We start from the raw sequence: 133,450 nt of genomic DNA, 5'->3' as shown, positions 1-133,450 counted from the left end.
GACCTCCAGTACTGTATATTTAGCACCTTTAAGGTGTGATTCGAAGCGCATTGAAATTAGTGGAAAGATTCGTATTGGCTTTGGATCAGGATTGTAGTGAACATTTAATAACAACAACAACAAATAGCTGCTAGTCCACATAATATAATAAATAATGGTCTGGAAAATTACGTCTGATAAAATGTGCACTATTATTATCAAAAAGAAAAGGAGTACTTGTGGCACCTTAGAGACTAACCAATTTATTTGAACATAAGCTTTCGTGAGCTACAGCTCACTTCATCGGATGCATACTGTGGAAAGTACAGAAGATCTTTTTATACACACAAATCTTATTAAAATATGTAGAATTTGTCTGGCCCACACAAGATTGTGCTTAGGTTTATGTGGCTCTCCTGTGTAATAAGGTTGGGCACTGCTAGGTGCCTAACTGAAGGTATCCAAGTTGAACAAAGCCAGACTAAAAGCCATATCCATCTTCCATAGCTTTCAATAAGAGCAAGATCTGGCCCTTTGTCGCTTCTAACACTAATAAGTAATACAGAAGCTGCAGGTAGAAAGATATCTAGTCCACATACATGTTTTTCGTTTAACATACCCTTCCCAGCTCCCCTTGTAATTAACATTGATACTTTTTCTAGGTGGCAAATGTTCTTAAATAGATACTGGGATCTTAGTGGCACACATTCTTAAATAGATGTTAGGATCCACTGAATGTGTCCGATGAAGTGAGCTGTAGCTCAGGAAAGCTTATGCTCAAATAAATTGGTTAGTCTCTAAGGTGCCACAAGTACTCCTTTTCTTTTTGCGAATACAGACTAACACGGCTGCTACTCTGATACCTGTCATTAGGATCTTAGTAATTAATAAATAGTTTGGTGCTGCTCTAAAAGAGCAAATTATTTCAGAAAGCTATAATAATATAGCTTCCAGTTTATTTTGCTGTTGTTCTTTAGATATTTGTTTATTGTGGTGCCCCTTTTAACAGTGAGATTATGAGTGCCACAATCGAGCCGCTGAAAGTGGCATGCATGGAACCAGCAAGCTTGTTTTCTTCTTTCATCTTTCTTGGGTGGATTAGGTACTTATTTATCTATACCAATTTGAAATACGATTCTTATAGATTTGATTGTTTAGGACATCGGACTACATGCAGCTAAGTACTTTAGCATGAGCATAGATAGTCTCACTGAGTTAGCTGGAATTGCTCAGATACTTAAGTATCTTGCTGACTTAGAGATGTGATCATTTTCGTTGATGCTAACAAAACCGAGGCAAGTGATTGCCATATATACTTTTTGTTTGTTTGTTTTTAAATTGTTCTTGGGCGCATCGGTTTTCTCAAATTTATTCATTATTCAAAATTGTTTGTATGATTTCTCAATTCTTGCTTTAACTTTTTTTTAGAACAGTTTTGCAAATATTTAAAATTTGAGATGTTTTGGTAGGATTCTTAGGTTTTATCATATGTTTCTGTGATACGAAGGAAGTAGCACAACTTTTAGAATCTGATGCAGATATTCATGTTTATGAATTAAAATCTTGCTTTCTGCCAGCCAATATTTAGTTAAAATTTACTGTATCTGTGAATATTCGTGTCAATGAGCTCATTTATTGGAATATAAGCAGAAAGTAAACCCAAACAGAACTACAACATATTCAGAAATTTGAGCAAATACATACAGCTTCCCCTCCCCAAAAATATTCACTTGCACAAATGAAAAAAATGTTCAGTTGCTTCAGCTACAAGTGCAAGTACATAAAGTAACTCTGGGTTGTTTGATTTTCACGTTTCATTGTATAGGGTCCAGACCTGCACTCCTAACTTGGGAAAAACTCCAGTTGACTTCAACTAACTTGTAATAATGTAGTCTACTTCTATTCCTACAACACAGATTGACTGGTTTCACTTTTTTTGGTGTACAACCAATCAGACAATGCATATATTGTGAAATACACAAAATCCATAGTACTGGAATGGAGGTAACAGATATTAACTAGGACTGTCAAGCGATTAAAAAAATTAATCATGATTAATTGTATGATGTGAAAATGTGATTAATCACACTGTTAAACAATAATAGAATACCATTTATTTAAATATTTTTGGATGTTTTCTACATTTTCAAATATATTAATTTCAATTACAACACAATACAAAGTGTACAGCGCTCACTTTATATTTATTTATTATAAATATTTTTGTAAAAAGCAAAAATATTATTTTTCAGTTCACCTAACACAAGGACTGTAGTGCAGTCTCTTTATCATGAAAGTTGAACTTACAAATGTAGAATTATATACAAAAAACCCTGCATTCAAAAATAAAACGTAAAACTTCAGAGCCTACAAGTCCAATTAGTCCAACTTTTTGTTCAGCCAATCGCTCAGACAAACAAATTTGTTTACATTTAGAGAAGCTAATGCTGCCTGCTTCTTGTTTACATTATCACCAGAAAGTGAGAACAGGTGTTTGCATGGCACTGTTGTTGCCGGAATCGCAAGATACTTACATGCCAGATGCGCTAAAGATTCATATGTCCCTTGGTGCTTCAACCACCATTCCAGAGGACATGCTTCTATGCTGATGATGGGTTCTGCTCAATACCTATACAAGTGGTGCGGATCGACGCATGCTCATTTTCATCATCTGAGTCAGATGCCACCAGCAGAAGGTTGATTTTCTTTTTTGGTGGTTTGGGTTCTGTAGTTTCCACATCAGAGTGTTGCTCTTTTAAGACTTCTGAAAGCATGTTCCACACCTCATCCCTCTCAGATTTTGGAAGGCACTTCAGCTTCTTAAATCTTGGGTCGAGTACTGTAGCTATCTTTAGAAATTTCACATTGGTATCTTCTTTGCATTTTGTCAAACTTGAGGTGAAAATGTTCTTAAAACGAACAACATGTGCTGCTGGGTCATCATCCGAGACTGCTATAATATGGAATACATGGCAGAATGTGGGTAAAATAGAGCAGGAGATACACAATTCCCCCAAAGGAATTCAGTCACAAATCTAATTAATGCATTATTTTTTTAACAAGCATCATCAGTGTGGAAGCGTGTCCTCTGGAACTGGCCGAAGCACGAAGAGGCATATGAATCTTTAGCGTGTCTGGCATGTAAATATCTTGCAACGCCAGCTACAACAGTGTCATGCGAAAGCCTGTTCTTGCTTTCAGGTGACGTAATTAAGAAGTGGGCAGCATTATCTCCCATAAATGTAAACAAACTTGTTTCTCTTCACAATTGGTTGAACAAGAAGTAGGACTGAGTGGACTTTTAGGCACTAAAGTTTTGCATTGTTTTGTTTTTGAGTGCAGTTATGTAACAAAAAAAACTATTTGTAAGTTTCATTTTCATGATAAAGAGATTGCACTACAGTAGATGTATGAGGTGAATTGAAAAATACTATTTCTTTTGTTTATCATTTTTACAGTGCAAGTATTTGCAATCAAAAAGAATATAAAGTGGCCACTGTACACTTTGCATTCTGTGTTCTAATTTAAACCAATATATTTGAAAATGTAGAGAAACATCCAAAAATATTCAATAAATGTCAATTGGTATTCTATAATTTAAGAGTGCAATTAATCACAATTAATTTTTTAAATTGCGATTAATTTTTTTGAATTAATCACCAGAGTTAACTGTGATTAATCGACAGCCGTAATATTAACCTCCCTCTGTTTCTATAACAGTCTATAAAATATTCAGACTCTAATAATTCCTAGAACGGTTGCTGTCAGCATTTTCAGGTAGGCCACTATTTCAAGAAGTTAAGCAGCTGAACCAGAATTTTAAGGGCATGTCTAGTGTGGGAGGAGAAGAGAGGGGAACTGGATCTGATGTTTTTATTTTAATTGTTCACTTTGCTGGTTGCTGTTGCATTTATTAACCATCTTCATAGGATATAAAACAACTTTAAAGCTCTCACACAGTATTTATACAGAGAGGTCAAAACCAGTGAAATTATTTTAATGTCAGGATGTTTGAGGAAGATTAATTTTGACAGACTAGTAATTAGTTAAATCTCCATTTGCCATCCAGAGATATCTTCTAAATGTAGCCTGATTAGTATTTGTGGTTTGTGAGAAATAGTACAATTAGAGGATGATTCAAGGTTCGTTAAAATTGTATTGAGTTAAATTTAGATGGACAAAAAAGGTGTGGAATTGAGTGGTCTGAGCACAAGACTGGGAACTCAGAACGCTTGAATTCTAGTCTTGGCTCTGACATTGATTTGTTCTGTGTTACACAAATAATTTGCCTCTCTTTTCTCATCTTTTAAATGGGGATAGTAATACTTAGCTCACAGAGTGTTGTTAAGATTTATATTTGTAAAGCGTTTAAAAGTGGATATATAATTGTATATTCAATACAAGAATATATTACATTTAACAGAATCACAGATCCACAGTGCCTCCTCCTGCAGGAAAACTGTGTCAGAATGCCCAGAGAGAGAGAAGAAAAATCAGCCAGGGGAATTTCATGGATTTTTCCTTGAACTGCTTCTACTTGTATAAAGGTCTTTGTGGACCATGGATATTGCAGTTTTCTCACCCTATTGTTGGATTTCCTGTGGATCGTTGGGTATGTGTGAGGAAGAGAGCACCCTTCTGCACATAGATGCTATCCTGGAGGGATAGCTGCTGCTGCTGCTCTGTTGCATCCCCTACCCCCAATAGCACAACTTGTCAATTGATAGAGTCCACGTGCAGCCATATAGTAGTGAAAATGTAGGATACCTGAGGTGAGAGTAAAATCTCACATGTTTTGCACTGAAATCAATGGAGTTATTACCGAATTACCCTGGTGTGAGACCAGAATTAGACTACAGAGGGAGGTTATTTGGTGATACGTCCTGTGTGGATTGTCACAGAAATCAAGGAGATGAGCAGATGATGGTTCTGCAGTGCACAGCACCTCTGCTACTCCATTCCCTCAAACCCCCACCTCTGAACTCCAAAGAAGTGAAATGGAATGCCTGGACACCAGTGAAGATGATTGAATTAATCTCTACTTTCAGTCTGTGAGGTTATTGCAGAAGTAAATATTTCAGGGAATACTGAAAACATTTTAATATTGGTGATTTCCAATATCTGAGAAGTCACTCCTTGCCAAAATTATGGAGCTTATGACTTGCCAAAACATATGGAAATAATGTTCTTGGGTCACGCATTGCTGATACAGCTATGTATGAGAAAAGAAGCCCGCTTTGTTTGTATAAAATACACTCTGACTGAATTTAAGACACATCTCCTAATGACTGATACTAGGTGAAATAGCTGCATGCTAAAGATTCATTCTTGGTGGTATCATCACTTGTAATAGAAAAGGACTGCAAAGGTTAGGGTTATGTGTATATTTTGAACAAATACTTTTCCCCAACTACTGTGAAACACAGTTCACAGAAGTCTAAACCTCACTCATTTCCTAAGGTTTATCTTTATTAACAAAGAATCTGACAATAATGTAACGTAAAGTGGCGCTCAAGTCTTCACTCCAGGTTTGGCTGCTTCTAGGTTACTACTACAAGACTGCACAGTCCACACCCTGATCCGCAAAGCTGTTTTCACCTCCTTATGTCTGAATACGGTAATAGCCATCTTTGGTGAGTCAGCAAAACCTACTTAATCTTTTAAAATCAGAATCAGCACCTGCGTAAGAGGGTGGAGTGTTTCAGGCAAACATTGCCAGCCTATTACATGTAGATTATAATACTATAAATACAAATACATAAGAAGCAAGAAGGAGACTAGGGACAGGGTAGGCCGATTACTCCTTGAGGCAGAAAAGACAATAACAGAAAATGCAGCAATGGCCGAAGTGTTAAGTGACTTTGTTGTTTTAGGTTTTCACCAGAAAAGTTAGCAGTGATTGGATGACTCACATAGTGAACATCAGTGTAAATGGGGTAGGATGTGAGGCTAAAATAGGAAAAGAACAAGTTAAGAATTACTTAGACAAGTTAAAAGAAAAGGAGTACTTGTGGCACCTTAGAGACTAACCAATTTATTTGAGCATAAGCTTTCGTGAGCTACAGCTCACTTCATCGGATGAAGTGAGCTGTAGCTCACGAAAGCTTATGCTCAGATAAATTGGTTAGTCTCTAAGGGGCCACAAGTACTCCTTTTCTTTTTGCGAATACAGACTAACACGGCTGTTACTCTGAAATTAGACAAGTTAGATGTCTTCAAGTTAGGCAGGGTCTGAAGAAATACATCCTGGAATATTTAAGGAACTGGCTGAACAGATCTCTGAGCTATTACTGATTATCTTTGAGACTAGTGGAGGATGGAAGAGATCCCAGAGGACTGGAGAAGGGCAAATATAGTACCTATCTTACAAAAAGGGAAATAAGGACAACCCAGGGAATTATAGACCAATCAGTGTAATTTCGGTACCTAAAAAGATAATGGAGCTAATAATGAATCAATTTGAAAGCCCCTAGAAAAAAAAAAAAGGTGATAAGAAACAGTCAACATAGATTTGTAAAGAACAAATAATGTCAAACCAACCCAATAGTCTTTATTGACAGGGCAACAAGCCTTGTGGATAGGGAGAAGCAGTAGATGTGACATATCTCAGCTTCAGTAAGGCTTTTGATACTGTCTCACATGACTGCATAAGGAAACTAGGGAAATATAGTCTAGTTGAATCTACCATAAGGTGGCTGCACAATTGGTTGGAAAAGTGTACTCAGAGTAGTTATCAATGGTTCACAATCAAGCTGGAAGGGCATATTGAGTGGGGTCCTTCAGGGATCTGTCCTGTGTCTGGTTTTATTCAATATCTTCATAAATGGTTTGGATAATGGCAGAGAGAGTACACTTATAAAGTCTGTGGATGATACCAACGTGGGAGGGATTGTAAGCGCTTTGGAGGACAGGATTAGAATTCAAAATAATCTTGACAAACTGGAAAAATGGTCTGAAATTTGCCTTTGTCCTTATCGAATTTTATCCTATTAATTTCAGACCATTGGAAAGATTGAAAAAAATGGGTGTGTCTAATCTGGAAAAGATGGAGTGGGGGACAAAACAGTCTACAAGTATGAGAAAGTTTGTTACAAAGAGGAGGGTGATAAATTGTTTTCATTAACCACTGTGGACAGGACAAGAAGTAGTGGACTTAAATTGTAGCAAGGGAGATTTATGTTAGGCATTAGGAAAAACTTCCTAACTGTAAATATAGTTAAGCATTGGAACAAATTATTAGGGAGGTTGTGGAATATCTGTCATTATAGGTTTTTAAGAACAGGTTAGGCAAACACCTGTCAGGGACGATCTTGATAATAATTAGTTCTGCCTCAGTGCAGGGGACTGGACGAGATGACCTATCAAGGTCTGTTCCACTCTTACATTTCTATGATTCTATAATAGAAAACTTTAAATAGCAAGTTCAAATCTAGTCTTTGAAAAAGGTAACAATTTCATTTAGAAGACAAAGATACAGAATAAATTATTTTAGAAAACTTAGGTACATGCATGCCATGAACAGAAAACAAATAATTACTAGTTATAGAAAAATGTATCTTCTCTTCACTGTGTAACTATTGTAATGAATGCAGAGCGGTTTTTAAAAAGATTTTAATTGTTTCAGAAAAAAATACAAACATAATTCAGATACAAAATTCTGTCTTGTCACAGTACAGCGTATAAGGCCTAATTGTCTTAAGTGGTCAGTTCCCACAGCCCTGATTAATGTCAGCTGGAGTTTGATTTCTGAGCTTTTAGGAAAATAAGGCCCAAGGTATTTTGGTTGTAGTATAAGCATAATAATAAAGACAATAAAAAATAAATTGTGGCATGTATTTTCCAGATACAAATGTGTAAATCTAGGCTCTTTGTTTTAGAGCAAGCACATATAGTACATTGAAATATAGAAAAAGCAAAGTAAAAAGACAAAAATAAATTGCTAGCATAGCATAACCATAAATGAGAGTGAGTAAACGGAAAGCAAGATGAGGAGGCACTGGCATATCATTCAGAGTTTATACTGATTATAAATAAGTAGCTCTCAGATACTTTAGATTAACTTTAGCTGACATTCAAAAAACTCACTTTCAAGAAAGATAGATTCATCAGAATCTTGGCTTTAGTACAGTAATTACATTTATTTTCCTGTAAACAAGGCTTTGGAGATTACATTTCTTGGCAGAAACTACTGCTAGTGGACCTCAATTCTCTAGAACAGGGGTGGGCAAATTTTTTGGCCCGAGGGACACATCGGGGTGTGAAACTGTATGGAGGGCCGGGTAGGAAAGGCTGTGCCTCCCTAACAGCCTGGCCCCTGCCCCTTATTCGCCCCCTCCCACTTCCCACCCCCTGACTGCTCCCCTCAGAACCCCCACCCATCCAACTCCCCTGCTCCTTGCCCCTTGACCGCCCCCTCCCAGGACCCCTGCCCCAACCCCCTCCCCCCCAAGGATCCCACCTGCTATCCAACCCCCCCGCTCCCTGTTCCCTGACTGTCCCCTGGGCCTTATCCACCCCCCTGCCCCCGACAGGCCTCCCGGGACTCCCATGCCCTATCCAGCCCCCCCGTTCCCCGACCACCCCAGAACCTCCACCCCATCCAACTGCTCCCTGTCCCCTGACTCCCCCCCGGGACCCCCTACTCAACCCTCCCATCACCGTGCGCGCCACTGCTGCCCCCTTACCATGTTGCTCAGAGCAGCAGGAGCTTGCAGCCCCGCTGACTGTGCAGCGGCATGACTGCAGGAGAGGGGGGAACAGCGGGGGAGGGGCCAGGGGCTAGCCTCAGGGGCCGGGCAGGACGGTCCCGCGGGCTGGATGTGGCCCGCAGGTCATAGTTTGTCCACCTCTGCTCTAGAAGGTTTATATAAGTGGATCTGAGAAAGCTCCAAAGAGCTGTTAGTGTTGCGGAATATTTAAACAGTCAATGAGACATCTTCATCATTCCTTAATATCAACCATACATTTTGGTCTCAAAAGCATTTTGGTGTCAGAGATTACACAGAAGTGGATAACAGTTCTCAGGAATGTAGCAAATGCATTTGTTTGAATCAGGTTAATATACTGAAAAGTGTGGAATATGATGCAGTGCTTTGCCCCTAGAAAGCCAAAATAATTTTTTTTCTGGAACGATTGTGTCAGATTATTCAGTAAAAGTGGTTTATGATAACTTCTCATCAAATAAGGAATACATGTGTTAGAAAAAATGCAGTTAAATCATGGTTTTTCCTTATAGCATTACACACAAAAATACCTGTGTGTGTTTTTAGTTAATTTATTACCACATAATGTCAGAAGTATTTTGTCATTTTTATTTAAAGTTTCACAGCTCATATAAACTCACCATGCTACATATGTACCATGGTTATTGAAGATGTTGTTTTACCATTCACTCACTTCATAGATTATATTTATGTTTTAGTATGAAGACTACAAAGTAGTTATTTTTAAAAGATTGATTACAAGTTTAGACAGTACTTCCCTGGTCTACATAAAAGTATGACAGTGAAAACATCAGGAACTGAAGCTTGCCGCAATGGGGCTACTGCAGAAATACTGCTCTGTAACACCAAGTCAGATTCTGCAACTGTGAAACCTGTGCAATCTCACTGTCAGCTGAGTATTTAGTCCAATGTGTTAATTGTTATTAAGTGGAAAATTCAAGTAGTATAACAAAAATAACTGAGATGCCTAATTATTGATCGTTTTCTCTGTATGTCACCGGCCTAATTTCTTCAGTACACTGGACAAATTATAGAAAACCAGAAATACACCAGAAAACCCACACACAAAAATGGGGAGTACAAGATGTAAATTTTCTGTCCCAATTCTGAAGGAGTACTTGTGGCACCTTAGAGACTAACCAATTTATTTGAGCATAAGCTTTCGTGAGCTACAGCTGAGCTCCTAAGCTCACAAAAGCTTATGCTCAAATAAATTGGTTAGTCGCTAAGGTGCCACAAGTACTCCTTTTCTTTTTGTGAATACAGACTAACACGGCTGCTCCTCTGAAACCTGTCCCAATTCTGACTCCCTAAAAACTTGTACAGAGACTACATTGTAGGTCGTCTCCAAAAGGAGCTGTGTAAGGGTGTTTGAGGCAGGATTGGTGCCATGATCTGCATTTTTGTGCATCTAAAACAGGTGGCAAACTACAGCCCGCAGGCCACATCCGGCCCACGGGACTGTCCTGCCAAGCCCCTGAGCTCCTGGCCGGGGAGGCTAGCCCCCGGCCTCTCCCTCACTGTCCCTCCTTCCCCGCAGCCATGCGGCTTGCGCCTACCCACCTCCCAGGCTTTCCAATAAGCCTGTCCTGCCGCTCTGAGCAGCATGATAAGGGGTCGGGGGGGGGAGGGGAGTTGGATAAGGGGCAGGAGGTCCCAGGGGGTAGTTGGGGCAGTTGGATGGGGCGGAGGTTCGGTGGGGGGGAGGGGGCGGTCAGGAGACAGGGAGCGGGGGGGGTTGGAGGTTCACGGGGGGGGACAGGAGCAGGGGGGATTGGATGGGGTGGGGTCCTGGGGGGGGGGAAGTTAGGGATGGGGGTCCTGGGAGGGGGTGGTCAGGGGACAAGGAGTAGGGTGGGGGTTGGATGGGGTGGGGGGCCTGTTAGGGGGCGGGGGTGTGGATAGAGGTCGGGGCAGTCATGGGACAGGGAGCGGGGGGGGTTGGATAGGGGTGGGGGGGCAGTTAGCGGTGGGGGGTCCCGGGAGGGGGTGGTCAGGGGTTCTGAGGGGAGCGGTCAGGGGGCGGGAAGTGGGAGGGGGGCAGATAGGGGGTGGGGGCCAGGCTGTTTGTGGAGGCACAGCCTTCCCTACCCGGCCCTCCATACCATTTCGCACCCCAATGTGGCCCTCGAGCCAAAAAGTTTGCTCACTCCTGGTCTAAAACTTTCCCCTTCATTCCCCCTGGACCTTGGCAGTAATACACATGCACATACCCCCAGAGATTATATGTGCTCCCAATATAAATAATCTGCATGAGGCACAGAGGGTGCTACCAGACACGCACACATTAATAATGATTTTTCAGCATATATCACACATTTTTGGGGGCCACTTACAGTATGTGAAGAGGTAGAATTTGAAATAGCTGCCTACAATTTCACCACATTAGTGATGCTGGCAGGGATAATAGCACTGGACCATGTGCTACCAGGATAACCAGAATACTTATTTGAAAACTGCAGCATATGCTCAGGACAAGTGGTTTTGGTTTTAAATTCAAATGTTAAAAGTTATTTATTTAAATTACACAATTTTGGTCTCCAGGCTCCTCACAAATTGACTTTTTACACAGTTTTCCGTACCCCAACTGCCATGGAACATCCTGGAATGCTGCCCTGCAGAGGCTTTAGAGTAGACCCTTCCCATAGTGCCACATAGCTCACCTTCACAGGCTTGTAACTCGAGCAGATTCTGCTTTACACCAGCCACTCAAAGGCTCTACCAGCACAGGGGGTATGTTGGAGCTGACTGCAGGCAAGGTTGGAGTGTGAGGTGTACTGGCAGAAAGGTCTCCGGGGAGACTGCTGTAGCTGGCATAAATTAGATCTGCCCCGTGGCAGCTCTAACTTGCACTGGAGATAAATGTGCCCTAAGAGTCTACAGTCTATCAAATTTGTTGTTTGATATATCCCTATAAATATTCTAATTATCCATCTCTCTGGGTGTGATTTTTTGTTTGTGGAGTTGGAGATTTTCTAATTCAGATCTGGACTGCAGAAGTTTTAGGAATATATAAATGTTCTCTGGACTGGAAACTTTTTCCTCTGGCTGCATAACATTACTTCATAACTGCTGCAAACCTGTAGAACATAGAGTGTGATGAGAGCTAACCTGCAGTCTCTCCTTTTACATATATAATGCTAATCTGGAAGTGGTACAATTAGAGGAATTTCTGAAATTAATCCAGACATGACATGATAAATTACCCTTCAGAGATTGAAATAGTCCTTGAGTAACCGTGTGTTGTCTTTGGCTGACATATGTAGAATATTGTGTGTAGATTAGTTTTGAAGTGCAAAAAGCTGCAGAAGAACAGACCTGGCTATTGACATATTTTAAGTTAGAGCCTGGGAAAGGGGAATGTTGGAAACTGCTTAGGATCTAATAGAATCCAGTACCAAAACCTTTTATGTTCATGCTGCAGCTGATTCAGAAGAAAGAGAAGAAAGAAAGAAGAAATAAATGTCTCAATGAGCTACATTTTCTGAAGGTGTTCATATCAGATACATGGGCCTGATTCTCCACTGCATTACCCAGTTCTGTACTGGTTTTGCTCCAGTCATTCAGTGAAGATACATCAGCGTGAAATTGGAATAAGCTGGTGAATCAGAAATTCTGTGGGTAGAGCTGGAGTTGACCCTCTGAAATATTCTTGAAAGATGGATTCAATCTGGAATCATTTTAATGTCCAAAATAATTTTATCTTGTCTTCCCTTTTCTCTTTCAGTGTTCTCTATATTAGGTTAGATGATTCAGCCCTTTGTTATTGTTTCCGCCTTTCCCATTGCCTTAATTGGCTCTTTTTGAGACATTACATATCCTATGTGATTGACAAATACTATTTCTAGCAACATGGAGTTTGTCTATTCCTTCCCTTCCTTCCTTCCTCTTCTATATTTTCCTTGCTGGTTTTTCTCCTACTTCCTTCCAGTTGTTTGTCTTTTTACCTCATACTTCTTCAATTTATGAGAAAATGGTAGCTCTTGGGTTTGATTTGCCCCTGTACCAAGTTCTGTGGCATCCCCTGTGCCAATGGGGGCAGCTCCAATCCCAAAGGGAGATTCACTATCATGCTTCAGCAAGGATGGCAGTTTTAAGTTACAATTGTGTATCTGCAGGAACCCTGCTGGCAGAGGATGCCCAAGGATGCATTGAATCAGCATATATGTTAGGTGCCTGGGACCCACCCCTACACCAATTAGTGGCTCATTTTTTAGCTGCACTATCAAGCTGTAGGCCCCTTGATGGGGTGGGTATTGTGGTTACTTTTTCCCCAGTGTCACACCCCCTGCCAAAGTTGACTTTCCACCATTGAGGACGTTCCACCTGACTGTGTACCAGCACAGATCAGCAGACACTACAGCGTACCTTGATCAAAAACTAGGCTCAACCTTGTCACATCACCACCTGCCAGCTGACTGCAATTATGGTATGCAACTGCAGAGACACAGTAACCTTTTAATGTGAACAGCAAAGCTTTAGCATTTAAAATATTATTTATGATCCCAAATCATTAACAGACCTTTGTGTAGATTTAAATATGACAAATACATTTATATTTAAAGGAAAATATTTGAAAATCAGTTCATCCTCTCTCTGTTACCTGCCTTCATTTCTGTGTTTGGGGTGGGTTCATACATTTTAAGGCAGGAAGGGAAGTAGTATAAGGGCCCTACCATCAATCAAACCCTGACCCCGCCCCTTGACCCCTTAGCCCCGCCCCTTGACCTCTTAGCCCCACCCACCGGAAGTCCCGCCCCATGGGTTATTACTTCCGGGGTCAAGGCTGCCACATGACCGGAAAGCAAGGTGTGTCATGTGACACCCACCCCACCCCTTGACCCCTTTAACCCCACCCCTTGACCTCTGCCCCCCCCCACCGGAAGTCCTGCCCCATGGGGTATTACTTCCAGGGTCAAGGCTGCCACGTGACCGGAAGCAAGGTATGTCATGTGAACCCTCTAACAACTCCTCCCCCCACCCCGCTACCAATCAGGAGGGGTTTTGTTCCGATAGGACCAAGAGGAGATTTGACCAATTAGGATGAGTTCCGGGGGCGGGGTGACCCGTCCGGAAATGATTCGTGTGACCCCTCTAACAACTCCTCCCACCAACCTCTACCAATCAGGCCGGCCCGAGAGCAGATTTGACCAAAATAGGGCAGGTTCTGGGATGGGGTGAACCACCCAGAAGAGGGGCGTATGACCCCTCTGCCAATCAGAGCGCAGCACCATCACCCCATAAGGCCCAGCGTCGGGCAGAAGAGGCTGTCTTTTACCAAGAGCGCGTGTTTTAGAAATCGTGGAAACATGGACTCCTTCACCACCCCCGTGAGAACTTCGGACTTTGTTTTAGCCCCGAAGGCCTTTGGACTTGTATGGAGAAAGTGCTACATCAGCGAGAGTTCTGAGGAGGACCCTTTGGCCCAGCCGTTGATGGACACACCGGAAACCGACCCCGAAACCCGGCTGCTTGTGAGGCCCCACGATGAGCGTGATGGCCTCTTGTTGTCCACCCCCCAAGAGGTGGAAGGTGATCACAGCTTGGGGGAGTTACGGGCGGACAAGGTGAATGAAAAAGACGTGGCTCAGGTAAATGAATGTTTAAGAAGTGACGGTCGGGGTGGGGGTGTGTAATGGGGGTGGGGGGGGGAGGGCTAGGAACCAGGGATTGTGTAAATCAAAAACCAAGCAGTGGTGTGCTTACGCTGTTTCTTTTTTGAAAAAAAAATCTCTCAACAGCTCGATGATGCCTTTCTGGAGGCCTTTGAGAACTTACACATCGGTAGCCCTGTGGGAGTAAATGTATCATGCGTCAGCTGTTTTTGCTCATGTCTGAGACACAGATCTCAAGAGGAAAAGGACAAAATGGAAGAATGAACCAGCACAGACACCCTCATGTTAGGAGTCATGGCGTCCATTTTTACAGGCGGTTGTAAAAGGTTGTGTTAAACCAGGCGATTAATAAAACTTATTTAAACGTGTTAATATGAATGTTGTCCCCCACTCACACTTGTGTTAGTAAAAGATGGTACCAGTAACAGTCATGTCTCCACAGGCGGCTCTGTTAAAGAAAATATATTACACCCCCGGGGAAGTTGGGAGCTTTGGCGGGGTGAACCCTCTTTTTCAAGTGGCCAAAAAGCATAGTAAAACTTTAAATAGAAGACAAGTAACAGCTTGGCTTTCAGACCAGGATGCTTATACTTTACACAAACTGGCTCGAATACGTTTTAAAAGAAACAAGACCATTGTTTCAGATGTGGATGCGCAATGGCAGGCAGATTTGGTGGATATGCACCAGTTCTCCAAACAGAACAGCAATTTTAAGTACATCTTAACAGTGGTAGACATTCTATCCAAATATGCCTGGGCCTTAGGCCTAAGGGATAAGATGAGTGGTGAGGTATGCAAGGCCTTTAAAGCTATTTTTAGCGAAGGGCGTGTGCCTCAAAAATTACAAACCGATCGGGGGAAAGAATTTTTAAACAAACCCTTAAACAGATTGTTAAAACGGCATGGCATTCACCATTTTGTTACTAATAATGAAGTCAAAGCAGGGGTTGTGGAGCGGTTTAACAGAACTTTAAAAACTAGGATGTGGAGATATTTTACAGCCCATAACACCTTTCGCTACATCGATGTGTTACCTGACTTTATAAAGAGTTACAACCAGAGCTTTCACAGAACTATACATACCAGACCCGCTGATGTTAACCCTTCAAATTCTCTGAAGGTATGGAAAATGGTTTATGGAGATGATTTTAAAATAAAACCGGTTGTTGCCCCTTTTCGAAAAGGCGACCACGTGAGACTATCTAAAACCAAAGGAGCTTTCGAAAAAGGTTATGAACAGACATTTACCGATGAGATATTCATAGTGGATGAAGCCTTAACCAGGGGTCACAGACCTGTATACCGATTAAAAGACTACGAGGGTGAGACAGTTACTGGATCTTTTTACCCTGAAGAATTACAAAAAGTAAACCCCAAACGAGACAGGATTTACAGGGTTGAAAAAGTTCTAGCGGAGAAAGGAAAAGGGAGAAAAAAGCAACTACTGGTAAAATGGTTGGGGTGGCCTGATAAGTTTAACAGCTGGGTGAAAGCTTCTCAACTCTGTGACATTTAGACGCAAACAACAAACAAACAAAAGTTATTCCTCCCCGCAAAGTCAGAGAAGATGAGCGACGGCGGGTTTTACATTACTTTGTCCAGCAACGCCAGCTCTGCAGTTTTTCCCCAAAACACCAGCTCGAACTTTACAATACGGCTAATTAAGCCCTTGGATCTCCGGGGTGCCTGGGAGGTGGGGTTAGTGGAAATACAATACCCGCACAGCTGGAACACTATCAACGAAGACACCCCTTTTGAAGTCACCTTTGGAGATATGGCATGGAGCTTCATCCTACGACGAGGTTATTATGCATCCATACCCGAATTACTGGATCATATGAACAGTATCATAGCTCGTCACCCCGGACCGCCTGAGATGGTCATGAACTATGACCCTGTGGGTAGAAAAATTAGACTTAAATCCGCCGCTTTTACTTATATGTTTTCTACCAGCGGGGAGCTAGCTAACATTCTGGGCTTGGGCCCCAAACACAGCGTCCAAAAATTCCCTTTCTCGGCAGACATTACAGGGGGTTTTAATTCCTTGTATCTGTACACAGATATCGTAGAACATCAGTTTGTGGGGGATTTTTCTGTTCCCCTGTTACGTTGTGTCCCCGTCCAAGGAAGGAACAACGAGTTTGTCACCATCACCTACGATAAACCTCATTACGTCCCTATCAGTAAACACCACATCGACACAATTACCATTGAAATAAAGACAGATCAGAACAAAAGCGTCTCATTTCGCTTTGGCAAGGTGATCATCAAGCTACACCTGCGCCCCCGGAGAGAGCGAGTTTTCTAAAAAAGCAAAACAGTATTATGGCGATCCTAAAAAATTACGGCGACCCCAACGTCTACAGAAACTATTACAAAGCCCAGGCGGGATACGCCCTTCCCGGATATCATGGGGCCCCCGTGATGTATGGGGCAGGCGTGGGTGGAATATTCCGTAGCCTCTTTCGAAAAGCCGTACCACTTTTGAGGAGGGGGCTAGAGATTATTAAACCCCACGTAAAAACCGCCGCTCAAAACATAGCTAAAGACGTGGTAGGTCACGTCTCCCGCGCTGTTCTGGAGAAGGTGGGGAACACAGCTTCACAGGAAGGATCGGGGCTGATGTACATTAAAAGGAGGAAGAAGAGAAAGAGAAATGCGTCATACCCGCGACGCGCAGGTCCCCCGAAACCCTTTAAAAGAAGGGCTTTGATCCGCAGGGTCGGCCATAAGCGAAAGTCTAAGAGGAAGCCTGGGCGAAAGAGGAAACACTCGCCGGCTGATACGAGAGATATATTTTAATCAACATGGCTTTCGTTCACTGCGGGTCTGAAGAATGCACCAAATCCGAACTAGACTTGTTCCAAATAGCCCCTACGCAGACCAGCATTGAGAAAAGCATCTACATCGAGGTGCCACCTCTGTCGGCCGTTACGGAGTCTGCCCCCATTGACTTCTTTATAGCAGGGAATGGCGTAGATTATATGGATTTAAACAACACACTGCTGTACCTGTGTTGCAAGATTGTAAAAGGAGATGGAACTGAACTCAACGCGGGTGCCGAGGTGGGCCTGGTGAATTACCCAGTGGCCTCTATTTTTAGTCAGCTGGATGTCACGCTCGGAGACCGTCTTGTAAGCCAAAGCAACAACTGTTACCCTTACAGGGCCTTTATAGAATCGGTGCTCAATTACAGCAACGACACCCTCGCCACGCAATTTTCCGCTGGCCTCTTTTACAAAGACACTGCCGGACAACAGGAAGACACAGACTTGGATGGCGAGAATCTAGGGTTTGTGAGGCGTGCAAAGCTGACCGCTCAAAGCAGAACAGTAGAGCTTCTGGGTCATCTACACAGCGACCTGTTTTTTCAAGAAAAACTATTGTTGAACGGAGTGGATGTGAAAATTAAACTGACGCGCAGTAAAGATCCTTTCTGTTTAATGGGCAGCGGAACCGAAGGCTTTAAACTGCGCATTCTATCAGCATCCCTTTTTGTGAAGAAAGTACGTGTGGCCCCGAGCGTTCGTCTGGGGCACGCCGAGGCCCTGCTTACCGCTAATGCCAAATACCCCGTGGACCGTGTGGGAATGAAAGTGTTTAGCATCCCTGCGGGCAGCAGGGTCAGTAACCAGGAGAACCTGTTCTTGGGACAGTTGCCCAAAATGCTTGTCCTGGGGTTCGTGGATAACGATGCCTTTAGCGGAAGTTACACTAAAAATCCCTTTCATTTTAAGCATTACGATATTAATTTTGTGGCCTTGTATGTGGATGGTGAGCAGATACCGACCAAGCCTCTGCAACCAGACTTCGAGGCAGGACGCTGCGTGAGAGAATACATGAATCTGGTACAGACGGCCGGTAAACACATGAAAGATCGTTCTCTGTTAATCGACCGTGAGGAGTTTGCACAGGGTTACACCATGTTTGCCTTTGACCTGTCCCCCGACCAGGAATGCGCCGATCACTATTCCCTGATTAAAACCGGGAACCTGAGAGCAGAAATTCGTTTTGGGAAGGCTTTAACCATTACCGTCAATATGATCGTGTATGGGGTTTTTGACAACGTCATAGAGATAAATCAGAGGAGAAATGTTCTGTTTGACTACATGTGAACATGGACACCGTGCAGCTCTCACGTGTCTTATCAACAGACCCTTACACGAAAAAGAATTTCTTAGACGTGTTTCCCTGCGATTGGCTCCCTGGCGGCAAGCTGTCTCAGAGACCCATAGGTTTGGTGGTCAACACACATCCACACAGCCGACCGGGTGAACACTGGCTTGCCGTGTATCTGGTGGAGCGTAACCTTGGAGAGTTTTTTGACTCATACGGGCATCCCCCGAACAGTGTGTTCTTTCCTAAAAGCATTATGAAATTTTTAAACAAAAACGCCACAGACATTGTGTTTCACAACAGACAATTACAAGACCCCAGCTCTGTTGCCTGCGGCTATCACTGCGTGTTTTTCTTACACCATCGTAGCAAGGGTTTATCTTTTGACCGGATTTTAAAATTGTATTCTAATGACTTAGTGCAAAACGACCGGATGGTGATGAATTTTGTAAAAAATAAATTTAAATACTTGGCCATGCCTAGCCTTGCTCAAAGCATGTTTCAACAAGCCCAGACATGCGTATCTTGCAACGATTTTCATAGTCATGTTACCCAATAAAGCACCCCAGGTGGGGAGTTTAAAGACAATCGATGTTTGGCGTGGTTTTTTTTTAAAAAAAAAACAAAACATAATGACCCAATTCAGAAATGTTTTATTTAAAGCAAAACATTACCAGTTTTTTAAAAAAAAATAGAACGTGAAAAAGATCACAAACTGAGCCATTCGGCTCTTTTAGCCAATTTTCGTTTTTTAGATGGCAAAAAAGGGGTCACTGTTTCTTGGTCCACACCGGTGTTGGCGATTGAGGCCTTGAGGCGTTCCAAAAGATCTCTGTTGGTCGCGTTGCCCATGATGGAAGATGGCATGTTCAGTTCCGCCATGGCATTCATAAACACATCCCATCCTTTAGGTACATGTCTGCTAGGAACAGAGCGCGTCTGGGTGACGGCCCTGACTAAGTCGAGCATGTTAGAACCATTAACCACAGAGCCTTTGTACACAAAAGACCCTTTATCGGTCCATGAAGAAATGTTTTTATCTTGGCCCAGCTTATTTAGCAATACTGATGCATTTTTCTTATAACGCTTATTCACGTTATCCAACACCTCCTGAGCAACAGAGTCTGAGGTCTTTGGTGTTTCGGAGGGTTTGGCAGTCACACTCTGTTCCTGTTCTGGTAGAAACAGACTTAGTTTTCCTTTGTCCACATCGCTCTGCTTCACGTATGTTAGGTACCTTTGAAGCACGGTGCTGTAAAGTTTAGCCTTTTCATATTCACCTAAGTCAGTTCTTTGAAGAACAGATTTCATTTCAGCATCCAGTAAGCGAGTTGCAGTCGTTCTGATATTTTCCTCTGCCGGAGGGGGAGCACTTAATTGCTCCAACTGCCGGCTGGGCACCAGGTACATTTTTTCTGCATACTCCATTATCGATTAGTTAAAAGCCCCGTTATCAGAGGGATAGCAAAACTTAACAGGGGTCCTATAAACCCCCCAGACTGCTTCACCAGACGCTTCTTTCTTTTAAGTGAAACCCTTTTATTACACAAAGTTTTTATAAGCGTGTGTTTCTTTTTCAGCACACGCACTTGCTTCGGTGTTAAAGGTACGTTTCCTTTTAAGGTGTTGAGCGCTATTTCTGAGATGGCTGCTACTAGATTGTCAGAGGCCAAGCACAGTATAGCCCTCCTTTGCTGTGGGGACGATTTGCTAAGTAATTTTAAAAGGCCCAGGTTTCTTTTCACGCAGCTAGACATGTTTTCAGTCAGCAACCCCGGCTGCTAAAAAGGGGCCTGCCAATAATTCATCTCTTTTTATACAGGGCTGTTGTTCTTTTTAAAGTATAAACTGCCGGCCAGTCTGGAGGGAAAAGACCAGTTCTTAGCCTATAAGCTTCTGGTGTGGAAGCATTTAAATCCACCACCAGGTAGCCATAAGGTCTTTTGGTAGCATCCTCAAAAGCTTCTAGAAAGAACTGAGCTTTGCCGGGGTACATTTGCCGAGCGAGTGTAGCAATTTGTAATCTGTCCCTGGGGTTTTTGAACAGAACCATGTATTTTGTGTTTAGGTTAATAGTGCGACTCTTTTTTCCCTGGCAAAATACGTTCTGAACTATATACATAATGCTCAGGTTCCTGTGATGGACGTACTTGGTAAAGGCTTTCTCGATTTCATCGCTTTCACAAGCGGAGTTCATCAGATCGTCTATGATAATCATGTTCACTTTATTGGTAGGAAACAAACGGTCATCGTCAAAAGCATCAGGCAGACCCTCCACAAAATTGATAAAGGGGTATTTACAGAGCAGTTCTTTATACAAGGGTTGCCAACAACTGTAACACCACACAATATTCTCAGGCGTAACAGACAATGTTTGTTTGGCATTATCCAATACATTTTTTATAAAGTAACTTTTCCCGCAGTTGCTAGGCCCCGCGAGAATTGCAGAAAAGGGGTGTCTCCACCTCGTATCCATTTTTCAAAAACCGTAGGGCAGGGTTTTAAACCCTTCTCCTAGGACCCTCTTGTTGTAAACGACTTTCTGTGTTTTTTTAAGGGTTTTTGTCTCTATTTGCCACTGATTTTTGTTTCTTACAATAGAGGGTTGCTGCACCTCTATCTTTTTTGAGGGGTTCTCTCGCAGACCCGTGCAATAGTCCAGGACTAGATCTTTCAAACTGTCAAAGTTGATCTTTTCACAGTTTGCTACGTTCAGGGTAATACCTTTGACCTTCATACAAGCCTTTCCTCCCGACAGTTTGTACCCGTATGTTTTTGGGCCTGCCGACACAAACTCGGTGATGTGTTGATCTGGTGGGATCTCGCTCGTGAGGTCCCCTAAATAATCCCCCAGAGGGGGATTCCAGGCCCCCTCCCTTTTCACAAATATCACAGAGTCAGTGTCGTGGTACAGGCACCGCTCTTGCAATCCGTCTAGGAGGGTGTATAGTTCTAAGCGGGCATAAGCGGTGGTGAAACAGGCTATGAAAACATTGGTATTGCCAGAGACAGAATAACGGTCTTTTGCGTGCTTCCAAGATACGCACGCTGTTTCATCGTCGATAAACTCACAGGATGAAACCTCGTAGTTGGGGGAAAATAGGTACTGAAAGAGTTCGTCGGGGTCTCTCACGATGCTGGTATTGGGTAGGTTGGTTCTTTGGCCGAATTTACCCCACAGAGAATTTAAAAACAGTTTAGCAATTTGGCGTTTAGCGGGGTTTAGCCTGATCTCGTGTCGGCGTAAAAGCACGCCTTCTTTCTGGTAGAAATCGTTAACATACTTATTTTGTTTGTCTTCGTCTGTGCACCAGCTGGGATACCCTGAAGCCTCTTGTTTCTGGCGGAGGTGTAATTTTATGTACTCCGAAAAGAGTTTATCAGATTTTTCATTAAAATGCCAGATTTCATAGATTTTAGCCACCACGTACCCCTTCGCTATGGCTGCGTTCAATTCCACAGTGCACCAAGTCCCCAGGATGGCCCTCTCCTCGGCAGTGTGGGTGCACGTCTCCCGCTGCACGGTTTCCGCGCAGGTTCGGCATAGCGGGAACATAAGCTTGCCGCCCACTCTGACAGGTAACAATGGGAAAAAGAGGCCTCGTGGGGGGTACACTTTAACTTTTGCAATTCCAAAATAATTTGCAAGGGGTCCAAATTTGTCATAAACTATATCGGGGTGCCCGATAGGGTAGTCTTTCGTTTTGTTTACAAAAGGGTACAAGCTGGTAAAATCATAATAGTGGATTTCTTCCCCGGGCTTAGGTTTATAATATAGACGGATGGCGTTCGTCCTTCCCCCAAAAAGAGCATCCCTAGGCATGAGAGGCTGGGGTAACTGGGCTCGGTTTAAAAAGCTCGCAAGCTCCCTGTCTGTTTCTTTCATCACCACCCACTCGTGCTCCCAAAGAGTCCTCACTACAAAACCAAGCCGTTTTAGATAGTCGGTCTTGAGCTGCGTCTTGTAATAAAGAAACCCAAAAGTTGTACCCATCATAGGGTTTTGTGCTTTTTCACAATGACAGGCGACACAGCCGTGAAAAAAACACCCATTAAACTCAAAGGCTGTGTGTACCCCGTCAATATTGGCATAACCGTCTAAAAAGTAGGGGCCTACCTGTAGTTCCCCACCCTGTAAAGCGTGCCGTATTTGTATATGTTCTTTTTGAGAGATATACAACAGCCACTGGATAGATGGGGTCGAATATCTCTTTTTCTGTCTGTGATAGTTGTCTGGAGGGAGAAGAGCTACCGTGTTAGGCTCCAAAAACATAAACCTGTACATAGCCATGCAGACGGATGCCAGCGTTATGTACCGGAACGGATCTATACACAGTTTTATCTCAGTGAATTTACCGGGTTCTCTCTCTACTAGATCGACCTTCTCCGTCATATTCATAATTTCTTTTCTGTATAGGATACAAGCCTGTCTCAAAATTTTTACATCCTGCTGGCAGTAATACGCAAGCTCTTTCTGCAGGTCAAAAGTCTCAGAGCTGTGGTCTTGATACCAGTCGAGAAACTCTGCTTTTTCCCTGGGCATCATGCTTTCTACACCGTAGTGCTCCACACCGGGCATAGGCCCCACATAATTTTGATTTTCTAAAGTGTTAAAAAAATGTGGAAAATACCCTTTGCAACCTTCAAACCCCATCGCCTGTGGGAGCTTGCTAAGCTTCATGGGCAAGAAGTTTAAAGAGTCTATAAAACGAATGCCAAGGGCCTTAACTTCCACACACATTAGTTTACTGCCCTGAGTGATCAGTTCTATGCACATCTTTTCCTTCAGTAACTGTCTAACGCAGAAATACGCATCATAACCTTTGGAATTGTGTGCTAGGAACGTGTAGTCCCGGAACTCTTTGCCAATAAAGGTCTTAACAAACATAGAAAGACATTCGTCACCCTTAAATTCCCAGGATTTTTCCGGCTTTAGGGACATTGCAAAAATATAATTGGGAGTGTGCAACCCAGTCTCCTGCATGCATTCAAAATCATAAAAAATATACTTTTCTGATGATTCGGGCTTTCTAAGGCTGTCCATAAAACAGAGGTGAATGTCTACATCTCCAACGATCAAACCCTGACACTGCTTACAGCGCCTCCCTTTACACCTGTGCTGCTTGTCCACGTACGCCTGACACTTACCGCACAAAGTTTTAGACAGGCATTCAACTTGGTTTTTTGACGCACAGTTGACATGTCTGTCTAAACACTCTTTGGACCGACAATACAGTTTACAGCTAGGACACCTCAGCTGCACACCCATGTTGTCAGAGCATGTTGCGCTCAAGCAGAGACGGCAACGATACCTGCAAGAATGGTCGTGACTGTACACCGTGTGGCAAAACTCACAGTAATTTTTTGCTCCGAACAACTTTTTCACATCCAGAACCCCATAGTAATGTTCATTGTGCAACAGGATGAAATAAGTCTTAGGGTACATGGGGCCCCCCGTTTTAAAAAAACCCCAGCCACCTTTCACCGCATACAGCACCACCTGTATGTTAACTCCTAAATGCTGTTCAAACTTTGCTACATCAGTGAGCATAACATTTTTTTGATCTGACCACCCCAGTTTCTCGTGCAACTTTCTCGCCTCTGCTAACAATTCTGCATCTGTAGGTTTATGACCGGCCATGACAGCCAAGAGCCCTCCCGCAAAACATAGATTGGTACCGGTGTAAGTCAGGTCTACTAAACATTGTCTCTTTTTATGAATAATCTGACTACTAAGGATAGAATTTAAAACTCTTCGAGCGCCCCCACCCCTATTTTTTACAACTGTCACAACAAGGCGCAACGTCCCATCGAAATGCAATTCTCTATTGCTCTGAAGCAGCTTTGAGGTCTGGTTCAAGAAATCCTCAGCGGACAGCTCATCCCTAGTTCTTCTGACTGAAAACAAAGGGTTAGTTAAACGACGGCTCTCTAAACGTAACTGTATGTAATCATCAGGGCCTACCCTACCATTAACATCATCAAGAACTAGCTGTATCCCTCTGTGTATGGCTTCAACAGCCTGTTGAGCTGAATTTATTTGCTCAAGATGGACAAAACGAAACTCCTCACAATACACCGACCCCCCAAATCTAGGTAATTCACGTTGCCAACTTCTCACTCTCTCCATATACACCTCTGCATTTTCAGGGTTACTTGGGGGTTCCTCTACGGAACCATCAGTGGCATCTTCTACATCCGATACTAATTGAGAGTCAGACTCTGAGACGCCTCCGTGAGGGACATTGGGAGACTCCGTCTAGAGAGCACTCTGGGGAATTTTCTAAACCAGAGTCTGATTTCGCCTCCCCATTTTCAGACATGCCAGTTTGAGAGCCTCTGGTAGGGGGCATCTCTTTTTGTTTTTTTTCCCTCATTACCTCTTTAGCCCTTTTTAAAATTTTTACAGCGACCCTGGCCTGGAATTTTTTGGCAGCCATCTGTTTATCCCCCAAGCGCCGTCCGCCCTTTTGTTTACACACGAGCTGATGTGCACCCTTGAGGGTACCCCTTTCCACACCTAGTCATGCCTGATCAGAGCCACCCTTTCCAGCCCCCCTTTCTTTTAGGCCCCCTGAGGATTCAGCGTCCATCAGTTTTCTGAACAAAGCGTCGTATTTTTTCCAAATCTTTTTAGAATGCCGTAGTTTTAGACTCCCCGAAGATACAGCGTCCATCAGTTTTCTGAATGAAGCATCAAACTCTTCCCAAATACTAGAATATGGGGGATCTTTGTCAGTCCTTAGTTTTTTACTCACAACCCCTAGAGTGCCTGCTCTGGGTTTGTGAATGTGTGTGTTTCTGCACACATTCAGAGCCCCTAGAGTGCCTACTCCGGGTTTGTGAATGTGGACGTTTTCGCTCACAGTTTTCTCAGGGCTTGGTGCGGCGGTGGCCACTGAGGAACTGGAGTTGTGTTTGCATGGTTGCAATACCTTGGCATCGCAGGTGTTTTCAATCCTTGGTTTTTTATTCACAATCCCTAGAGCGCCTGTTCCGGGTTTGTGAATGTGGGCGTTTTCGCTCACAGTTTTCTCAGGGCTTGGTGTGGCGGTGGCCGCTGAGGAACTGGAGTTGTCTTTGCATGGATGTTTTTTACCAGAGTGTTTTGTTTTGTCCTTGGGTTTGACGTAAATGAGGTTTGGACTGGGCTGATGCTTCATCTGCACTCTTGTGCTGTTTTGCGTTGTTAAAGGTCTCAAAGCAGATTCCTGGTTCTTTGGTGGTTCTCGGGGAGGGGTCCTTGTAGCTCCCACTACAGCCTTGTCAGAAGGGCTGCATATGCCTGCTTGGGGCAGGAGGGGGGGAAAAAAGCATTTTACAAAAATGTAACTTTGCCAGCTTTCTCACCCACACCTATGTATGTACTTAAAATACAAAACCTCATAAATTAACCAGACTAATAAGCAAAATATATTTACCCGGCTTCATCCATCCATCTGTCACTGATACTTGTGAATTTTTCTTTTCAATTGTCTCTTTCCTTTTTCTTTTGAGCATTTTTACCCGCTCAAGTTTTGACCGTGCTGTAAAGCAAACAACATTCTAATAAAACACATGAAACTGTCTAGTAAACTTTAAAATAAAATAAAATAATATCCATTAGAGTGTTTTTTCTATTTAAAAAAGTCATAGCTTTAAAACAAAATAATCCATTTCAGGCTGTACAACAATCACAGGTTTTGAGTTTATTTCTACCACTTTGAAAACAACCCCCACAAATATTTTTTTTTTAAAATACATCTCATTTTGCAAAGTAAAAACCCTGTTAATTGGAAACACACCATCACCATCAGTTTGTAGACATATACTTTTTAAAAACCGCCTATGTTTTACACACACACACACACACACACACAGAGTTTAAAACACTGTTTGCAACAAAATACTTTTCAATAAACCCACATGCTTTTAAAAAGATCCCTGGTTGTTCTGGCCCCCGCCCTGCCCCAGCCATGTGTGCTTGGGGTCTTTGGGGTAAGAAAAACAAGCCAAAATGTTAGTTAGTATTAGCTCCCAAATCCCTATTCAACCTATGTAATACCTGAAGTTATTAAGCACAACTACAGTTAAAAATGGTTTTTACCTTGGCCTGGTGATGAACTGCAACTTAAAGTTACTGGCTCCATGCTAAACCGATCACACTGCAATACAGATATGCACCATTATTTACTAAGATAGCATGGCCAAAAAATGGCATTATATAATATATATATATTTTCAGAGTTAAAAAAAAAAACCAGGGAACATACCTCCACTTGCAGCCCAGCAGCAATTCAAGAGAGTTTCTGTTGAAAGAGACAGTCTCCAAGCTACCTGAGGTTTTGTTGTTTTTTTTTACACCATCCTAACTCTTTTGTTTCAAAATAGTTAGCAGGTTGATTGGATCACCCCTCCCTAGCATTCCCTTTTGTGATCGGGGGTGGGGAATAAGTTTTTCTGCACAATTGGGCTGCTTTTCTTTTTTAAGTTCAAATACTTTTTGTTCCCCCCACCCTGTAGGGCCTTCTTACAGTAACCATTTCAAGTGAGGGGCCCTTTGCAGATATCAATGAATGTCTTGGGGCTTGTTTTTGTTTTTAAAAACATGTTCTTTCATGCTTAAAGTTTGGTGGGACGGGGGGTGATTTCTAGAAAAAGTGCCCCGTGGCCTTCAACCAACTCCTGGGCCATATTTAAACTGGCCTATAGCGTTCCACCAACTCCAGGGGTTATATTTAAACTGCCCAATAGCATCTGCAAACTCCTGAGGTTTTATTTCATTCATATTAATCAGAACTCACCATCCTCACCCACCCACCTCCCTTACTATGGGTGCACCCCCATCAAAATTAACCCTATGGCAACAAGGGTGAGTAATCACAGTCACCCTGGCTATTCAGTGAGGGGCGGGGGGGGGTGGTTAAACCCGTTCAGTTCAACAGAATAAGTCAACTCTATTGTACTCAACCACATGTCTGAACCATCCCCGTTTGTTTTATTGTAAACACATTTTTAGGGTATTTTTCCCCCTCCCACAACATACATTTCAGCTTTTTTTTTTTTTTTGCTGTAAATGGGTCTCTCTTACACAAAAGACACAAGAGCTAGGTTCTCACAAACAATTTTTTTTTATTTAAAAGACATACAGCTCCTTCAAAACAAACCAAGATGCTCCATTAAAAAAAGAAAGAAAGAAAAAAAGACTTTAAGCTCCCTTAAGGGCCAGAGACCTTTTAACAGAAATACAAATAGTCACAAAGCCCTTTTCAATAGATTTTTTTTTTAAATTTACAGCTACCAAGTTTTATATCGCATGTTTGGCACCTCACCATTTTCTAACTTAATCCTTTTAGATTTCTTACAAATAGCCTTTTTCTTAAGCAGGGTTCTGTAACTTTTTGTGCGGACCAGACGGTCAATATAACGCTCTAAGCAGGCATCTTCCGGTTTGGTCATTTTCTTTAAAACATGGTCAGGGTCTCCACTGAATTGCACAGCATTTATCAAGGTCACCCCTTGTGCTAAATGTTCTTGGGTTAGGCATAGACATTGCATAGCATAACCTATGGCAATCACAGTGTTTAATAAGCTTTCCAAACACAGCTCAGCACACAGGCCCCGGAGCTTGCAGTTTATATCCACTGAAGTCCAAGTCACACAGTCATGGTGCCGCTGGCCTGGTGCATCTATGACACAGCCCTCACAATCTTCAAAAAGCTTTTCCCTAAGACAGTGATTAAGAACAGAATAAACAGCAACACGTACAATAGTCCGCATGACTTTGTTACGCTCACGACGTGGCACTGGCTCAGTCAGTTCCATGCCAAGCCTCCTCCTAAACTCCTCATAGCCGTCATCCTCGGAGTCCTCTTCAACATTTTGTATTGGCGTTGAGCAAAAACAAGGTGGGCCCGGTTCATCTTCGCTGCTTGGTGCAACGCTGTCCAGAGTCTCCGGGTCCTCTAGAAAGGCATCATTGAGCTGTTGAGAGATTTTTTTCAAAAAAAAAACAGCGTAAGCACCCCACTGCTCGGTTTTTGATTTACACAATCCCTGGTTCCTAGCCCCGTTACAACCCCATCCCGACCGTCACTTCTTAAGCATTCATTTACCTGAGCGTTCATCTTGTCCACTAGTGACTTCCCCGAGCTGCGATCACCTTCCTCCTCCCGGGGGGTGGCCAACAAGAGGCCATCACGCTCATCGTGGGGCCCCACAAGCGGCTGGGTTTCAGGGTCCGGGGTATCCATCAATGGCTGGGCCAAAGGGCTCCCCTCAATTGCCCCCTCCTCCTCCTCGGAACTCTCGCTGATGTAGCGCTTTCTCCGCGGTTTGTTGAAGGCCCTCGGGGCTAAAACAAAGTCCGAAGTTCTCACGGGGGTGGTGAAGGAGTCCAAGTTTCCACGATTTCTAAAACACGCGCTCTTGGTAAAAGACAGCCTCTTCTGCCCGACGCTGGGCCTTATGGGGTGATGGTGCTGCGCTCTGATTGGCAGAGGGGTCATACGCCCCTCTTCTGGGTGGTTCACCCCATCCCAGAACCTGCCCTATTTTGGTCAAATCTGCTCTCGGGCCGGCCTGATTGGTAGAGGTTGGTGGGAGGAGTTGTTAGAGGGGTCACACGAATCATTTCCGGACGGGTCACCCCGCCCCCGGAACTCATCCTAATTGGTCAAATCTCCTCTTGGTCCTATCGGAACAAAACCCCTCCTGATTGGTAGCGGGGTGGGGGGAGGAGTTGTTAGAGGGGTCACAAGACCCACTTCCAGAGAGGACACCCCCACCCCGGAACTCGCCCTGATTGGTCAAAGCTCCTCTCTGGGAGGTCCTACGGGGCAAAACCCATCCTGATTGGTAGAGGGTGGGGGTGGGGAGGAGTTGTTAGAGGGGTCACAAGACCCACTTCCGGAGAGGACACCCCGCTCCGGAACTCGCCCTGATTGGTCAAAGCTCCTCTTGGGGGGGAAGTCCTACGGGGCGAAACCCATCCTGATTGGTAGAGGGCAGTGGGAGGAGTTGTTAGAGGGTTCACATGACATACCTTGCTTCCGGTCACGTGGCAGCCTTGACCCTGGAAGTAATACCCCATGGGGCAGGACTTCCGGTGGGGGGGGGGCAGAGGTCAAGGGGTGGGGTTAAAGGGGTCAAGGGGTGGGGTGGGTGTCACATGACACACCTTGCTTTCCGGTCATGCGGCAGCCTTGACCCCGGAAGTAATAACCCATGGGGCGGGACTTCCGGTGGGTGGGGCTAAGGGGTCAAGGGGCGGGGCTAAGGGGTCAAGGGGCGGGGTCAGGGTTTGATTGATGGTAGGGCCCTTATACTACTAAGGGACCATTATGATAGTCTGGTCTCCTGCATAATACAGGCCACAGAAGCTCTCAGAATAATTTGTGCATCAAGCCCATAACTTCTGGTTGAGCTAGAGCATATCTTTCAGAAAAATACCTAGTCTTGAGTTAAAAACTTCAAGTGATGGAGAAGCCACCACAACCCTAGGTAAATTGTTCTAATGATTAATCACCCTCACTTAAAAAAATTGCCTTACTTTTGCCTGAACTTTGACTAGCTTCATCTTCCAAACTGTGGGTCTCATTATGCCTTTGTCGGTTCGAGTAAATTCAGTACCTTTTCTGTTCCCATGTCTGTAATTATGGCTTATGTTTCCCTATATATTTGTTGAAAGATATATTTTCCCAAAATTATTTTTAGTTGAAGTTTGTTTTGAACTTCCCCTAAATGTTTGTTACTGTAAAATTTCTTTATCTTATTTATTTTAAATACCCCTTTTCAGTTTCCATATCTTCAAATGGATCACAATGAGCTTCTACCTTTCAGTCAACATATATTAAGAATTCTACTAGTATATCCCAACATATTGTAGCGTTTAGTATTTACATACATTCATGTAAAAAATAAGCAAAAGTTTACAAGTAGTATTTGTTTGTACATATGTCTTCCTTGAGAGACAAATGTGAAGGCCCCAATTCTGCAACTGACTGCACACAGATGGACTGCTGCACCTGTGCAAAGCTCCATTGAACAACAACAGTCTGCCTGTGCTCTCAGCTGAAGATTGGGGTCCGGCTGTTGGTGAATTCAACAATAATGAAACTCTTTAATTGAACAGCTTTGTCTTTCCCTTGGATATATTAGCGAGAGATAGACAAGGGCCTCGTTGGTTCCTTGGGCTGTACCTTTGGCATGTTTGCCTTCATTTACATTCAGAGAATTCCTGCAACATTTATTGAGAATATATAGTTTAGTACTGGAAACAGTCCTTGCAGTGGCTGAATATAGATAATCATGATATAAAAAAATGCAGAGCCATTCTGATGACTGCCACAGTGGGCACAGTATGTATTTTAAAAAATTACACGAATCCTACAATGAAATGCTTCCAATAATGATGTGCTTTGTTTTGTTTAATCCATTTGATAACAGTAAAACCCCACTTTTCCTTTTATGGTAAATTCTGTTACACTGAATCTTGCTGTTGATAGGAGAGCTGATCAAATTCAAGTTTAGCTGCTGATGAGCTCAGGGGAGCAAGTCAGAGTTCGTTCTGTTTTTTGTTTGTTTACATGGTAACTGTCTCTTTCCCTCTCCCATACAAGCAAAGGCCATGTAGTGTAGCTGAATTTTTGCCTTTTATCTCCAAAAGAAGGTGCTAATAACAGCATGAGTAGACACCAAAATTTGAAAACAAGAATTTAGAAAGCAGAGAATAATAATAGATTGCAGGATCAGCCCACTGAGATGTCAAAAGCAGCCTTTTTCTTTTGAGGTCTAAAAATATAAAAGGATTCAAATTTGCACTTCTGCTCCAGCAAGTGAAATGAACAATTCACCCAAATGAGCAAATTAGTTTATTAACTTTCAGGCTGAATTGCAGATTTCTTATACTGCCCTCTTCTATTGAAACATAACCATAGAACAGTGATTTCTACTTTTTTACAGGCATAGACAAATATTTCAAACATCAAACTGTTTACCTTTCAAATGCCCCTTTAAAGAGAAACACTTTATATTGCTCCTTAAGAATGTCAAAACAAAATAAATGTGACTGTTTTCATAACTACTATTAGTGTAACATGAGTTATCTTTAATGCAGAAGACTGGAAAGAATAAACAAGTTAATAAGGAGCTGTGGGACCTCCCTTTTTACTGTGCATACAAAGGCTTGTTAGAGGCAGAGGCTTGAATGGTACTGGTAGAGAAAAGGTTTAAAGAGAGTTTACAAAAACCCAGTCCCATAACACAAGGCACAGTGAACCATTTCTACTCTCACTGACTGCACATGATTGTCCAAGAATGAAACTCAGACCATTACTTTTATTTTATTTTATTCCCCTCCTTTCTGTCTCTTCTACCTCATTCCAGAGTTGGTTCTTCTTTATCTCAAGCTGTTAGTCAAGGCAGTGACTTGTAATGTTTTAGGACTACAATCAAGGCTGAAATTTAGCATTTATTTAAAAAAAAACTTTGATAACTGAAGACCAATATCATTCGATTACTTTTATTTTGAATATTAACACTTTTTTTAACCAAATCAAGGTCTCCCCGGAGTATTTATATTGTGCTATTGCATCTGAACTTGGCAGTGATATTGACAAGAAACAAACTATAAGCAAAAGTGATACTGACTAATCCATTTTTATTGTTCAAGCTGAGAGAAATGCAGAATGGGAAACCCAGCATAAGGAAGTAAAAGTACACTGGATTTTTAAAAAATCTTTCAGCCCTTGTCACTTGTACTGTAACATATGTAAGACTTTGTTGATCAAAATATACAAACTATGATTGTCTATAGATTGTTAGAAACTAATTACAAAGATGAAGTGTGCTTTGGTATAAAATTCTTATCAGGTCCTTTGGAATATTGTATGTACTGAAATGTATACTGGGATCTAGAGAGTCACCTGGTATTATTATTGTTCTCTTATGGTAGGGTCTAAGATCTGGGCCCCATTGTGCTAGGCACTGTATGAGCAATTTAAAAAGAAGATAGTCCCTGCTCCAGAGAGCTTGCAGACTAGGTCTCAGACAGGATAGAGAAAACAGACAAATGTGCCTATTTATCCAGAAGCAGGTATTAGGTTTTAAGGAGGGATTTCAAAGAGGATAATTCTGATGGGGAGTTTTCCCCCTATATAAGATCAGCATGGAAGGAAACACAGAAAGTTTCTCGAGTAGCAACTGCTCTAGTGAAGGGTGATCTCTAACCAAAAAATGAGAGTTTTTAAAAAATACAAAGTAACTGAAATTCTTTCAGTTGTGTTTGTGTTCTGTGAATCTAAATAAATAATAAATAAAAATGCACATTCTATTAATTATTGCCTCATCTTTTCTTACATCAGAATACTTAGAAGCTGGTTTGAGACCCTGATAAAAATGTGCCTCTAAGTGTCCAACTTCAGAAAGAGCATCACTTTCTTCCCATGCATGTCTCATTGCTTCTCTTTTTTCTTGATCAAGTATGCGTCATAGGCAACTCAAGGAAAGTCCTACTGTCCGTTTTATTTGGTACTTTCCTATGTTTCTTTTATGGGGTACCCACCCATGATGCAATACAGGGTGTCATTCCAAACCAGTATTTAGTGTTTTTAAACATCTCATTTCAACACTCTAATATCATAAAGAAACTGCTATTTTTAGTGTCAGTAGTTCATGCTTTTGGGAACTGGGATAGATTTTATTTGCCTTGGGATCTGGAGAGCCAGGGGGTGCTACCTAGCTCAGGCAATGGCTCTTTGTAGCAGAGGGTGTGGAGACAGCCGCACAGCTTTCCTGGCATCAGAAGTGGAAATATGAGTACAGAGTAGATTGTGTTGAGACAGAAGGATAGTTCACCCACACTAGCATGAAAATCATGTTCCAGTGCCGTGTATGCCAATGGCAGCTTCTTCATAGAATCATAGAATATCAGGGTTGGAAGGGACCTCAGGAGGTCATCTAGTCCAACCCCCTGCTCAAAGCAGGACCAATCCCCAGTTTTTGCCCCAGATCCCTAAATGGCCCCTTCAAGGATTGAGCTATCAACCCTAGGTTTAGCAGGCCAATGCTCAAACCACTGAGCTATCCCTCCCCCCTTCCTTGTTGCTGAAAGTAATGCAAAGTGTACATTTTGTATGACGTCTATAGGCTACAATTAGTAGGATGTGTGCTGTTCCATTTCCTAATTGAAAATGGTCCCTATTTGAAATCTGTTCTCAGATACCTGGTGAAATGAATCCTGCTTGCAGGCTGGAATGTGGTTATGTAATTAGGAGCTTTTTTTGCTTTTTTTTTAAATGCTTTGAAGTCAATGGACCCTTCATATTACAGAGGTCATCTGGTGGCAGAATGAAAGAGTGGAAAAATCCATATATGTAAATATCCAGAATCAGAACACGGCCTCTAAAAGCCTATGGCAGAGTTACTCATGATGAGTTTTAACTTGGTAGTGCCTTCTGAGCAAGTCTGAATTACTCAGTTTTGGCCCTCTGGGAACCCCTACTGCTGTGGTTCACAAAGTGGATTAATGTAAACTTTAGAGGGATGCAGGGCGAGAAGCAGAGAAGCCACAAAGTGTTTGGCTTTTCCATTCTAATTATGTAATCTGAATCTGAAAATGAGTGTAATTAAAAAAAAATCATAAACAAATATGATTGAGGATCCAAATGCTTTTTGTAAAATAAAGAAAAATCAGTCTTTCAGATCCAGAAATGAGAACCATGGAGCTACTGGCAAATTCTCAATCTGTTCAAATTCACACAAAGAAGTAAGTTTCTGTTTGTAGCTTTGTCTGATTTTTTTGAGGGGAGGGATGCAATTTACTTCTCTCTCTTCTTGCAGCTGAGGGACTTTGTTTGGTTGTTTCATTTTTATTAAAAAAAACCCTCCCTCCGTGGTACACTACCAATCCAGTCTTTGTCTGGGAGGGTTACAATGCCAAGGTGTTAGAAAAAGACACCCTTCTACATTCTTTCCTGTAAATTGATCCAATTAATTCTCTGGAACTACTACTGGAAAAGCTGTGCTGGTTTTCTTCTAACCCTCAGAAGCACTGGGACAGATCCTGTTGTCCTTAGTCATTACTCAGGCAAACCCTTCCTGAAGCTAACTGGGCTGTTGGCATGAGTAAGAAGTGAGTGAGGAGATTGGAATTTGACCCAGCCTTAATGTGCTTACCTCCATCCAGTGCTGCAGATTCAGGATGATCCTTCTTTATAAGTCTGTCTGTCATTTATTGACACTGTTCCTAGAGCACACAGAAAACATTTTCTTGGTAAACAGTTTGGTATTAAAGCTTTTTGAATAAATAAAGACCTTTCAGCTTGGGACAGTCTGAACATAAAGGGATTTTGAAAAAATCCCTAAGGTCTATAATATAGAACATTTTCTGCAATTAAAAAAATTCCTCACGTGTTAAGCTTGCTTTATTTATTTTATTATTTAGACATTCCTTAGTTGTAAACTAGGGCCAATTGACCAACGCTGAGTGGAGGGGAATCACAAAGTCTGGTTGTTGCATACTTTGCTTCTTATATCTTAATGGTCAGGACAGGATTCAATGGGGCAGGTTAGGAGGACAAGAAGTGGGCTGAACACTCCTTGAAAAGGAGCAGCATGTACCCTTAGCCAGCATGTGTTAGCCCTGGTCTACACTAGGACTTTAGGTCGAATTTAACAGCATTAAATCGATGTAAACCTGCACCCGTCCACACGATGAAGCCCTTTATTTCGACTTAAAGGGCTCTTAAAATCGATTTCCTTACTCCACCCCTGACAAGTGGATTAGCGCTTAAATCGGCCTTGCCTGCTCGAATTTGGGGTACTGTGGACACAATTCGACGGTATTGGCCTCCAGGAGCTATCCCAGAGTGCTCCATTGTGACCGCTCTGGACAGCACTCTCAACTCAGATGCACTGGCCAGGTAGACAGGAAAAGAACCGCGAACTTTTGAATCTCATTTCCTGTTTGGCCAGCATGGCAAGCTGCAGGTGACCATGCAGAGCTCATCAGCAGAGGTGACCATGATGGAGTCCCAGAATCGCAAAAGAGCTCCAGCATGGACCGAACGGGAGGTACGGGATCTGATCGCTGTATGGGGAGAGGAATCCGTGCTATCAGAACTCCGTTCCAGTTTTCGAAATGCCAAAACCTTTGTCAAAATCTCCCAGGGCATGAAGGACAGAGGCCATAACAGGGACCCGAAGCAGTGCCGTGTGAAACTGAAGGAGCTGAGGCAAGCCTACCAGAAAACCAGACAGGCGAACGGCCACTCCGGGTCAGAGCCCCAAACATGCCGCTTCTATGATGAGCTGCATGCCATTTTAGGGGGTTCAGCCACCACTACCCCAGCTGTGTTGTTTGACTCCTTCAATGGAGATGGAGGCAACACGGAAGCAGGTTTTGGGAACGAAGAAGATGATGATGATGATGAGATTGTAGATAGCTCACAGCAAGCAAGCGGAGAAACCGGTTTTCCCAACAGCCAGGAACTGTTTCTCACCCTGGACCTGGAGACAGTACCCCCCGAACCCACCCAAGGCTGCCTCCTGGACTCGGCAGGCGGAGAAGGGACCTCCGGTGAGTGTACCTTTTAAAATACTATACATGGTTTAAAAGCAAGCATGTGAAAGGATTACTTTGCCCTGGCATTCGCGGCTCTCCTGGATGTACTCCCAAAGCCTTTGCAAAAGGTTTCTGGGGAGGGCAGCCTTATTGCGTCCTTCATGGTAGGACACTTTACCACTCCAGGCCAGTAACACGTACGCGGGAATCATTGTACAACAAAGCATTGCAGTGTATGTTTGCTGGCGTTCAAACAACATCCGTTCTTTATCTCTCTGTGTTATCCTCAGGAGAGTGAGATATGATTCATGGTCACCTGGTTGAAATAGGGTGCTTTTCTTCAGGGGACACTCAGAGGAGCCCATTCCTGCTGGGCTGTTTGCCTGTGGCTAAACAGAAATGTTCCCCGCTGTTAGCCACAGGGAGGGGGGAGGGTTGAGGGGGTAGCCACGCGGTGGGGGGAGGCAAAATGCGACCTTGTAACGAAAGCACATGTGCTATGTATGTAATGTTAACAGCAAGGTTTACCCTGAAAGAGTGTAGCCACTGTTTTATAAAATGTGTCTTTTTAAATACCGCTGTCCCTTTTTTTTTCTCCACCAGCTGCATGTGTTTCAATGATCACAGGATCTTCTCCTTCCCAGAGGCTAGTGAAGATTAGAAAGAAAAAAAAACGCACTCGAGATGAAATGTTCTCCGAGCTCATGCTGTCCTCCCACACTGACAGAGCACAGACGAATGCGTGGAGGCAAATAATGTCAGAGTGCAGAAAAGCACAAAATGACCAGGAGGAGAGGTGGCGGGCTGAAGAGAGTAAGTGGAGCACAGACTGCCACTACAGCCCCTGTGTAACCAACCGTCCTCCTCCCCAAGTTCCATAGCCTCCACACCCAGACGCCCAAGGGTTGGCTTCAGGGAGCTAAAATCAACAAAGGGGGTGGCTTTACATCAAGGAGTATTTCAGGCAGGACTTCACGGAGGGTTCCAATAAGAAATGGTGCGCCTAAGTTATTGTTCTTATTGGAACAAGGAGGTTAGCCTGGCCTCTGATTGATACATGGCTAGATTTACCTCACTGCACCTTCTCTGTGAGTGACTGCAGTGTGACCTAGAGGAATGAGTCCCCTGGGGGGGGGGAGCAAATGAGTACAAAACAAATCTGGTCTATTTCTTGTTTTGATCCACTCCATCTATCTTTTACATCTTTGGCTGGCAGCAGACGGTGCAGAAGGACTGCATGCCATCCACATCTCATGGCTGCTCGGCAGAAGATGGTACAGTACGACTGCTAGCCATCCTCATCTCTTGCCTGCCCGGCAGAAGATGGTACAGTAGGACTGCTAGCAATCCGTATCGCCTGCCTGCTCACCATAAGACGGTTCAATAGGACTGACTGCAGGACTAAAGAGAATGACCTGGTCAGGTCACTCCAAATTTAGTCCCTGCGCCCATGTCTGCCCAGGCGCTCCCAGCCGACGTGGCCAGGAGCACCTCGGACACGACGAGGACGGCTACCAGTCGTATTGCACCGTCTGCTGCCAGAAGGCAATGGGTTGCTGCTACTGTGTAGCAATGCCGTACCACGTCTGCCAGCACCCAGGAGACATAGGGTGACGGTTACCTGAGCGGGCTCCATGCTTGCTGTGGTATGGCGTCTGCACAGGTAACTCACGAAAAAAGGCGTGAAACGATTGTCTGCCCTTGCTTTCACGGAGGGAGGGAGGGAAGGGGAGCCTGACGATATGTACCCAGAACCACCCGCGACAATGTTTTAGCCCCATCAGGCATTGGGATCTCAACCCAGAATTCCAATGGGCAGCGGAGACTGCGGGAACTGTGGGATAGCTACCCACAGTGCAACGCTCCGGAAGTCGACTCTAGCCTCGGTACTGTGGAAGCACTCCGCCGAGTTAATGCACTTAATGCACTTAGAGCATTTTCTGTGGGGACACACACACTCGAATATATAAAACCGATTTCTAAAAAACTGACTTCTATAAATTCGACCTTATTCCGTAGTGTAGACATACCCTTAGAGACTATGGCACAGCAGTAGTTTGACCACCTCCCCTAGCTGCCATGTTCCTGTTGCCATTTGGAAGGGTTTTCCACTCTTGAGCACCAAGACCCTGATTCAGCAAGGTATTTAAGCATCTGCCTAACTTTAAGCATGTAAGTAGCCTCATTGACATCAAGTACGTGTGTATTTAAACTTAGGCACATGCTTAAATAGTTTGCTGAATCAAGCCCTAAATTAGAATCTGGTCCTGCATAATGGAAAGGCAGAGCAAGGAGAGAAGCCACTCTTGTGCCCTCTTGCCTCACTAGTGAACCTGCACAGCAGCAGGCAGGCTCTGTCCCTCTGATTGCTTTCATATTGAGAACGCTGTTGTTTTTTATCGAGAGCAAACAAAAAAGTAACAGCACTATTTCATGTATAAGAACTTTTCAAAAGGATGTCTGCTTCTTTCTAGCAGTATTTCCTAAATACAGTGGGAGGTCTGAGCAGTAGTTTTTGGTTTTGTAAGGTCTGCATTTTGAGCAGGATTGTTCCATCAAAGAACTACAGAAAATGAGCACTTTGATGACCTCCAAATTACACAATCTTGGTACACTCAGAGATATAAGATCAGTCAGATGTTCAGCATGACCTGCTCCTGACTCATGGGATTTTTTTTCTGCTGCTACCAATAAGAACTTTTATCCGCATGAATCATTTTTATACAGCTGTGCATATTAGAGGAAAAACAAAACAACTTGCCTATGGAAACGTGGGTTGGTTTAAAAAAAGAGCAAGTAATTTAATACAGTAAGAGACTGTTCTATATGTGGGGACTTTTCTGGGTATATCACTGTCTGTCTGTCAGTCACTTCAGTCCCATTTCTGTAGTATCCGAGTGCCTCAAAATTTCTAATATACATATCCTCACAACACTCCAGTCAGGTAGGTCAGTGCTATTATCCTCATTTTACACATGGGGAGCTGAGGCACAACAGGACTAAGGCCAGATCCACACTAGAAAAGGTTTGCCAGTATAACTATACCAGCAAACCATCCATCCTAGCATAGACACAGTGCTTTTGCCACTATAACTTATACTGGTTCCCCGAGCAAACTAAAGTATACCAGCAAAAGCACTTTAATGCCAGTATAACAAGGGCTTCTGTTGGTATTGAAATGTTGCAAACAAATCACACCCCTAAATGACATTACTACACAGGCAAAAGGTCTAGCGTAGACTTGGCCCAAGGTCACACAGTATGTCTGTGGCAGAGGTGGGAAATGAACGCAGATCTCCCAAGTCCCAAGCTAGTGCCCTAGCTCTGGGGAATGAGCGTGAAGAAGGATTCTGGAAACTTACATTTCACTGCTTATGAAATTAGGCAAAGATGCTAGTTATGAAAATTGATTTTCTGAAACAGGAAAGGAAATGGAGCAGGTCTGAATCTTGAATGATAGGAATGATTATTTTTTTACTGCAGGAAGTTTATTTGTGGAAGATCAGCTTATTGATATCAACTAGCAAGACTTACCGAGCACATTCATCTCTGGTGTAAGTCTGTTGACTTCAGTGGAGTTACACTACAGAGGAATGACCCCAAAGGTCTGATAGTGATAATGTGCATTAAAAAGTTGGGCCTGATTTTGCAATGATATGCATCCTGTGCTATCTTATTAAAGTAAATGGAGCTCCAGAGCATATAAGTCACTCCAGCATTTGACCCCGCTGTGGTGAGTAATGGTATGTGTGGGAATACAGTGTTAGCCTTCGTTTACCTCTGGCTTTTTTAAGGCCACAGGGAGGTAAAGCGGTATTGTATATTAAAAATAAGCACATATCATCTTCTTTCTATACCTGGCTTACAAAAGGAGAAAGGTTTAATTTTTCAGATGTTAACTTTGATTATTATAGATCATATTTGGTAGCATTATGCTCTTGTGAGTGACCCTGCAAAGAATAAAAAAATCCACTACTTCCTGCTAGGGGTCTGATGCTGCTCCCCTTGAAGTAAATAACAAAATTCAAATTGACCTCACTGGTGCAGGATGGAGTCCTACTGCTGCAGCCAAATATATCTGGTAAATTCAAACATATTTATCATTGAATAATATCAGGCCGCTCTTGATGAAAACAAGTTCCTCTACTAGTTTTGGCTTCTCACTGGAGCTGTGTGATATTAAACTAAAAATAGAATTGAGAAGCCAGAGATGGGAAAAGAGCTATTTGACCATTTCTCTGCCAATTTATGATTATTCCCTAAAGTACACTCTAGTTCTTTTTGCAGGCTAATTTTTAAATGTCATCCCACAGCCTAACAGACTCCATTGTTGGAAAGGGTTTTCTGACAGTTATTTCCCTTTCTTAGTTTTGTCCTGTTACCCCATTATATTGGTCTAAATAATTATCATTCCTTGGTGTTTACACCAGTGGGGGGTGGGAAAAGGGACAAGGTGGAGGGAGGGAGGTGCTTGGTGCGGGGGTCTAAAAGAGCTCGAGAGGAGTCAGGGTAAGGGGAGGGGCAGAGGGGAACAGGCAAGTGAAATGGGTTAGTAAGTGGAGCTGTTGCAAAGAGGAACAGGAAGTAGTGGAGAGAGGGAAGAAGGGACTCAGCAATAGTCGGGACAGTAAGGACCAGGGTGCTCCCAGGACAGGTGCGAGAGGGAAAACAGAAGGCACCAGCACCAGTATTGTCAACCCCAAGTGTTCAAAAGACATTAGATTGGCTTAAAAATGACAAGATTTAAAAAATAATAATGTGGGGGTTCTCTCCATTCACTTTCTGGTTTTGGAACCTTTAGGGATCACATTTTTAAGCTTTCCCCCCCACAACCCTGAAGGGCTAGAAACTTACTTTTTCACACAATGAATCCAGAGAGCCTGCTGAAATCACATAACTCCAGGAGCTGGGGCTTTAAGAAAACCACCACATACAGGAGAGCTGGCAATGCTGAAACAATGTCAGGGAGAGGAGGCAGCAAGGCTGCGGCATTCATGAAGTGAAGGGTGCAGCAGTGGAAAGGAGAGTTTCTGAGTAGGGAGAGGGAAAGAGAACACAGTCCCCCACTAAGCTGCAGGGAGAAGACAGGTTTAACTTGAAGAGGTTGCAGGAGGATTCCCTCATGCAGAAGCGGGGCTAAAGTATTGCTGCCTCTGGCCGTATCTTCACGACATGGGGCTTCTGGACAGTAGAGGGTCCTGGAGGTATGTGGGAAAACTAGATGTTTAGCTTTAGAATCATAGAATCATAGAATCATAGAATATCAGGGTTGGAAGGGACCCCAGAAGGTCATCTAGTCCAACCCCCTGCTCGAAGCAGGACCAATTCCCAGTTAAATCCTCCCAGCCAGGGCTTTGTCAAGCCTGACCTTAAAAACCTCTAAGGAAGGAGATTCTACCACCTCCCTAGGTAACGCATTCCAGTGTTTCACCACCCTCTTAGTGAAAAAGTTTTTCCTAATATCCAATCTAAACCTCCCCCATTGCAACTTGAGACCATTACTCCTCGTTCTGTCATCTGCTACCATTGAGAACAGTCTAGAGCCATCCTCTTTGGAACCCCCTTTCAGGTAGTTGAAAGCAGCTATCAAATCCCCCCTCATTCTTCTCTTCTGCAGACTAAACAATCCCAGCTCCCTCAGCCTCTCCTCATAAGTCATGTGCTCTAGACCCCTAATCATTTTTGTTGCCCTTCGCTGGACTCTCTCCAATTTATCCACATCCTTCTTGTAGTGTGGGGCCCAAAACTGGACACAGTACTCCAGATGAGGCCTCACCAGTGTCGAATAGAGGGGAACGATCACATCCCTCGATCTGCTGGCTATGCCCCTACTTATACATCCCAAAATGCCATTGGCCTTCTTGGCAACAAGGGCACACTGTTGACTCATATCCAGCTTCTCGTCCACTGTCACCCCTAGGTCCTTTTCCGCAGAACTGCTGCCTAGCCATTCGGTCCCTAGTCTGTAGCGGTGCATTGGATTCTTCCATCCTAAGTGCAGGACCCTGCACTTATCCTTATTGAACCTCATCAGATTTCTTTTGGCCCAATCCTCCAATTTGTCTAGGTCCTTCTGTATCCTATCCCTCCCCTCCAGCGTATCTACCACTCCTCCCAGTTTAGTATCATCTGCAAATTTGCTGAGAGTGCAATCCACACCATCCTCCAGATCATTTATGAAGATATTGAACAAAACCGGCCCCAGGACCGACCCCTGGGGCACTCCACTTGACACCGGCTGCCAACTAGACATGGAGCCATTTATCACTACCCGTTGAGCCCGACAATCTAGCCAGTTCCTGTCTGCACTAGAACTTTTAACTAAGTTTGTGAACAGTTGCTGGCTCTAAACATGGTGTGTGTAACCATGGCAGCTGAACATGTGTCACTCTTGGCAGAGGCTTCGGCTGGTATGTGGTTGTCTTTGTGTGACCAGTTTGTAACACTATTATTTCACTGTGTGGGCAGGACTCTCTCACCATGCCTTGAAAGAGCACTTTAACCATGGGCCACAGTAATGTGGTGTGGTGAGCTGTGGTCCTAAAGTTCTGGGGGCTGTAGGGAATGGTGTGGCGCTTGCTGTACAGCTATGATATAACACTGTTAATGCACCTATTCATTTTGTGGTGCTCTCTGTACATTATAATTATTACGCTGTGTTTGTCACTGATCCTATGAGCTCTGGAGCTCTGCACAAGAACAGTAGTGGGTGTTTTCAGCAGTGCTAAGCATTCTGCAGCGTACATTGTGACATCATAACGATGAATTATTTTCCAACAAAACAGATTTTAGTGCATACCAAAACCAGTGCAAAAATCCTCTCTGCAATTGAAAAACAAATACAATAGAAACTTCTGAAATAAATGAATGGAACAGAACTTAACAAGGGGGAAGAACATTCATGTCTGTTTCAGCTATACATAAACGCCAACCGTGGCTTTCACAGGTCAGTGTATGTGAATTTGTGATTTGTAACTATCACCCTGTGTGGAGGGATAGGAGTAGGAATGTGGCCCCTGATGCCCCATTGATTGTTGTGGGATGCAGGGAGGTGCTAAAATGGAGTTCTCCACTGACTGCAAAGGGCGGCGAGCCTCTGCTTATTGAACCTGTAGGTCAACCACAGTCTGCAACATCGGTGTTTGCTGTTGGAGAAGCCCCATTATATCTTGGTGCATCTCCCACTCCTATTCCTCTGGAACTCCTGGGTCTTTCTCCTGTCTGCTTTTGCCCTATCTGGGCTGACTGAAATGTTCACCATCCAGGCCCTCTGTTCACTGTCAGATGCAGCACTGCCTTGTGAGATATCGGAAGGCATGTCCTCCTGAGTCCTCTTCCTCTTTCTCCTCCTTATCATAGTTTGGCATTCAGTGTGTGTGGAGGGGAACCCCTCAAGGCCACAGCAGCTACAGCTAAAACACACAGATGTATCATTGGATTTATGGTCATAATGGAAAGCAGACGTGAAGTTTCAGAACATCCTTCCCTTGTTCTCCCCAAAGTTTTAAACAAGAGACGCTTATTGAAACTTCAGCTTTGGAGCACGCAGTACTGTTCTCCAGTCCAAGCCATGGTGAGTCTGGCCCACCAGAGGCAGGAGAGGAGGGGGAGAATGAGGAAGGAGTTGTTCAGCTGCATGAAACAATACAGTTTAAGCCCCTGTTTCTATGAATACGAGCATCAGGCAATGGTGCTGAATACTGGCACCATTTTCCATAGGCGGTGGCGATTTCAGTTGATATCTCACTCCGGCGGGTAACAAAGGCACAGAGACCACAGCTGCTGCTGGTGTCCTGAAGCCACCTGGGCCTATATGCCACTAACTTGTTTACTGCAAAAGTGCCTGCCAAAGTCATCACAGAATGGTGTGGGAAAGTGTCCTAGCACAAAGGAGGAAATAATGCTGCCATCCCTAGAAATCTTCAGGTGAGGATTACAGAGTGCCTCCATGGAAGTTTCATTGAGATCTCTCAGGAGGGTACATCCCTACGTAGGTAAACAAACTGCTCCGCTTACCCTGCAGGGGAATGAAAAGCAGATTTCACCAATACCTCTATTTGTTGTACCTCTACTTCTTCTAGTTGAGCACATTGATGAAAAATCTATACCCGTGTCCTGCTAAGGTGGGGTCAGGCACCATCTGTACATTTAAACATTCACACACTTACCTGATGTTCCTTCCCCTGCATCGGGCTCACCCATACTCAGCTGCCGGGACTGACCAGACTGCGGTGGAGTCCTGGCTTATGGAACTCCATTCTCCTCCTCCTCAGTGTTCATGGCAGGTGTTTGTGCCTTGAGCTTCTGGGAGGTATGTATAATACTCTGCCAGGTGCTCATGGGGTCTCCTCCAAGTATGGCATGAATCTCATTGTAAAAGGGGCAGGTCTGCAGCTCACCACCAGTTCGACTGTTGGCCTCCCTGGCCTTCTAGTATGCCTGACACAATTCCTTCACTTTCACGCAGCCCTGCTGCTGGTCCCTGTTCTAGCCCTTCTCCTGATTCCCCCATGCAATCTGCTCATAGATGTCCACATTTCTATGACTCATCCATTGTTGTACTTGTACAACCTCTTCTCCCCACAGGCCCAGGAGATCCAATATCTCCTGTCTACTCCAGTCAGGAGCTCATCTGGAGCATGTAGCCAGCATCGTCAGCTACAATGCACACAACAATGGAGAGCTGCTAGGCGTGCTCACCAGGCTGGGCAATCAGGAAAAGGCTCTTCAAAAATACACAGGCGTTTTAAACGGTGTGGTATGTCTTCCCATTTCTCTGACTCCGGGGCAGTGGAGTTCACAACTGTGATCAGAGCCGTCAGTTGTCAAACATTGTGGGAGAGCTACTGAAGGACTGACAGGGTTGACACAGGTAACAGAGTGTATACACTCACACTGCGTCAACCACAGTTCGTCGACCATCACTCAGTGCCACTGAGGGAGGTGGTGTTACTGCGTTGCCGTAACAGGGTGCTTATGTTGGCAGGAGGCAAATTTGAGTATAGACACATGCATCAATAGATTGACGCAAGGCAACTTACACTGACCTAACTTTGTAGCATAGAACAGGCCTTACTTTCATGAAAGGAGGATCACAGCGAAGCCTGGCTGAAAAGTGCTGCAAGGATTTTGCGTGAGCCAAACTCTGTGAGACTTGAGAGTATCTCATTAATTAAGTCTCAGCTCTTGAATGAGTGTTATGACTTTCTTTTATATAAAAGAAAAGGAGTACATGTGGCACCTTAGAGACTAACACATTTATTTGAGCATAAGCTTCTGTGAGCTACAGCTCACTTCATCGGATGCATGCCTCTGTACGAGTTTTTTCATGAAGTTGATGGATTTCCACTCCATACGGCTAAATTCAGTGCCTTGCATAATGACAGGTTTCAGAGTAGCAGCCGTGTTAGTCTGTAGCTCACGAAAGCTTATGCTCAAATAAATTTGTTAGTCTCTAAGGTGCCACAAGTCCTCCTGTTCTTTTTGCAGATACAGACTAACACGGCTGCTACTCTGAAACCTTTCTTTTATATGTAACCATTTGTTTCCAATACTACTTCTTGCTATTATTTTGAATCTCTGTGAGTTGTTAAACTTATTCTTGATTTCATTATAAGCAAATCTCAGTGCCGTGTGTGTTTGGTAGAGCGGTGATCTGAGGTGGAACTGATAAGCTGGAATGTACTGCTCCCCTGGGAGCAGTGAATCAGCAAATACTGAGAGTGTCCAGTGGGCCAGAGACTGGACACTCCGGGGAGACACTTAGAGAGCTTGAGGATTGGAGCGTGCCTGTTGCTAACCTGTAGAATGAAAGCAGGTCCTGCAACGCTTAGAGGGGAGTGCTTGTGTTGGTGGAATTGGGGAGCTGATCCCTGGCAGGTGCTGACAAGGCTTCCTCACACATAGGGCAGGTGATACTGACATGCCTCACAACCCTGAGTTACCCCCCAGGAAGCATTACATGCTGTCACAGAGTGGCTGGATCTTTATGGGGAGATGGACCTTGGCCTCAGCTGTGACACAATTAGCTAGCCTCCGCAGGTGGTGAAAAACAACAAGGTCACATGACTTGCAGTCAAGTGGCTTAAGTAGGCCTCTTAAGAAAGATAGGAGGGCCTAGAGATGCTGTTTTTCCTCTAGGGAAGGAGAAGGAAGACTCTAAAAGGAAGCCCTGGGAATTGTTGCTGAGTAAAGGAGAAGAGAGCAACCCAAAGGAGCCAGTGGAGGAGAGATTGAAAAGAGCCTGGAAAAGGTTGAAAACTGAGCTAGAGGGCTTTGTGAAGTGTGTGTCTGGGTGGAAGACAGACCAGATCCTCAGGATGGAAGGGCTGGGCCCAGCTTGAGGCTGGGGTGTAAACTCTTGATTTTTTGTGTTTCTCTTTTTGGACGGGTGTACCCCCCAAAAGGTGGACTTTTTGTTAAATGACTTGGCTGGAGGGCCAAGTTACTGTAACAGAGAAACCTGGCTGTGGAGATTTTCAAGGAGACCCCCAAAAGCGTAAACTGAGGCAGGGGTGGTGCAGAGCTACTCCATCTAATGAAGGGGGTACTCTGTGTTTAGGCGGTGACCTTGTTACAGACACAATTCAACCCAGTTTGTACTAACTGGGTTAGATGAAGGGCAGATAAAAAGTCAGAATTTTCATTCCATTGGAAATTCTGAATAATTTTGGAACAAAAAAGAGAAAATTCAAAACTTCTCTCAGAAGGGAAAATCTGAAATTATTTCATTACAAAATAATTGAAACCATTCATTTAAAGAACAGGAGGACTTGTGGCATCTTAGAGACTAACCAATTTATTAGCGCATAAGCTTTCGTGAGCTGCAGCTCACTTCATCGGATGCATGCAGTGGAAAATACAGCGGGGAGATTTTATATACATAGAGAACATGAAACAATGGGTGTTACCATACACACTGTAACCAGAGAGGGATCAGGTAAGGTGAGCTATTACCAGCAGGAGAGCGGGAGTTTAAAGCCATTCAGCCTGGGAGCCCAAGCTCCAAGATTCCCAGCTCAGCTGTGGCTTTCAGGGCTTCCAGGCTCCCAGTTCCATGGCAGGGAGCCTGGAAGCCCTGGGGTCTTTGACCCTCAGAGAGTCTACATGATGGGACAGCTGCAGACCCTGGGAGTCCTATGGTCCCCAGTTCACAGGTGGTCTTCAGAGTGGGGCCAGTGGCTCCTCGGAGCCCAGGCTCCTCGGCAGTTCTCCAGCTGAGCTAGCAAGAAACCAGTTTTGCCAGCAGTTAATTGAAATTGATACACTTCCACAAAACATTTTGGTTTCAATGAATTGGCATTTTATGACAAACTGTTTAGTTTGAAAATTTCCTACCAGCTCTAGCCAGATGAGGCTGTCAAACTAGTTACAAAACAACATCCGTCCCTGTAGTATGTAAAGGCCTTTATTGGGTTCCTCTGGAACCCAAGGGCACAGTCCATTTTTTGGGAGTCTAAATGTGTAAACCACTCAATGTCTTGTCACATACAGAGCATGGCTCCTAAGGATATTTCAAGTAGCTGTTACTAATTGAAATACAAAATAAGTAATTCTAGAGTAAAGTGAATATTAGATCAATTGACCTTCTGCAATCAAATGCCTGACCCAAACAAGGGAATAGGTTTATACGCCCTTTTCAGAAGCACTAGTTAAAATAAAAGCTAAACGTGTCAAAAGAAGTAAGTACATATAAATTATAATGGAAAAGTCATTTTTCAGCCTCCGTAAAATTATTATAACCTCCCAACCTAGGAGATTCAAATGCAGTGCTCCCCCTCTGAAACAACCTGCTTCTTTACCCCTTAATTTAATTCATTCATTTATTTTTACCCTGGTTTTACATGGCACAGTTAGCCCATCCTTGGGCAAATTGTATCTATTTGGCCAAATTAATACACTAGAAATGTAATTGCAGAGAATATCAACAAAGCAGGCAGGATACTTGAGCAGCTGCAAATGTTATAGATTGAGCCCTTAAAATGAGCTCCTCCCAGAGTTTGCCACCACACACTGCTGGAAGACCAGAGTGAGAGCTTTCATTCCACTGCATACTTTTTCTCTTTTCCCTCCCGCAAAGGGGTAATTAACAATCTTTCCATTAGGCTCTTGAGGGACAACACATGACTGAGAGGGAAATGAACAGGGAAAAATGGCCTAGGTCTGAACACAAAATGTATAGGGATACCTCAGTGGTTTGAGCATTGGCCTGCTAAACTAAGGGTTGTGAGTTCAATCCTTGAGGGGGCCATTTAGGGATGTGGGGCAAAAATTGGGGATTGGTCCTGCTTTGAGCAGGGGGTTGGACTAGATGACCTCCTGAGGTCCCTTCCAACCCTGATATTCTATGATTCTATGAAATGCTTGTCAACCTTTGTTTATAAAAATATTTAATCTTCCCAAATGGCTGATGAATGTGCTTAACTAAGCCATAGGAGTCACTCTCTATTTACTTGTTGTCACTAAACCAAGCACAACTCACTATAAAAACTGCAGCAATACAAAGCACACAAGTTGCCTAAGGTGACCATATTTCCCAAAGGGAAAACCGGACACTGAGTGGCCTGGTTCAAGGCCACGCCCCTGCACAAGGCAGGCCCCAGCTCCTCGCCTGAGCCTCCCCCCCCCCTTGGGGCTATCCCCAGCTGCTTGGCCAAGGTGTCTCCCCTAGACTCTCACTGGTCACTCAAACCCTGCTGGCCCCCTGCTCAAAGCTGTCTCTGGTCACTCAAACCCCGCTGGCCCCCGGCTGGAGGGTGTCACTGGTCACTCAAACCCTGCTGGCCCCCTGCTCAAGGCTGTCGCTGGAACCCTGCTGGCCCCATCCCCCCACTAGAACCCTTCCTCCTCTCCCCCTCCAGCCCAGCCTCCTCCATGTACGTGGCTGGCATCTCCACTTGCCCCTCACATGTTCCTCCACACCGCACCCCATTTTTGGGACAAAAGTGGGCATTTGCAACTTGATCAAGTTGGCAAGAGCCAACGGGACAAATGCCCACATTGCCAGAAAAGTTGGGACAGCTGGGACAGGTCTTAGAAAAGGGACTGTCCTGGCCAAAATGGGACCTATGGTCACCCTAATGTTTCCTCCTGGGATAGGAAGAATCTTCTTAAAGGTAACACAGTCACCAAGCACTATGGGAATCTCTGCGAGAAGACTTTTGAAAGATTTGAAATTGGATGCCTATTCTCAGGACAGTGCCACAAGTACTCCTATTCTCAGGACAGTTTTCTTTTAAAATGCTAAAAACTATGCACAGTTCATACCGTTTGTGTAATGGACTAGATGGCCTAGCAGGTCTTTCTCAATCTCTTCATTCTAACCACAGTTCATCAAGGTACATGTTTAGCTTTTAAGCAGGTGAGTAGCCCTGTTGGCTTCGAAAGGGTGATTCACATGCTTAATTAACATTAGACTCGTACTTAAGTATCTTACAGGGCCTCTGTGATCTCCATAGCTGGGTTTAGACATTATTGAAAATAAAAGTTGTGTGTGTCTAAACAGTAATATCACATAAGAAACTCTGGAAATGTGAATCATAGGGCCCCAGAACAAGCTATAGGACAAATCCTGGAGTCCATGTTCAATTTGTATTCATTTTTAGGCAAAACTTCCATTGACTTTAATGGGAATTTTGTCAGGTAAGGACTTCAGGATGGATTGGTTTTTGTTTATGTACCTGGAGTCATTTCATCCACCGCCGACATGCTGTTTTAACACACTGTTAAATGCCTGGCCAACAGAGGATATCAGCCTTCTACTCAGTTAATGTGCTTACTCAATACTCATAAGCTTAAATTCAAGCATGTGCCTAAGTTTTTTCAGAATTGGGAGCATTAGTTCTCTACTGCAAGATACAGAGGCTCATGCTTTAGCTACAGAAATTCTAGGTTCAGAAGTCAGAGATGGATAAGGTGACAGTTACGCAGCAACTCTGGAATACTGTGGCTGTTTTAAAGCAACACTATACAACAGTCTAGGTTAGTAAGTGAGGAATACCACATGTACTTGAAACCACAGTGGAAATATAGGTTGGCAGAATGTAATTACCTACATTTGAATCTTTCCAGGACATTGCATAGAACATTCTCTGTTCTTCCAAAAGTACTATGGAGTTTTTAATGACCATAAGTCAGGACTTAAGTTCTATTAGGATTAGTTATAATTTTTCTGTCAACATTTTTTGACAGAAAATTGAGCTTTTGGAAAAACAAAATTTTTTCACGAAGAGTCTACTTTCAGCGGGAAATGTTGGCTTTTTAGTGAAAAAATGAACACCCCAATCCCAAAATATTTCTATTTGGAAATTATGCTTAGGGTGCCTCATGGAAGTTGTAGTTCAGTTGCATCCTCTTTTTCCTCTGTGGGCTGGGCTTCCTGGCCAGACGACCATGCTGCATGGTGCTGAGGGATTCTCATAATGCACGGCCTCCCATCTCTAAGAGGAGACACCATAGTGCATCATGGGAGCCGTTGCCCAACGAGGGAGCCTGACCTACAGAGAAGAATGGGAGCATGAGGCACCCAAACTACGACTCCCATGAGACACTGTGTCAGCATTTCCAACTCAAAAGATTGTTTTGGGGCTGAATTTTTTTTGATATTTGAGTTTCCACGAAAAAAACAAAATTTTTAGTGGGAAGTTTAGATGAAAATGAATTTTTTTCATTTTGGTCTCAATTTTCTAGGGAATTTTTTTCCCAACCTGCTCTAAGTTTTTAAATCTCATGCATCAAAACAGATGGGTAGAGCCAACAGCAGCTAGGTTTCCTCAATACTATGCTGGAGCTCTGGCTCAGTACTGAGTCAGAGGGAAATAAATTACTTATTGGATCACTCATTGCCTCTGCGTGTTACCTGGAGGCCTAAACCGATTTAGCTTGAGTGGTCTAACAAGGTAATTGTCCAAAGATGTATGGTTGCATTGTTGTGGCTGAGATCTTAAACACACACAAATTGGAAAATTCACAATTGTGGTTGCCATAGAAACTTTACCTGGTTCTCTTAAGCACTGGTAGTAACTGGTACTATTGCTATATGACATTACAGTAGAATGTCAGAGTTACGAATACCTTGGGAATGGAGGTTGTTCGGAACTCTGAAATGTTCGTAGCGCTGAACAAAACATTATGGTTGTTCTTTAAATAGTTAACTGAACATTGACTTAATGCAGCTTTGAAACTTTAGTATGCAGAGGAAAAATGCTGCTTTTAATCATCTTAATTAAAATGAAAGAAGCATAGAAACAGTTTCCGTACCTTGTCAAATCTTTTTTTTAAACTCTCCCTTTATTTTTTTAGTAGTTTACACAGTACTGTACTGCATTTGCTTTCCCCCCCCCCCCCCCTCTGCTGGTACCTGATTATGTACTTCTGGTTCCAAATGAAGTGTGTGGTTGACCGGTCAGTTGGTAACTCTGGTGTTCGTAACTCTGGTGTTCTACTGTATTTATGTATTAATATATCTGTGTGGTGTAGGCATACCATAACCATAACTAACTTTCCAGGCTTCATTCTGAAATCTCAGTTATAACATTTCATTAGTGAGGATTTGTGGGTTTTTTTTTGTTTCTTTGTTTTTCAATAAAAGAGAGAGAACAATTTCTATGCTTGCACGTTGAAATGTGCACCCTGTGTTTGAAGGGTGTGGATCCATTTGTCTTTGCAATTTACATTCCTGTTTTAGATGGTGAAAAGAAAGGGGTTCTGGATGCCCAAATTTGCTTATATATAACCTGATCCTGACCTATCGCTGCCCAGCCCTATTCTAGCTCTCACTCGGCCAGCAACATGCATGACAGTGGGGTCACGACAAAATGAGGGAGGCACTAAAAGCAGCCAAGGAGGAAGCTTAAAGTTAGGAGGGAAGCATTATTTTAATATATCTAGTTATTTTTAATCACTTTGTCTTCAAGAAGCAGAATCTCGGAGGCCAATAATTTCCAGGTGTGAACTATAATATAACATCAGCCCTGATTTGGCCAGAATCAAAATTGGCTTTAAAATGAATGCTGAGGTAGAGTCAAGTGTGTGAGATCTGGTTCCCGTCTGTCTGATATTCAAGGTACAGAAGGGAGTTAGTGCTCAGAAGGAGAGACATGGACCAGTGCAGCAGTTTTTCTAATATCTTGTTTGGTAAATGACTACATTGGATGGTTCAAGCTGTGCACTGGTAGGCTCGGTAATTGAGATGCAAGGGTTCCATGGGGAAAGCATTAATGAGACTACACAGGTGAAATACCCATTGGATTTTCTCTTTGTTCAGAAGCCAGTTGTCATCACCCATTTGCAAAGGAGAAAAACAGAGGAAAATTTTTCCTTATTCCAAAAATCTGGATGTAATAACAACTGGGTTTTTGTTCCCTGGGAACAAAGAAATAAGAAGAGTGATGCCAATCTTTGCTGGTACAATGACCAGGATCATTGTTATTTCTGTCTTCATTCTCTGGACAGCCACAGGGCAAGGGAAAGGAAATGTCTTTACAGGTGAGTAATGCACGATGAAGCTGAGAAATGTTGGGTATTTTAGTTTGGATATGATGAGATGTCCCTTTATGCTAAATGAACCAGTGATTGTTTCTGCTCTATAGAAACCCAGCCGTGTCTCATTGACCACATAAAAATCCCCCAATTAAGAAAACCTGTCATTTCCCTTTAGCCAGAAAAGAGAGGCTCAAACTGCAGCTTTATACTCAGTCATGTGCTGATTTTAATGAAAAATCCTTTTCCTTGTCTTGAGGAGTATCTACAAATTAAAACTAGCAAACTTCTAGAGATGTATGAGGTGGCAAAGGCGAGAGTGTAGATGGCACATCTTTAACTCTCACCCTCAGTTATCGGCTGTGAATGGGAATAATCCAACCAAGTAACCATGAAAATTTCTGGCTTTGGAGCACCAGTTTTAATTCCTAGTTTACTCTTAATTTCTAGACTAATTCATTATTTATTTAGATTTGAACAGCTTTTAATTTTTGGCTGGGGTTTTGTTGTTGTATTTTTTAAAAATTGCCCCGGTGGCTTTGAAATTCTCAGCCAAAATATATAACCCATTTCTTAAACATGGATTTTTCCTCAATAACCCTACCAAAAATCACATTTTAAAAAATCTCCCTACAGAAGGGGGAAAAGGCTGAAGATACAGAGATCTTTTTGTGCTTGCTTCAAGAAAATGTTTGAGGTTTTCAGATATGAGAGCCTAGAAAACAGAACCTTTCATTCAAATCTTTTCAAATTTTGGAGGACAGAGCAGTTGTTTGAATCCCCTGGATGAGGACCCACCCACATGGGTTTAATTGTAGGTCACATCAAAGCAATTAAGGACTTTGTCTCTAGTTCATGGTTGGCTTTTGATCTCAAGCATTCTTGCAAATTTCAGCCCAACATGACAACAGTTGATCTTGTGAGTTTTCCACAATTTTGGATGAAAGTCTAGCATGAACAACTCAGTTGTTTTTGGCACCGGTAAATTTGACCATGATCCCATGTACCAGGCCTGATTGGTCTTGACCATGAAATCAAAACACAGCCTATTCCTAATTCAGAGTCTGAGCTGAATACTGACTAACCAATGCAGCTCACCTCTTATAATAAAATAGTCACATTGATGCTTTTGCTGTTGTTCCTTTAGTATAATAGCGTCGTACTTTGCCTGCCCATGCTTGGGACTGCTAAAATGAAAACTGAAATGCTCAAAGATGACAGATCTAATGTAACAGAAGTAACTTCAGATGATTATCTGCTTTGCTAGTAATTTCAATTGTGAGTTGGCAGAAACACGTCCAGTACACTTTAATTCCTGCTGATTGGGAGCTAATGAGCAAAGAATGCCAATTTGCTGAACAGACCAAATTGTGCTAGGCCACAATGCTCAGGAGAAACTGCTGTCCCCAGAGAACTGAGCTCTCATAGTAACAGGCCTTATTTTAAATTAGACTGCACCGTGGGCCTGATCTAGCTTCAGAGAAAGAGAAGCTGGAACTGTGCTTGCTTCTGTTAGCTTTGGTTCGGTCTCTTTAGAAGTGCATCTTTCTACACTCTCATGGGAATCCCTCAAACCTGCTTTCTTGGCTCTGGCAGTTTCATCCCATGCCTAGTGAAATAGCCATAAAATTGAATTGCATACATCTGGCCTGATATCAGTGCTTTTTAATTATATACTTTCACTTGGTTTTCAAACATCTGTACCATTTTACTTTCTAGATTTCATATCAGTATATATGTTGAATGTTGCTACAAATCCCAAACTGGTTTTGGTTGCCCTGGAAGCTTTAGATTTGTACTGATATCTTTAGACTGTCTTTTCAGCTCTGGATGTGAGGACATATATCTTTAACCTTCCTCTTATCTCATTGTGCTGTTCTGTTCAGGTTCTTATACCACACTCATCGCAGTGAGATCTGAGCTCTGTTGTCATGGTGATGGGGGTGGCTGGGGGCATGCAGAACAGCCCACACAATCCTAACATTTTAAATTGTAACACTGCAATTCTCGAACATCACAATTTTGATCTATGAAACCGAGGAGCAGACTCCATCTATATGTATGGCCCCCTCCATCCCAGTAAAGTCTGAACGCCATAATTATTTTATGCTCACAACACCCGAGTCAGGTAGCATTATCCCTGTTTTATAGCTGGAGAACTGAGGCAGAGAGAGAGAGAGATTAAATGAATTGCTCACAATCAGACAAGTGGTCTGTGGCCAGATCCTTCATGGATGTAAGTCAATGGCGCTCCATTGAATTCTGTGGATATACACTGACTTACACTAGCTGAGGATCTGGCCCTCAGTTCCAGCTTTCCAAACAGACCTCTTAAAAATGAACCTACCAAATTTTCAATTATACATTTATGTGCGCACAAATACAGGGTACCGTTTGCTTACAAATGTGGTGAGCATGTTTTTTGGGGTGTGTGTGTGTTTGAAAATGTGATGTATAAGGATCAGCATCTAAAATTTTTACACTGAATTAGTTTATCTATTTTTTTGTCATCTCTGAGTCATTTGTACTGTACATATTTTGATTGCATGCTTCTCTTGCTTCATTCTCTCTGTTTGGCTGACCACAGTTTTCTGAGAGCCCTGAAAAGTGCAGCCCCACCACACTTTGATTTCTGTATCCACTTCACATTTAACTTATTAAAAGCCCCTTCCACCTTTCTCTGTGTGTAAAGTTATACCAGTATAAATGTATTTATCTGATTATTCTTTTCACATTTCCAAACGTCACCCCTCCCATTTTTATAAAAGCTCAAGAGGAAATCATGTTGCCTATCACACAACCCTAAATAAAATTACTTACAATTTTACTCTAATTAAATACTATATTTCATTTGCCTTGCTAGTCTACCTTTTTTTAATGACCCCTCTTGATACTTTCATTTTGTTGCACGTGATTGGGATTCACCAATTAAGCTTTTCAGATAAGTCAGTTGATTTTATTATCAAATTAAGTATTTGAATGTTTAAAACTGTTTTCTCATAATCTGAAATAAGTCCACTGAAAATACTATAAATACCAATTCCATCCGTAGGAAGGCCCTGATGCTGCCAGCATTTCTGAATGTGCAGCACTTTACTCACATGAGTAGTCCCATTGAGAGTAGAGGCAAGCACACGCATAAGGGTTTTTCAGGATTGAGGACTGAAAAGATCCTCTTTTATAAAGTGATCTATAATACACTGACACACATTATAATTGTATCGGTCATAACTTCTACTTTAATAAAACAAAGACTTTAGCCAAGCATCACCACTAAGCCTTTACTTGAGACAGCATAAAAACAAAATACTTCTCTCTCAAGTTATCTGTCCCTCTAATTGGGAGCAAATTTTGGGTTGTGTCATTAAGGAAAACTTGTCATGATCTGTAATCTTTCTTTTTGTGGATCCCACATCAAATGCAATTCATCAACAACCTCCCATTAATCCATGCTAGCTCATCTCTGTTGTTTTCCTTCTACAGCAGGCCTGTTTCAGATTTTGAAGATGACTGCTAAGATCAAGGCCAGGGCCTAAGCAGCAGAGATTTGAGATTTAATTTAACACATGCCTTTATGGAAGCCATTTTACCCCTGTTAAATTTACCCTCATCTAAACTGATTTCAGGTCTCAAAAGATATAGGGTCAGATTTTCAACCTCAGTATAAATTGGCATAGCTTCACTGAAATCAGTGGAGCTCTGCAAATTTATAACAGCTGAGGTCTGATTCATAGGATTTATATTGATGAGCCACTAAAAAATTAGAAGGGTAAAACGGAAAGTCCAGTGACATGGTCTTCTGGGAATGCTTGTCAGCGGAAAGATGTGTCCAGATGTTGTGGGGTCACCATGCTCTTGTCTTCTAGTATAGTCTTTCAAAGGATGTTGTTGAGGCACTGAAAATAAGATGGGATGAAGCACACAAGGGAAAAATAAAAAACCTAATGAGCTTCTCCCACCCCTGATTTCTAGGTTTCCAGACACTATGAACCCTGTCTTTTTCCTCAGAAAAGTCATAGACGTTCCGAGTCCCTTAGCTCACATGTGAATTTTAGACTAATTTTGTTAATGTCCATAACATTTATTCAAGTTATATTGCCATTGTTCGGCCCAATCTCTCAAGGCATTTATGTTTATCTGGAGCTTCTCACAAACTGCATAGTTTTTATTAACCAAAAAAACTCCCACTGCTAATTGCCATCAGCAAACTTCACCTGTCCACTTTCTCCAGTAACATTCTTTCTAATAATGGCCTTTCTGAGAATCAATCATTCATTAAATGGCTCTTTTTTCTTATATCATAACCCAGTTTACATCTAAACACTGAGGGAAACTCATTCTGTAATGCTAGCAGCTAACCCTGATTTTTTAATTTTTTCTATTTTTTAGAAAAAGGCCTCTCCTTGCTAGGCTACCATCTGTGCAACTATAGCGTGACTAAAACTGTGTCTAAAATGGCTGCCTACCAAAAGTCATATGAGAAACACACTTCTTGTGGAGGATGGATTCCGTGGATGGTTTGTCCTAAGATGTCTTATAAAACTCAGTATCACATCATTGAAGTCCCTGAGATTATGAATTTTACAGATTGCTGTGAAGGGTATGAACAAGTTGGGTTCTACTGCACTTTATGTAAGTATTAGAATAATTATTTAAATAAATATTCCTTTTGTTAGGTGATTGTAGATTTTGACTCAAAAGGCCAAGTTCACTGCTGGTGCCAGTCCATTGCAACCGCTGAGTTGCATCAGTAGGTCATCGGTAAATTTGGTTCAAAATGTCCATTTTGGAAATGCATTACTTTGCCACTCCTACAGCTTGTCTTTGTATGTGTCAGGGTTGGTGCACATTAGTAGAGCAGTGTGGAGTAGCTTGCACAGTCATTGCCTGGTGCTGTACCTGTTGTGTGTATGACTTCATTTTACAGGGCTATCAGTCAGGACTGCTGGAAACGTGCCGGTTTAATTTCACAAGGACTTATTTTAATATTTGCTTGAATTTGGAGCCATGGCAATTCCCGGCCCTCTTCAAGTTGTGCTTTGAATTTTGAGTTCAAGTGAACCTAAAAATTCAAAGGAAAACTTATGCAGCGGCTGCCTGCTGTCATGACTTCTTCATGAATCCACAAGTTGTCCCAGGTTTGCTTGAAAAGTTGGAAAATGCAGTGAACCTTTCACTGAATCTGATCTGACTTTCTGGTTTGTAACAAAACTCCAAATCTGATACGTTTCACCTGCCGTCAGACCACGTTGAACATTTTGCCCAGGGCTGCTTGTTGTCAACAATAAATCCATGTTTTAAAAAGCTCCCGAAGGTTACAGATACATTGAGTTCCTTAGAGACAGTGGGTGGGATTTTCAAAAGTACTTAAGGGTATGTCTACATTGCAGCCTCCCAGCTTGGGAAGACAGATGTGCACTAGCAGGGGTTGAGTTAGTGTGCTAAAAATAGCAGTGCAGACTTTGCAGCATGGGCTAGCTATCTGCGTATGGACCCAGGTATCTGGGTGGGCTTTTACTCAGGTGGCTAGCCCAAGCCGATGCCCATGCCATAACATCCACAATGCTATTTTTAACATGCTAGATCAAAGAGAGAGAGAGCGTGTCTGTCTAGCCAGGCTAGGAGGCATGCTCCCAGATGCAGTGTAGACATACCCCCGTGACTTGAGAGCACAAGTATCATTGGCTTTCAGTGGGACTTCGAAGACACAAGAAAGTACTGGTATAACTTAAGGTGTGGCTTTCCTATATAGTTAAACTAGTGCAAAAGTTTGTGTGGGCACTAATTTTGGTGATAAAAGTGGCTTATTTCCGTTTAATTAACCTGTTCCTAATTGACTTTAAGTTAATTAAACTGAAATAAGCCACTTTAATACTGAAATGTGTCCACACAGCCTTTTGCACGGGTTTAACTATATTGTTTTAAAAGATGATTCAGGTTATACTATACTTTCTTGTGTACACAAGCCCTTATGCTCTAAGTCACCGAGGTGCATTTGAAAATCCATCCCATATCATACACTGCAAACGGTTTATGCAAGTTGTCGATCATTTATTGCTTATTAAATCACTGTTTTTGGCAATGTAAGATTTCAGTTGAAATAACTGGAACATAAAAGTGGTCTCTGTGTTTGTTAACCCACCTTTTTCTCAAAATAATCTAAGGGAAAAAAAGCACAGTGAGACACAAATTCTTCCCTGATTTATTCCTTCATGCAATTCTGTTGACTTCAGTCTTTTGTACCGGGTGTAAATCAATGCAGAATTTGGCCACAGACTGTAATATTTCCAGACAGTATCTTCGGGCTGGTGGAAAACTACTGTTGGTTATACAAAATTTCCAGGCAGTAACATCAGGTTGGTGGAAAACTACTGTAGATCAAATCCCTCCTTCAAGAACCACTTCTACAGTGTAAAAAATTAACCAAATAATGGCATGGCGGAGTAGCAGTCAGGGATAGTTGATATTTATTTATATAGCACAAACCAACAAAAATTAATTTTGGCCAAGAGTTTGAAAAGTGACTAGTGGTTTTTGGGTGCCTCTGTTTTGGGATGGATGCACATTTCTGAAAATCAGGCCCTTTTAAAGAGCCTCAGTTGGACATTCAAAAATGTAGGCATTCAAAATCGCTAGTCTCTTTTGAAAAATATCCTGCGCAATTAATGTATATTTTTAAAACAAAAAGCTTCTTTAACTAACAGTTCAGATGTAGCAGTGTTAGTGCAAATAACATCTACCATGATATACTTAATTTTAAAAACAAAACCAATATTAAAATATATGGAAATTGCCTGCACTGGTTAGATATACAGTTCTCAAACCAACCTTTAATTAGCACCATGCCATTAATTAGCACACCTATACTCTGGAAATGTTTGCTTATAGCATGCTATAATTTTGACTATTCTTTTTAAATTAATTTGGGAGTATTTTAACAAGCTAAAGAATTTGCATAATTTCTAGATGATTTCTGGTATTAGATTATTCAGGCGTCTTACTGTGCTTTTCAGGATATTAGTCATAAATTCCATGAATTGTAATGCACTGTCTAGACAAACTCTTAAATAAATGATGAAAGGAGGACATTTGGAACTGCTGGAATTACTGCACTGCATGCCATTGGACTATTGTTTTTTCCCTCATGTTATCCACAGTGGCTTTCTCTATGTGCTTAGCCTTGGAGTGCAACCTATTCCTGTCCATTTTCCCACCTTTACTTTTTATAAGCAATCAAATTCCTCTGCCTGGGAAGGCAGGCCTAGGGGCTTTCTCTGTTTAACACTTGGGTGGAGGGCAGGATTAGGAGTACATGACTGGTATGGTTTCTTCAGTATCTCCTTTGAATGTTAATTGCACCCTTGTGACAATATTATACACGCAAGAAAAGATGTTAAAAGAACAATAATATGGTTGCAAAGTCAAGAACTCAGAAGTTAGGAAATGCCAGAATGAAAGTTGCTTGTGCAATCTATGTTTGGCTCCCTTGTGGGTATGAGTTAGAAAAGAGTTTTTAATTACATGATCACTTACTATTTTTTCCGCAGGACCCCTGCCTCATTTAGTACATAAGATGGACCAGCTCTGGGGAGGAATCAGAGTTGTGTAGTAAAAGAAACTGTTGTCTGTTGGACTTCTGCTTTATTTGTTGTAGAAGTTGGAAGGTGTGTAGTGAACAAGGCAGGGGACTGTGGAAAGGGAAAGGATAGTTTCATGGTTCAAGCAGTTGAATGTTGCCCTGAAGAATTGGATTCTATCCCTTCCTGTGCTGCAGAGTTCCCATGAGGTGCTGAGCAAGCCACTTAAGCCAGACTTTTCAAAGGTCGTCACTAACAGTGTGTTCCTTATTTTCTGGGTGCTTGACTTGAGACCCTGGGATCTGATTTACAGAAGAGATGGATACTCACAGCTGCAAGTGTAGTCAATGGGAGCTGCACTTTGAACATAAGAAGTGGTGTCTAATGCTACATACTCTGAAAAATCAGGTCCTAGGCCTCTCAAATTGGGCACCCAAAAAGAGTGGATACTTTCGACCTTAATCTCTTTGTGACTTAAGTTTCCCATTTGTAAAATGGAGATATTACTAGCCCACCCATCTCACAAAGGTGTTGCAAAAGTAAATGAATTAATATTTGTGATGCACCCATGCTATAGTAATGAGCGCCATAGACAAGCCCCTGAGGAAATCAATAGTTCTGTCTTCAGAGCAGAGTGTAAATAGTATGCAGTAAATAGGCCACACATTGAACGATGAGGGTAGAAGAAAATACTGAACAGCGGCTCATGAAGTGAGTGAGCATTATCCACTCTGTGCACTGACTGAGGCAGGAGTCCTGTGGAAAAATAGTATTGGATCACATAATTAAAGACTGTATCATAATAGATAAATATGCACAAAGGGGCCGCATTAAGATTGCACAGACAACCTTTCTGATTTTTAAGATTGCAGCAGACTTCCACCTCCCTGGCTCCCAGTCCCAGTCTCCTTGCTCAGCCAGAACCATTCCCTGTCCTCAGGCCCCAATTCCCTTCCCATGCTCCCCCAAACTCCAGTCCTAGTTTCCCCCCAGGCTCCTTATCTAATCTTCTCCTTCCACCCTGGTCTGGCTCTTGTCCCTCTGGATTTGCATCAGGCAGCTTTCTCCTCCATGTGGCTTGGAGGACTGGGGTGGGGTGTCACGGAAAGCACTGGACAGAGCAGGAAGGTTGACCTGGCATGGCCCATAGCAGCCTAGAGTAGCAATTGCAGGGAAAGTCCTGCACAGCCCTGTGCTGGAGCATGGTCTATGCAGATGGAACCTTCAGAGACACTAGCTGGGACTCTCTACAAGTCTCTAGTGAACACGTGCAAAGTGCATTTTTTCCCCAGGGGCTTACAACTTGGCCAAATTTGAGCTTGTCCCGGGGATGTCAAAAGGCACATCGCTGACACAAAGGCCCCCCGGCAAATGTCAAGTCCCTGCTCCAAAGCATGGAGGTGCTAGTCCTTCTCAAAGAAAATGTTGCCAGAATTTTTTAACATGGGCAAAACAACGTATTTTCCCCTAACCTCATTCTCCGGAGTTACTGATCTATTCTGGCTAAAATTCCCCACCCTGCAAAAAACAAAACAAAACAAATCAGCCTCAGGCAGACACGTGGTATGAAAATTTCATCCCAAATGGTTAAAGTATGGCAAAGTCATAAGTAACTGAAAACACAGGGTCTTTGAAAGTGTTGGCAACTTTAATAATACATGATGCCAGCAGCCCTGCCTATAATCATCTGTCTCTGTTAGTTCACATTTGGGTCCCTGTGACAGTTGCAGTACTTTGATCTTATGCTATATCACAACCTCAAGCCAGCTCAGGATGATATGGTAAGGGAAGTTTTGGAGAAAGCTGTATATTACGAGTCCTGATCAGGTAGAGAGACACAGAGAGGTTAATATTGAGCTAATCATGTCCCTTAGCATCTCTATCCCAGAGGATTCTCCTGCCTAACTAGAAATTGTGGTTATTATATGCAATAAGCTTGTAACTAAGCTTTTGGCTGCTAGGCAATGGAAACAGCATTTCTACTTTAGTATTTGTGTAAAGTTATAAAAGAAGAAAAGACTATCTGTGATTCTACTGACAGGAGACCATTGGTTTGCTCCCGGATAGTATGATGTTGTTTTGCAGATGGCTTAGTTCTGGGTGACTGTTCCCATGATACTTACAGTAGAGAGAATAAATTGATTTTAAAATGTGTCTTATATGATTAGACAGAAATGTGATGTGAGTCCATCTTTGTTTCTCTGCTGATGTAAAAATTATGACCTTTAGATTCTAGATTAATGGATGCTATGGCTTTCAGCCAGAACTCAGTGGCATTCCCATCGCTTGCCCATGACTCATTAATGGTTTATGCTGCAGTTTCACATGCTAAAAAAAGAACTGTGTGAAACAGCTATATTGAATCTCAGACTTTTTAAAAATGAGCCTTGGTTTCAGGATTTGATTGGTTCATAATTCTGAGTCCAAGCTCAGAAAAGTTCAATAAACATTGGCTTGTGGTAGTCTGCAGAATTGGGAAGCTTATTATTATTATTGGTAATACGGTAGTATATAGCACAATAAGTCCCTGTAATGGGGTGTTTTGGCCTGTTAGGCTCATAGGGAGCCTGAAGACCATGTTCCTGGAACACTGGAGTGAGCAAAGGTGCAGGAAATGGCCAAAGCCAGAAGAGAAGAAGCAGTTCTGGGGAGTTAATAGTTAGATGGGGAAAACCCAGGACACTGTTTCTTTAAAGGTGTGGGATCAGGAATTCTGTAGTGTAGGGTGGGGCAGGGCTGTGTGTCCTCTATCTCTCAGCCACTCCGGAGGAGCTGTCAGAAGGAGAGCAGTGTAATATGCTGTTTTCTCCCTCTGAACAGGGGAGACATTGGCAGGAGAAGGAAGCCAGAGCTAGAAGGTTGAGCTCCTGCTAGGAAAGGCTCGGAGTGACATTTTGTCAAGGAAGCAGACGGAAACATGGGAGGATCTCTGCATGTGGTAGAAGAGCCAGACAGGAGTATGAACTTTTGGGTTGTGGTGCAGGGATTTATTCTGGGGAGTGCTGACGACTGTTTTTGGACTATTTCTGTTATTAAGCCAGCTCCGGGTGTGGCGTGGTGTTAGCCACAAAAAAGACTGGGTAAAGTTCACAAACGGCATGGAAGAGGGGAAAGAGACCCAATGCTGGGAAGCCGTGTCTGCCCAAGAGGAGGTGCTCGGGAAGTGGCCGACCAAGGGCCAGTCCCCAACTTTGATTGGGGGACCTACTGTGTTACTCTCTGTACAAATACACTGAGAGAGAGTCCCTGCTTCAAAGAGCTTACAATCCAAATAGACCAGGCAGAAAAAGGTGAAAGAAAGGCTCCACTTTCACAGATGGGGACCTGAAGTGCTTTGTCCATAATTACACGGGACGTCTGTGGCAGAGCTGGGAGTTAGCTGTGTAGCTCATGAGTCCCAATATGGTGTTTTAACCAATCCTTTCTCTCAAGATGGTGAACCTGTCTCCTCTGAGCCAGCCTCTCTCCAAAATATCTGCCCCTCCCTTGCAAAACTCCCAGGGCACTCTCTGGAAAAAACATGAGCTAAAGCAACCCAATATTTGTTGAGGGAGTAGGGCTGCTGGGGTTCACCTTTGTTGAAAACTAACTTTCAATTGAAATGTCAAAAGTTGGTTCCCTGCCAACCCTTTTGGAGCAAACTATAGAACTAAGTCTATGTAGCTCTTTGCCAGGTTGCATACAGCTCTACTAAAACACCTAAATATTTGATTTTGTACATATTCAAAACAAAATACAGTTAAAAAAGTCTAAAGTATGCTGGGCTCAAATCTTCAAAACCACATGCGCAAATAACTTGGATGGTGTAAGTAACTGAATGTACAAAGACCAGTTTGAAGTCTAAGACCATGTCTACACTGTCCCCTATATTGGCAAAATGTATGTTGCTCAGGGGTGTGGAAAAAAATATAAGTTTCACCCGCAGAAGTGGTAGTGTGCACAGCGCTAGGTCGGCGGGAGAGCTACCGCTGCTTGTTGAGGTGGTTTTGTTATGTCGATGAGAGAGCTCTCTTCTGTTGGCACAGAGCGGCTACGTGAGGGATCTTACAGTGGTGCAGCTGCATTGGCACAGCTGTGCTGCTGTAAGTTCACTAGTGTAGACATGGCCTTAGTTGGTAATATCTTTAAGCAATTATTATGGCTGCACAGCCAGTTGCAGAAACCGGGCTGCAAATTATGAATATGTAATTTTGCTCATGTATGATGGACACCAGCACCAACACACTGGGGGTGGAACTGGGGTCCTCCAGACCTAAAAGTCTGAGCTGCTGCAGCTTGAGCTAAAAAGCCATGTCTCCTTAGCTGTGGTTAGGCTCCTGTCCTCTGTGGATTAACACAGAGGGGGACCTGTAACACCCACCCACCTGTAGGTTACACATGTTCACTTTAAATCTTGATTAATAAAGCTCACTAGCCTGTTAAAGGAGTATATTTAGTGGAGACACAAGATCTCGTTCAATATTACAGCCCACTTGACAGAAAAATCAAAATTTTACTTTTAATCAGCACACTGGGATATGAGAAATCGAAACCCCATTAAAAATTGGCAGTGTCCATTTAATTCCCGAGAAGTTCAATTATGGTGAATGTATTTTTTATCACTGCAACACCTTTAGTTACAATCACAGGAATCGTTTTCATTTTCCTCTTGGCTGAAGTAAATTGTCCACTCAGCAGAATGGGACTTAATGAGACCAAAAAGCACTGGGCACAGTGAATGGAGAAGAAGAGGACCCAACACGGAAAGACGAGTGGAGATGAACAGCAGCTGGGCCTATGTCTGACGGGAGTGTATGAAGGGAAGGCTCGGAGAAGCCTGATATTAAATCATAGAAAATATTTTCAGTCTTCCTCAGATTGGAACCAATTATTGGCATGAAGCCAGGAAAATTATGTGCATTTTACTTAGGAAGTGGTAATATTCTTCCTTAGCCACCCTCTTCTTGGCTAAATCTGTTTTAGGATAGCAACCTCATGTAATTCCCAGAAATTAAATAAACACTGTCAGGTTACAAATCATGGGCTGAATTCTGCTCTCCCCTTTCTTAGTATGTAACCCTATAGCTTTCAGTTGCATGGCAGTGGTGTAACTGAGAGCAGAATTTATCCCATGAAAACCCACTTTCCATCCCTGTGTAATATTTTAGATTATAAAAACTGAAGGAGCTGGTTGGTGGGGGTAAAACCCAGAATGTCTCAGCTTTTTGCTGTTTATTGACCCTTACATTTCATTCTGTTTGGACTAGAGCTGGTCAAAAAACAGGAAAGTGACCTCATGAAAATTTCCAAGTTATTTCTGTTTTGCTGGAAATGTTCCATTTTCCACATTTTACGCAAAGTTTTATTTTTTTTTTTCATTTACTGCAACCTGTCTTTTCTATTAACTCAAAATGTTGATAAAAATGTCATGGAAAAAGTCACAAAAATCAGAAAATGTTGATGATGTTGACAGTTTTTTACAGAATACTTCTTGTCTTAAGTTGCTATTCTCTCCCCCTTTCCTCAGGAAAACCCCGAGACCCTCACCCAGGACTATGAGGAGATGTATCCCTTAGATTCAATATCACAATGTTAAAGAAACCAAATATCACATGCAATTTTGCTGTTAAATGTTTTTATTACACAGCATTGAACAGATCCAGTGAATTTGCCTCAAGACCTGGTGTTTGTCCAGAGGAAGAAATGGATTCATTAAACTATTCATGCACACTTGATACTGACTGTCCAGGACTTAAAAAATGCTGTAACTCATCCAAAGGAGCAGGCTGTGTGGATCCTATACCAGAAGGTATGTTGTTGACAAATTCTCAACTCCCTCCAAAAGAAGAGCCTTACTTTTTCTGCTGAAGATGAGGACAAACAAAGCAATTGTTATTGTGTATCTTCATAACATAATACATTAATCTGATTTCCATCAATTCAAGGATGATTGGTTTCAATATTGAATCTGTGAGCCCCTGACAACTGGCTTTAAAGATCTGGTGGAACCTTCTTGCTCTAATTCTTCCCCCTGGCTAGTTCTGTCATCTGGATTACATGAGAAATACCTTGGTATGTGATAGCTGTATATGGTACATTCACAGATACTGAATCAAAGCCCACTGCATTCAATGGGAGCCTTTCTATTGATTCGAATTTGTTCTGAATCAGACCCCAAATGCTTTTATATTTTAATTTGTTCAATTTCAGAGAGAAACCTGAAAAAATATTGGTATAATGTGTCAGTCCTTGTGAAAATGGATTTTAATGAATTAAGCAGAGTGGATCTAAGACTTTTGAATCATTCACGCCTTTTGCACTCCATGGTACGTATAGATACAAAGAACCGAAAGCTCTTGTGTTCTTGTTTCTCTCATTGCATCGACATTGATACTCAATACCAACACAGCCAAGCTACATTGGGCTGGAAGTTTCTTGGTGTTGGGCAGGACCTTATTATCCAGCCACTCCCCAGTATTATAGCAGGATAGATTTAATTTTTCCTAAAGCATTCTCAATAGGTGAATGCCAGTTTTACTCTTGCATATGTCAAGTAGCAGCAATTTCACAGCTTCCTTTGACATTTCTTAAGACACTGAAGGGGAGTTCAAAGTTCTTATGCTATAAGATCTAATTTTCCTTCTACTCCAGTGACATCTGCTCTGCCTCTAAGCCCCACTTAAAAGCAGAGATGGACTTGAGAGACACAATTTAGCTCTGGATTTAAAGAACTCCAAAGTTGGGTGTTTTCAGATCTGGTGTTTTGGTTTGACTCGTTCTGGAAACAAGGGCCATTCGTGAAACTGGGATCTAGATATAAATCAGATTCGGACTCCCGCAAATGTTGATAGTTTAACTCCAGGCGTAAACAGCAGCTGCTGTTAGAAGGAAAGTTCCAATGAACAAGCTCAGTCACTTTGTTAGGATGGTGCATGTGCAGTCTGGTCCTCACTAGGAGCTGTGAGGGACTGGAGCATGCCCAGTGCATATGGAATCTTCCGATGTTTTGGCTGCTAAGCTCTAGCAAGTCTCTACTGAGCATGTACAAACAGATTTTTAAGAGACTTATAACTTGTTCAAATTTGGGTGGATTTTCACAGGAGGAACAAAAGGCATCCCTGTTGCAAAAATCACCCCATTGCTAAATTTCAAGTCCCTGCTGCAAAGCAAGGGGGCAGCATGACTTCTCAAAGAAAAGGTTGTTAAAATTTTCTTAATGTTTTAGAACAATGTTTTTCCCTCTAGCCTCATCCTTGGAAACAGCTGAACCATTCTGGCAGAAACATTTAAAAAAAATCATCCTGAGGCAGACACCCAGTGTGGAAAATTTCAGCCCAAGTGTTGAATTTTGGTAAAGTCATAAGACTCTGTTTTCAGTTGCTTATAAGGGAAGTGTTGGGTCCTTTTAATAATAGGCAGTGCTATCAGCCTTGCCTGTAATAAGTATTTTGTTATTGAGCCTCTGTTATTTAAGTACTACATTCAAAAAGGACCTGTCAATAACAACCAGACCTTCCTTTTCTTATGTGTTCCTGGCAAAGCTTTTAGGTCTGACAAAGATTTCAACTCCTTCATTAGTCTAGCAGTTATCACACTGCATCCTTTTCTATGCAATAAGAGAAACAGAAATGTTCACTCTACACAAATTCAAACTAAAATACTGCTTGTTTTTCCTGTTGTTGAATTCTGAATGAATGCTTGTTCTGTTTTGTTCAGTTAAGTATTAGGTTTTTTTAGTATGATAATCGCTGGATAGGTTATACCTCATTGGTGTATAGCTGTATTGCTAAACAAATCAGATATAAAAGTTTATTCCCCTCTTTTACAGATGACTGGTGCATTATGGCCTTTAAATTCCTCAGTCTACCATATCCAGACTACTCAGGCAGAAACATATGCTGGGACATTAACATCTCAGGTTCTGATTGGATTACATCAGCCAGCTCCACTAATGAAAGTTTCTTCTTTGTTGAAAGGCATCGTGAAGCGTGTGTACGAAGTTATCAACATAGATGTTCAAGGTTTTTATTTTTTATGGTTCTGTCTCTTGGGGAAACTTTTTCAGTCACTCAGAATTTTAGCTCTATGGCTTGCCATTGACCATGGGAAATATAAAGTGAAACTTTGAACATTTGGGTGTCTAAGATACCCACTCTGTGGCAAATGAAGTTTCTAATGCGTAGTTATTTGGAAATCTGCATTTTGGTGGGGGATTCCCTTGGTCACTCGAGAAGAAATACACTTTCATAAGGTAGCATATCTTTAGACTTAAAAGAAAAGCATGCCTGAATTTGTGGCATAGTAGTAGGCATTTTAAACAGGTAATAGTCTTAATGAAAACTTTCATGGGGCCCTTTGAAATCAAGACTGCTTTGTATTTTGGAAACTTGTTGCAAGTGCTACTGCAGATAACTTGGATGATCAAATAAGAATATGATCTGCCTAGATATTTGGCATGCACACATCCCTGTGGTATATGAGCCCCTGTATTTAGGCCACTTTTTTAGAGTCACCTAGATCTGATCTATCTACCAAAACATTGCTGTTTAAGTATTTGAAGATTTGAAACTCCAAAAATGTAGTACGAAACACTACTTGGCCTAAAAACGCAATTTGAAAAATAATGCTTTAAAGACTCAATCCAACTCCCTCTGAAGTCAAGGGAAAGACTCCTATTGACTTCAGTGGGTTTTGGCTCATGCCCTAGAATAGTAAGAAAGTCAACATAATTTAAAAAATCATATCTTAAAAATAAATTATGGGAGAGTTGTAATTGGATCAAAGCTGGTTCAAGGGAGGTGGTAACACTGCAGTCCCAAGTGGCATTCCCACACTCCTCTCTGTGGCCAAAATGCAGGCGCTGGGAGAGGTAATAATAAGATACATATTTTTCTTTCAAGACAACAAGCTGGAAGGGGTAAGAGTGACAGGGACTTCATGGAGAGGGTGGTTGTGGGATGAACTCTCTTGGTGGGGAGACAGAGCAGAGGAGCAGCACTGAAGAAACTAGCATCCTTTTAAAATGCATAAAACTGACACTGGGTTGGTCCCAGTCCATGAACGACTTTGAAAGTTAAACTTCTTTCCATAATTTACATATGCAATTGCTTGATTGTGCCATTAGTTTTGAGAATAGCAAATCATTCTTTCTACAGTAAGTGCTTTGAAATTGCTTGCTGGCCAGATTTTGATCTCAGTTGTGTTGGTGCAAATCCAGAGTAACTCGGATGGATTTACATTACTGTAATTGTGTGCATAGTCTGGCCTTACCTGTGCTATAGACTGCAGGTAAATTCCTGTGCTGCTTTCAAGATACTTGTAAGTTCTGTCCTAAAAACTGTGTTCCTCTCCTTAGATGTAAATGAATGTTCCCACGCTGAACTCAATGCTTGTTCCAGATCAGAGCTTTGCATAAATTTAGAAGGTGGTTATAACTGCACCTGTGAACGCGAACATGTGGACGGGAATTCTAGCCAGCCACAGAAAGAATTTAAAGGTAGGAAACATGGGCCTGATTTTCAGAAGTCTGAGGAATGTTCTCTCATCTACTTTAAAGGGCTGTGTGCCAGCAAAGAAGTTCTGGAGCACAATGTGCTCTCTGCCCTTTATGATGGAGTTGGGAGTGGAAGATGGCATAGGATCTGCCTGTTAACTGTTTCACTGCTGATTGTTTTAGCAAAACCAACCATGTACTTTATCTCACAATACCAAACCATTTCCCATACCTAGCCAATTGCCAAAAAGCCCCCAAATCCATCTGCCAAAGCTTCAGCTTCAACCTGCGGTAACTTCTTTGATCCAGTCATGCATTATCAATACATATCCACAGGGTCCTCAGGAAATGCAAATATGTGTAAGTATATTCTGCATACTTAAAGTCCATTTGCAGTTTCAACTGCGTACAGTATTTGTTACGGTCCTCAACTGTTGTGTAATGTTAACCTTAGGCTGTTAAATGGTTGCTATGTACCAGTCAGACATAGCTGCAAATCAGTGATGGGTGAAATTATTCCTTATGGCACAATTCAGAAAAGAATTTAAACGTGCTTAGATCCCACTGACTTCAATGGGACTACTCATGTGCTTAAAGATAAACACGTCGGTTAGTGTCTGTAGGATCAGGGCCTTAGCAAATTTAGTGATTTGTGTTTCCACTTATATTACTTACAGTGCACTGATTTTAGTCTTATGAGCTGTTGAAAATGTGGATGATGTTTAATTTGGATTTGTTTGGCTAAGAATGTCTAATTGCTTAACAATGCCCTTTCTTCCTTAATATGATATACTCTACTCCAAGTTCACCACGCGATCCAGTTAGTACAAGCAATAGTTCTGTCACTATAAGTAAATCAACAGCTAATAAATCTACTGATTCAGAATGCTATAAGTAACCTTGGATGCTAATGAATATTTCTTGATTTTAAGTTAATCACCAATTCAATCCCCTCTGTCCTGAAGGCTGTTTGAGTTACAATGTCTAGAGTGCCAGCGGAGGGATAGTACTAAGAATGACCCCCAATTGATTAGCCTTTCTATTACCCAGTTTAATTCCTTCACTTGAGCAGGATCGCAATCCCATTAACAATCTCCCCACTCTTTTTCTTTACAGAGGGGAAAGTTTTAAGAAGTGACCTTTTGTCTAGTTCATTGAGACTATCAGTTATTATGACTTTGACCCTCATATTTGTCCTCCACTTGCAATTTAACATAAAGTGGCAGAAATTAAATCAGTCATTTTAGAGCAGTAGGTGTTATGCCTCTAGGATTTGTAAAAATATCTGTTTGATGGGCCACTGGCTTGAATGATTGGGAACAAGTCCTTTCCATTGAAACAGGCACCCACATTGTTTGGTTTGAAAAAACCTTTGATTCCCTTTTCCTTAGGAAGTTCAATCAGTATAAAAAGAACTGAAATTGTGACTGACTGATGCCACAGTCTTCCATTCTGTGTTGAGTGTCTGCATGAAAACTAGAATCCAAGCTTTGCTCTAATTTACCCTGCCCGGATGGGTAGCATTTGGCTGAGGAAGTGCATTGGGAGAGCAAAGTATAAAATAAATAAAGAATACATGCATATATTGAGACAAGGTGGGTGAGGTAATATCTTTTATTGGACCAACTTCTGTTGGCAAGAGAGACAAACTTTTGGGTTTACATAGAGCTCTTCTTCAGGTCCTTTGTAAGCTTGAAGTTGGTCCAGTGAAGGATATTACCTCACCCACTTTTTCTCCCTAATATCCTGGGACCAAAATGGCTACAATAACACTGCATGTATGGATATAATACATATGATAATTATTCCAAAGGTATTGAATGCAGTTATTGATTCCTAATTCTGCAACCCTTATTCAAGTTGAGTGATAAGAAAAGGAGTACTTGTGGCACCTTAGAGACTAACCAATTTATTTGAGCATAAGCTTTCACTGCTCAAATAAATTGGTTAGTCTCTAAGGTGCCACAAGTCCTCCTTTTCTTTTTGCGGTTACAGACTAACATGGCTGTTACTCTGAATCAAGTTGAGTGGTATTCTACTCCATGAGTAGTACCATTGAGATTGCATTTACATCAGTCATTCAAGCCAGTGTCTTATTGGACAGGTATCTGTATTTATATAGATCAGTCACAAATCCTGGAGGCAAAAAACGGAAAACAAATTGTAAATGTATAGCTAATGGCTCCAGTGGGGCTACTTGTGGAGTAGGATACTACTCAGTGTAAAAATGGCAGAATCTGGTCGTTTATTTTGCAATGAGCAATTTCACTCTATTGATCAAAACCATATATGTGTATAATGGATTTGGAGTACATCATCTCTTAGAAAAAAGGTTCCTTTCACTTTTGATGATGCTCTCCTGTGCTACCATAGATCTGTTTTCAATTGGAAACCACCGAATCGTCAGCGTTACCAGCAGCAGTTTTGAAGTATCTTGGAGTGTATATTCTACTCTGAACCACACATTCCAAGTACAAGTGTACAAGGGCAAAGAGTTGATCACAAGTATGGAGACTACAGAAATGAAAAGGGATGTGTCTGGGCTGGAAGCAGGTATAAAATACACAGTGAAGATCAGCTATGAAGCTTGTGGAAAGAACATTATTTCCTATCGACATGTCAAAACCGGTAAATATCACCTTAGAAATGTTGCATTTCTCACCACAGCTCTATCCTGTGAGGATTCCCCATGATGCCTTCAAGACCCCACCTTCAGCTTTCTTCCACTCACTCATGCTCTCTTCCCCTTACCCAATGCTAGTGTAATTCAGATAACCAGCCAGCAGGGGTTGTGCGGAGCTGTGTGGCTCTTTTGTTACGCAGCTGGTAAAGGGAAGCACTTGCTTCCTGAGTCAGGCAATTAGAGACATAAATCTAATCTAGAATGTGGTGTTGCCCGTGCAGGCAGCTGCCATTGCTGCACTACCCTTTTTTTCCAGTCAAGATAAATTGCAGGGGAGGTCCTGCTTTTGTCTGATTTAGAGCTGAGTTGAGAGAGGAACAAGGAAGTGAAGTGATTTACATAGGTATAAATCAGAGGCTCTCTGAGAATATTATAACTGACACACCTGCTTGAGTGAGGGCCAGATTTTGGTGAGCTAGTGTGCAACAGATCAGGATTGAAGTACATGGACAAGAGCTGTATAAAGAAGCTTGCAGAGGCTCTGCCATATTACAACTAGTTCCATCCACTCAGCCAATGCTGCTTCCCCCTTTGCTTTCACCTGCACCAAATGCCCTCCTAAATTTTAACAAGATACAATTTCTTTGTTTAAATGAGGTCGGTATTTACAGTTATATGAGTTAATGAGCCTCACAATCCAAGACATAAACTGGTCCCTAGCTGGGGTGAAGGAGAAATTTCCCCCATGGTAGAGCACTGCATAATTAGCTGCATCATCATGTGGGTGTTATACCTGGCTCTGAAGTATCCAACACTGGCCAATTTTTTACATAGGATATTAGGTGGACTATGGGTCTACTAAAGTTTTGCTGTTCCTTTGGTCTAAAATTATTTCCTGAGATCCCACATGGCCTCTTAAATCCGTCAGAAAAAATCAGAGCTGGCCAGAGGTCAACAATTCTGTTTCATGAGGCCTTACAAAGTTTCAGAATTTGTTTTCGTTTCACATTGGAATGAGGACAAAACCTTTAGAAACAAAGTGGAAGTGTGTTGAAAAGGTCAGGTTTTTGATTCTTCTCATTCTGGTTATAAGTATCAGAGAGCCCTGGCCCTCAGAAACCTTCCCAGAAAAAAGCTTTGTCAAATGTCTCTGAAAAACATTTGGGTTTCAACAAAAGAGAAAATTTAATCAGAAATGTCCCAACCTGTTCTAAGTAAAATATTTAGTTACAGCCATTGTGAGGATGTTGCTAGTCACTTTTTTGTAGGATTCTTCCCTTTAGTCAGCTAAGAAATGACAATGCTTTGACTCTGTTAGGAGCTACCTCCCTTATCTCTTTTGGAGGAGAAAATAGAGGTTATAGTGACTGAGGAAATATAGGTACATCAGTCAGATATGAAGGTAAAGCCACCAAAAAAAGAAAAAGGTCTTAGCTGTAGACTGAAAGTATCTAGCTTATCTATGTTACAGGGTAAAGCAGTTGCTACAGGCTCTCAAGCTGCTGATTTCAGATAATACACTATACATGAAAGCCATTATTGTTTGTTAGGCAGTGGAAATTATATGTACCTTTTTTAATCTTCATTTTAGGAATGCTGTTAATACCATGCAACATAATTTCCAATGACAAGTTGTGATGACCTGATAGGAACCCAGACCTGGATTTAAAAACACATTGGAGAATTTCTAAGTGCTTGTCTCTATCTTTAAAAGATCAGTAACAGAAAACTGGCTCTAGTTGCTTGGTTTAGCGTTAACACCTTAGAAATATAGTGGTCCATTTACTTCATACTAGTACTAGGTTATTGGACAGAGAATCTCACCTTCAGCACTAAGTATTTCTCCAATTATATTTTCTTTTCTAACACCCCCATGCCCATTCCGCATCATTACTTTCTATACAGATTTTCACTAATTTGCGGGATAGATGGGTCTAAAAGAAATACTTGGATACAAATGCTAGATCAAACTTCATATATAATGGGTGACTACAAAACAGATTTGAAAACTCCTAAATGTTAGGGGTCAAAATCTAAACTTTCCCAAACTTTAGAGTGTTCAGATTCAGGCCAGATCCTCAGCTGTTGTAAATCAGAGGCGCTCCATTGACTTCAATGAAGCTATGCTAATTTACACCATCAAGGTTCCACTTCTGGTCCTCAGTGTTTCAGTTTGCCCCTGAACCCAAATCTGAGGTTTTGATTCAGGTACATCAGTTTTGATCAAATCATTTCCTCTTCTCCTTTATCCGTATTTTAATATTGTGTCTTATAGATGCCCAGATATTTGGTGTTACAATAAAGATCCTAAACTATAGCTTCACTGAACATTTCCACAACACCAGTAGCTCAGAATATCAAGAGTTTTCAAGCCTGTTGCTCAGAGAGGTAACACTAAAATATATGTATGTAATTGTTTTAAACTTGGGATTTACTTAATGTCTCTGAGAAGCTTGTACACATTTACAAAGTCTGGTAAAAATCCTCAGGCCATTTCTTTGGACCTTCACTTACAATTGAAATAAAAGGAGTTGGCAAAATAAAAAAGCAAATCAGGGCCCTGACCTGGTTACCACTGAAGTCAATGGCAGTTTTGCCTTACAGAAGAGTGAAGGGAAAACAGTGATGCAGAAGAGTCTTCTCTACTTCAGATTTTTATATTGATAAGGAATTTGCTGCAAGTTGATCTGAGGATTTTTAATGGATTTTTGAAATGCTCATGTGGCCTGGGTTTCTTTGTGTTATGTTTTCAGCAATTTTTCACCTATTCTCCAAGCTCTTTCTCCTTTAAGCAGAGGTGGTTGGGTCAGGATTGCTTCTAATACCTCATTAGATATTCACATACTGCATGCCATGAATCTAAGGTGCTGTCAATTCATCAGTCATGAACTATGAAATAAATAGGCCTGAGTTTGGTTCCAGACATGAACTTCCACAAAGTGTGGGGAGTTTCAGATACGGTATTCTGTTGTAGTTCCGTCTTATAGAGATGCGACCTCACTGTGAAGTTCAGATCTAAATCCAAGCCCAGAATTTCCCAAAACTATATGTACAAATGGGCCCAAGTCCCCTCTAAAGTTCAAAAACGACTGACAACAAAAAGATTGGACGTACAGGCACATTTTCAAAGGAAGACACAACAGGTACATTTGCTTACCTAAATGGACATTTGCTCGTGCAAAATGGGTAATTGCTTGCATAGGTGCAAGACGTAGGTTTCTGTGGCCATGAATACTCCACCGCTGTGGTAGAGGGGCATTTTTGCGAATCTGTCTATCTGACTCAAACGGCAAAATATTTTCAACACCATCTGAAGCCACTGGAAAATCAGAACTCAGACCAGTCAAATAGTTTGCTCAGATTTGTGAACGTTTTGAGTGAAGCTTAGGTCAGTTTGAGCAAACCTTACCTGCTTTATGCTTTCTTACACAGTCCTAGAGTTTAAGGCTAGAAGACACCACTAGATCATCTAGTCCAGTGTTTCTCAATAACTGGTCCATAGACTGGCACTGGTCTCTGAGATCTCCCTGGCCTCCTTCCCACCACCTGCACCCTAACTTCACATTGTAAACTCAAAGTAAAAATGTTCAGGATCATGCAGAAATCAAAGGCTGAAACCTGGAAAAAATTCTGCTCAAGCACCCACAAGGCAAAACTGCTAAGTTTAGCACACTCTAACACTGACATTGTTATACCAATAAATTAAAAACCAGCAGGATCTTATTAAAGGGAAAAAGGCAAAATACCACATTTATTGTGAATACAGAAAGAATCATAGTAAGCAGTTAATTACAGCTATAACATTCCATTCAATCTCATATTTATTCACACAGTCATTCATTCATACACACACACACACACACACACAGGTTCTGCAAAGTTGTTATCATAGTTACCAGCCTTAGAGTTGCTCATGCCAAGCCACTGGCCAGGTGGCCTGGACATGAGGAGGGAGCAGGGCCTTGTCAGATGCTCATCTGATGCTCCTGGAAGTTGGTTTGCAGAATCAGACCCCAAAGTTCTCACTTTTTTAGAGTCTATTTTTATAGGAATTTCTTCCTATGCCAGTCTATGGGAATTGCTTCATCATGCTGTTGCTGAATCAATCAGCAGATAGCACATTCCTGACGGCTCCGTGCTGCTAGATGTTATCTTGTTCTTTGGTTCTCCCATTCTTGAGGCTGTTGGGTGGATTCCAGTCTGCCCTCCGGGGTCCTCTGGTTATTTCCACTTGACGCCTTCTTCAGCCGATGGACACTGGATTCTTAGGCTGGCACCTCCCTGATCATTCAGTTCTTATCCACACCAAGCATCCATCCACATCCATCCTCTATCTCTATTTTAATCACAGTTGTTAATACAACAAAAGGGCGGGGAGTCTCTGGGTGCTGTGTCTGTTGTTAGAGTATTGCTTTGAGTCTCTCTCTGTGAATTGCTTTGAGAACAGACTCTGTCTTAGAATGTACTAACGCAATTAGCAGCTTGCAAGTTTCACATACAGAGGGAGAGAAACAGTACCAAAAACCAAGAGACCTCTTAATTAGTAATACCCTGGAATTTAAACTATGGGGAATCAAACTCATTTGTGATTTTAATACAGAACTTCTTTAATATGATCCAACATAATCCCCCTTTTGACACTAAGATTTATAATCGTCAGTGTCACTTTCTATGTAGCCAATTCAAGAGAAGGTACTGTGAGGCAATTTGAGTTTGTGATTCCAATTCATGCCACATACATGATCCTAGTGATGTATCTTTATTACAAGGTTCTGGGGCAACAGGCAAGGTGAGGCACACCCACTTTTGAGGAGTCCATTCGGTACAACCTCTAGTGTCCAATAGCTTCCCTCCCTCCCCAGCCCACTGGCTCGAGGTCCAGGGTAGCCAGAAGGATCCCACGTGTAATATGGGGAGTGGGCTAACCTTCAATACCTTTGCCTCCAGGGACTGTTGGTGTGCAATTTTGACAACAATTTCTCCCATTAACAAGTCTGGTTTTACAATACTGGAAACATATTGCATCCATTCATATTGATAAGTGTCAAACAATGATCTCTTTCTTTGTTTTAACAAATGCATCAAACCCTTAATATTTCCCAATATGACCCAGAACATTTCGTGTTCCAAAGTAGCTAGTGCAAGTATCTGCATTTCAGTGCATCCCATAGCTATGGCTGTGTGGTTTCCTATTTCTAAATTTTTTTTTAAATGGATAAGCCATGTGGTAGTATTAAGCCATTACTAAAGATTCCATTGGCCTTGTAGGTTACCCAGACCAATTTGGACCAAGTCTACATTGGCATGTACTTGTTTTTGTATCAGGCTGTCCTGTAGCTGGGACAGAAAGCTTAATTTATTTTTAAGTTCCTGCAGGTCTTCAGTATCTTTTTTTTTTTTTTTTTTTTTTAAACACACAACAGTGCTAGCAACAAGACAAAACACAAGACAAAACATAGAACACAAAACACAATTTCTATTGTGACAGTAGATTCATGGTATTGGGTTACTTTTCAGCTGGCATCAGCTTTTCCTGATTTTTCTGAAAGACAAAAAGAACATGTTTCTACCCCTTTTTGGGGTGGCAGATTATTGCTTAAAATATTTCTTTTACAAATACCCTTGCTGATTGCAGGCAAAACAGAGGAATTGCCCCCGTATTTTCCTGTTTTTGTTCTATAGGCAGGCCAGGTTTCAATGGCTTTTATCTTTTAAGGGTTATGGGGAAATTATCCCACTGTTTAGTCATTAAATCCCTGAGTTTTCCTTCTTATACAGAAGACCAAGTTTATAATGTTTTTCCTGCTGTGTTAAGCTTTAAGTTTTATTTACAGGTAATAACTGAGAAGCATCATTACCATACGACCTTAAAGGGTTTTTCCAAAAATCATACACACTATATGTTGTTACAGGGATACTTATTATCATTAAATTTATTAAAATTATCTTGTTATCCCATGTCTTTTATTTAGACAATTTGTTTGCTGACCAGGTGTGTCCTTTATCTGCAGCTCCTTTGTGCTGCTAGTTCTTTCCTTCCTTTATCATTTAGGTAATTTGCATTTTCACAGACACTTCCTGCTTTTGGATTTAAAGCCATCAGCAGCTCAGAGACTCTATCTTAAAAGGGACACAATCAACTTTCACCAGAGTTTTGATTACTTTTAACTTCTGCTTCCAAACACACAGCAATCTGAAAAAGAAAACCCAACCTATTGTGGCTCCCTTTGGAGCCCTAATAGCATTTTAATTAAGTAGCATGGTACGTTTGCATTTCTTTTGCCCCTTCTACAATATACCCTGCGCATGTTCTGGGGCAAATGCACATTCCTTCCATAGTTTAACTTCTATAACATTATCCATATCAATTTTTACATAAGGTGTAACTATTTCTTTTTTTTTGCTTACAGAGTTTTCATGTACCTTTATCAAAGTGACAGTCTGATTACTCAGAGCCATTTTAAGACTCAGTGTTTCTAACATTGCTTCTTTTTGTTTTGTGCACCTCACCCCTGCTGTTGCTTCAGAGGGCCACTGTCTTTTTTAAATTTCGTATTTATTTATTTTTTTTCATCTGCTATTTTGTTACAAAATCAAACAAACAGACAAAAACCAACCAACCAAACAAAAATAATCCAATTTTTTTTCTATTCTCCAGATTTTGACTGCCCTGCTGCAGCCACAACTTAAAAACATTTTAAATTTTGTAAAGCATTGAGTTACCTTTTAAGGGTTAAATGCCAAATCCCAAAGCCAAACAGCACTAATTACCTGTGTCTAGCAAAAAGGTCTGTCAGTTTTGCAACTTTGAATTAAAGAGTCAAATGGATTTTTAGTGGCATTATTTAAAACAAAAACAAAACCAACTGGTCCTTAGAACTTTACATATTTACACACACACAGATAGATACATACACATTTTCTTTTCTTTAACATCCCTTCCACGTTGCTCTGTTTTTTTACATCTTACATTCCCTTTATACATTTGAGGCAGTTAAGTTCCAATAGAACCCTCTTATGTTCTTTTAGCAAATTTGACTAAATTGTCCAGTCAAATGATTTTAATCAGTTTATTTTTGCCTGGCTAATTTACAGACATTCCTTTGGAAAAGGGCCCATTTTTCTTTCAGAATGGCTGCAAAGAAACCAAGAATGCTCTTTCTCTAACACTTTTCCTTTTTAACATTTTCACAAAGTTTAGCTGCTTAATTCCCTCCAGCCTCTGCAGAGTTAACTTTTTTTTTTTACTCTTTCTCTTTGTAATTATGCCTGGGGGTGCCATACATAGGACCTTCTCCCCCTTTACCTGCCTCCCTCCAGCCTCTGCAGAGTTAACTTTTTCACTCTTTTTGTATTCCTGGAGTGCCTCTTTCACTATTTTCAGCTGGCTTTGGGTATTTGTAGCCAGCACCTTCCAATTGTCTGCTCCCTTTTCCGTTTGTGCCTTTTCCTCTTTACATGAAGACAAGCGGAGGGAAGAATCCTTACATGCCTCCCACAACAACCAAATTGCTGCTGCATCTCTTTTGGCAGCACTAGAAGGTTTGTATATGAGGATATACTGAGCCAATCTATCCTCTAGGTCCGAAATAGTGCAGAGATCAGCTAGGGCTTGTTTAGTCCAAGGACTGTGCCCAAATTTTTGAAGGTTTTGTTTAAAAGGTGTAATTTCTTTAACAAAAGGTGAGGTTGGAGTTCCTTCTGACTCCATTCCTCCCTCTGGTACTGGCTTACCCTGTTTTCTTTTAAACATCTTAACATGGATATTTCAATCTCTTTGTCACTGCTGGTATTACTTAGCAAGTGACACAGCCTAGATTCTGAAATCATAGCTTAATCTATGCGTTTTTCCCCTGCTACCTTCCCGGAGGCCAGCAGGTCCCCTGCTACCTTCCCGGAGGCCAGCAGGTCTGGTTAACCTATTTCTCCCTGCTACCTTCTCGGAGGCCAGCCGGTCCGGTTAACCTGTTCTTCCCTGCTACCTTCTCGGAGGCCAGCAGGTCCCCTGCTACCTTCTCGGAGGCCAGCAGGTCTGGTTTAATCTGTTTTCCCTGCTACCTTCTCGGAGGCCAGCAGGTCTAGTTTAATCTGTTCTTCCCTGCTACCTTCTCGGAGGCCAGCAGGTCCCCTGCTACCTTCTCGGAGGCCAGCAGGTCTGGTTTAATCTGTTTTTCCTGCTACCTTCTCGGAGGCCAGCAGGTCCCCTGCTACCTTCTCGGAGGCCAGCAGGTCTGGTTTAATCTGTTTTTCCTGCTACCTTCTCGGAGGCCAGCAGGTCCCCTGCTACCTTCTCGGAGGCCAGCAGGTCTGGTTTAATCTGTTTTTCCTGCTACCTTCTCGGAGGCCAGCAGGTCCCCTGCTACCTTCTCGGAGGCCAGCAGGTCTGGTTAACCTAATAGAAATGCCTAGCTCACTAGAGCTGGCGGTGTGCACACCAATATTTACAATAACTGAGGTTTTTTACCAATATTCCCCCTTTCGCAATTCTCCACCAAAATGTTGTACCAATAAATTAAAAACCAGCAGGATCTTATTAAAGGGAAAAAGGCAAAATACCACATTTATTGTGAATACAGAAAGAATCATAGTAAGCAGTTAATTACAGCTATAACATTCCATTCAATCTCATATTTATTCACACAGTCATTCATTCATACACACACACACACACACACACAGGTTCTGCAAAGTTGTTATCATAGTTACCAGCCTTAGAGTTGCTCATGCCAAGCCACTGGCCAGGTGGCCTGGACATGAGGAGGGAGCAGGGCCTTGTCAGATGCTCATCTGATGCTCCTGGAAGTTGGTTTGCAGAATCAGACCCCAAAGTTCTCACTTTTTTAGAGTCTATTTTTATAGGAATTTCTTCCTATGCCAGTCTATGGGAATTGCTTCATCATGCTGTTGCTGAATCAATCAGCAGATAGCACATTCCTGACGGCTCCGTGCTGCTAGATGTTATCTTGTTCTTTGGTTCTCCCATTCTTGAGGCTGTTGGGTGGATTCCAGTCTGCCCTCCGGGGTCCTCTGGTTATTTCCACTTGACGCCTTCTTCAGCCGATGGACACTGGATTCTTAGGCTGGCACCTCCCTGATCATTCAGTTCTTATCCACACCAAGCATCCATCCACATCCATACTCTATCTCTATTTTAATCACAGTTGTTAATACAACAAAAGGGCGGGGAGTCTCTGGGTGCTGTGTCTGTTGTTAGAGTATTGCTTTGAGTCTCTCTCTGTGAATTGCTTTGAGAACAGACTCTGTCTTAGAATGTACTAACGCAATTAGCAGCTTGCAAGTTTCACATACAGAGGGAGAGAAACAGTACCAAAAACCAAGAGACCTCTTAATTAGTAATACCCTGGAATTTAAACTATGGGGAATCAAACTCATTTGTGATTTTAATACAGAACTTCTTTAATATGATCCAACAACATTAGTGCACTAGATTCATCCCTCCGGTAACTCCATTGGCTCAGAATACGCATCCACTTAGCTCATTGCTGGGAAAGCATAATATATTTGTTGTGTTGTCTTTCAGTCAATTCATCCAAATAAAACTGATTTATATAAGTTATTCATTTTTTAAAAAGTCAGTTTTGTCTTGTCCTAGTCTCAGATTTCTTTGTAATTGGATTCCACTGCACTTGGGTTGGGATTGTGTGTTTCAGATAAACTGCAGCCTATGAGGGTTTCAGTCAGGTCACATGGAATTGAACAGGTGAACTAGGGACAAAGCAGCAGATGAGAGCTCTAAAATTGTACCATATTGGCATCAAAAGTTTAGGACATGAAGTCACTGGGACACATTCAGGCCTCGTGCAAGTGAGTTCAAGGCTAATGAAGTCAGTGGAATTCTGCTCATTTGAGCCAGGGCTCAGTTTGATCTGTAGCATCATTGTCCATTTGACAAGACATTTTTCGGAAGTGCCCATGTTCCATTTTCAAAAGTCACTTAGGTGCCTTAATCTCACTAAAAGTCAATGAATCAATGAGACTTAGGCTCCTAAGCACCTGAGTGACTTCTGGAAATGAGTTAGGCTTCTAAATCACTTAGGAGCTTTACATTTCTTTTACTGTAGTTCAGTTTCATAGCAGAGAACAGCTCCTATCCTTGGGTCCAGAGGGCTCAGTACAGAACTCAGGGAAAGAATAGGAAGCTGGATTTATGCTACCTCTGCACTCCCTGATCCCAGCACCTGCTGGGGGCTGATTTGACCTCAGATGTATTTTAGACCGTCTCAGAGCTGCTCTAACTGGGATCAGTCCAGTAGTTTATCACAGAATGCTCCAATCTCTCCTTCTCCCCAGCATGCCTGTGACCTGGTCCTTACTCTTGGGGGAACAAAGGAGGTTGGTTATGGATTCTGGCTATGCTGGCCCAAAGGCACCCTGGCATTACCCTATGCCAGGGGAATCCCTAGCTGGCCACCTAGACCAGGATTGAAGCTATTTCCTACCTCATTGGAGCTGAGGAGTTGGCCCAGAATCTGAAATGCTAATTACCCATCTCCACTCTTATTACCACATATCAAATCTTTTAGAACTTCATTCTCATTTACACGTGGCCCTTTGCACTGCTCTGGCAGAGCAAATAGGCCTTAAGGTGGGTATAAATTACATTCACTCCCAAATTAAAACTCCTTTACGGTGTCAGAGTGGTGCAAAAAGGGGTGCTAAAGTAAATGAGAATTAGTCTTCAGAAACCCATTAGTGCTTGACAGCCAGGGCACTTACACAGAGAGAGGTAGATATTATAGCTTTGAAAATCTCTTCCTGGACACTCCAGATATTCAAAATGTATTGATTCTCTGTTCTTAATTCATGTTATGGCCTTCCACTGTGTTGTGAGTGTATTAGACTCTGCTGAATTGCTCAGTTTTTGCTGATTGATATCACAGACTGGATGATGTTTTTCTGTAAGTGGTATATATAGCATATGAAGATAGAGACAGCATACATGTTAAAAATTTGTAATGTGCTGCTTTAATTGTGTTCTTATTGTATTATCAACATTTCTCTCACTTTTTTCAGATTGAAAATTCATTTCCACCAAATATTTCTATATTATACAAAACTGGGAAGCTGAAGGTGCAAATTGAGTCCCTGAAAGCTGGAAGTATCATTGTGAGGCTTAGAATCATCGTACAGGATCCCGAGTTTCCAACAGACGTGTCCACATTCGCTCCTATGCTTTCGTCTCTGTATAGAAGCTCAGTGTTTTTGGTTGATCAGCAGAGCACCTCAGTAGAAGGTGGATCTTTTTGAAAAAAGTAGTATTTTTGTAACCTGCAATAGCATTTAGATTCTTTGTCAAAAGTACTTTACATAGAAATAAGGTACAGTGTTAAGGTGACAGCAGTAGTATTGTAAGGAAAATAGAGAAATCAGACCTCCCTTCGCAGGCTTAGAACTAGAATGGGCTTCTTGTAACTCTTTGCCCCTTGGCCCAAGTGGCTAGGGAGAAAGGATGGTGGGCCTCTATGGGCATCCTTCCCTCCATTTATGCTGTCAGGGTCCCGATGTGGGAATGAATGGAGCCTGGATTAGCCAGTTTCCCCACTCCCTCTCTCCCTTCCTCCTCTGCTTTGTGGGATACTAGGAGGTTGCCATCTAGTGGGTAGCTGAGGACAGTGTGTGGATTTACTCGGTGTGTGAAAGACACATCCCCTCTGGAATACTGTATATTCAAGGCTGCTGCTGTTGTGTTTGGTCCAGATTTTAAAAAATGCAATCCAACATTTCTGTGATAAAAGTCCAGCCAGAGGCATTACCTGATGTCATCCCAGTGAAATGAACTAAGGAACTGTGCATGGAATTTATGTTGCAGTAGGTCCTCTTTAGATCTACAGTACCCACTATTTTTTCTAATCAGATGGTTCTGGCATCAGGTTTCAAAACGAACAGAGCCAACCACAGTTCAGACAGCTGCCAAAGGCAGCAAAATCGGTGGTTGGCTCTCTGAATAACGTGTCCTATGAAAGCTTATTTAGCACGGTCAAGAAAAGCCCCCTTCCAACTTCCAGATCTGGGTGGATGGAATTAATGAAGAGACAAACTGTAGCTGGTTTCAGAGTAGCATCTGTGTTAGTCTGTATCCGCAAAAAGAACAGGAGGACTTGTGGCACCTTAGAGATGAACACATTTATTATGCTCTTAATAAATGTGTTCATCTCTAAGGTGCCACAAGTACGCCTGTTCTTTAAACTGTAGCTGAAGCATATATTGATCAAACTTCCATCATATACAATCTTGCAAAGTGATAATGATATGTGCCAAAATACATCATTGGAGTGTTCGCCCCTTGCTGCACATACATTATACAGGAATTTTGAGCATGAAGGTGTGGGGGAGGGCAAAAGTTCTAAAATGTTTTAATTCAAAAATCCAGTAGAGTTCAAGTAACATTCTTACCCAGCAGCAGTTCCCCGGAATGGCACAGACAACTGCTCCACTCTCCTGTATAGCTAGAAAATGGCTTATATGTTTCTTAACTCTGAACAAACATTCGTTTATCAATAATTTCTGAAAATGAAACGCACAAAATAAAGCTGAAAACACAGGGAAAGATTTGTATATCAGGCTTTCCAGCTGTATCAAAACTGCATCTCCTAACGATTCCTGGATAGCATGGCCATATCTTCAGCTGGTATAATCAGTATAGCTCCATTTCTATGAATGAATCTACATGTTTTACATTAGCTAAGGATAAGGGCTTGATTTGACACAAAGTGAACTTGGCAGACCAGAGAATCCATCCCTAAAACAGCACAGCTGAAAAAACCAGGAGAGCTAATATAGCTGAAAGTACTGGGGCAATAAACATCTTTCTTTGGGATATATATTATCATTATCTATTATGTCTACTGTGGTAGTGCCTAATAGACTAACCGAGAATGGGTTCTCATTGTCCTAGGCACTGTACAATCGGAGTAGTAGACAGGCCCTGCCCCGAAGAGCTGACAATCTAAATAGACAAGATAGATAAAGAATACAATATGTATGTACCTTACATATGCAAATATAACGTACCAGCAAGTGAACAAAGTGGTGGCCTGGAAAGAATTATTTTTATAATTGTTTGAGTGGGATGAGGATTAGCTGGATGAAAAGACTAAGGCCAAGTCTACACTCAAAAAATTAAGTCAACCCAGCTACGTCTCCCAGGATGTTAAAAAGCCAGACCCCTGAACAACATAGTTAAAGTGACCTAACCCCTGGGGTAGACAGCACAAGGTCAGCAGAAGAATTCTTCCATCAACCTAGCTATTGCCTCTCAGGGAGATGGAATAACTGCGCCGATCGGAGAACCCCTCCTGTTGTTGCTGTGAGTGTCTACACTGCATTGCTATTTCAAGTGTAGACAAGCCCTAAGGAAGGAAGAAGGGACATTGAAGTGAGGGATAATGGCACGGGAGGAAAGGGAGGAGGGAAGTATGGAGAGCAGGTGGAATGATGCTGATCTGAAAAGACTGGGGATGGGGTGGGCGAGGGTGGCACAAACAGCCAATCAGCACAGGACAAAGAATTTAGCTGCTGTAACTGTTACCTCATGGAATAAGGTTTCAGAGTGGTAGCCGTGTTAGTCTGTATCAGCAAAAAGAACGAGGAGTACTTGTGGGACCTTAGAGACTAACAAATTTATTTGGGCATAAGCTTTCATGGGCTAAAACCCACTTCATCGGACGCATGCAGTGGAAAATACAGTAGGAAGATATATATACACAGAGAACATGAAAAAATGGGTGTTGCCATACCAACTGTAATGAGACTAATCAATTAAGGTGGGCTATTATCATCAGGAGAAAAAAAACTTTTGTAGTGATAATCAGGATGGCCCATTTCCAACAGTTGACAAGAAGGTGTGAATAACAGTAGGGGAAAAATTAGCATGGGGAAATAGTTTTTACTTTGTGTAATGACCCATCCACTCCCAGTCTTTATTCTAGCCTAATTTAATGGTGTCCAGTTTGCAAATTAATTCCAGTTCTGCAGTTTCTCATTGGAGTCTGTTTTTGAAGTTTTTTTGTTGGAGAATTGTGACTTTTAGGTCTGAAATTGAGTGACCAGGGAGGTTGACGTGTTCTCCGACTGGTTTTTGAACGTTATAATTCTTGACGTCTGATTTGTGTCCATTTATTCTTTTGCGTAGAGATTGTCCGGTTTGGCAGGGCATTGCTGGCACATGATGGCATATATCACATTGGTAGATGTGCAGGTGAACGAGCCTCTGATAGTGTGGCTGATGTGATTAGGTCCTATGATGGTGTCCCTTGAATAGATACGTGGACAGAGTTGGCAATGGGCTTTGTTGCAAGGATAGGTTCCTGGGTTAGTGTTTTTGTTGTGTGGTGTATGGTTGCTGGTGAGTATTTGCTTCAGGTTGGGGGGCTATCTGTAGGCAAGGACTGGCCTGTCTCCCAAGATTTGTGAGAATGTTGGGTCATCCTTCAGGATAGGTTGTAGATCCTTGATGATGCGTTGGAGAGGTTTTAGTTGGGGGCTGAAGGTGACGGCTAGTGGCGTTCTGTTACTTTCTTTGTTGGGCCTGTCCTGGAGTAGGTGACTTCTGGGTATTCTTCTGGCTCTGTCAATCTGTTTCTTCACTTCAGCAGGTGGGTATTGTAGTTTCAAGAACGCTTGACAGAGATCTTGTAGATGTTTGTCTCTGTCTGAGGGATTGGAGCAAATGCAGTTGTATCGTAGAGCTTGGCTGTAGACAATGGATCGTGTGGTGTGTCCTGGATGGAAGCTGGAGGCATGTAGGTAAGTATAGTGGTCAGTAGGTTTCTGGTATAGGATGGTGGTTATGTGACCATCACTTATAAGGCTCTCAGTCTTGAGGGGTAAGGGAACTGGTGTACAGGGGCCACACTCAGCAAAATGGCAGGAAAACCTCAGTGAAAATCTTCACGAGTAATGAAATGTGTAAATTATTTTATAATTAGAGCTGAAACATCCTTCTAACAGCATAAAACTCTACCAAATGTCAAGTGGGCCCATGCCTTGGTAAAACATTACTGAAGTTCTTGCATTCCTCATGGTGTGATAAATCGTGGCACCCTATCAGTGGGGTTGGTTTCAACTTAAAAATGGATGTGGACTTTGGATAAATAAAATATGGCAATTAGCTCATGAGTCTGAAAGAGAGAGAAACAAAATGTTACTTAGGTGGGCAGTACTAAATGAAGCATGTGCTCAGGCACAAAGACAAATGCATGCGCGCACATGCACTTTTCCTCTTCTATTCCTAGAATAGAAGTTTCCTTCGTTATAGAAAAAAAAATCAAAGTAATGAATATCGGTACATTTTCAGAACAGGAGCCTAAGGCTATGTCTACACTACATAGCTTTTAGCGCCTTGGCTGTGTTGCTACAGGCGTGTTGCTAAAAGGTGCTCAGTGTAGCCGCTGTTTGTCGGCTCTCCTGCCGACAAAAATCTTCCATCCCAAATGAGCGGCCGACAAAGAGCTGTTCACATGGGCGCTTGTCGTTGGCAAAACTTTTATCTTTCGGGCTGGGGGTGGGGTGGGGGTGTTTTTTGAACACCTCTGAAAGGCAAAAGTTTTGTCATTCAGTTGCCAGTGTGGACATAGCCTAAGATGTTACGTTGAACAACTCAATTTTCCAGTCCTTTGGTCAGAGTGATTTGTAGCTGGGATTACATTTTCAGTATAGTCTTTTTTCCAAGCGAACTAGTGCTCTGATCCTGTAAAGATTTAGCCATGAGAGTAATTTAACATGTATGAGTAATCACATTGAACTTAATGGGACTACTTACATATGTAAAGTTAATCACATGTTTATGGGTTTGATGGATTGGGGTCTAAGTGTTCATGAAAGATGCCAGAGAGAGTGCCCTGGAGAATTAAGTCTTGTATTTAGCCACATACATAGCACTGGCAGTGGTGGTGGAAGCGTTTTCCACTTTACCATAGCAGGGCGCCCTTAAAGCATTTTCTTACATACCCAAACCATGGTCTCTCTCCTGAGACTGCCTAAAAGGGTATCAGCTATGACACTAGATTTTATGCTACTGCTTTTACAAAGAACGCATTTTTTTTTAAAGAATGGGAGTTTTCACCCTTAGAACTGCCTCCTCCAAAAGTTCAAGACTGTTCCCTGTGGGCATCACTTCTTCCAAATAAGAAAAATTTGGATCCAAATTCTGTTTAAACCTTAGTAAATTTCCAGTGGACTTGCTGGTCCAGAGGCATCCGTGGGTTGTAACTTCATTGGTACATGAAATCTCATGAGATGTGGTAAACTGAATTCAGTGGAGTGTATGCTCCAGAGTAACTTGTTTCTCTGGTGTAAATACACATTGTATTTTCTAATGCCCAACCAACTTTCTCTGGTTCAAGCTTACAGTATGTCTTGTTTTAAATCTATGACAAAAATCTAAATAATCCCCTTTACAAAAATCTTTTCCTGACTAGGACACCCATTTAAAAAAATTTTGATCTGCAAGGATATCAAGATCAGACAATGTTCTGAGTCACTCAAATCTGGGATCTCAGATAAACTGTGAGGACTGAGAACTATTTAAATAAGTGCAAGAGTATTTTGTGACTATTTCTAATTATAACTCAATTCAGCCAGAAAAGAGATTGTTTTACTGACACTTTGGTTTTGGCATTACAGACTGGGACGAATGTGCATCTCGTTCAGAGAATGACTGCTGTATGTATGCAGAGTGTATCAATTTAATGGGCTCATACATGTGCAGATGCAAGACAACCATGGATACCAATCCATCTCGACCTGGGAGAAACTGTGAAGGTGAGCATTTATTTTCTTTTTTCAGGAAAAGTTGGAACACGTCATTTTGCCACCTCCACTTTATTGTCATCTATCGTTTATATAGTGCAGAATGTGTGCACAGTACTTTACACATGTCTATAAGGCAAGGTCCTTGCCCTAGGAGCATACAGTGTACCGTCTCCTATGCTCAAGGGCCTGCATTGTGACCACTATCCTTCCAGGAAGGGAGAACTGGGTAGGTCTCCCTTTGGAACCTCTCAGTATCACTCCTTAATCAGCCAGAAGGGTGGCTTTTGAGTAATGAGTTCCTGTGCATCCCAGGAGCTAAGTGCTCTTCTCAGTGGTGATCCATGTCCTGCTGACCAGAAGAAAGGGAGACCAGGAATTGAATCTGCTTCTATTGTGTAGCAAGGCAGAGCAGTAAACCACACTACCAGATCCTGTTTTGAGTAGCTTATTGGGTAAAATGTGTTAACGAAATACACACGTCTTACTTACATGACACTAAAATGATCTGATAGATTTTAAAATAAATTAGGGAATGTTCTAATGTTTTATTCCTTTGGTTTGAATGTCCATTTCAGTGTCATAACAATGTTGTTACAGGTGAAATTGTGAACCCAGTTACTGAAACGATGCCCCTATATGAATCAGGCGGGACAGAAATACCACCTGAAACAAGTACTGGACTGCATGCTTCACCAGCAATCACTGAAATAAGAACAATGACTACTCTCAGCTCCAAGAGGAGTACCACATTAAATACACCTACTCTGCTACCATCAAGTGGCACACAAGCGTCAAGCAGTCATTCTTCCATCAGCAGTCCTCCAGTAACTCAGAGACAAGGCATGATATCATCACTTAGATTTGAAAGAAATAATAGGACAATTGGTATGGAGGGTCCAACAACCATCAAAACACTAGTCGTGGTGACAGAACAATGGAAAGATGTAAGTGCATCACTTGAAAACTCTATGGAAGAGACTTTAACTGGTGCACCACAGCCACTGACTACTGTTACCAATGCATCCATGGATGCAACCAGTCAAGAGCGGCACACTTCACCCTTGCCCATATTATATATGGTTTCAAATACAACTTCTGCTGTTGTGAGAAATAAATCTATCGGAGAGACCCACATACCTCTCCAGGTTCCTGAAGCAAGTTCCCAGGATGGCTCCAGTACATCCCTGCCTACTACAGAAAACCCTACAATTTATACTATAAATTCCACCCTTGATGTACATGAAGAGATCAGAAAAGTTAGCAACTCTTGGTCTGAGACATCTCCTAAAGAATCATTCTCAGTGCCACCTGTTTCCCCTGACTTCTCACCACCAGCTTTCAGTGCAACTACTTTCCCGACGACAGACTGTAGTAAGTATGCATCACAGCACTATCCTGGATGCTTGGTAATTGTTCACAAGAAGAAAGAAGTCAGGGTTCTGAAAAATGCGTAGTTGTGTATGTATTTGGGTATGGGATGGGACTGACCAAAATTTAGTTTGTCTTTTTGAACTATATATTTTCTTGTAGGCTTGGCTTTATTCTTAGGTGCAATTTTCTAAATAAGCATGTCAGAGCATTGCCAAAATAACCGAACCTTCCAATGTTTTGATAGTACTGTAGTTTCATCGATTTGTAACACTTTAGAAGTTGTCCTCAAAAACAGTGAGGTGATTCATGTAACACCTTAAATGTTGCTCCATTTAACATTATGATAAACCTCTTAGGCCTCAATGATCTGGGGAGGGATCCTCTCTCTTGCTATGACACTTGTAGGCTGCAGCCTACAAAGACTATTAAAGTCCCTTTGCCAGCTGAGGGAGTGTTTCCCTGGCACAGGAGAAGGTAGGCTACCCACAGGTTGAGGGGTCTGTATAACTTGGTGGGTGGCGAGAGATGGTCTGATCTTGTACTTCCCTAAAAGTTGCCAGTCAGGCAAGGGTCAGCCGGACTCCTGAAAACCCCAGCAAAGAGCGGAAGTGTGTGGAGATCTGAGAGCAACTTCATGAAGACTTCTAATGAAGAGTGATTTAGGCCAATGAGGAGGCATGATCTGTTTGGATCTGGGGAGATGTACTACAATGGTTCTTATGAATTTTCCACCTTTCCACCTACCTCCTTGGGCCTCATTTTATCTCTTGGAAACTCTCTCCCACTTGTTCCTGGGGTCCCACCCTCGCCTCTCTCTGCTCTCTTGAATCCCCTCATCCCTTCTGCCACTTACCACCACTAGCCAGGGCCAGCCCACAACATTTTGGCACCTGAGGCGGGGAGCTCAAATGACGCCCCCATGCTCCCTCGCTTGGGCCAAAACTTTGAAAGGTCTCAATTCTGCCTTCTTCCTGTTCTACTCCTCTCACGGTACTGCTCTGCTACCTACCCCAATAAAGGAGAACTAACAACTTTAAATGCCTTGTTCAGAAATTTTAAGTAACACTTAACTTTCAAACGCCTGAACAGCAAGTGTAACTTTTCTTCTCTGCATAGTAAACACTGACATTTTTATCTGTTTGAATAATCAAAGTGGTGCTTTCCGTTCCTTCTTGGTTGCAAAGATTTGAACTGCTTCCTGCTGAAGGTCCACAGTCTGGGTCAGCTCATGCTCTATTAAGATGGCTGCAAGGCCGACCAGCCTCTCCTGTGTCATTGTGGAGCGTAGATGTGTTTTTATTAACGTCAGCTTGGAGAAGCTGCATTCTCCACTGGCAACTGTTACAGGAAATGTTAAAAGTATGCGCAGAGCAACAAAAGCATTTGGAAAGAGGGTGGTCATCTTATTTGTGCACATATATTCCAGAACAGCCTTTGGAGTTGATCCTGCTGAAATGTATCTTGAAAGGGCTTTCAGTTCATCACCTAAATCACTCGCATCAATATCACGCATGTCATCATGTGTCAGTACTGTCTCTAGCGCTCTGCATTGCTGGTGTAGGTCTTCTTCAGGTATAGTGAGGAGTTTTGGAATATCCTACAACATCCCAAATATACTGCTGTGTTCCTTGAGCTGCATGAAATGTTCAGCTGACTGTATTGCACAATCTAGCACCTGGTTAAAGAATTCAACTGTGAATTGTTGTTTGGGGTCTCTTATGGGATTATCCCGTGCCTCGTAATCAAAATGTCGTCTTCTTCGGTGACTCTTGAATTCTTGAATGGGTGGGAAAATAGCTTCCGTGTGAAGTTCCTCTGCCAACTTCTGTGCACTCTTCAGAACGTTTTGAAATCCTTCATCTGACCGGTAAGACTGTAGGTCTGACTTTGCTTTGTCCGGTTGTTCCATTGCTCCAGATATATCAAGGTCAACACCTTGGAGTCTCTTGCTTACAGCATTTATTTCAAACAGTATGTCATGTCACAACACTAAGCCACACAGAAATTTGAAGCTATGTATGATTCTGGTGATTCCATTTCCCTCTGCCACTGTTCTCCCACAAACAGTTCCTGTCATAGCATTATCCTCCATAATGGCAACTATGGCATCATCTATCTTCCCAATTTGGTGTTTGATAGGCTTTATCGCCTCCACTTGACTTTCCCATCGTGTGGCACTCAGTGGTTTCAGTGTTAGAGAGGATGTTCACAGATGTTGCTTCAAAATTTGTCATCGATGAGTTGATGCAGAGAAAAATACACAGATGCTTTGAATTACATTAAAAAATTCAGCAGCCTCACTAGAAGCTGATGCTGGATCACTGACCACCAAGTTCAATGAATGAGAACTGCATGGGACAAAAAAAGCTCGAGGGTTTAACTCTCAGATCCGTGTCTGCATGCCTCTCTTCTTTCCTCTCATGTTGGCACCATTATCGTAGCCCTGACCTCTCATGTCAGCTATCGCAATTCCCGTATCATTCAGCTTTATAAGAAGCACATTTGTCATACCAGCTCCTGTAGTATCATCAATGTCAATAAATTCTAGAAAATGCTCTCTGACAGTCACCATTGCAGGGACATTTTCACTAGGTTCTGTTGTTGTTACAAACTGCACCATTAATGTAATTTGTTCCGTATGGCTGATGTCAGGTGTGCAGTCCAGAATAACTGAGTAATATCTTGCTGACTTCAGATAAGCCACAATCTTCTGTTTGACTTTTGTTGCCAGTAACTGTATGATCTCATTTTGAATTGTTTTTCCAAGGTAGTGGTGTGTGTACATTTCTTGGGTGGTGACTCTTCTTAGATGCTCCTGAAGTACAGCATCAAACTGAGCCATCAGCTCCACAATTTTAAAGAAGTTTCCATTGTTTGGCACATGCAGCTGATTTGAAGTGCCACGCAGTGCTAGGTTTTTGGTAGCAAGCATTCTCACAATGGCAACGAGCCTTTTCAGAACATTTTGCCAGTAAAGAGACTCTGATGCAGCCTTCTCTTGATGCTGATCATCTATGGTGGCCTTTAACCTTAGTCTCATCTCAAGCTCATTCCACCTATGGAATGCTCTCTGGTGATTTGCTGCCTTCTCATGGCATGCCAGATTTCTAGCCAGATTTTTCCAGTCCTTTGTTCCTGTAGAAACCAACGTGGCTGGAACATTAGACTGGAAGAGTTTGCAACAAAAACAGTATGCAGCATTCTGGGTTTTTGGGTACGTAAGCCAGTGGTCCCCAACCTTTCTGTGGGAATAGCACATTTCTATTCCCAGAAGGCTTGGGTGGTTGCCAGAGACCCTGCCGCCAAAATGCCGCCGAAAAGTGGCAGTGAAAAGAAGCATCGCCGCAGAAATGCACTTCTCGGTAGCATTTCAGCGGGCGGTTCTCCAGTGGCCGCACTCGGCAGTGGCATTTTGGCGGTGCGGTGTCCTGCGGGCGCACACAACTGCCCCGGTGGGCGCCATTGTGCCCGCGGGCACCACGTTGGGGACCCCTGACATAAGCCATGGCCTCTCTGCTTTGTCACCATTGGGGATTTCACGCCAGTAATGTGTTGGATGGAAACTTCTATTTTCATTGTCTTTGGGGAACATGAAGTTTTTCACTTGCTGTGTCCCATGCAGTACAAGGAAGTCACTCAGGCTACTGCTCAAGTGGGTCCACAGTCCTGGATCATCTAGACTTAAGGAACTAAACTCAGCAGCAGCTGTTTCTTGTGCCTCCATCACACTCTTCTCTGATCTACACTTTTCTTCAGGATTGTGCACGGTTACATCCATTTGAGATGGAGTTATGGATGCTGCAGTAGCTGCCAGGTCACCTGCACTCTGACTAACTGGAAGATCAGGCATCTCCTTACCACTCACATCCTCACTGGGGCCAGAAGGCTCACCATGAACATTTGTGTCTATGTATCTCAGGAGAGCTCCTTCCTGCTTAGATAGAAAAGCTTCTTTTGCTTTCTTTCTTTTTCTGAATGCTGCCCCAGAGGGGCGTTTTCTTCTTTCATTCATGACTGATGTTCTGTGCCAGCTATAGTGGCTCTCAACACTCAAGTGAAGGGGACAAATAAGCAGGCTGGTAGCAGGGACTGAGTGAGGGAAGATATCAGCATCTTAAGGGCCTAACTGGCTCCTACTACTTCAGTTGACTGCCTGTTCTCCTCAAGTGGGTTCAGGGAAGCAGCAGGAAACAGGAAGCTCCCTGAGAAGCTCGTGTTAATCAGTCCAGGCTCCTGGGGGTGCAAGAGAGGTACATAAGAGACTCCTCCTCCTCTCTCTCCCTGCAGCTCTTGCTGCTTTCTGTTATTTCCTCTCACCTTTTCTCCTGCCTGCCTGTTATATCTCTTGTGCCCTCCTTCCTCCAGCACAGCACTCCACCATCTCTGTGCATCTAGAGCAGAGAGAATACATATGCCCCAGCAGCAGACACAATTTTCTACACTCTGGGTCCTAGTGGCACCCCCCCCCCCAGTCTAGCACCTGAGCAGGCCGCCTCAGTTCGCCTCATGGTAAAGCCAGCTCTGCCACCAACCCCCTCTCCTGAGTCCCTTCTAGTGCTTTGTGAAGCTGCCTAGCACAGCACACAGGATGTTGGCTGGATGGCTGCTTCTCCTGTCCTTGCTGCCTCCTCTGAAGATAATGAAAGCTGAGAAAGGGGACAGCCAAGGGACTGCTGCTAGCTACCGTGACTGAGAAGAGGAAACATCATAACAGCATCTGCTGGCTTGAGGCAGGAAGTACAGGGTTTTTGAGGAACCCACCCCCCCTGCTCTGTGTGTCAAGGGTCCCATAGCATCTCCCTGGTGCAACATCTCTGCCCTGGAGTTTACCCATCCAAATACTCTCCTTATCTAATCTTGCTTAGCCTGCTATCAGTACAGGCTTTAGCTAATATTAGACTTGTTTTATTTGTTAAAATTTACATGCAGATATTTTAATATTGAAAATTACCTAAGTAATGGTCATTCAAGTCAGATACTTTCTAGAATCCGTTCCAAGGCTGCAAAGACAAACTGCAGCAGACACACTGAGTAAAAATGCTTAAATTCCAATAATCTACCATTTAATTTTAAAGGCATTCCTTCTGCATCAGAATCATTGTAGGGTCGAGAAAGCCTGCTTCAATCGCTAGTTCTAAGAGAAATGTGGTACTTTCCCCGCTTATCCCAGAGGTTTGATTGATGATGATTTCTTTTCTTCCCAGTACCTGTCCCAGCTCAAAGGATTATTTTCTCCAATGTGACTAGCATCAGCTTTCATGTAGCCTGGTCCACAGATTCTGCACTGAATCCTGCTTTCCGATTTCTACTGCTTCAGGAAAAACAGCTAATATGGGAGGCTCAAACTGAGAGCACGAGTCTGACAGTGTCAGGGCTAGAACCTGGGATCTTGTACACCGTTGAAATTGTGACAGAAGTTTGTGGGAAGGAAAGTAAACCAGCACGCCAGAAAGTAAAGACTGGTAATTTCATTTAGAAACAACTCTTATGATTGCTTCTTAAAGGGTCAGCTCTTAATGCCACTGAAGTCAATGGGGGAAATGGACTTCTATTTATAAGAGAGCGCATGGCCAGGACAGGGTTTGGTGGACATACTAAGGATGTTTTAGTGGCAGCTGTTGGATGTGTGGTCAGGTAGAAAACAATGGGCTGACAATGACTGCAAATTTAACAGTGGTATGAAGTCAACGCTTGAGGCTGGCACTGGAGTGGTACCATTGAAATAAATCATGTCTTGTGGATCTCCTCCCTTCCCATTCATAGGCATGGGACATCTCTGTAGCAATTACAGGAGTTGCTTCTGTGGGAAAGTAATACTGGGACACTATTTACGTTAGTTTGACCCGATTCAGCAGGTAGAAACTAGGAGGAATACCTATGCCATGTGCCAGACAGCTTTCTGCAGAACACCAATGGTCTGTGGATCACATTCTTCTAAATAACTGTTTTCTGATTTTGCAGCTGTTCAAAAACTGAATGGATCAGTAAGAATAACAAATATGAAATACACTGGAGGCTTGAGCAATGCAAGTAGTGAACAGTATCGTAACTTTATACAGCTGTTTCTTGGTGAAGTAAGTTGATTTAAAATGGTCATTATTTGTAAATGGGCTTCATAAAATGAGGAATATGATTGGCCAATGATGGTTCTGTACCATATATGTATCCCCATATACCTAAATGAACTGAGACCTATTGATTACATTAGAAAAAAAAGGAAGCATGGTGCAGTGGTTAGAGCATGAGCCCAGGAATCAAAAGTTTGGGAGTTTATTCCTGGCTCTCTGTGCCTCAATTTCCCCATCAGTTACATGGGGATAATCAAGCAGACTTAACTCATAGACAAGTTTTGAGGGGCTAATGAATGTTGTTGAAGCACTTAGAGATCTTTGGACTGCAAGGCACTATATCAGTGCAAATTAATTCTGTTGTTGTCCTTTCTCAGATCCACACATGTCTGATATAGTACTGATTTTTATTATTATCCTGTTTCATATCCCCTAATTTTACAGCCTATTTCCCCCTCCCTTTATTAAGTCAGCTTTAATATCACATTTAATTAGGGCACAGAATACCAAACTACCTTGGAAGATCTATTTATCTCCTTTAACAGTCTTGTAATTCAGAGGGACTTCCTTTGGAGGTGCCACCCTCCTTTTCTTATTTTTTGGCTAATCCATCAATTGTTTGTCTTTGTTGTTCCTTTTGGCATTTATTCAACAAACACACAGGTCCCTTTACACTGGAAAACCATTGGACATATTCCAGCTGTCTGTCTCCTCTCACCAGTCTGCATTACTGAAACATTGTTTGGGAGATTAATACTGACAATGATAAATTCGTGATTGACCATTCTAGAGCTTTTCATCCAAAGACAGCAAAACACTTTAGGTATCCCTGAAAAACAGCCATCTCTGGGATGCAAATTGGCAACAGTTTAACCATGCTCAGGAAGAGTTCAGGACAGAAAGTGAAGAATGCTCTACGCAGCATGAAAATACAGGGGAATTCTTATCGAGAGAGAATGTGTAAAGTATACAATAACTTCCCACTGTTGCTACTTTACACCTTCCCTATGTGCAGTCAATGGGTCACAGCTTTCTTGCAGCTGTTTAGGCCTCAGGCTGACACATCCTAGCAATACTTGTTCAACAGCCGTAAAATGAAAGTGACATGCTCATGCAAAGTAAAAATGCAGCAAGTATCCACTGACCTCCCTCTTATTCATCATTGTTATATGTTTCAGGCTATTTTGGATATTAGAACCTTGATCAAGGCCTTGTCCCAGTTCCTGTCCCTTTCAAATTTTATTAAAATGGATAAAATGAAATATTTTATCTTCATGCAGCATACAATCAACTTCTCTGCTTCAGAAGATCATTAACATAAGTAGTTTATCTTTAAAAAGATTAGGTAGCGAAATTAAAGTAAGACTGATAGCAATGTAAGCTAGGACACACAATGTAAGCTAGGTCACACCCCTGCTTTAGGCTTAAGTTGATCACCTGTGAAAATCAGGAAATAATTGTTCCTTCCAACAATACTACTGGCCGGGTATTTATGAAGTCTTTCCCTTCCATCTGTGAACCATTAGACATAAGCCACTGCCCAAGGCAAAATATTCTTCCTCCTGATAGAGTCTTATGACAATTCTTGTGTTCCTATCTGTCAAAGAAGAGAGAGTCTGGAAAATAAAAAGAACTTTACAATTTTCTTTTCGGGATGTAAGGTCCAGACCTTGATCCCATTAAAGTAAATGGGGAAAAGTCCCACTGATTTTAAGAGCAGGATCAGGCCCCAGTTAAGTTAGCTTTGCCAGTACAAAAAGAGCAGGATGTTGCAGTGAAGGGTTGAAGCCCAGGAAACTGCAAGGCCTTGAGTCAGCAGGGGGGAAAGCTCAAGAAGCAGGAGAGAGTGAGTAAAGCTCTCCAGGCAGGGAGGCCTGGCCTGGGAGGGGGAGACGATGCAAAGGCCGAGTCGGAAGGGGCCAACTGGAAGAAAAGTGGAGAAGGCAGTGCTGGGAAGATTAAATATAGTCCCTCAGGGAGGTAGGGCTGTACCCAGCTGAAACTGGGTTGAAAACCCTATGAGTTTGTGGTTTTTTGAATTATCAGGAGAGAGACGCTGAACTGGGGTTGGGGCCTAGTGAGCCAGTCTGCACCCTAAGTACACAATAAATTGGCCCTCAGGAGGGGATTATTTGAACTGAGTGTGTTCTTAAAGGACCCTGAAGAGGGGAAAAACAGAGGCAGGGTGATGTAGAGTGACCTTTGGCCCTGGGGGGCGCTCAGCTGGGGCTGCCAGTGTTACACACCTTAAGCCTGGCTTGGAGGAACTGTCCTTGGGAGTGAGAGGGTCATTCTGTCTCTGGGTACGTTCCTCAGCCTCTCTGTTGAGACTACCAAGAAGGATGGCAGTTAGTGGCAGTTGCGGGGGTGGTCTGGGTGACGTGGACTCGAGTCTATTAGTGCTGGACTTGGTTGCACTTTTCTTCCAGTTGGCCCCACCATAAAATGCAGTCGGTGAGGACAGCAGCGGTGTGGGGGCAGAGTAAGAGGTGGGAAGGATTGGTACCCGCCATCCTAAATAGCAATAGCCTATTCTGTTAAAATAGCCTCTTACTCATTTTATTATCAGTCTCCAAGGTTTTGTTGCAATTCTAATTCTTCCCTGCTCAACAGGGCTCCCTACGTATGTGTCTAGAAGTGCCCAGATTAGCTATTTCCTGTACTGCTGGCATTTTGCCCTGGATCTATTGGCAGGGTGGCTATTATCTCTAACCAGTACCCTTCAGAAATACTACTGCCATCCACACAGACAGCTCCTCCACTCTGAACCTATTTCTGTCTCTTACCCCTCAACAGCACCAAACCTCCAGCCATGTTACTGAGGCTCCTTTAATTTCACTAGCATTTCAGCCTGGCTTCCCCGGGCTCCTCCATGAGGGCTGCTTCTTAACTTTGGGTTTATCTCCCTCCTGGTTTTCTTGCTTTACCAAAGGGGGTTCCCATCTCATGTTGTAGCTGTTAGTTTTGCCAGTGTTTTCCTCCTCTCTTGTAACTCTCCTTTTGGCAGTAATGTGCCTTTTGCTTTTTACCTTTCAATGTACTATACTGCAAGGGAAGGTGTAATTGTAGCACAGGTAACAATAGTAGTGAAAACACAGTGGCATGCACTTCAGGGTGGGCTAGCTGACCCAGTACATACCCAGGTTCCCCAGAGGCTATTACTTGGATAGCTAGCCTGTGCTGAATCCTATGCCACCACATCTACACGACTATTGTTAGCTTTAATCTAGCTACCGCAGGTATCATGGATATGCCTACCCATGCTACAATGACACCTTCACTCGCAGTGTAGGCATATCCTTTACCTGTTCTATTTAGGAGTGCCTGGTGTTTCCTTTGTACCCTGATCTAACCAGCAGACCAAATTCAGTGATGAATCTGTTTGCATGCCACTTGAAGCATGTTGTGCGTATGCTAAGAAGACTGAATGTGGTATAGCTAGATTTATTTTCTGGTAGTAAAACCTCAAAGTAGAGGGATGGATTTTCCTTTTTAATATAATTATTTCCTTTAAAAAGTCAGAGAAAGAAATGTCCTTTTATTTCATATACCATGGCGCTCCCTCTGCCTCCCGCTTTTATCACGTATTATTTTAATGGTAGGGCATTGTTAAATCATGCAGTAACCTGAAGAGCGAGGCCAGTAGTGTCACCTAGTGGCTAACTGTGATGTGGCTAACTATAATGTGAACATAACCATGATGTTTTCCGGGTGCTTAGCTCTGAATAAAATAAAATAAAATTAAAATAAAACCTCCATTAAAATGGAGTCCACAAAACAAAGCTAACTGTGAGAAGGGAATATTGGTGAATGCTGAGGAAAGTCAAAGGGAAGATTGCAGACATACTTAATTACTGTAATTCAGAGAACAATTATGAAAGATGAAAACTTAAGGCTAGATTTTTGCCTTATCTTTCATGATGTTTCAAAGTAAAGGGCAGAAAGGCCCCACCCCACTGTTTGGCCAAGTAAGAGTTTCTTGGATTTTGAGACCAGGTCTGGTGTGGCACCATGGATATTCCTTCCAAGAGCAAGTAGGTGGGGAATGGATGAAGCCTGTCTCTACCCTTAATGCATTGGAGAGCAGAGCTGGACTAATGGGAGGGGAGAAGCTGCACCCTGTAAAATATGTCAGTTTACTCCCCTGGCCCAGGAGCAAGGGGGAGTGGGGAAGGAATTGTGGCTGTCCTGAACCACTTACTCGTGGCCGTGCCTTTCCCAATATAGCCCTTAATGGAGAAATAGCCTGAAAATAGCAAAGCTGCTCTTTGTCTACCTCGTAAACATTGATCTATGAAATGCTGCTCACTTGAGAGCTTGATGGTTTGACACGATTTGAGAACAAATTGTGTCAAACCAACCTGATAGCTTTCTTTGACAGGGTAACAAGTCTTGTGGATAGAAGGGAAGTGGTATATGTGGTATATCTTGACCTTAGTAAGGCTTTTGATACTGTCTCGCATGACCTTCTCATAAACAAACTAGGGAAATGCAGCCTAGATGGAGCTACCATAAGGTGGGTGCAAAAGTGGTTAGTTATCAGTGGTTCATAGTCATGCTGGAAGGACATAATGAGTGGGGTCCTGCAGGGATCAGTTCTGGGTCCGATTCTGCTCAATATCTTCATCAATGATTTAGATAATGGCATAGAGAGTACACTTATAAAGTTTGTGGACGATACCAAGATGGGAGGGGTTGCAAGTGCTTTGGAGGATTGGATTAAAATTCAAAATGATCTGGACAAACTGGAGAATGGTCTGAAGTAAATAGGATGAAATTCAATAAGGACAAATGCGAAGTACTCCACTTAGGAAGGAACAATCAGTTGCACACATACAAAATGGGAAATGACTGCCTTGGAAGGAGTACTGCAGAAAGGGATCTGGGGGTCATAGTGGACCACAAGCTAAATATGAGCCATCAGTGTAACACTGTTGCAAAAAAAGTGAACATCATTCTGGGATGTATTAGCAGGAGTGTTGTAAGCAAGACACGAGAAGTAATTCTTTTGCTCTACTCCGCACTGATGAGGCCTCAACTGGAGTATTGTGTCCAGTTCTGGGCACCACATTTCAGGAAGGATATGGACAAATTGATTGAAGGTGTAGAAAACATGACCTATGAGGGAAAATTGAAAAGATTGGGTTTGTTTAATCTGGAAAAGAGAAGACTTGAGAGGGGACATGATAACAGTTTTTAAGTATGTAAAAGGTTGTTACAAGGAGGAGGGAGGAAAAATTGTTCTCCTTAACCTCTGAGAATAGGACAAGAAGCAATGGGCTTAAATTGCAGCAAGGGAGGTTTAGGCTGAACATTAGGAAAAACTTCCTAACTGTCAGAGTAGTTAAGCTCTGGAACAAATTGCCTAGGGAGGTTGTGGAATCTCCATCATTGGAGGTTTTTAAGAGCAGGTTAGACAAACACCTGTCAGGGACTGTCTAGATAATACTTAGTCCTGCCATGAGTGCAGGGGACTGGACTAGATGACCTCTAGAGGTCCCTTCCAGTTCTATGATTCTATGATATAGGAATGAGGGAATTTAAATAGAGGATCTTGCAAGCAAAGGGCAAGAATTATTATTTTGAGACTGTCTACACTATGAGTTAGAGGGGTGATTCCCCCGAGTTAGCGTGATTCTAAATAGCAGTGCAGCCATGGTTGCATGGACAGTAGCAGCAGAGGCTTGGCTTAACCATGCCAAGTACAATCCCACCTGAAACTGGTAGTTCAGTAGTCAGCACAACTCAACCATGCCTCCACTGCCACTACTCGTGCTACTGCAGCTACATTGCTAGTCATACTCGTGCTAGCTTGAGGAGAGCTGGCAGGAGTAGATGTGCACAAGCAGGGTAATCACCCCTCTGAAGCAATGAAATCTCAAGTTCTACAACTTGGGATATTTCCTCCTCTTGGCGTTCTCATTTGAAGCTAATGGGAGTGATGTGCGTACATCAGGAGGACAGTGCATGTCTTAGGTTTGTCCCAGCATTTGTCTGTCTTGTTGTCTTAGAGTGTAAGCTCATTGAATTAGGGACTGTGTCTCGCTCTGTTTGCACAGCACCTAGCACAGTGGGGCTATGAGCTTCTTTCCACATTTGCTACTGTGAAATAAATAATAACAATAGAGAACTGATTATTACAAGGTACCTCACTGTGGAATGCGAAGCCTAATTTTGGGTATTCAGGTTTGAAAATGTTGGTGTAAGTTGTTTATTTCCAAATGTGAAAAATATCCAGGATTCACCGACACAAATAAGTGCCACTGAGAGCTCACAGTCTGAATTCAGACATGACAAAGCAAGTGATGGTCAAAACCAGAAAAGAATACAGGAGGGGAAAAGAAACACCAGGGATACTACTAGCAGTTTCTGAAGCAAGGACAAGAGGAGAACAGAGTCCTTTATGGAAAAATTCAGTGCATCTAGATATTACACTGGTGGCATATTAGAAGTGTCTGACAGGCAGATAGAAACAGCAGTTTACTCAGCAGTCAAACTTTAAAGAGAGATAAGGCTGTGTCAACAGTGTACAGTATTTCTCTCCCATATTTGTTCTGCACATCCTTTGTACATATATTGTGCATGGTTTTAAATCTGATAGATACATAAAATGTTATCAAACTAGCTGACTTTCGTATCATTGTATTTAAAGTTATGTGATGGATAGTAGTTTTACCAGTTTCCTCAGCACAAAACTTACGGCCTCTCTCAGAAACTCTGTATTATTGTTGTAGGCTTCTCCTCTGGAACTCAGTGTGGTTGGGATGGGTCATCTCAATTTGCATCTAAATTAATAGAGGAAATAAATAGGATGTATTGTCCGCTCTCTCTCATTACTGGTGTTTAAACTCTTTAACCATGTGGCAGTATCAGTATTAACGCATTGCGTTTACATAGTGCTTTCCATCCAATGATCTCAATGTGCTATTCAAAGTGACGTAATTTTCAGCCTCACAGCCTATCGAGAGCTTGAGAGACAGGCCAATATTATCCTGCGTGGTATATCTAGGGAAGCTAAGGCACAGAAAGGTGGAACAGCTTGTCCAAACACGTGCATCAAATCAGCAGCCCAGCCAGAAGTAGAACTATGAATTCCAATCCTGTGGAGACGAGACCTTCCTTCTGTCCAAAGTAGTACAAAAGGTTGTTGCTATAGCCTAGTGATTGTGGAGGTTCAGTAGTCACTGGGAAAGGCTGTATTGTCTCTTTTCAGTCCAATATAAATTCCAGTACATCTGCATATCAATTAAGTGTTTATTATCATTAGTCATTATCAACTGCCCTAATTATAGTGCTCTGAGGCTAAATATTCACTTTCAGATTGTTTTAGTTATTTTCTGGCCTGGCCACGAGGCTGTCAGGGAAATGTGGGAGCCTGGGACGTGTGTCCGGCTGGCAGTTAGGATCTGCAGCGACAGTGCAAGTCTCCCCATGGAAGACTCCTGTGAAACATTTTTCAGTTAGTCTGGGCTGAGGCTGCGTGGAGACCCTGAAAGCATGAGAAACTGTTTTTCTATTTCCCCTTTGATTTGATCACTGGGTACAGATGGAGGCCAGATTTACTCGTAATACGTAGAGGAACTTACCAGGCTTGCCCTCTGTGGAGATCCACCCTGGGGGAGGGCAGGGGGTGGTATGGCTGCTACATTCACGTAGGATTTGTGCTGCAGGAGCAGCTATAAGATAGGGTTGAAGTTCCATAGGAGATTGTTGGCAGATACTGCTGCAGAGATGCACAGAATCTGGGCATCCTGAGTCCACTCTGCCCATGCTGCCTCCATAGCCAAAGCCTCTTAGTATTGGGCTGCACTGGCTCCTTAAAAGCCCCATGATGGAGGGAATATTGAGGCTGAATTGCACCAGTGGAATCTCTCTCCTTGGCAGGCTAAGTGTTACCAGGGACCCCTGTCAATATCTGTGCCTATCTCCTCCTGTGTATGCCCTGAGCTGAATCATTCCTGTGTTTTATATTCACCGTTAAATACATATTTAAGCCAAACAGTGGTATTCAGAAAATTCAGTAGTTAAATAAAAGCCCATTTTCTGCTGTCTGTCCTGAACATGAAGCACGGTAGTTATGCATAATGTTTGGGCATTCTGAGTCATCTTCACAGCATATAATTTAATTCATACTTCTGCCCATATTCACATGCATTATATTTTGATCACAGGTACGGAAATCTCTGCCTCTTAAGTTTCTTCAGGAAATGGATCTTGGTTTGATAAAAATGCTGATAACCAGTATTACTAATGGAAGCATAGTGGTAGGTTTCGATTTACTGACTGCAAAAGACTTGGATATCCACCACCTTTCCACAGATTTTCAGGATGTCTTTAAAAATAGTTCCTATTTTACAGTTGACAACAACAGCATCTCCATACGTGGTAAGGTGCAGTTTTATATCACTGTAATTTTTCAAAACTAGCAACAGGATAAAACCTGTCATTTTGTTTGTGATTTTGAGAGTACAGCTTCTGTGAAAGTGCTGGATGAAAACCCATGATCTTTTCCTTAGCACTTCTGCCAGTTCATCCCATGAGCTCTTTCAGAGAACTTCAAAAGATACAGTGAGATGTGTGGTGTAGCAGGGCTCAGATGTAGACCCTCAGTTTGGTTTAACTAGGGCCACTAGTTATTGTACAGTTTCCTTCTTCTTACAGATCATTGATAAAGAAGATAAATAAAACTGGTCCATTGATTGACTGCAGTAGAATCCTTTTTTATACAGCTCCTCAAATTGATGTCTCTGTATAAAATCATTTCTAATCCTTCTGTTGATGACACATCAGCAAGTTTTGTATCTACACCACAACATGCTTATCCAAATAATGTTGTTCTAACCTCTCAATTAGAATTGCAGGCAGGACAGTATGGAAAACTTTACTAAAATAGATTTATTCCATCTGGTGCATTCTCCTTGCCTGCCACACTTACAATCGTTTATCAAAGAAGGCTATCGGTTTTGTCAGACATTCTGTGTCCTTTATAAAGCCATGCTACATAGCGTTCATCAGGTTATTGTTTTCTAAGGGACAGATTCTAGCAGCCTTACTCACATTTCAATGGGACTACTTGAGGAGTAAAGTGCTCCTCATGTGAGTAGAAGTGGCAAAATCTGCCCCAAAGTAATTAGAAAAGGTCAATCTGTTATTCTTTGCCCCCATCTTTCATTTGGTTAGAATAAATGAACCACAGTCTCTTGTAACTTTCTTTGCTCCTTCCTAAAGACATCCTTCTCCAACTCTGGTTCTTACTGAGATATGTTCTGCCTACACACTCTTACTGAGTTGTTCATAATGGTCTTCAGCAATTCCACACTTCTGATACTCTCAGCTACATTCAATCTGCACCCTGCGGTAGATGGCCCTTAGTGTTTCTTCTCTGAAAGTAGTGCACCGCAAGCCTACAAAAGCTGAGTGCAGGTTGGATATTTCTATATCTATTTGGATTTTTAGTGCCCATTTTCGGCTGTGAACACTCGTTTTGAATCTCCTGCATGTAAAAACAAAATACATGTTCTCCTATGGCACAGAGTCTGATTTACATAAGGCACAGAAATCCATGCTGTTGACCACATGGCGGTGCATTTTCTCCATCTTCACCGCAGCCAGCAACACGTGTCTCATTAATAATAAAAGAATGCCCATATCATGGTAGCACCTCAGTGAGGACAGGGATATATATGCCCCCTGAAACTGGCATTAGTCTGAGGGGTTTCAGGGACAGAGTTAACACGAGCCACCTCTAGGGGTGTGGTTAGTATGCAGATTAGTGAGAGTAACAAGTGGGAAATTTGAAACCCACCTGTGCCTGTTTCCATTTATGCACAATCCTGAGTAGAACCTGTACAAAAATTGAAATTTGTAACAAATATTTGTCCTTGAAATTCTAAATTTTGGCCAAAGAATGGGAAAACAATTTGATGAAACTTTCCCAAACTTTTTGGCCTGTTTTTCAACCAGCTCCAAATATTCTTTAAATTACCAACCACCCTCTTCCCTCTTAAGAGTGTTGAGTCTGTAGGATGGAAGAGACTGTTTGGGAGTAGTCCTTTGTGACAGCTATCAGTTTGGGGGATGGGAGAATTAATTGGGTGTGCCGAGGGGAAGGGGTTGAGGGGATCTGCCCTCCCATTATCAGCTGCCAGCAGTGCCACTGGAGGCTCTTGCTAATTCTGACCTTCCACGCACTGAGTATTCTTGCTCTGCTAGCATCAGCAGCTTCCGGACTGTGTGTGTTACAATCTCCCAGATAAACAACACACATGTTGGCGCCATGATGCTGGCAATGAGAACTAGTGTCCTGGGTACCATGATGGTAGTTCCAGTTAAGGAATAATCACAATGCCAGTAATGCTCTCTCTCTTTTTTTTTAATAAAAAACCCAAAACTCCAAACCCCAACAGATTATGATGAGTGCGAAAGAGAAGAAGATGACTGTTCCTCGGATGCATCATGCCACAACACATATGGGAGCTATCAATGCAGCTGTAATGAAGGATTTGCTGATCTCGATTCAGAGAGACCTGGGAGAAACTGTGAAGGCAATATTGTTTTTCATTACCTAGTGATTTATTTTAAATTATAATGATGGAGTCTTCATAAAATCATTTAGTTACATCTACTTCTGGTGGAACTGCACTGCGGTCCATGGAGGTATACTAGGGATGACTTTGGCTCAACCACATGCTACTGAAAAATATGTATATTTTAGTGTATTTTGCATATTTCTGTTATATTTAATTGCATTTATTATACTTTTGCTTTATCATAGAAGTTTACTGTATGAACAGTTAATGGGCCCAGTTCATTCTTTTATTTTTTTTCTTTTAACAATGATTTCTCTTTTCTCATTTTCCCCCTTAAAGGTAAACGGAATTGTTGAGAGTACCAGTTATTTTCTTTCATGAGCAGTAATAGAAGGGACATCAGAGATAGAAGATAAGAGACTAAATCAGAGTGGAAGCAGTTTATGTTATGCATTATAGTATGGATAAATACCGATGTTATAACTCATTGATTTGTCTTTAGTTAATGCATTCAACTCCTGCCACCTTTCCTCAAATAATTTATTTGTTCACCTAAAACAGGTCTTTCAGTTTCTCAGTTCTTTTGAACCACTTTTCTATGGATTGTATTTGTTTTTGTAACCATAGTGATTAACTCTGTGTATTGGCTGAAATCTCAAGTATTGTAAATACATGCCTATCTTTGTTAGGTTTCAGTAAATCAGGACATTTTCTTAGCACTGTGATTATAAGGATTTGGGAAAGACATTTCTGAAATAGCTCCCGGATCCTTTTTCCTGCCATGAGATCAGTAATTTTTCAATTTAGGACGTTCTCAGAAGACATGAAGATGGTTTCCTAGAAAATATATTTTTTAAAAAATTTGGATTGGCAAATGCATGCTATTCGTGCATATAATTCAGTAAAATATTGCATAATAGGATCCACACTATTCAAAACAAACCCAGTATTAGTTATGTGAATGTAGACCATTACGTTGGTTCCCTCTAAAATCAAAGATGGGTGCAGAGTAGGGCTGTGGGTATCATTAAAGTATCGTAGGGCAATCTAACAGGTAACCCAAAAACCTGTGATAGAAAAGGGGCTGAGGGAAAGGAGTTTTGTGTTCAGTACCCAGACTATCCCCCTCCGACCTCCCCCAGTTTCCTTCTCTTTCATCCCTCCCTATCCCCAGTAAAAAACTCCTACTGACATACATTTGCTAACTTCCTCAGTAAAGCTCCTTACATACATCTATAGACGGTACCTACCTGCTGTAATACTATTGTGCTGCAGAGACAGATTCTCCAAAAAACTCAGGCCAGGGTCAGATTTTCATGTGCCCAGCACTCACAGCTGGAGCCACATTTTACAAAGAGCTCAGCTCTCATTTAGGGACAAAAATAAGGGCCTGATTTTCAAAAGTGTTCTGCATCCAGTATCTCCTATTGTTACCCTTATGGCCACTTATTTTGATGCCTAAATGGGAGGTGAGCTATTTTGAAAATCTGGCCCCCAAGAGACACTGGGATCACACACACACATTGTGAGTGTGTAAATTATTGCAGCCAGAAAGAAATGGAATCTTTGGTCTTTTCTTGCCGGTGTCTTTATTTTTAATTAAGAAAAAAGCAATGGTGTATTTTGAGGTAATTACACATGACCAGTTAAGAAAGAAGAGCAGCAGTTCTTCTACCAGTGACTGAAAGTTTCCTGATAAGGGTTTTTTTTATTTGACTATTCTTAAGAAATCAGATTTGAATCTGTAATTTACAATCCCTTTATTTTTGTTGCTCCATAGCATTTCCTCTTAGCCATGGTCCTACCACTGCACATGGCAAACAGGTAGGCAGCACAGCTTTACCTGTTACACGTCCACATACTTCAGCTCATGTGTCTTCACCTGCCACAGAGGATTCATCTGCTGCTAAAACCAAAGCTAAAGAGGATGCTATGTTTTCTAGCACCGCAATGCCACATGCTTCCACAGCATCTGTGTTGAATGCCCATAGCTCACCACACGTCACTACCTCGCCACTCACTAAATCTTCCCATGGGGTATCCTTCAAGGATGCAGTGAGAGTGTTCTGTGAGATTGAGAAGATTGTCATTGCCATTCAGAAGATATTTCTGCAGCAGGAATCTATCCCAGAATCTGCACTCTATCTTGGGGAGCCTCACTGCAACGTGCGCTTCAGCAACGACACTCGTGTGGTGCTGTGGACAGCGTGGAACGAATGTGGAACTGAAGTACAAAGTGTAAGTCACCTGAACAGATGAAGGAACACCTGGATAATGTACTTGTCACTGGAGAGTGCAGTGGCAGTGATTGGGCTTGGGGGGCGCAGTCTGTTGCCGTCAGGTGTTTCCTGAAATGGTGAACAAAGAATTCAATCCCACTTTCAATTCCCAAAGTAAAATCACCTCCACTTCGACCTGGGGAGTAAGGAGGTGGGAAGTAAAGATTGTATCCTCAACACCAAAACCCTCATTGCACCCCCCACAATCAAACCCATTTGCTAGCCTTTGGGGGGGTCCAACAGCCTGCAGTGTTGTTCCCTCCCGTTTCTTCTGTTAACTTCTCACTGCCAGTACACAGAGCTGTGGCATATTTAAAATTTGGGGTCTGACTGAAATAAGTTTCATATAATATGTAAATGCATAAGTAACCCAAGCAAGACTGAACTGATTGGTCTAGACTCAGTGGTTCTCAAACTATGGGGCGGGCCTCCCAAGGGAGGCGTGGGAAGGTGTCAAGGGAAGCGCGAGCTGTGCGTTTTTATGTATGTATTTATTTATTTATTTTTGAAGATCTGTGGCTCTCAGCCCCAGGAGGTGGGACTAGTGTAGAAGGGCTGTGCAGAGCTGTGGAGGTGGGTATAAAGGGGACAGCCAGAGGCCCACCCCCCCGGGCTGACAGCTGAAGCCCCACCGCCTGGGCTCAGGCTCTCCTTCCCCTCCCATCCCCTCTCCTCCCCCCCCAATCCCTCACCTGGAGGCAGTGGGGCTCTGGCTGTTAGCACTGGGGTGGCATATCTGCAGCTGTCTGCCCCAGGGTGGCAGCAGCAGTGCAGAAATAAGGGCGGCAATCGGGAGCTAAATCTGCTGTGAAAAGTGATAGCTATCATTTTTCACATTGCCACCCGTACTTCTGTGCTGCTGTTGCTCTCTGCTCTGCCTTCAGGGCTGGGCACCCGGCCAACAGCCGCTGCTCTCTGCTCTGCCTTCAGATCCTGGTGGTGGTATATGTACTTGGGAGGGGGGAATAAACGACTACAGACCCAAAGAAATGGGGCCTGATCAAATAAGTTTGAGAACCACTGGTCTAGACAGGGGACAATGTGGAGTAAAAAGCCCTGGTCATACAAATGGTATGGATGTTTTATGGACCAGTGAACAATGCGTACTAAGATGAGAACAGCAAACTTGTTTTCATTTGCTAGCCCCACAATGACAAAGCTAGTAGATGCTGATGGTTTGGGTTTTATTGGCCAGTTGTATACAGAATTCCTGAGGTATTACTTAAAATTACCAGAGGTAGCTGACTAGTGGGACTAAGGTGTTCTCTGAAACATAAAGGTTGATAAAGTATCTCTCTCTCCTTTTTCTGTTCCAGAATAAGACCAACACTATTGTGAAAACAATACTTCAGAATGACATCTCCTCTCAGCGAGTTATCCACAACTTGAAGATTGTCATTCCAATCCATTGTGTGTTTCAGAATGATCTCTTGACTTCATCTGGATACGATGCAGAAGGGTAAATAAAAACTCACCCAACTTCCAGTTCTAATGTATGGCGTTCTGTGTGTGTGTGTATGTGTGTGGATGGAGTGGGGGGCGGGAAGTGTAGTCTTCTAAGGTTTATTCTAGTGGCATGTGCACAAGTTTGGGAATCAGAAATTCCTGTGCTGCAATCCCAGCTGTGTCACTGGTTGGGTGGTCGTGGGCAAGTCGTATTCCCCATCAGCAAAATAACTGCCTCTGGGAATGAATGAATGTACAGTGCTGTGTAATCACTATGCATTATGATGAAGATGATGATGATTTTTAAAATCCACCAACTTACTTGATGACCTTTGAAAATATGTAATGCAAATTTCGTTCTTGCGGAAGGCTCCAGGTTACCAGCACTATAGAGTGAGATCCTCTGTTTATATCTATAGAATGGGCAGCGCACAAGAAATGATAGCCCAGACTTCTTCACATTGTCTTGCCAATGAGCCGCATCCCTTCCTCAGATGGACCACTTCTCTCTTTCTTTCCACCACACCCAGGCCGTCACCAAATCCTCTCACTTTCTTTCCTGTACAGCTCCAAAACCTATCCTTTCCTCTCCATTCCTACAACAAAACTGCTCATCTGGACCTTGGTCATCTCTTGCCTTGATTACTTCAATCACCTCCTCTGGCCTCCATGATTCTCCCCTCCCCCCATGCCCACTCTCTTGCTGTGTGTCCAAAAAGCTGCATCAAAAAGTCTTGCTCATTTACTGTTCTGACCCCATCACTCCCTCTTCAAATCTCTTCACTGGCTTCCTCTTGTTTTCTGCATCAGGCTCAAGCTTCTTGTTCGGCGCTTTGGCGGTATACTCCTGTTCCCACTTTAAATCACTGTCATCACTACGCTGTCTGCTCATACTGCCAGTAACTTCCACCTTTGTAGCCTCCCAGAGTCTTCTCCATGCCTTCTTCCACACTACCCTACGGGTCTGGATTGCAGCAAGCAACCACCCTTTCCTCTTGAAATCCTAACAATATGCTGGACTGCAGATTTTTCCTCACTACTGTAGTGCACATGTGCTAGAGAAACAGGAATTGTATATGTGACCTGTTAAAAACACTATAATCAAATCTATGATCTTTAAAAGCGGCTTATTGTCTTTTCAGGGTTTATACCTTTTTTGAGGATTTACATGGATCTGGATATTTTATAACTGAGATGCAATTGTTTGTTGGAAACTCTTCAATCCCCAAAAATTTCAGTGTCTCTGCCAGTGATGATATACTGATTGAGGTGGGAATTCAAAAAGGAGACAGCAAGCTCAAGGTGGTCATCACTGAGTGCTGGGCAACTCCATCTAGTAATCCAGTGGATCCTCTATCATTTGCTTTTATTAACAACAGGTATAGCACACACGTGTTAGAAATGACATAGGCATGTGCAAGCTGTCTAGCAATGTAGTCCCTGAGCTTGAGGAACCTTTCCATGAGCCAAAGATGGCTATTAATACCCTATCTTTTTATTGTACTTTTTACATGCCCTCAAGGAGTCCTTGTTCTTTTCAAAGCCAAATATTTAACTTCAGACATTCTAAAAGAGAGTCTGGGAGGCGGGGGGGGGGCTGTTGCCTCCCCCTAATATTTGTAAAGGAGATATTCAGTGTAGGTCTACTCTTTGATTTCCGATTGGTCCTGGAGGCGTACGTGGCTTTGGTAGTCAACAGTGCATGTGCTTTTTAAAAAAAAAAAAAAAAATCTATGTGCAGCCATTTCTTTCTGATGCAGCCATTACCAAAGGCATGCATGCCTTTATGGCCTTGAAGTTAGATTATTGCTATATGCTCTATATGGGGTGATCCTTGAAGAACACCCAGAATCTTCTTATGAAGCAGAGTATGGTAGCCTGATTTGTGAAGCAGAATAGGCTACTAGGACATAATTTGAAGACAGTGGTTGAATAAGTGAAACTGAGGAACTCACCTGGCTTGCAGTACCTTTGTTACTGGTGAGGCACATGAGAAAGGAGGAGAGAGCCCTAGGTGACACTCAGGGTACATCTACACTGCAATAAAAATCCTGCGGCACTGAGTCTCAGAGCTCAACTAAGTTGATTTGGCCTTGTAGGGCTCCGGCTGCAGGGCTAAAAATAGAAGCATTGACATTTGGGCTCGGGCTGGATCCCAGGCTCTGAGACTCACCTGCCTCCTAAACTTTCAGCATCTGGACTCCAGTCCAAGCCCGAATGTCTACACTGCCATTTTTAGCCCTGCAGCCTGAGCCCTGCCAGCCCAAGTCATCTGACTTGGGCAAGCCTTGGCCATGCCATGGGTCTTTTATTACAGTGGAGATGTACCCTCAAAGTCCAGGTTCATTTTGGAGGGGTGGCAGTTTGAATGAAAATATTTAATAGTAACTTAGGCCCATCTGATATGGAAATAGTGAAGAAACAATAACAATGGAGAACCTATGATATATGATTACAAAGACAGCTTTTAAAGTAGAACCTCACTTTCGGAGCTGAAAAGAAAATACTAAAAAATCCTATTTAATTTCTGAAGAATGGGATTCCTTCACCAGCATCACCCTTCCAAAAGTCAGAATTAATTCTTACCTGTAGCAGGACATTTGAACCCATCTCAAATGGTGCTCTGGGCATGACTGGTCTTCAGTTTACTTTGTCAAACTACTGTATTGTGTGTAAAATAGTCAGTGTTGTGTGACACCAAGTTCATCTTCGGGCTTCAGTCATCTCAGACTTCAGTTTGTTTTTTCTCCAGTGCTGAAGTTGAAGAATCTCACTAAATACTCACCTCTGAATCCCCAGTGTACTTAGCTACCCAGGCTTTTGTGTGCAGTGGTGTTCTATCCTAGGGACAAGGCACACTGCCACCAGTGTCTGTGCTGGAGAATACTCTATGGAATACCTAGATAAGGATTTTCGGCGGACGCTTATAAACGGAACTACAAGGTGCCGTTACTGGGGTATAGCATCTATAACTTTAGTTATTTTGTGTGTCTTCCTATTCTCTTTTAGCTGCCCAGTCCCAGAGACCTACACCACCATTATTGAAAATGGAAATTCAAGAAAAGCTCAGTTGAAGCTGAAAATCTTTTCCTTTATCAACCACTCTGTGGTTTACCTACACTGCAAAATTCGTATTTGTGTGGAAACCCCTGAAAGCACCTGTAGGACGGTAAGGGGTTTGCTCCTTAAATTTAACTTTCTATGTGACATATGACAGACAGTGCTCTAACTGGAAAATGAAGGGATAATATGTTTCCGAAAGGTGATGGTATCCTGTAAACTTCTCTTCTCCATTTTCCTTCATTTTTCAACTTGCAGCAGTGTGAAGTGGGGAAATAATATAGTCACAAGTAAGCCTCAGTCTTTATTTCTCTTTCCATTCCCTATGCTTCAGCTGAAGCATGGAAAATAAATAAAAAATCGGATGGCTCTGGGAGTGACTGGAAAAAAAGTACCATCTGATGGCCTTTGTGAAAGGAGCAGGTGATCTCAATACAAATCCTAGTGGACAGGTTCCACAGAATAAAAAACGGTCAACTAGCTGGTAAGGATGCAGTCTCATCAGAAAAGCCAAAGTTGGAATTATCAAGGAGACCGCTCTGTCTTTTCTTGCCCAGTAATTATTTTCCCTGATCATGGCTTAGGCACAGTGTGAGGAAATTTATACTGTTGTTGCCCAAGTTCCCTGGTTTCTAGGGCTGTCAACCCAGCACCTTTTCAAAAGCACTTAAAAAAATGTAGTGAACCGTATCTGGTAAAGTTGGGCACCCATGATATTATCTTCTGACTACATTCAAAGATGATCACATTATCTCTTTTTAATTCCAGGTATGTAAACTGCACTTTAATATGTTGCTTGTGAAGACAAGATAAATTAGGGCTCTCTTTTTACTGTAGATAAAAGGATTTTTTTTTCTTTTTTTTTTTTGGCTAAAGATCTTCTCTGTGGTGACACAGTGTTTTCATTAGGTAGTTGTCCATTATTTAATAGTTCCCTCCTGCTGTAAATTGCTCAACTTGGTCCCAGTATAAATCAAATGACCCCTCCTAGAAGATCAGGAATGGATAGCAGGAGCAAGAAAACCTTTTCCTGTCTCAGGTTACAGAGCTTTGTCCAGGGAAAAAGGAAAAGAGGAACAGGAAATTTGAGTGACAGATGGAAGGAGGGCTCTAGGTTTGACACTAATATAATTTTGAATGTTTAAAGTACCGCAAAACCCATATTTAAGTAAGTATTCAAACCATATAACTTCAATTCCTAATAACATAATTGAACAAACACTAAGATGATGAAGGCAAAGTTGCATCTATTCATACCAGGACTGAATTTGGATCAACATCTAGAGGACAATGGAATCATGAGCATCAAGGAGCATGAATGTAAGACAAACATACTTAGTTAGAATAGAGCATGTTTCATTCCTGGATCTCAGTGTCCCACAAGGGGTACATGTCACCGTCCCCATTTTACAGAGAGGAAGCAGAGGCACAGAGGGAGGATATGACTTGCCCAAGGTCACTCAGCTGGTCAGCAGCAGAGCCTGAAATAGAACCAGGTCTCCCAATTCTCAACCCAATGTCTTTAGCGCTGTGTGCCTTTATAAAGCACAGGTAATGCCAGACAAACTAGGCTGGGCAAAGCCTTAAAAATGCAGTGTAGAGAACAATCCTGCATTGGCCAACGATGGATGGACTAGAAGATCAACTAGCTTTCTTCTGTCTTCAGCTTCTTTGTTTCTGTAATATCCTGTGTTTAGTATAACAGGCAATCTAATGAACTGAGACTCAGACAGGTCCAGTTTAAAGTACTGGGTATGGATGCACTAGATGACCTAATAGAATGTCTCCATCTCTAATTTGTATGGCTGTTTTTTTTTAATCCCATTGCAGAGTTAATGCATAAAAAGAATGCAGTAGATGTAATGTATCTTGATTTAGCAAAGCATTCAGTCCAATGCCTCTCAAAATATTACTTGCATATTTAGTTCACATTGGCTTGAATATGAGCACTATCGCATGGATAGAAAATTGGCTGAAGGACTACAAACAAAGAGTAAAAGTTAACATCAATGCGCTGAGCAAGGGTCTAGTAGAAGCTACAAGGAATAGTGATAGATCTGATTTTAACATCTTTAATTATATAGATTGGGGTAGAGAGTATGTTAATTGAGGACCATATTCTGATCTCATTTACACTGGTTTTATGCTGATGTAATTTCATTGACTTCACTGGAGTTGCTCCTGGTTTGCAAGTGAGATCAAAATTAGGCCCCAGTTTGTAGCTGATTCTAAATTAATGTCTAGCACGATACAGCAATTAATCACTTGGACCCCTTTTACATCTTTCTTGTAGGATTTAGAAACTTTATTAAAGAGGAAAACTGTATCATCCCTTATCCCAAGCAAAATGTATCCCGTATGAAAATGTAGTGAGTTTAGTATATTTTTATTGGATTTAAATTAAAATGATAAGCACAGAAGGCACTAGAACACATCCGGCAAATCCAGTGAGAGGAACTTTTGGGAAACCAGAGGAGTTGTTGGGGGAGTGGAGCCCTCAAGAAAGTAGAACAGTGATGTGACAGGCACTTGAAAACCACTGGGGATGCCCAGAGAGTGCCTAGGGCACTGGGAACCACTCGGAATGCCAGAGTGAGGGTGGATGAAGGGTCACAAAGAGCCACTGGGAAATTGGTCTACTATTGGAGACCCAGTCCTGCGCTCCAATCTGCTTTATTGTGGGATTATTTGTCAGCCTGGCTGCATGTCCCTCCATGGGAGTGAGGGGAATAAGGAGCCCTCTTTCTCCTCTGTGGGGCTCCACATCTCCAGGCCCTGTGCAGCGAGGAAGAGCAGCTGCCACAAGCAGGTGGGCGGGGAGCAGGTGAAGCCTGGGCTCTTCCCCCACCATGCGTCAGCTGGCACCCAGGGGAATAGAGCTATGACAGGAAAAGGGTAAGCACCCCATGGAGCAAGGGAAAAGCAAGGATTCAACTGTGACTCTAAGTCCAGGTTTGGTCCCTGCCCTATTCCAGTGCTGCTCCTTATGTGGGCTGGATAGCAAGGCGTCATCTAATACAACGTGACTTAAGTGAGAGCACGAGTTAGGGAAGCATGAAAGTGAAGGCTCACTATAGCCTCATACTTGACCTACCTTTTGCCTCCAGAAACATTTGCTCGCTTCAGAGCTGATCTGAGGCCTGGATTATTGCCCAAAAGATTGGAACTCGCCTGTTCTTTCATCTGTCCTTGTCGCTCCCCAGTTTTTTGGTAGATGAGTCTTGGCTCTCTTAAATCTGGAACAGAAAAGAGTAGATTGGGAGAAAAATGTAGTAGGACAAAGTCAGGACAGTAACATCAGGCACAGCCAGCAGCACAATAACAAATCGGAACAAAAAATATTACAATGATTCGGAACCATGAAATTGCACAATAGCTACCTATGTAACCACATGTTCTTATTTTAGGGCTTGTCTACACAGGAAAGTTATACCTGTTGCTAAGATGTGAACTTAAACTGATATAGTTATTCCTGTACAACAACCCATGTGGATACTCTAATTCTAGAACAAGAGTGGCTTTTTGGTGTTTGTTTGTTTCATTTATGTGGCTTTGGAAAGGTTTCAAGGTAGGCAGGAGAAAGCCCCTGTTATACTGGAATAAGCGTACCAACAAGTGGAGTTATGCCAGTATAACTATAGTGATCCAGTTATGCCAGTATAACTGGTAAAACTGTCCCATGTAAACAAGCCCTTACTTACCCCTACTGTCCATTTCTTCCTTTTTGTTTATTAAGTTCACAGGTTGCATCTTGCTTCAAACTAGACTGTAAACTTTTCAGGAGAGGGATCGTCTTATTACATGTAAACACAATGGAGCACTGATCCTGACTGAGGCCTTCAGGTGGCAACACAATACAAATTATTATGATTCATAATAATAGTAATAATAATACTCGTTAATAATAATATAATGAGGAATGCTGTTAAGAAAGGATGCTGAAGGCCGTGTAGTGTGCTTTGGCTTATTTTGCAGATCCTTCTTACATGCCCTAAGAGTGCTGGAGAAAACTTAGTAGTACACACACTGTATTGCTTAAAGAAAATTTTGGTAGACATTCTCCTGTAGCCTTTTTTTTTTTTTAAATAGACTCAACACAACTAGCTTTGTCCCAAGGGTCTGTTCACAGAGGTTTCTTTTCAGTGTTCTGATAAGCGGATACTTTTTCCCGGTACTGTTCCCTGATCTTTTTCGGTTTGTTATAATGTACCAAAGGTTAGCGTTGGGAAATAAAAAAAAGCTCTGGTCCTGGGTACTGCCTTCACTAAATCAGCAAAAATTCCTCGTTCTTTAGAGGAGTCATTACAAGACTTCATATATATTACATACGTTTATATTATAAATGATCAGGGTCTTGTAATTGTTACAGAGCTGCCGAGATATTCGATCCCTGAAAAGTGGTGAAATTATTGCCACACACAGATCATCCTGGGGGCCTCTGTGCAGAGCCACTGGTGAGTAATGAGTAGATGGCTACAAAAAAGTTACCCAAGCTAATTATTTAACAGATTCTGTTTTACTGATGGGTGAACTTGAAAACCTTCCTTGTACGGCATAAACCCCCTTGGCTGAGAAATGGGATGGTCAGTTGAAGCCGGGTAGCAATTACTGGTATCTTATGGGCCAGTCTCTGCTTGTTGCGATGCAGCAAAGGTCATACACTGGTGGGGGTGGGGGCATGTTCTGTGCAACTCTTTGTGCTAGTGAGGAGGTGGAATTAATTGCACAGAGTAATGGGCATTTGAACGGCAATGTTCTGAGTCTGCTCAAGTCTTATACTGCAATCAGCTTTTGTACAGTGCTTCGACTAGATTCCTTCTAGAGCACAATATGTTAGGCTCTGAGGGCCAAATTCAGAGATGTGCTATGTAAGGTGATATAAGTTAGGTCTGTTATGCTCCCTTCCACCCACTTTATTGATGCTGTAAAGGAGGAAAAGTTGGCACAATTTACATATTGAAGAACTGGAATAAGGTGTAAACTAGGGTGGAGATCAGTCTAATTTACACCTCTTGTGGTTCCTTGGCTAATTAGACCCCTTAGAAATGGGTGGGGTGGCCAAAAGTCAATCAAATGGAGACTGAGTGCCGGGGGCGGGGGGGGGAGCAGGGAGGAGTTGGTGTACAAGCTAGACCTTGCTCACTACTCTACACCCCATCTGAACATGACGCTGAATGTTCTTTTTAAGTGCAGTTATTGCCCATCATGGCATTAACTAGTACTTGCCCCCCAGTAATATGAATTGTATCTCACATGACGTAAACATATTAATTTTACAAATATGCTTAATTACTGCACATGAACGACATGACTAAAATCAAAGAACATTCTGCCTACAGGGTTATGCTGAAGCTAGGGCAGTAGCTCAGAAATGTATATATCGCTATTATTATTTTAACAGAAAATGCCTAGAGCCACATCCTCCATACCAATTTGAGTACATTTATCCTATCACAGTCAGTAGTGGTTCTGCACAGGTATCTAAAGTCAGGATTTGCTCTAACTCACAGACATTGCCATGAGAATAACCCTTCCAAGAGGACCGAATCAATGTATCAGAGTCCCGTGCTCTTACCACTGCGTTGGGCTACTTGATGCATCCTAAATTGCATGCAAGATTGTAACACTCAGTTGGCTTCTTAATGCATGAACAGATTCCAGGGATTCAAACCTTTCCCTTGTTCTTTCTCTAGATGCCAAAAGTGAGAAGGCACCTGTGCTAGGAGTAGGGTTCATCATCCTTATCGTAATTGCTGTGTTTGTTTTTGTGCTGGGAGCGGCGGCCCTTTTGGTTTTTCAATACCAACGAAAGACGGGGAGATACAACTTCAAAATCAAGTCTGACAACTTTAACTACCAAGTGTTCTATGATTAAATATTTCCAATTTATCACATGTAAGTACTAAACCGTGATCAATCAAGTTTTAAACCGCCCAGCCCTTCCTAAAATGGAAATTGTGAAATGCTTACAAATTTGTCTTCAATAACTTGAAGCATTTTTTAGTTTAGTGATGTGGACAGTAATTATATAGCCAATAGGAAACTTCCCATCCCCTTGCAACTGTGGATCAAGGGGAGTATGGAGCATGCAGCTCCTGTGTTTCCTTCCTGCACCAGAGTCATGATCCAAGTAGGTCCTACATGGCCATACTGGGGACAGGTGTGTTGCTTCCCCTTATCTTCTTACATGGCCTCATAGCACAGGGGTGGGCAAACTACGGCCCGGGGGCCACATCCAGCCCTCCAGACATTTTAATCCGGCCCTCTAGCTTCAGCTGGGAAGTAGGGTCTGGGGCTTGCCCCGCTCCGGTGCTCCAGCTGGGGAGTGGGATCCTTTGGTTGCCTCCCTGTGATTGGATTAAGGTGCAGGCTTGGGGGGAGAAAACAGGGTGACAGTGTGAAAAATCAGGACGGGGGTGGGGGGTAATAGGCACCTATATAAGACAAAGGCACGAATATTGAGACTACCCCTATAAAATTGGGATATCTGGTCACCCTAGCAGGAAAGGGGGCGTGGCCTGAGATTCTCTGTGTGCCATATTCTGTTGCTGAGCTCCATCAATTATAGGCCTTGATTCTCATTTACACCAAGGCCTCTGGCAAGTGTAACAAGGCCTTGGTGTAAATGTGATTCAGATTCATAATATGTATATATAAACAGCCTAGTATACTCTCAGCCGTACACTGTCTAATAGCTTCCTTCTGGAAGCTAAGAGAACTAAACAGTTCTTTGCCACTGATATATTAACTTTTTCTGAAGACTACTGATCCCACCTCTCCAGCATGATTTCTCTGTTCTTGTCTTCTAGCTGGAACTCGTCTCAACACACAGATAGCAACGGTTTTTCTTCGCACATCATTTTGCTCCCATTATCTCTCATGTCGGTGGTCATGATCTGTTGCAACATTGAATCCCCAAAGTTAACAATCTCTACAAAATATGACTATATTCCTCCTGATCTCTTTTTTGCTGTCTGTTACTCACCAGAGCAGTCTAATTACAACACAAAAACTATATGGTAGAGCTGCATTTTAAGTGGCTGTGATCTTCTACGTGTAGTACAATTGCAGGATATTTGATTGGGTACTCCATTGTATGAGGCAGCAGTTCAGTTCTCAGCTGGATAAACTGGGACCCAAGGCCAAGAAACAGCATACCTCTCCTCTTATTCCCATTTTACAGCAAGCGTACCACTATTTTCTCTCTTCAAAATATTTATGAATAGAACTTCTCCTTTTCTCTCCCAGCTCAGTTGTTCCAGTTCCAGCTATGCCCAAGATTCTCCTGCTTAAAAATCTCTCTCAGCCACTTGCAGTTCAGCTCCTCCATTTTTGTTTTCATGGTCAATTAAGAAATATCCTTTTAAACATTTTGATCACTGTATTTTCTTCTGTTGTTGTTATCTCATGCTCTCCTGCATTGGGTTGATTTCTTTCCTGCTGCACTGAAACCCCCTATTTTCTAAGGTGGAGAAGGAAACTTAAAAAAGAAAGGCTTAGATCATCCCCGTGTAAGGAAAAATAAGCACTGGGCCAAGAAATGTGATGAGTTTGATAAACTGTATAATCAATTGCTTGACCACATTTTGGTTTGTTATGAAATATACTCAAGAGACCAAATAGCAAAAGTAAGTCAGGTTATTAATGTCATACAGGAAAAAGATTCTATAAGATATCAGGCTCTGAAGAGCAGTCCTGTGCATTCACCTTACACAGAAGGTGTGCTCTGTGAAGGTACATTCCTACTTGTTTACCAGTAAAAGATACTATGTACATCACCTGAAACTGGATTCAATTAACCTTGCTTGTTTCTGATACCCTGGTGTATGCCTCTATTTTTTTTTCTTTCTGAACCCATGCATTCCAGGTTATGATTCACTCTTATCTTTGTTCTGGGTACATGCATTCCAGGTACTAAGGGGCATGAGGACATCTCATAAATCTCTATTAGGACAAATAGGTTTGTTGCTATGAGGAAACAATATATGTCCTGATACTGACAGTTTTCCTATCTAGTTAGCCAAAGCTTACTGCAGCTAATGTAAAGTGTTATGGAATCCTTAGCATAAGGGAACAGGATTAGGTACAAGCCTGTTTGGGATATATAACTGCTATGTTCATTCTTAATAATATGTGTACTTAAATGCTTGAAATATAGATGGTGGGTAGTATTATCAACATCATATATATGTATGCTAGCCAGTGTGTAGTAATCATCAAGTTTCAAGTTGCAGGTTCCTGCTACCCATCTTGTGGAAAGCATGATGATTTCCCTGCAAAGTGCTGGCAAACACCTTGGCCTTCCAAACCCCAGGAGACCTAAGAATAGTGGGGAAATGAGCAGGATCTTGGGTCACCTGTAGAAGGCTAGGGCATTTGTGCAGAGGTACAATATGTCTCTCAAATGCTTTAGTCCAATCCCTTCTCCATGGCAAGTGGCTTCTTCAGGAGCCATCATGACATGATCTTCCCTCAACGGCCTCAATCCCTGACCTTACAGATGTTTCCACAACATGGAGAGAGATGCAGCATAATAACTTGTAACTAATAATGATGGTAACTTTGCATTTGGATTGTTTAAGAAATGTTACTTGTGGAGTGATTTTAGTTAACAGTACCTGTGTCACACGTTTGCTTTGATCGATTATGGAGGACATAGTCACAATGAATCCAATGAATTCTGAATCCAGTGTTTGCTCCATGCAGAGATTACAGGGTGAGGTTCTATGACCTGTGTTATGCCAGATGCCAGACTAGATGATCATAATGCTCCCATTCTGGCTCTAAAATCTAAGGATCACTTAAAGTAAATTATCTCTGCTTTTGACCCAAGATGTCTTACAAAGCATGCAAATCTCCTTTGCATCATCATTCCATAAATCATGAGTGAATTGTAGAGAGACAAGGTGGTTGAGGTAATATCTTTAATTGGACCTCTGTCTGTTGGTGAGAGAGACATGCTTTCGAGCCACACTGAGCTGTTCCTCAGGTCTGGGAAAGGAACTCCCGGCCTCACAGCAAAATGCAAGGTGGAACAGATTGTTTCGCATATCTAGTTAGCACCTACTGTAGCACCTACAGTAATTCAATTACTGAATTGTCATCTGTGTATCAGTTTCAACAGCAAGTTAGATCCTAGTTAAAAACACTGCCTTGGCTGATGATGGGGCAGTGAAGATGCAATGTTTTGCAATCTTAGTTTAATGAACGTACCACTAACTTTTCATCTTATAGAAGTTTCTTTATTCTTAGTAAATTTGCTCTGAGCATCACACTGTATTTGCCTTGGGCACATAGTGAAAGAGGAAACTATTTTAATATAAATATTTTTTAAAGTTTGTAGTATTCGCATCCTAAACTGCTCTCAAATTTCAGGGCCAGAGCTTCAGCTTTTGACTTCAGTGGAGCTATGCTGATTTACAGCTGCAGAGGATCTAGCCCACAGTTTTTAATGAAATGGGATAACTTGCATTTGATATTTAGCATGCTGAATGGAAACTATTGTTGTGAACAGACACAAATCAGATATTATGTAGCCTGTTTTGGTGACTTAATAAATGCAAGGTCTAAGCTTATTTCTGGTTTTTTTTAATGTAATGACTTGGTCACAAATTAAGACTTTCAGAATGTCCTGAAGCAGTGTGTTGAGTGAATGTGGCAATGTAAGTTGTGTGCAGTGTACCTGCAGTCGTGTAGGTCCCAGGGTATCAGGGACACAGGGTGGGTGAGGTAATATCTTTTTATTGAACCAACTTCTTTCCTGACAGTTTCTGAACAGCTGCTCAAACATCAGTTTAATGAGTATCAAGTCAAAATATGTGACTTGTGATATAATGCAAATATGTATTGCAATTGCAAATTATTACATGCCCAGACTTCTGAAGGGGGTATATCTTCAATACTATATGAGAGAGGCACAAAACCTTTGTTTTATGTGTTAGGATTTTCACAGAGCCAAAGACAGTGAGGTAGAGTTGTGACGCATCCTGGGGGTACCCAGGGTTGTGAGGCACTTCATTACCACCTGCCCTGAGTGTGAGGAAGGCTTGTCTATGACTGCCAGGGGTCAGTTTCGCAATGCCACCAGCCACGGGCAACGCAAGCCCTCCCCACTAGGCCTCTGCAGGCGCCGCTCTCTCTTTACAGGTAGCAACAGGCACGCTCCAACCTTGAACCTTCTTAGCTTCTCTCTTGAGTGTCCAGCTCCAGGTCCACTGGACACTCACAGGATTCACAGATGTTCTGCTCCCAGAGAAGCAGTACAGCCCAGCTTACTAGTTTCACCTCAATCACTGCTCTGCTTACCACACAGCACTTATACTTCAATTCACTATGGACGTATGTAAGTGTATTTAACAAAGAATAGAGATTCAAGCAGTAGCAAGTATAAGTATTGGAAACAAATGGTTACATATAAAATAAAGTCATAACATGTATTCTAGAACCTAAACTTATTTAACTAGGCACTTTCATGTCTTATAAGGCAAAGCTCACCCAAAGTCTTCACAGCCGGGCCCGGCTGTGATCCCTCCTACATGAGATGAAGCATTTTGCCCACTTGTATCCTAGGTAAAGGATCCTGGGTGTCTCTTTTGCTACCCCAGGTATATCAAAACAATCCTTTGATCTTTGTTCATAAACTGGACACCCTCCTGCTGATTGCTCCTTCCTGTGGATTTTGCCATCTCTTGTAGATTTCACAGTCTTGATTAGCTTGTGGCTCAGTAGTCAAATAGACCCCCATTGTGAAGTGGACAATACACACACTGACCAGACAGCGAGATAAGTGTCTGTTACCCTCTGCCTGTACCTCCTCATTACCTGCCTCTGCTCCAAAGGTTTTGAGAACGTAATATTCAGTATAGATCTATAACTCCTTAAATATTACCCATACATAAATTTTGCAATGATTATAACAACCAGTGGGCTACTGACTCTCTGTAGAGATCCCACATATCACCTTTTGTAGAACTAATGTGCCTCAGGACATCCCTGTAAAGCCCCATGCATCCACTCTGCCAGGTTGGATCAAGTGGGTCATAAGTGGATTGTCTACTGACAAGCAGATTCAATAATGCCCTTGCACTGTGGTCTGGCAGTAGGTGCTTCGCTGAATGTGTGGATCAACCAATGGTATGGCAGAGTGGAAATATGTCTCATCTTCCTCCACTCTCTTGCCAACCGACTGAGTCTTGAGGGCAGGCGGAGTTTTTGAGGCAGAAGTTACAGCAAGTTCCCAAAATCATCCATGCTGAGATTTGCAAGGCGAGAAGCCTCAAAAGTCTCTGCAGGCTTTTTTATAGATTCTTTTCAACCAGCTAAAGGGGTTCACTTTGCCCTACTCTTCTTCATTAGTAGACTGGATATGATAGAGACATGGGCAGCTCCTTGTCCATCAGTCCATCTTCTATCAAGTCATCACTGGGTTTCTCTCATCTATGTGTAATTATTTTAATACACCCGCTGAAAAAGCTGTAGGGCCAGATAGTTTTCCCTGCTGCTCTGTAAAAGGCTCATCCAAAGACTATTGAAATCAGTGTCACTCTGCTTTGGTGTCACTGGATCAGGCCCTGAGTGTCCAAGGGCAGGGAAAGGCATAAGGACCCTCCCACCTCCTTTCCATTCCTGCACAACAATGGGGCCCAACTGCATCCCCTGCACTGCTGGGAGGTCATGACTTCTACTGTCTCTTTGCACAACACTTTTTAATCTTCACTAAATTTTAATTGTTAGTATTTGATCTCTTGTCAATGCATTCTTCTTCTTCTTCTTCAATCTCCCTCTTGTGCTATGGCACATACGACTATTTGGTTGGGAAATTAAGTAGGGTGTTACAGTAGGTTCCTGCACTGCCCTTTTGTCTTTGTCAACTTAAATCCAGATGTTACCCAGGTAAGAAGATGCAGTGAAATTGATGGTCTCATCTTAGACCCCTATGGTCAATTATCCACTTCACTGCCATACAAGTCAGAACTAATATCAGTTTCTGTTCAAGAACAGCTCCTGCCAAAAAGCAGAGCTGCTAGCTGCCTCTTTGATGCAGTTTGGATTTTGTCTACCTTTTTTTTCTGTTAGTAGGGCATTCTATGAGGCCTATTAGAACTATGGCGGAAACCCATATAGAAATAACACTGGGGAGTTTTGATTTGACATCTTCAATTCTGTCCTAGGAAAATATTTGAGTCAGCTGTATGTATCTCTAAATAGTCCATTTTTATTGGAAATGATGGACATAGCAAGTTTTGATGTACAATCAGTGTGCCATTTTGCATATGCACATTAATAGTGTATTCTAAGGACAAGAAGTTATTGCCAACCTTGTGGGCACAGAGAATAGTTGAAATAATAAAAAACAGACCTGTCAATGAAAATATGGGATTTGAGCTGTTTTTTAAATGTCTGTCTGGAAAATTCCCTTCTTTGCTGGGAAGGAAAACAAAGTAGAGAGATCCAAAAAGTTTTACTGTAATTGATCTTAAAACATTAAACAAAGGATGCAAAATACATTCTCGTCACAAGCTTAGAGTAAAAGAGCCACCTAATAGTTGGTTTGGTCGTACAGACAATTGTATTATGCAGGGGATCTGTCTGTGCGGGCTGTACTCAGCCATAAAACCAAATCGCACACTCATCGAAGAGGAACAGCACTTTCCAACCCTTCTCCTTTATAGACACTCTTCTTCTACTTCCTCTTTTGTCATGATCCCAACAGGACCTCCTCATTCCTCCTCTCTGTGCTCATGCTCTCAGTAGGTCTCCGTGGCCAACTTCCAACTCCCTTCCCTCTGGCTGTCATATGTGTTCATATCAGGACTTATCAGGTTGCTGTGTTGTGCAAAGTGGCCAGTCTATTGAAAACATCGGGGCTTTCCCGTCTGATGCACCCTTTAGTTCCTTGCCCATCCAACAGAAAGCTGAGTGTGTCAGAAATCTGGGTGCTTTTCACGTAAATGCCTTCTCAGTCATAACTTCTAGTGATGGTAAAAGTCACATGGCATTATTTCTGCGCCCTGATTGGATGACTGAATCTTTAAAACAGGAGGATAATGAATGACAAGGAGCCAATAATACACTTGTAGTATGAATTTTCAAACTAATAATTTGTGCTAAAATTCCTGAAAACTTTGGGATTTGAAACAAGCAATCCTCTGAATATATGCAAGTAACGAATGATGTGAACCCACAAATAGCAGCAGGACAAAACGTTGGCTCATTTATTGACACATATTTGTAAATCTGTTCTTCATTATTCAATCAGCTCCACTGTGAAATGAGTTAGTGGTGTCACTCTAGTTCCTAAGGCCTGATCCTATCAGGTGCTAAGCACCTTAAACTCCTATGGAGTCAGTGGGAGTGGAACGTAATTAGAACCTTTCAGGTTCAGGTGCCTAGTGAACAGATCAACCTATCTTGGAGAGCACCTTCTGGCTCCCTTACTAGAAGTCTCAGCAGAAAGGCAATGAATTATACAGGAATGGAGACTGACCTACCCTCTTAGACTGGTGGCTTCTCAGGTACATGGGAAGGGTAATGTGGGGAAGCTTAAATTGTGCCTGCCTGTTCAATAGATGGACATCTGTAGAGTGCACAGAGGAGCTACAGTAGCAGAGCTGTCAGTCCAGCACCTTTCATGAACATGAACTTCACTCTGAAAGGTTTTCAAAACCAAAGAAAAGGAGAAACAGAGACAGAAAAAGTTTTATACAGTTAATAAAAATACTTCTCATGACCAATGCTCTGCAGGCTGCCAGCTGTGCTAATGGAAGGAAAAAGGGGTGGGAAGTAGGTAGAACATTTGGAGATGGATAAGGAAAAAATGGAGATGGGAAATGTAAATGTTCTAGAGACAGTGATAAATCCCTGGTACTTGTAATACCCGCATTACTTTCTTCTTATCAGCTGATGCTCAGCAACTGTAGTGATGAAGCCGACATAAGTATTGAGGCACGTAAGGTAATTAGATGGCACTGCCTGGTAAGTGGGTTTTTAAAAATAATCGTGGTGGGTGAAGAAATCCTCTGGGTGTGATAAGGAACTGCACATCGGGAAGCCCTGAATTGAAGTGATGCAACATAACCTGATATATTAGGGAGAAAAGTAGCAGTGTGAGTACTTTTAGTAGATCACCCTGTCCTCTTTGTTTTTCTCCAAAGAAGTGCTCCTCTTCTAGATAAAATATTTCCATGGCCATGAAGTTTATCACTTCTGGAAATAACATAGGTATTGTAGGCAGGGATGCTGTCAGAATATGAATCTTTCCAATGCTGTCAGGGACCAGAGCATGAGTGGTCAGGTGCAGAGGTTAGAGACATAGACGGTTGGGCGGGAGAAGATCAAACTGGAGTCAATAGCTGGGGCCAGAGCCATGGGTCTAGCCCTGGTCAATTGCCAGGAACTGGAGCCAAGGGTCAAGCTTGAGCCAATACCCAGGAACAAGCAAGGAAACAGAAACCAGAGATGAGGCAGGGTCTGTCTCAGCAGCAGGTTGGAGATCGGAGACAATCTGCTTGTGCTCCCTCCAGACTTAAATGGTAGGTCTGGGTCACTTGGAAGTGGTGAGAGGAGCTGCCAGTCATCTCTGCTGTGGGTGGCACTTCCCACAGTGACTGATCTCACAGGATATATGGTGCACTGACCAAGGCTGCCCTGTGGTGGTGTGGAAGTGCTGCCCACCCAGAACCCTGCGTACCCAGGTTCAAGTTCCGTGCATTTCCCCACAGTCTATTGAACTTTGCATAGGGCATCAACAAGGCTCTACCAGCCCTGTCTATATTGTGCCAGAGATGCAGTGGTGAACATTTACCAGCAGAATGGTTTTCACCTTTCTCCTACTTACTGAATAAGGCTTTATTAATTTACAGAGAAAAATAACCTCTCATTCATTATCCCTCTCAATCTGATCCGTCAAGGGACAGCATCAATTTAAAAATCACTTCTGTTTGATGATCTTTTTGCCTACTCTTGCTACAAGTAACACTTAAGAGTATCAGAATTGGAGGAGATGAGAAGTAAAATGAATGTTCTAATTCTGAGATTGTTTACTTGGTGCATTTGGCAGCCCTGTGTATACACACAGTTTCACCATTTCCCCTGGCAGCATGGGTCTTTTGTATAACAGAATGGAAGAAAAAAACACATTGGGAAAAACAGGAAAATGTGGGGAACCCATGAAAATTGGCTGGGGAACTAAGTGGCAAGTGTAATTCTGGGAACTACTCTTAATTCATATTTGGAAATAGTCTAAGCAGAGAGAATACTCTACCAGACCAATTAATTGGCTTGAGGGAAGCTGTGCACAGAGATCAGCACAAAGCTGTCCCAATGTACCAGAGAATATGGCCCCATATCAATGGCAGTGACTTTTGAGAGCACTTCCCAACTTTAGGTAGGGCTTTACCAGAAACCCCCTCCCTATTTCTCTAAGTGTATGTGTGGGGTGTAAAACTGTTCTTTGTGACATATTAACAATACCCAGGAGAATGGACAAATTGCTAAGGAGGAATACAATGAATAACACAAGCATATAAGTACAAAATCAGAAAGGCTAAGGCAAAAAAGGAGTTATGCGTAGCAAGGCACATAAAAGGTAATAAGAGATTCTTTAAATACATTAGGAGTAAGAGAAAGACTAAGGCCCTCTACTTGGCAGGGAAAGAGAGCCAATACCTGATGACATCAATATGACTCAGGTGTTTAATGACTATTTTGCTTCAGACTTCACTAAAATAGTTAATGGTGACCAGATACTCAATACAATTAATATTAACAACAAGGGGGAAAGAACAAGCCACAATATAGAGAGAACAAGTTAAAGAATATTTAGATAAGTTAGATGTATTCAAGTTGGCAGAGCCTGATGAAATTGATCCTAATTAGAGCTGTCAAGTGATTAAAAAAATTAATTGTGATTAAGCTGTTCAACAATAATATAATACCATTTATTTAAATATTTTTGGATGTTTTCTACATTTTCAAATATATTGATTTCAATTACAACACAGAATGCAAAGTGCACAGTGGTCACTTTATATTATTTTTTATTACAAATATTTACACTGTAAAAAACAAAATAAATAGCATTTTTCAACTCACCTAATACAAGGTGCAATCTCTGTACTGTAGTGCAATCTCTTTATCATGAAAGCTGAACTTACAAATGTAGAATTATGTACAAAAATAACTGCATTCAGAAATAAAACAATGTAAAACTTTGGAGCCTACAAGTCCACTCAGACCTACTTCTTGTTCAGCTAACTGCTCAGATAAACAAGTTTGTTTACATTTGCTGGAGCTAATGCTTCCTGATTCTTGTTTAAAATGTCACCTGAAAGTGACAAGAAGCATTCGCATGGCACTGTTGTAGCCAGCATTGCAAGATATTTATGTGCCAGATGTGCTAAAGATTCATATGTCCCTTCATGCTTCAACCACCATTCCAGAGGACATGCGTCCATGCTGATGACAGGTTCTGCTCGATAATGATCCAAAGCAGTGTGGACCAACGCCTGTTCATTTTCAGTGTCTGAGTCAGATGCCACCAGCAGAAGGTTGATTTTCTATTTTGGTGGTTCGGGTTCTATAGTTTCTGCATTGGAGTGTTGCTCTTTTAAGACTTCTGAAAGCATGCTCCACACCTCGTCCCTCTCAGATTTTAGAAGGCACTTCAGATTCTTAAACCTTGGGTCGAGTGCTGTAGCTGTCTTTAGAAATCTCACATTGGTACCTTCTTTGAGTTTTGTCAAATCTGCAGTGAAAGTGTTCTTAAAATGAACATGTGCTGGGTCATCAGCTGAGACTGCCATAACATGAAATACATTACAGAATGCGGGTAAAACAGAGCAGGAGACATACAATTCTACCTCAAGGAATTCAGTCACACATTTAATCAACACACTTTTTTTTTAACGAACATCATCAGCATGGAAGCATGTCCTCCGGAATGGTGGCCGAAGCATGAAGGGGCATATGAACGTTTAGCATATCTGGCATGTAAATACCTTGCAATGCCGGCTACAAAAGTGCCATGTGAACGCCTGTTCTCACTTTCAGGTGATATTGTAAATAAGAAGCAGGCAGCATTATCCCTCGTAAATGTAAACAAACTTGTTTGTCTTAGCAATTGGTTGAACAAAAAGTAGGACTGGGTGAAATTGTAGGCTCTAAAGTTTTACATTCTTTTGTTTTTGAGTTATGTAACAAAAAAAATCTACATTTGTAAGTTGCACTTTCATGATAAAGAGATTGCACTACAGTAGTTGTATAAGGAAAATTGAAAAATACTATTTCTTTAGTTTATCATTTTTACAGTGCAAATATTTGTAATCAAAAATAATAATCTAAAGCAGGGGTGGGCAAACTATGGCCTGGGGGCCGCATCTGGCCCTCCAGATGTTTTAATCCAGCCCACGAGCTCCAGCCGGGGAGTGGGGTCTGGGGCTTGTCCCACTCCGCATGGCTCCCAGAAGCAGCGGCATGTCCCCCCCACCGGCTCCTACCCATAGGCGCAGCCAGGGGGCACCGCAGGCTGCTCCTGCCCCAAGTGCTGCTCCCACAGCTCCCACTGGCCGGGAAATACGGCCAATGGGAGTTGCAGGGGCAGTCAGGGCAGCATGCAGAGCCGCCTGGCCGTGTCTCCGCTGCTTGAGGTAAACACCGCCCAGAGCCTTCACCCCTGACCTCCTCCCATGCCCCAACCGTCTGCCCCAGCTCTGATCCCCCTCCCGCCCTCCGAACCCCTCGGTCCCAGCCTGGATCACCCTTCTGCACCCTAAACTCATTTCTGGCCCCACCCCAGAGCCCGCACTCCCAGCTGGAGCCCTCACCCCCTCCCACACCTCAACTCCCAATTTCGTGAGCATTCTTGGCCCACCATACAATTTCCATACCGATTTAGCCCTCAGGCCAAAACCTTTGCTCACCCCTGATCTAAAGTGAGCACTGTGCACTTTGTCTTCTGTGTTGTAATTAAAATCAATATATTTGAAAATGTAGAAAAACATCCAAAATATTTAATAAATTTCAATTGGTATTCTATTGTTTAACAGTGCAATTAAAACTGCAATTAATCGTGATTAATTTTTTTAACCATGATTAATTTTTTTGAGTTAATCGTGTGAGTTAACTGCGATTAATTGATAGCCCTAATCCTAATATACTTAAGCAACTAGTTGAAGCAATTTCAGAACCATTAGCAATTATTTTTGAGAACTCCTGGAGAACAGGTGAGGTTTCAGAGGACTGGAGAAGGGCAAACATAGTATCTGTTTTTAAAAAGGGGAACAAAGAGGACCTGGAGAATTATACGCCAGTCAGCCTAACTTTGATACCTGGAAAGATACTGGAACTAATTATTAAACAATCAATATGTAAGCACCTATAAGATAATAGGATGATAAGGAACAGCCAGAATAGATTTGTCAAGAACAAATCATGCCAAGCCAATCTAATTTCCTTCTTTGACAGGGTTGTTGGTCTGGTCCTAGAGCAGCAGATCTCAACCAGGGATCCATGGCCCCCTGGTGGGGGGGCACAAGCCCTTTCAGGAGGTCCACAGGGGCCCGCGGCTGAAGCCTGGAACCTCAACGTCCCCCTTTGGGCAATAGCCACAGAGCTGAAGCCCTGAGCCCTGGTGCCATGGTGGGGCAGCAGCCAGGAGCTGCAGGGTTGCAACCCTGAGCCCCGTACTAAATCCCGAGCCCCGGTGCCGCCATGGGGCAGCTATGGGGAGCCACGGGCTGAAGCACTGAGTGCCAGTGCCATGGAGGGGCTGAAGCTCTGAGCTGCAGGGCTGAAACCCCAGTGCCGTGGCCGGGCAGCAGCTGGGATCTGCGAGTCTGAAGCCCTGTGCCCCGGTGCTGCTGCAGGGCAGTTGCTGGGAGCTATAGGGCTGAAGCCCCGAGCCCCGGTGCCGCTGCTGGACTGATGCCAGGAGCCGAGAGCTGAAGCCCTAAGCCCTGATGCTGCCGCGGGGCTGAATCCACGGTGCTGCGGGCTGAAGCTGGGAGCTGTGGCTGAAACCCAGGGGCTGTGTCCCTGAAGGGCTAATGCTGAGAGCCAGGGCTGAATCTATGAGACCCAGTGACAGTGCTGAAGCTAGCCAGGGGCTGAAGCCCTGTGCCCTGTGGGCTGAAGTCCCGCCCCCCTGTGGGGCTGAAGCTCAAGCCCTGGCTTCCTGTGTGGAAAGTGGGGGCTCAGGCTGACATGGAAGTACACAGACATTTCAAAAATATCCCATTTACTTGCCTATGTTCGGTCTGTGTGGAATAAGGAAATAAAGGAAGACTTTTTGTTTTGTAAAGAGCTCAAGACAACAACAAAGTCAGATGACATTTTCAAACTGTTAGATGATTTTATGATTTCAGCAGAAATCAGCTTGACTAATTGCATTGGGGTCTCCACTCATGGAGCCGCAGCAATGACCGGAAAGCATTCTGGTGTTGCACCTCACACTATTTGGACACACTGCTTTTTACATGGAGAAGCACTTGCTGCAAAAGATATTGAACCAGCTCTTCACAGTGTTCTGAATACTGCGGTAACGCTTGTTAATTTTATTAAATCCAGAGCAACAAACTCCAGGTGTTTTGCTGCACTTTGTGAGGAAGTGGGTGCAGAGCACCATTCATTGCTCATGCTTACAGAGGTGAGATGCCTGTCTCGAGGCAGAATGCTTGCCCATACATTTAATCTCAAGGAAGAGTTATGTAATTTCTTAGTTGAAAAGAAAACTGAATTTGCCAAAGTGCTGAAAGATGATGTGTGGCTGGCAAAACTGGGTTACCTCGCAAACATATTCAGC

At 42.4% G+C, this 133,450-nt stretch overlaps 1 protein-coding gene across 1 annotated transcript; it reads left to right on the top strand.

The window, feature by feature from the left end:
• Positions 1-56,968: 56,968 nt before the first annotated feature.
• On the top strand, positions 56,969-119,527 carry UMODL1 (uromodulin like 1). The gene is made up of 20 exons (XM_074969523.1): positions 56,969-57,086; positions 65,658-65,819; positions 66,221-66,336; positions 67,839-68,031; positions 69,366-69,506; positions 71,877-72,131; positions 74,402-74,514; positions 83,161-83,380; positions 88,771-88,908; positions 89,497-90,270; positions 95,475-95,732; positions 96,232-96,344; positions 104,510-104,723; positions 106,745-106,882; positions 108,648-109,105; positions 110,463-110,605; positions 111,735-111,971; positions 113,602-113,761; positions 118,022-118,106; positions 119,346-119,527. Exons 1-20 carry the CDS (start codon positions 56,969-56,971, stop codon positions 119,525-119,527), a joined length of 4,218 nt encoding a protein of 1,405 aa, XP_074825624.1.
• Positions 119,528-133,450: the final 13,923 nt, after the last annotated feature.

This window comes from Natator depressus, chromosome 1 (assembly GCF_965152275.1).
Source record: "Natator depressus isolate rNatDep1 chromosome 1, rNatDep2.hap1, whole genome shotgun sequence".
Taxonomy (NCBI): domain Eukaryota; kingdom Metazoa; phylum Chordata; order Testudines; family Cheloniidae; genus Natator; species Natator depressus.
The sequence above is the reverse complement of the archived record's forward strand: the minus strand, read 5'-3'. Positions and strand labels throughout refer to the sequence as shown.

Bases quoted from the DNA above. Each gene is read 5' to 3' on its own strand.
- UMODL1 (XM_074969523.1), top strand. From the start codon at position 56,969: ATGGTTTGTCCTAAGATGTCTTATAAAACTCAGTATCACATCATTGAA. The intron at 66,337-67,838 runs GTACGTATAGAT...CCTCTTTTACAG, and splicing joins CACGCCTTTTGCACTCCATG to ATGACTGGTGCATTATGGCC. The intron at 106,883-108,647 runs GCAATATTGTTT...GTTGCTCCATAG, and splicing joins ACCTGGGAGAAACTGTGAAG to CATTTCCTCTTAGCCATGGT.